The sequence below is a fragment of the Zonotrichia leucophrys genome, chromosome 4 (assembly GCF_028769735.1).
Source record: "Zonotrichia leucophrys gambelii isolate GWCS_2022_RI chromosome 4, RI_Zleu_2.0, whole genome shotgun sequence".
Taxonomy (NCBI): domain Eukaryota; kingdom Metazoa; phylum Chordata; class Aves; order Passeriformes; family Passerellidae; genus Zonotrichia; species Zonotrichia leucophrys.
Genome location: NC_088173.1, coordinates 11,227,644 through 11,348,689, shown reverse-complemented (window position 1 = coordinate 11,348,689; position 121,046 = coordinate 11,227,644). Strand labels below are relative to the sequence as shown.

At 39.6% G+C, this 121,046-nt stretch overlaps 1 protein-coding gene across 5 annotated transcripts; it reads left to right on the top strand.

Moving 5' to 3' along the window:
• Positions 1-880: 880 nt before the first annotated feature.
• Positions 881-117,238, top strand: MTUS1 (microtubule associated scaffold protein 1). Of its 5 annotated transcripts, none has more exons than XM_064710465.1 (16): positions 881-970; positions 34,058-36,228; positions 38,419-38,614; positions 49,822-49,974; positions 53,721-53,852; positions 55,682-55,771; positions 57,024-57,071; positions 89,251-89,468; positions 101,873-101,939; positions 109,742-109,956; positions 110,477-110,582; positions 111,567-111,640; positions 111,745-111,840; positions 114,349-114,465; positions 115,669-115,766; positions 116,562-117,238. In XM_064710465.1, exons 2-16 carry the CDS (start codon positions 34,243-34,245, stop codon positions 116,776-116,778), a joined length of 3,813 nt encoding a protein of 1,270 aa, XP_064566535.1. In that variant the 5' UTR covers positions 881-970; positions 34,058-34,242; the 3' UTR covers positions 116,779-117,238. The 5 variants fall into 5 exon arrangements, with proteins under 5 accessions (XP_064566535.1, XP_064566534.1, XP_064566536.1 ...); XM_064710464.1 differs by lacking the exon at positions 881-970 and adding an exon at positions 1,189-1,265; XM_064710466.1 differs by lacking the exons at positions 881-970; positions 34,058-36,228; positions 38,419-38,614; positions 49,822-49,974 and adding an exon at positions 51,253-51,525.
• The last annotated feature ends 3,808 nt before the right edge of the window (positions 117,239-121,046 follow it).

Sequence of the window (121,046 nt, the reverse complement as noted above, 5' to 3'; positions counted from 1 at the left end):
GGCCAGTCAGTAAACTCACACACTTTCTATCTGGTTGGTGTTTATAAACCACTCTGCATAAACACAAACTTAGCCTAAGACTATCATTGCACAGCTTAGGCCATCAAGAAAATTACGCCTGAACCTCCTGAGACGTCTTGTTGTAACCTAGACATTGCCCTAGTGTTGCTACACACTGTTTCACTAAGGTAGCTCTCAGCTGACTTCACAGAATCCTCGAAGTTGGAAGAGACCTTTAAGATCATCAAGTCCAACTGTCAACCCAGCACTGCCATTGTAACCAGTAAACTCGATCACCAGGCACCGGATGCAGATGCCTCTTAAGCATCTCCAGGAGCGACGACTCCACCACCTGCCTGGGCATCGCAATATGTCGCAGTAACTTCTCAGGAACAGGCTTGTTATCCACGCTGCCTCATTGGGGCCGGCAGCAGTGGGCACGGGAGCGATCCGGCCGGCTCCCGCAGCAGCCCGGGCCGCAGGGCTGGCAGCGCGGCGCGGCGGGGGCAGGGCCCTGCCGGGGGAATGCGGCCCGGCCGGCCCCGGCGCTGCCCCGGGCGGGTGATTTAGCCCGGCTCTCCAGCACCGGGGCATCCCACGGCTTCTCGCTCCGCGCGCCGGCCGCGAAGCCACACGCGGTTTAGGAACTGAAACGAGACCAGGCAGGTTTTGTCGCCGTCGGTTGTGAGTTTGAAGCAGCGCACTTTGCCCGGCCGGAGCAAGGTCACTGCCTGGCCCGGCTCGGCCAGGGCCCACCATCCGCCGAGACCCGCGCCAGCCCGGTCCCGCCGACAGCCCTCAGGAGGAGCGGCCGCCCCCCCGGTTGCCATAGCCGGATCCTCCTCCATCCCGTGCGGTATTTTTAGCCGCTGACCCAGTTCCCCCGCTCGGCTACCTGCGCCTCTCTCACCGCCCGGCCGGGCGCCCCCGCCGACAAACGCACCGCCCAGGGCCGGCCCGGCCCGGCCAGGTGAGGGGGGCTGCTGCTGGGCAGGTGCGCCCGGAGCACGGCGGCGCCGCCTCGCACGGGACGGCCCGGAGGGGGCGCGGGGCTGCTGAAGGGGCGCAGCCCGGGGCGGGACAGCCACGAACGCCGAGCCGGCGGCGCTGGCGAGGAGCGGGCGGGCTGGTGCTGGTGCGGGCGCGGCGCTGCCGGGGCCTCCGCGGGGGCGGAGGGGAGGCGGTGCCGGCGGCGAGAGCGGCCGCGGCGCAGTTTTCTGCAGTGGCGCCGATCTACAAGTGAGGGGTACTGTGTGCGTGCCGCCGTAAGTGCTGACTTGCTGTCTTTTACAGAAGTGTGAGTGCTCCCCTTCCTTCCCTTCCTTTTCTTTCTCTCCTCGCTCTCTCAGCGAGCGTGGCCGGATAACGGGGCACGGGAGCGGAGCGCGGCTGCGGCTGCCCGGGGGAGGCGGTCACTGCCGCCGCTCCGTCCTGCTCCAGCCTTCTCTCCTCCTGTGCTCTTGGGCGATTGCCGCCCGCCGCGTTCCCGCGGCCCCGGCGAGGTGAGGCTGAGCCGCGGCCTCGGGGCGCAGCGCAGGTGCGGCGGCAGCGGGGCCCGCCCCGAGGGGCCTTTCCCCTGCGCTGAGGGGTCACAGCCTCGGCGGGCCCGAGTTGGGTGTTCGGAGTTTTCCATATTGAGAGATACGGAAATTGTATGTTGCACTATGTCGCAGTTGTTTGGTTTTTTCTTTTTTTTTTTTTTTCCTTTTCTATCTGGATGAACAGTGACACCGTGTTTGATATGTGTAAAATGTGCTACAGCTCGCTCTCGTGCACCCGGAGTGCTTTCGTCCTGCACTACGAGCATGAACTCTCCTGAGATTTTTAAAGGAGTATTTTTAATGCTCGCTCCTCTGCTTGCTGCTATTTATACCATGCAAGGTTGGCAAGGAGAGGAGAGCTAGAGTTCGGAAAGGACATTGAGCTTTAACTTGATACCATTGTTCCAAGGCGAGAAAGTGCAGGTATTTAAAATAAAACAAAACAAAGAAATGCCCAGAAAACAACCCCATAAAGCACCCTACCTCTCTGTTTTTCTACTGCATTATTCAAGCAGAGAACTGAGCATCCCTTTGTGGTTAGGGTATGTAGGTGATATTCTGCCAGGGGGTCTAAACCCGTACTTTGGTTTTATTATTTGTTTGCATTTTGCTTGTCATGTGCTGGACAGTCCAGCTGGTTAAACCCCACACTGGGGGATTATCTGAAAGATGAAGTCTCACACTGGCAGATGTGTGACTTTCACTTAGGTAAGAGAAATCATTACTGATCACTGCCTATGCATTATAAGATAGCATAGCTATAATGTAAAATATCATTAACACTAAGTCTGAAAAATTGGATGATACCTATGCTGTTGAGTATATATTAATGGGTAATCAATTTCTTTCTTCTTTTTCTGAATTAATTCTGTACACAGTAACACCTCTCTCTAAAGTCAGGAGAGATAGAAGTTTTTCATATAGTGAAACTTTAATTTCGGGAATAGAAAAGCTTTAACCTTCATCGTTTATATCACTAAGATTTTCTGAGTGGATGGTGATAACTAATATGGATTGCTAAATAAGATTGGTATTAAGAATTGTTTATTCCCCGTGACATGCACTGTGCTCTGGTGGAACTGCAGAGCAGCATTGCAGCGGCTGGCTTGCGTGACTGCACATCAGCCACTGGGGTTAGCTTAGTTCTCCTAGTGCTAATTATCCTGGGTGAGCAATGGATTGCATTTGACTGTGTTTTTATGGAGTAATTGTATGTGTGGTAACAAGGCTCTGCTAAAAATTCATATAGTCCCTTTTAAAATATCGCAAAGCTTTGACTTCTGGCTGAGATCAGTCTGCTTCGGAACTGTGGCTGAAACTGTGATCATGATCTGGTAAATCTGATACTAAAACTTCACCTAATCTGATTTCCTGTTCAGAGTTAGCATGATTCTGTCAAGATGCCATAAGTTGAAAATATTTGAACAAATGTTAAATTTTTAGTAGCTAACCCCTTAATTTGGTTTCATGATATTTTTGAGCAGTTGTGATTCATAAATAGGAAGCCTTCCTGCCAGATGCATAATTGTTCCTTATTCTCATGTGTTTTACTTATACCTGAAATCAATATCCAAGTACTGACTAACTGCAGCAGTGCAGTGTCAAGGCCTTCAAAAGTCAAAATTTGACAGAGTAATGACACTCTAAATGCATTTGGTGCTTCTGTTTCTAACTCTTGCATTTTGTGGTTTCAAACTTTTGTCTGCAGGCACCTATATTAGAAGTGGGCTTTTTTTTTTTTAGGCAGAGCCAAGGTTCTTGTACAAAAATGTCAACTCTAAGGAGGCTTTTTTTTTAATCTTTTAGGATTTACTATTGAGCTGAGATTTAACATGTCGGGTAGCTAATGGTCTCAACAATCTAGCAAAATAATTGCTAAGATTTGTAATAGGAACTGTGGAATGCAGATTAGCTAGCTGATAGTGTGGGACTGATTTTTTTTTTTAATCTGCGGAAATAAAGATGCACTTATATTTTTATACATATATATGTGCCATGTACATGTATAAATGTATATGTTTTGTGTAGAAATATGGTATATTACATATTCATACAAGATGTGAAAGTGCACCACTGCTGTAGTTTGATTGTTTCATGATGAGAGATCAGATTATGTGGTCAGGAGTGCCACGTGTGGTATGTATGATTCAACAGAAGCTGCTGAAGTGATTGCCTGTCCTAAGTCCCTATTTCTGTTCAAGTCATTGTGTTCTATTCATTCAGTTTCATGAAGTATCCTGATTTACTCTTTTATTGGGAAAATCAAGCATTTTTAGTTGCCTTTATCCCTTTAATATGGAAGATTACCTGGTGAGTTTGTGAAATGCTCATTCTATGGAGTAGTTTGGAGTTAAAGCTGGGAAAGTTAATGCTCTTTATTCTGCTTTACTTGATTGCAAGAATCAGTGCTTCTTCATTGTTTGTGCTGTGGAACTGGCTGTTGTACAGTTTGCTCTATGCAAACATTGAAGTGAGAATGATAACAGCCTACTTCTTTTTAAGGGAGTGCTTGCACTGTGGAGTTTTTTTGCTTTTCCTGATGTACGTATGAAGATGATTTTAGACTCAATAGTTGCTCTCATGGAGGCAGGGGAAGAATTGTTTTCTGCTTTCCTATTTTCTCTGTTGTTGCAGAGATGATTCCACAGAGTATGCTATGCATAGGTATGCTTTATTGTCTGACAAGAAAGTTAGTGCTAGTTGATAATTTTGTTTCCTCCAAGTAAAAAAATAATATTAATTATGAGTCGTAATTTTCTTCATGAGTGGACTTTTTCAGTGCCAAAAAGTTATGTCAGTGGGAACTTTCCTTTTTCCCATCTCTAGCACCTAAATTAACTTCAGTTTTATTTTATGGACTTCTCCTTCCCTTGCATGAATTGCATTAATCCTTTTACACTAAGTTACTACTACACTCAAACTGCTTTAGTTACTGCTCTGTTTAGTTTTTGCATCAGGAAAACCTGCAGCTGCTCTTAGTGGATGACTTTGATGTGATCTGTGAATTGCCCACTTGTATTGACTCCCCATTGTCTGTTGTCATTCTCTTTAGATGGTTCCCTTAATGTTTGTCATTTTGTTTGGCTTTGTCATAGAATTTATTTGAGCCCCTCGAACTTGGCTAAGTTGCCAGTGTGCTCTCAGCAATGTTCAAATACTTAAACATTTCACAATTTTTTTTCTTTTGCAGTTCTTAGATAACTATTTTAAAGATTAAAACTAGCTTATTTTTGCATTTCATCTAAATGTGGATTTAAAGATTGCAATATGGTAATTATGCAGGGAAATGAAACTAGTGCACTCAAGGCACTGGGAGTTGAGATGTTGTAAGCCACACTGGGGTTTGATGAACTGGTTCTAGTGCAGACCCCTGTGAGTGTGCGTACAGAGGTTGTGTGTGTGCTCAGAGTGACGCTGGGCATCAGCTGTACAGCAGAATCCCTGAGGTGGGGTACAACAGTTGGCATGTGTGTGGTGTAGCACTTCATTCTAGTGCCTGGTGTTCCTAGTATCACTAATATCTTTTACTCTCTACTCTCTGTACTGTGTCTAGCAGGACGAAATAGGACAAGCTTTCTTCCCGAGTCAGTTTCCTCTGTGTTTGCTCCATTCATGTCAGTGAAGAAATGGACAAGCCTTCTTCAAGCAAAGCCAGAGTATTGAAGCAGGAGTTGTCATTGCTATAAAAAAAATGGTTGTAGATACATTATATGTTTTTATTTCCCCTGATCTCCTGTCAATGTATGAGGTCCATATGGTTTATTCTGGGCTTGTTAGTTCAGTTTGATAGCATTAGCTGACACCAGTGAGGTCTGGATGGAGTGATTTGTGAAATGTTCCTTTTCTCTTTCTGAGATCACTGTAAACCTATGGGACTGGCCAAAAAAGAAATTATTTACATCACTGGGCTCCTGAAAGAGTGTGATTGTACTCTTGCATGAGTGTGAGTAGTTGGTGCTGCAAGTGTTAGAGACTGCTTTTTGCCTCCATTCATCCCCTGTTGGAGTTGTAGCTGAGGCTGCTGCCTTGTCATGACTCTAGTGTTGAATTGCAGCAGACTGAATAATCTTGATTGAAGAATTTAAAAAATAGGAGGATTTTGCTGCACCATCATTTCAGGATGATTTGGGAACTAAGGATCTGTATGCCATTGGGCAGTCTCAGAGCACTGTGGTAAAGACTATGGGCTGATGAATAAATACTGTTAAACAAGAAAGACCGTGACTTGTCCATTAAATATGGTTTGTGTGTCCATTCTCCTAATTAACGTGGATCTGCCTTTTCTGTTTTACTTGGTGCTTTACCTGTATGCTTCTAGTGAGTCATATATGGTTACTCTTACCTGAGGATGCTAAAGGTAAGATCCTTGGACTGATTCAAGACCATGGTGTGAGACCATTTCTTAATTGGTGATATAAATGGAAGATGCTGCTGGCTTATGCACAGCACACATCCTGTTAATGCACAGTCTACAAGAATCATCAGTTCTTGGACAGAGTCTGAGTTGCTTGCTCTTAGTGTCTGATTCAAATGTTTTCGTGGCAGCAATTTTTTTTTTGCTATGATTATTAGAGGTATTTGAAATACCAGTGATGTGACTTTAAAAGGGAAGTCAGGAAGTACTTTCATAATATTTTCCTCAGGTTTGTATTTTTCTTTAAAAAAATGTTTTAATTTATAGAGTTACGGTTTGCCTGAGAAGTGCCTTTTTCTAACCTTCGCGCTGAGGTAGGACTACAGCCTGAGCTAGATCAGGTCAGGGTGCAGCTGAGTCTTGCAAATCTGCAGATGGAGGGTGTGTAACCTGTTTTGGGTAATCTAGCAAATAACATCATTTAAGCAAAGAAATAACTTGAACTAGGATGGTTGGTGAGCCATTTACAGGATTTTAGGCAAATGTTGTTATAGAAGTTAGTTGGCAATTGTACCTGCTTTTGGTACTGACCTCTTTCAGATGAAACACTGAGACCTTCAAGGAAATTGATGTAAGGTGAGTTGTTGGTGGCCCTTTCCTCTGAAACGACATTGATCAGGTGATTAATTCTGTCCCTGAGCAGGACCACAGCTCTTTATTGCAGCTCTGAGTTGCAAGAAGATTATAGTTCTGCAGTTTTCTGAATGCTGCCTCTTGCTGTAAGAAATTCTCATATGCTCCTCTGTGAGCCTGTCATTCCACCCAGTTGTATGAAGTTTTGATGTGTCAGATGTCCTTAGCATTGCTTTTAGTTCGAGGGGGGGAAAAACTCTCCAAGTTTGCTGGGTGAAATTAGCATGAAATTTGACTGTTTTTAGTGGTTTATTGGTGAATGCTGAATAATTGGAAGACTGCTTAGTGGATAGAAGTAATAGCTTGATAAAAGTTATTCTCTAGAAAAGTGGCATAATATATACAGTGTGTAAAACTGGAAGTCTGTCTTTGCAAGCTTTATTTAAAAGTTTTGGAGTTCTGGTAACCTGTGCTCTGCAGTGGTCAGTGCAACTTCCACTCTGTGTAGCAAAAGCAACAATACACAGCTGTTACTTTCAAACCAGATGTCCAGTTTTAAGATGTATAAAGGGCTGTTTGATTGGAAATTGTCAAAATTGAATCTACTTTTCAGTCTGAGTTGCTTTTGTTATTTTCTTCTCTTGCTTATCTTATTGCTTTTGATGTCTTGAATTCTGTGTTATTTAATGTCACTTCTCTGTAGTGGCTGTGTTTCATGTGTGTAGTTTACTTCTGTCTATCTTGGCCTTTAAGTTGCTCAATTAAAAAGACAGTTTATGGCAAAGTCATTCACCATGAACATTTGGAAGTAACCTGGGTAGGTGTTCATTTTGGGAGATACTGATTGATACAGAAAACAAATATGCAGCATGCATCCCAATATTAGGATTATTTATTTCAATATTAATTCACCATTTAACTTACAAAGCAACATAAAGCTTTGATAGTGTCAGGGTGCTGTCCTCTTGAATCTTTGTGATGTTCTTTTGGGAAACTGAAGAATAGCTTGAAATTTGGTTTGAAAGGCTTTTAACGCTCCTCTTTGCCACAGGCAGTGCTTTTTGGACTGTCATGTCATCTGCAATGATGTCACTTGGAGATTAAACTCTTCTGGTGTTCTGTTGATGGAGTTCTACCTCTTGCAAAGCATGAACTTCCCTAACATATTGATTACCAGGCTTTATTTAAACATTGGTTAAACCTTCTGCAGATTTGCATTGGTTTTGTCCATACTTAAATTGTGCTCTTTGAGGTTAGCAAACTTAAATGTCATAGTTTTCAGAGAATTCAGTCCCATCATTAAATCAGTGTATAACTTTCCCAGAAACTGGAGAACTAAATGTAATAAAAAATGAACTGTTGCACACCCCACATTTGTCTGAAAGCTGGCGTTTGTTGGTGAAGGAGCTGACAACTAAACATATTAAAGCTTAAATAAACCCAAAACCCACTAGAGTGAAAGGATGGGTTATTTGAAGAACTAATTCTTGCAGCAAGGTGCACGCAGTATTAGAGTTGTCACTTTGTGGAATGTAAAAACTAACTTCTATTAGTGATCATCTGTCATAATTCCTGTGAGGATACATTTTGCTCAACATTTTGGACTGAAAGAGTAGCTTGTTTAGCTCCTCTCTGAGATTAGCATTGAAACTGTCTTCTCATACTGGTTTTTAGCACAGACATATACCCTGGCTCATCAGAAAATTTTCTGTGGAGGTTGGACAGCTGTGCTTAGTGTGCTTGAGAAAGCCTCCTCTGTTGTCTTTGCTGCCATGTACAGGTTCTCCATGTAAGGCTTGGTGCAGTTTGCTACAGGTGATCCTGTCCTGCTTTTTTGTTGTTTTGGTTTTAGTTTTTTTCTGTAAAAGTGGTGGTTGAAACTAGACGGTGCTTTGTCCATCATTGCATGTGGACTTTGTGATTTCCTGTAAGAGGATTGACATCTTTTAGTTTTGCAGATATGCTGGTTGTTCAAACCATTACTTAATTATTTTATGTCTCTTTTTGACTCCCCACTTCTTTTTGGTTATTCATTTGAGGAGGAAAAAAAAAAGAAGAAAAGGAATGCTTGTATTGAACTGTTCCTTTCCACCTTTTGGACATTAATCTTTCAGTTCTATTGTGTACAGGATTATTTCTGACTCCTGGCTGAAGCTCTTAATGGTCATGTGGCTTCTTTGTTGATGCTGTCTAAGCGTGTGAAGCACTGGTGCTGCCTCCCCTGTGTCTGTGTTGAGTTGCAGGACAGCTCACCTTCAATGCTGCTGATTGCTGGCTGTGTGCTGCAGACCATTTCTGGATGTACTGGCCTGGCAGTTCCTGGCACTGTAAGCAGGCTCTGTTTCTTGCAGTGTGCTCTCATCGGATGTGTGCACTGGTTATTGCTTTGCTCCCATCAGTCATCAAGGATCTTAAAACCATTACTCTGTGGCTGGCTGCTATCTAATCTTGGGAAGCCTATTGATTGCTGTTCCACTGTTGCAATCTTACTTAATTGCATGGCTTGTCTGCCAGTTCCACCTCTGCGAGACACCCTCAGTGCTGACTTGACCATTTCATTACATTGTAGATATCTAGAAGGTGTCTACAAAAATTTGCAGAAGCTTGGTGTTTCTTTATGTTAGTACTATTTGAACAACTCCCTGTTTCAGGTGTGCTCTCTACCAGATGCTTTTAAGTGGGCGGCCTGTATGGTTCTGTATCATCTCAGTAATACTTCAGGTGTAAGTTTGCAGGAGCTGAAGTCTGCTGCAGACTTCCACCAAACAGAATGTTATTTTGTATGCTTTATTTCCTCCTCATTTAGTGTGCCCAGCCAAACTTATGGAACTTTATTCTTACTCCTTTATCTTTCAAGAAGTGTGGAAGGAACATGAACTGTTTTTATTGTCTGTGAAATTTCATCCTTTTCAGGTCTCTGGTAGCAGCAGCTGCTGGTGCTGGAATAAACATCAGCAGCCTGAAGGTGCTGGAATAAAATCTGTTGGTATGATTTGTAGTTCATATGTATTATAACATATGACTTGATTTAATGAATTTGTTGCCAGAATTCTGAGAATTATTTTTGTATCACATAGTAGATTACTTACTTACTGTGTACTTTATTTGATGCTTCTTTTGAATTTGTGTGAGTAATTTTATTTGTTCCTGAGTTTCAGGTAATTAAATTTTTGTATCTACAGGTGGATTGCTGGAGTTGTTCCTTTGCAAGTTTTCCTGAAATGAAAGGGATTCCTTGGATATTTTGCTGTTTGTATCCTTACTTGTGTCTCAGTATAGAAGCATCTCAGAGCTACGGATGTTCCCTACAGTGCATCTGTGTTTCCTCTGCTTTGTTCCATTGTCATAAACAATTCATAGGACCTGTTGAGGAATTGTTATAGTTGAGTGTTATGAAACTGAACTGTCTGGGTGTTGTCTCTTGACACATTATTATAATCAGCCAGAACCTTGATGCCAGGAGATAATGAAGGCTGGTTCTGCAGTCAGCATAGGTTGGTGGCCTTGGGCAGTTGGATGCCTTTAGGTGTTTGCACTCTCAGTATCTGCCTGCAAGGACAGCAGAGGCTTGCCAAGCAGCTGGGAAGGTCACCTACTTTAGTGTGCTTGAATCTGTAGTAACAGAATGAATGTTCTTGCTCTGCTGTCGTGTAATGGATAGCTTCTGGTTTGGAGTTGTGCAGACCACTGCGTCACCTAAGGATTCTTTGTGCTCTGTAGATCCCTGATATTTTAATAGCAGATAATACAAACCTTGTGAGCTTGGCAGTTTTCTCAGGAGATTGGACATGCTTTTGGACATCCACTTCATTATGTATACTGCTTGTGGTAAAAGCTTGCTTCTAGTTTATTGCACAAGCACACAGATCAAGATATCTGAGCAGTTTCTGTATGTGGTTAGGACTTATCTTTACCTTTCTTTCCTTGCCCTGAGCTTGTTTTTGTGTTTGGGTTTGTGTGCCAAATATTTTGTGTAATAAAGTGTCCTACTGCTCAGCAAGTGGGCTCCAAAGTCAAATACCATAAAGTCAGTCTTCTGTGTTATACATTTCTCATAGGTTTCATAATAGTTTTATTTGGTATAACTAGTATTTATTCATGCTTTTCTGTTTTAATCAAGCTGCATCTCAACACTGAAGAAGTTGGTAAGTCTGGCTCCAAATTTCAGCCAGCTCGAGCTGGTAGTTCATTTAATACCCTAATTGCAAGGTGATAATTGAATAGGAGTTGTCTTCAATTCCCTACATGCAGAGGCTGTATCATTAGACCTTCTGAAGTCTTGCTAAATGCTGCCTCTACTGAAAGATGTATTGCAGCTTCAGCTATTACTTCAACAAGAAAAGCATTGAGCATTTTTTTTGTTGTTTTTATATTGGACCAGTGGCTTCCCTGCTTGCCCAGATGACTGTTGGCCAAGTGCTTCAAGCAGAGCTGGGGGTGCATGCCCTGTTAATTGGGGTCTCTGGGTGTTTTTCAGCATTCAGCTTTTTCCACTTGTCCCAGCCTAGTGGCAATCAGGACTGTAATTCTTCCCCTTGGTTCCCAGCTATCTTTATTGCAGTAAGCTGAATTGCTGTGCTCACACGGGTCACAGCACTGTTGTGCTGGTGTGTAAGCCTTACTCTACAACAACATTTAGTCACAAGCACACATTTGTAAAAAATGCACTTTTTAGACAAAATAAGTGCTGTGGAGCCTTGAAAGAAGCGACTGTAATGTACTCAAAACTGAGAAGAGTGAAGGTGAGAAACCGCAGTGGTTAGGGCAGCTCTCCCAGCAGAACATTTGACACTTCAGTGGTGTAGCTTGGCATGTGGGCATGCCTCCAGCCTTTACTCTCCTAGGGGTTACCCTGTTGGTAAGGTGTCACCTAAATATAGTAAGCCTGTGTGCTGGGGGTGGTTTTTTCCCCCTGCAATGGGCTATTTTCAGTGTAAAATAAGCAGGAGAGCTTTGTGTTCTACAAGGTTACTCCATCACAAGCTTTCAGATGTTTCTAGTTGTTTAGTTTTCTTATTGAAGGCCATGTAGAAACTGTGTGGCAAACCTTGAGATCAGTATTTCTGTTCTCTAATCTATAATGGGGTTCATATCATTGATAAAAGATGTCTGGTTCTGTAGAGGTCATTCCATAGTATTTATGTAAGTTATATTTAGTGCATGTTTTTATCTGATTGGTGTCAGAATAAAGCTGCTGTTACAAACTGCTTACTTATTTATAAACACAGAGAACACAAGCTTCCCTAGAGGGGCAGCTTAGAATTTTGTTCTTAAAAAAAATGTGAGGGAAGTGGTTTCTAGGAAAAAAAAATCAGTTGCAGTGTGTTCTTGATGGCTGGTTGGTGGTGGTTTTGTTTTGCCAACCAGTGGCTTCATGTAAAAGTATGTTTGTGGTTGTCAAATGTGAATACAGTTAGATGCTATAAAGAATTAAGTTTCTCAGTCTCCAGGACTAATCATAATCTGCAGGTAGCAGAAGGTGGCTTACAACACAGTTGGAAAGTGGTGGGCTGGCTCCTTCCCTGAACTTCCTGCAATGATAGTCTTCCCCCCCTGCCCTCCCAAAAAACCCAACAAAAACCCACAAAAAAACCCTAAACCCCCCAAAAAATTAGAAATGCACTATTGATGTACATCCCATCTCTACTTATGAGTGAACACTTGGAACAGTGTACAGAGGGGCAGGTCCTTGAATCTCTTAACTGTTAATAGCCTTTCAGCGTGTATGTTCTGTTTTCTCTTTTTGTTATAGAGAAGTCTTGGATGGCAAATTCATCTTCTTTGTGCCTCAAAGTAACATTGAATAACTGGATAACCCTACTATATAAAACTCTTAAGTGTAACTGTAGCAACCCTGTATTTTTCCATTGGGCAAAAAAGTAGCATTTTTAAACACAGAAGATGAATCTGTAGTATTGAAAAGGGAAAATGTCAAATAACGTGCGTCTGTCCACTCTTGGGAAGAAGTCTGTCATTGACGTGATTATGAATGCTGTAGTATCTTTTCCATGCTCTTCAGCTCTTCCAGAAATTGCTTTCAGAAAGAGGCAAGTGGCCTTTGTACTCAGTGATAATGCCTAGAGAAGAATTTAATCCCTCTGGACTAACGTCTGCCTTTCTACAAACCAGTGACTTTGAGGTTAATGTTTAAATATTTAAATGGATTTGGCATGTTGCCATTTAAGTGGAACAGAATGTGCTTAACCTGAAACTCAAACAGTTCCCTGGGTAGCCAAAAAAATAAATAAATTGCTCAATAGTGCAGTGATCTGGTAAATTGAAAGATTATAGTTTAACCCTAACCCTGAACAGGGTTATCCCAAAGGAGGAATATCTGTCTTATTTTTTCTATTTAGTTGAGGGCAATTTTTACGGATGTTATTGGAACTTTTTACAGAAGTTCTTAGGCTAAGTGGTAGCACTTATCTGTGGATCAAAGTTCAGTATAAATCAGTTCTAGTGTAGGTTACTGATCTGCATGAAATAATTTTAAACTTGTTGAAAACTGAATAACTTGCTTAATTTGGATAATTTTATTTTTAGTTCTCTTTCTTTGGGGTGGAACATAGGGGTTAAACAAAGGTTTGATGAGTATAAAGCTTAGTTTGAGAGTCTTGATAGTTACAACTTGAAATGGGAGAAGTTAAAGAAGAAAGGCAAGAGCAAATGCACCTGGCATTCTTCACATCTCTAGGGCTGTCTACCTTAATCCAAAGGGTTACCAGTGCCTGGAAGAGGGGTGGGAGCTTTGGCCTTGAGACTGCATCTCTAATCCAGTCAGATTCTGACCTTAAGTTTACCAAGAACTTTGCTAAAAGCATCCTACTCAGGGGAACTTTTCCTGCCTCTCGTGCCAAATGATGCAAACCCAGGTTTTCTGCCAAGTATCCCAAAGATTTTCTCATTTTCTTCACATTCTGCACTGGTGACTACATGCTGTCTGTAGTTGAGAGAATGAAGCAGTGTTCAAGGCATGCTAAGGTAAACTGGGCTGGGTGGGGGAGACAATTTTCTTTCCTCATTGTGCTTTCTTGTACAAATTTCGTGTTCAAGTTAAACAAGTATGTGAATTTTTCATGTACAGATGTGAAACCTCACACTTTAGAACTCTTAATGAAAATAATTATAAATCCCATAACTCCAAGCCTATTAAAGAAGTATTTGAGTTTGAGTTGCAGCAACTTCCCAGACAAACTGGTATTTTTTTTAACTCTTGATTGTTTGGTATTTGTACTACAGCAGAGAAGTGAAATTGTCTGGGCCAGTGTTCAGTATTTGCTTGAGCTCATGTTTGCATCCTAGAGAAAGGAATGATACTGCAAATGTCCAGCACAGAATTTCTACATCACATACTGTGATGTGATTTATGTGAACCAAGGGGAGGTCTCCTCATAAATGATTAGGAAATCTGCACAGTACCAAAAAGCATCCTCCACATGAGTGCTACAACTCTAAAACTGGTATGAACTACGTATTCTTCTACATCATCTATGTCAGTAGTTGGAGACAATTCTATCACAGTTTAATGTATTTGGTGATTTCCTTATAAAGGAAAAAGAAATTTCTACTTAACTGACCATTTCATCGGCCATTTCAGGAAGGGAGGACAGACAGACTGCTTTTCATAGACCAGCCTCTTCCTGCTGGTGGTTCAGAGGTAAAGGGAAGATCAAGACAAAGAAAAGTTTACTTTTGAACATTTTATAGATGGATCTAAAGAAAGACAGTCTGTGTTTCATTGAAGAAATAACACATGAAATAACTCAGCTAGAAAACTTGCAGTAGGAGCTTTTAATATGAAATTTTCAAATCTTACTTCTGTAGAAAGTGCTCTTTTTTACCCCTTGCGTGTTAAATGAGATGAAGGAGAACAATATGTTCAAATTGTCAGCTTAACTCTTAAAAGATTACAGTGATCTGTGCCTGGTGCTGCCATGTGTAGTCAGCTTGCTCCTGCAGTGCTCTTTAGCATCCTTAGTCTAGGAAAATTTTTCATTTGGGAAAAGAATCTAGCAGTCAAAAATGGTAGGCAAGAAATCAGAAAAGACTGTTCAGGAAAGCACTCAGATTTCAGATTTAATCAGCTGCAAAATATGAATGTATGGGTCAAAGAGAAGGTAATTTTGGATCTGTTCTGAAGGGGAGAGAAGAAGGGCAGATGGTTGGTGATCACTTTTTTTACAGGGAGATATTTGCGCTGTATTTAAATAGATTGAAAGTATGTTAATCTCCATGAGAGAGACTGTTATGGGCAAAATGGGGGGTAATGAAGTAGAAACTCAAGTCCAGAGCTCAGTATTGACTAACCTTAAAGAGCAGCTTTTAAGAAATCCTTAAAGGCATAATCAAGCCATAACAAGTTCAACTAGGGACCAAGGAAAGTCAGGTAATGATGAGATGAGGCAGGCCTGGCACAGCAGGGGAGGAAGGGCCTGTGTGTGCAAGCTTCCGCTGGTGTTTCTTTTATTTTGGGGCTGGTGCTTGCATGTGGCTGTTAGATGGCTGTGGTTAACATACCCTGCCTTGTCCTTTGTGCCAGCTGAGCAGCAGCAGGATTCACCTCCCAGTGATTCTGAATGCAGAATGCTTGTGGTGCTGAGGGTGAGGTTCTTCAGCCTGAGTATCCTCCCAGCCAATAGCTATATACTTATTGCTTTAGTTCCTTCTGATTTCTGCATCTTTGTGTGTTGTTTTGGTTTTTCTCTCAGAGGTCACAGAATCATGGAATGGCCTGGGTTGTAAGGGGCCTAAAGGTCATCCAGTTCTAACCCCCTTGGCATGAGCAGGGATGTGTTTGATTAGATCAGGTTGCTCAAAGCCTCACCTCAACCTGGCCTTAAACACTTCTAGGGATGAGGCATCCACAGCATCTCTGTTCAACCTGTTCCAGTGCATCACCACCCTCACAGTAAATAATTTCTTCCTGATGTCTAATCTGAACCTACTGTCTTTCAGTTTGTAACCATTCCCCCTTAGCCTGTCACTACATGCTCTTGTAAAAAGTTTCCATATTTCTGGTAGGCTCTCTTCAGGTAATGGCAAGCTGCAATTAGGTCACCCTGAAGTGTCTTTTTCAGGCTGAATAATCCCAGTTCTCTCAGCCTTGATGATTATAGCCTGGAGACAACTATTCCTATTCTGCAGGTGGTCAACTCTCTACTTTTCTATTAAATTTCTGACATAGTGTTTTTCTGATGGTGAGTGCAATGAACTGGTAGTCAGTATTTGAGGCTGTGAGGTGGGATCTCAATGACAAGCTGTGTAGTGCTGAAATCTTGGCTCTTCCAGTGTCATATTCTTCCATTGGTAATGCTGTGGAGCTGTAGTGTGCTGTGTGTTGTTAGATGGAGAACGAAGCTTGTTGCCATCTACTTCAGTTTTGCAAAGCAGAAAAAAACTTGGATTTGTCAAATTAGTTTGACTCCTTGAAGAACTTAAATGCTAAAAAGCTCATTTTTATAGAGAGGTTGTCATCCAAGAACATGGGATAGCTGAAAGAGTTGTTTCTTCTTCAAAGGGCAATCATTTTATTCATTTAGCATTTATTGCTTAAAGGATGTCTTAGTAATGTAACAGTTGTCACCTATTTCTCTAAAGGCAGAAGAGTGAGTTGATGCTCTGTGCCTTCTTCCATAATGATGCATTATGAATTCTCACTTATAATTAAAGATAACTGCATGATTTCTTGTAATACTTCTGTATCACCAACTAGATGCACATTATCCACTAGATATCTAAGATTCATAACTTTGTTTCTGAAATATTGGAGGTTGTTGCTTTAAAAAAAGTGTTTAATTCTGTGATCTTCTAAGAGATTTCAATTGACTTTATTCCTTATATCTTGAAAACTCAGACATTGAACTGAATAAATTAAATGAATGCAGAGAAGGTTCTCATTGGAAAACAGAAAGTACTCTGAAATGTTTAACTCTTCAACTCTAAATCTGTGTACCCAAAAGCAGTGGTTTGTCTGTGTTTAGAAGTGTCAATGAGCACATACCACTCAAATGGTGTAATTTAAATTTGGAATGTGTTGGAGTGAAGTTTAATATAACTATGATAATTCCACATTTAAATTGACTTTGTTAAAATGAAGTTGTTTGTTTTTATTACAACTCCTTTGTACCCTGAGGAAATAAATATTTTCAGAGAGTGAAAGTAAGTTTAGCACTGTTTCACATAACTAATGTATTCTAGTTTTCTTTTTTTTTCTCTTTCCACATTTCCTGCAATGGTGAATTAATTGAGAAACCTCGAGTAAATAGGTTTAGGAGCAAGTTATACACTTCCAGGTTAATTCTATGATGTGGTTACATTAATTTAGTAAAGGAAACTCTTCAGTTTTTTGGAAGCACCATTTTCGCCTTTACTTGCCTGTAGCAGACAGGAGTTAAGAGACTGCAGTTTATGTCACTTACAAAAGGTGAGGGAGAACTGTTAGTTCCATAATGCAAAAGTGAATAATTGTTTATGTGTTGCAATATGACTTTTCCAAACAACCGTTCTTTTCTCAGGCTTTCTGAAGGTAGGCTAAGATTACATTTATCCAAGCTGCTCTGCAGACTTTGCAGTATAAAATTCTCTTCCAGGGAACTGTATGTGGTAATTTGTCATGTGCAGGTGAAGAACAGTGACAGTGGGGGAAACACCTGCTTGTGTGTGTGTTTCTCTGTGACCTGGAGCACAGGGTCAATGTTTTGCCATGGCCCCACATGTGTGCTCTCAGCACCCAGCGCCTTGTGGAGCCTTGTGCTGACAGCACTAATGGCACTGGGCTGCAGGAACTCCTGGGCACGGAAATTGCTCGGAAGTGACTTTGTAGCCTGACTGTATTGGAGTTGTGGTAGCCCACAGCTTTACAAAAACAGTAGTTTGTGGTTTTAAAGGCTTCTGAGTTCCTCAGTTGCAAAAAAAGTGAGCTGAGTAAGTCCATCCTCCTCCTCCTTCAGACCTGGCCAGGCAAAGGTGTGCTTATTTTGTTAGCTACAGGTTTTGTCCCTCAGTGGGAACAGGATCCAAAGTGTTACAGAAAAGACCTCTCTACAAATAGCATTTGTCAAATTTGTGAAGCCCTTGTCAGACCTGCCGAATGTGTTGGTAGCATGCAGGGAATTTTTTATGCAGTGCTGGCAGAGCGTCTAAGGAAAATTCCTTAGCCTGAGTCTTTTATTGCTGCCTGGCTGAACTGATCTTTGAAAGCTGAAATCTTACGAGAGGACTCTCTAATATGGATTAAATGGTTTTGTTTCAGTTCTTCTTCCCTTACTCTCACTGATTTCTTGTACTCTGCCGTGTGCCACTGGGGAGAGCTTTTGATGAATGATCAAACTCAGCCTTGACTTGTCTCTTTTGAAAGGCTTGTGCTTTGACTGAGTAAGTAGTTTGTGGGGTATGTTCCTTTCTACTGTGCCCTAGTGCAAGTTGCTGTTATACACCAAATAACTTCCCAGATTTATTACTTGAAGTTGTCTGTTCCATAAATATAGAAACATGCTTTTATATGTGACACTTCCAGTTTATTCTTTACTGCTTAGAGGTTGAAAAGATTATTAGCATTTTCTCAAGCTGTTTGCTTAAAAGTGGTTCAAAGTAAATATTTTTGTTGTAAAAATTACATAGAATGTAGTAGTACTTGTGATTGAGGTTTGGTGGCTTGTACTGAATGAAAAACATGTACTGTCATTGATATCATGTTCCCTGTTTTAAATTTTACAGCTAAAACAGAACTGTTAGTGACTTCCACAGTTAAGGCTAAAGACATACCAGGCTGAGACAAATGCCAGAAACTCCTTCCACGTAGTTTCCATATGTTGCTGACACACTATTTCCTGGAAGGCTGGTTGATGTGTTGGCAAAACTACTGTAATTTGCTATTTTCTATTAGAAGTTTAGAAAGGACTGTCAAGTTCCAGCTCTTAAAATGGAGAGTTGGGGATGATAAAGGGCCTCTACTTAGTGGGTCTTTTTCCTATTCTCAGTATTTGAAGTGGTCTTTAATCATTGATCTTTGCATGCTGAGATACTGCTTTTCTGTGTCTGATCTTTTCTGATCCTGCTATCTTTAGCTAAGCTAAAATACTGAAACAGGATCTGCCAGTATTTGATTACAAAATTAAAAGGAAATATCAACCAGACCTTTAAAGATGATAAAGGAAGTGTAATTTGTTTTTCTTTATAGAAGAGGGGAAGACCTAAAACTAGAATGGGAAAAAAGAAAAGACGAAATTACTATTGCAAAATATATTCAAGCAAATTTGAATGTGTAATTGAGTTGTGATAAATACTCTGTAGGCAGGACTAATTTGACCTTCAAAAAAGCACAATCCCATGCTCAAGCACAGAGTTCAACACCAGGGGCAAGCAAATCAGTGACTGTGTAAAATTTCATAATTTGAGTGATAGTGGCCCAGCTGCCTCTTGCTGCCTCAATCTTTTTGTGATTCAGGGGTTTTTCTAAGCAAGAAAGTAGCCACAGCTTCACCCTAACTTTTACCTTCACTGTGGTTGTTTCAGGAAGAAAGGTAAAATACCCCAAACTCTGTAGGGGGAAATGCTGGATGCAGCAGTCTGCATCTGGGTCTCTGTTAGCTGAAAGTAGTAATTATTTCTAAAGAAACCCTGGAAGTAGCTTTTGAAGGATTGTACCGCAGTGACAATAGCTTAAATTTAAGATTCTCTTTTTTAGGTTATTTAACCAATCTTTTGAGAATAGTATCCATTTTCAGTATTCTCCCATTCTAACATTCTAATCCTGAAATGGTAGAGAAGGAATTAGTTGTGTGCCTACATTTCTGTACCTCACATCTTCACCTGTGGCTTTCTGTTTTCATCGAGTACGACTAGTAGCAATGTTTTTTCCAAAAAGCTCAAGATTTTTCTTAATAAAATGTCTTAAATGTCTTTATCTTATTGATGCTGATAGGTGAAGAGTGCTTGCAAAAGGGTGTGTGCATGTGAGGAACAGTGTCTTAAACACTTAAGCATTCAAAGTGGAAGCTGGTGCTTGGTATCAAGGTGTCCTTCACAGCCAGACAGATTTTACCTGTAGCACAGTGGGATAACATCTCCTGCAAAAGATCTGGAAAAGTGCATTAAGTTGAATCTGCTTAAATGTTTAACAAAACCACTGTGGACTCTGTTCTGTACCCCATTCTGTGTGTAAGCACAGATATGTTTTTCAAACTGAGAAAGGGAAACCATTGTCACAGTTCACTAACATGCAGCTTTTAATTTCTCTCCAAAACTGATAGTTTCCTCAGCAGATGGAGTGAAGGGGAGTGCAGGCTGTGGAGACAGTGGTGGGGTCCATGAACTTTGTTCCCTTACTATGATCTGAGGGTATTGCACAGTACCAATTCTTGGCCAGAACTGTGTGATTCTTGTACATCTTGTCCTGCTCCTGGTCACTCAGCTGTAGATGAGGCTGTGACAACTCATTCATGTGCTTATAAAGCAGATGTGCCCACCTGCCTTGTAAGTGAAGCCTTGACTTCCAGCTTTCACCTTGACTCTTGATTTATCCATGAGGCTTTAGTTAGTGAAAGCAGGTTATTTGTATTTGTGTAAGTGTAGTGGCTGAATTTGTTCTGTGTAAGAAATACACTATTGCTGTTAGAACACTTAACCAGTACCTGAAAGTCTGCAAGTGCCTTCTGTCAGAAGCAGCTAGTGCCTGGTATTTCTCTGTATATATTCTTTCTAAGTAAGCATGGCAGTACTGGCATCTTTCTTCTTTCTGAATATGGTAGATTATTAAGCAAAATGTGTTCTTGTGACTCTGACTCACCTCTAACTCTTCCCCCCCTCCACCCAAGTCAGTAGTCTGAAAGCCAGCTTTGCCATTCTGGTCTGAGTGGAGACTTTTATTCAGACACCCTTTTCCAAAAGGGGTCTTTACTTTTCTTCCTACTTTGACTAGAACTTTTGGTTTTTTTTTACCCAGGCATCTGGAGTGTGTGAACTTGTTGGGGTTTATTCTTATTGTGGAGAAGATGCAGCAGCTTACAGTCAGGAGAGTCTGCTATTGGGGTGTCCCATTGTCCTGATGATACTCTTTGTAGTTGTTACTCTTCAAGTGAGAGTGCAGTTGTGATTGCTGCAGCTGCATCTGCTTGGTTGTTAAATGTGCCTCAATGGTTCTGCTTGTGTTGGAGAAGCTTTCAGCTTTCCTGGACCTCAGCTGGCTCTGTGCATCTTGGCAAAGAGGTGGGATGTCATGCCAGGGCTGTCAGACTCGTGTAGTTCGTGTAATATGAGAGACATGCAATTTGGCAGCCTCAATTTGGAAGAAGTCTGGTGGTGAGACCGCAGGAATGTTCTCTAAGTTGATACTTGGTTTCTCCTTCCATAGTTAGTGCTTTGAATGTAGTGACCTTCTAGGTACATGCGAGATGGATCTGCCCAGGCCATGGGGTGAGCCTATGTAAATGCCAGCTTCTGCTCGTGGTTCTGGTGCTGTAATTTCAGTTAGCAGAGCCTGAATTTGGCTTTATTACATAGTTTGGGTTCAGAATAGGATCAATTCACCTGTGGTTGGTTTGGAATCCAAATTATTTGCTGATCTAACCATTGGTTTAAATATATATTTGATGTTGAAAATTTAACAGGGATCTTAGTAAATATATTTTTTATTGTGAGTGAGCATTTTATAGTTAAATCCTAGAATTGTATTTTGTCCTTTTACACTATAAAGAAGTTACTCTTTATATCAAAGTGTAAGGTAGAGATAGGCATTTGATTCGTGAAGTTAATCTAGCTGCAAGCTCCAGTGTATTATTGCACTGAATCAGTGTTTGTGATAAGACTTGTGATTGTGTTGTCAAATAGGTTTTAAAATGTATTTTTCCATTGGCCATATGAAGAAACATACAGGTACTGACATACAAAAAACGAGACTACTGAGGTTTGTTTCATTTTGTTTCTGCATGTGGAATCTAATGCTGAGCAAGCATTTTGAAGTAAGCACAGTGTAACAGTGGTGTTTCTTGTGTTCTGTCCATTCTATGCAAAATAACTGAACCATGTGAGAGGATGAAGATGTAAAAATTGGCTGCTAGGCTGGAGCACAGAACTGAACAAGAGAAGGCACTGATGGCAGCAGTGTTCTTGTGTTTGTAAAGATTACTCTGCTTAAACCACAATATTCTCTCTGGCTTGTTGGTGTGTGAATGCCAGTTTATTCTCTCTGTGTGAGGCTCTTTGAGTGGAGTCTGTGGGAATCCTTCAAGTATATTGGATATAAAAAACATTCTCATAGAGTTTCCAGCACCTCTGCTATAGCATGTGATTGGCTTGGATTTAGTTTGTATTACCACCTGCTACATTAAATTGCAGTTTCTTTATAGTACATGGAATTGCAGGTTTGAATACCTAAATATTTTTAGGAATGAACATAGTTTGTTCACAGCACTTAAATTCGTTAGTAGCTAACTTTTAATTTGAAATGTACGTGAGAATAATTGAAAACCCAAATTTGTGAATCTTGTTATGCAAACTTGGAATTCAGGGATGTGATGGGGAGAAATACACACCAGTTTTGGTGTAGTTAGAGGCAGGTGGTAACCTGGTAGGACTTAAAACTTGTAGAAACTGGAAGTTTAAGCAGGCAGTTGCTCTCGTTTCTGCCTTGGATGGGGAGAGGAAGATTTTGTGAAACAGTTCAGAAGACTTTAGTGTAGTTTACTATTATGAAAACATTTGCTTTTGCTACCTTTCACACCTGCCATTCTCTGTATTGCAATGATTTGTGAAGAAAACAGTCAAAGGACTCAGTCTATCAACTTCTGCCATGGAAGGCTTGACTGACAGAATTTGATTTTGAGACCAATATGTATGCCTTAGTAGAGGTTGTTTACCTGTCATGGGATCATTTAAGAATACACATTTTTCTCCTTTTTAATTAAAAAAAAAATCTTATTTTTCTTAAACTCTTATCAGTGGTCAGAAATGAAGTATTCAGTGCACCAGTCAAACTGTCATGAAGAGCAGGACTAACTTGACCACTTAGTACTTGCTCACAGATTGAACCTTGGCCTCTCCTGCATGATAGTAATTCCAGTTCCTGCGTGCTGTCCTTCCTTCTCACTTCTGGCATACCTCATTTTGATTAGGAACTTCCTTGTAGATGGGAAAAATTCAGTCCAAGGAACTTTATTGTCACCATCCTCTTCGTAGTACTGTTTTGCAGAGTACTGTTTCTTTTTACTTCTTTCAGCAAACTTATGAACAGTTTGAAGTCTAACCACCAAATATTGCTTTGCAATCCTGAAGGCTTTTCTGTAGCTGGACTTTTCAGAGGATGGAAGCAAGTGGTTTCCAGGTGCCAATCTTTTTCACTCCTGGTTCTTGTAAGGCAATTTCCTCTGAAGAAAGTTCCTAATGCAGGATTAATGGCTTGTAGTTGACATTTGTGAGCAGTATACTACCCAAATGGCTTGTGAAAACACCTCTGGTATGTTTAATTTGGCACAGAGAGAGCAAAACTCCAGTGGTGGATTTGAAGGAAAAACATCAAGGTAGAAACAGCTTCCTCTTCCAGGAATATCCTGCAATACCTGATGAAGGAGGGAGAAAGTACTCTTAAATAGTCTCTAAAATTAGAGAAACAGAAATGAGAGATCCAGTGGATCTTATAGATTCTCCTGGATGTTCTGCTCAGCTCAACCTTTTCTTCCTCAGCTTTTGGCAGTTAGGGTTATGTATTTTCCTAGCAGGAGAAGCTTAATGACTTTTCCCCCTATTTATTTTCTAAGATTACTCAGCGCTGGGTGTGTGTTGTGGTTTGGGTTTTTTTATTTTGTTGGGTTTTTTTTCTTTCCCCCTGCGCAACCCTTGTATATTCAGCCTGCTCCAGCATTCTGGGATTTCATTTGCTCAATCACAGAGTCCTGATTGAGCAGGACATGAGGATCTTTGTTTGTGCCCTGTGAATTGGTGGATTTCTAGATGAAAATTTAGAAACTGCAGCATTGTTGACAAACTTTGTTGAACTTGCTGCTGGTAGAGGAAGTAATTCTGTCATGCAAACTTAAAGGAACTGAGATTGCTTTCTTTCAAAAGGAAGTTGGTTACCCTTGACAGGACAGCATTTGGTTGTGTGCAAGGTTAATTAACTTTTACTAGGTATCTGAGCATCAGTTTATCAGTTTTGTGGTTATTTTTTTCAAAGTGTTTCTTCCTCATTCTCTAATGCCCCCCACCCCCCCCAGCCCGTGCAATGTGCAGCCCAAATACATGGCTGTGTGTGAGAATTGTTTTATTCCTTCTTTAAGCTGAAATGCAGGAGTTCCTTATCTGAGTTCCAAACTAATGTCAGCTGTATGAAGTTAGTCAAGTATGTTCCATGTTAGCCCTGTGTAGGAGCTTTCCACCTGCACTGCAGGGTGGTGAAATGCCTTATCAGTGTTTCTGACTTGCCTTTGATATGGATGGTAGTTCCATAGATTTCTGTACTGTTAAGTGACTGTTTGACCCAGAAGCTGCCTTTTGGTGCTGGTGCTTAGCAGAATGAAATAATGAAGGCCTGTGACTCACATAAATCCAAGAAGTAATATTCTGTCTCAGTTAATGATGGATGTGTATTCTGTCCTTGGATGAACAGCCTGCACAGCACAGCTTGTGCACCTGTTTTAAACCCTAGTGCTCTCTACAGTTTTGAGCTGGGGAAGCTTTGAATTTTGAGTGTACGAATATAAAGGTATCATTTAAATAGGATCTCTGCCTGTTCCTAAGCAGAATCTATAGAAGTTGCAGTATTTTTTTTCCTTCTAAGAAATTTTTTGGATAGTCCTGGTGAGAAGCTCCTTTATCTGTGTTCTTCCAGTTATTTGCTGCTGCAGATTTTCATATCTTAAATGTGTTTTAGCCCAATAAATGGTAGATTGTGTAGGTTGCTGCTAAGAAGACTGAATGTCTGGTTATAGAATGACTGTTTGGAAGTGTACTAGATCAGAGTGATGACTTTTAAATCATCATGCTGCTGTCACTGCCTGTATGCAATTTCACTCCATCAGGCTTATAAAGTGAAAGCCAAAAGGGTTAAATGTGGGGGGAGCAAGTCCTAAAGACTGCAGAGAACCATGTCAATTGCCTGACTGAGGGTACTTTATGGCATAAGTTAATGTGTGATCAGTCCTTGCAAAAAAGACAAAGCTGACTTTGAAAAAACCAGCCAGAGCAAGAGAGAGGCAGTTCTTGCTTGTTAATCATGAGACTCAATTAGTTTGTCAGTTATTCAAGGGTTATGATCTAATTTATTGTAAAATCAGAGGGTTGCTTTTTCACTTGTTAGCACAGAGACAGTGCCAGAGCATGCAATGTCCTCTAGCTGTGCATATCTCTCATCTAATGGAAGTTTGGACAGAAGCTGAAACTCAGTGGGGAATATCAAGTATGGATGTGGCACTGGGTGTGTAACACTTCTGTCAGTGCCTGTGGCATTTACTTTAGTCAGTTTTGAGTTGAAATCAAAGCTACTGTTCCCATATAACTGTAGTTCCAGGATATCTGCAATGATGTGATGATGTATATACAGTTTACTCTTGTAGGATGTTGTCAAGTCAGCTATTAGTTGAATGGGGAGAACTTTTTGAGGAGTTTACATTTGAAGTTATAATATCCAGCGCTCTGAAGAAAGTTTTGGAAGAGGCTTGGCTGTAGTGTAAAACAATATGTAGTCTATAACAAGCAGCATTTGGATTTTATGCTTGACTTCAAGCAAATTGATTAAAGGAAAAATATTTTAAAACAAATTTGTACCACTTGAGTTTCAAGGAAGAAATTTGTAATTATTTGCTAATGTACAGCATTCGTGTGGGATCTCAGATGGCGTGACAGGATGATTTCTGTACAGAAGCTCTGAGTCCTGCTGTTGCCCTGCAGATGCACTCCCTCTCTGGGAGTGTTGCTGCTCTGAGCTCAAATGGAGCCCTATGCCAAGAGCCAAGGAGAAACTGCAGGGCACAACCAGCGAGCCTGCATGTCTGCATCCTTCTCAGGGCGTCCCTTGGGTAACCCTGCCCTGGCAGCCTTTCAAGCAACATGTGCCCAGCTTGCCCTTCTCTCCAGTGCTTCACCCTCCAGGTCCTGGTGGAATTTCAGCCCTGGTGGAGCTGTGAGCAGCCTGTCATCAGCTGTGTGCAGCAGCACGGTGAGCTCGTGCTTTCCAGAGAGCATTGACTGCAGCCTGCTACCCAATAGCATTGCATAAATCAAGCTGTTGCCTTTTTTTTTTTTTAACCAGCTCTGCAAAACTGCCACAGCATATTTTTTGCCATTTGTCTGTTTCAGAGGTGCAGTGCTGTGTGTAGCTTTTGCAGAGCTGGTCCCTCTTGGATTTGGGGGACTTTTATCTCCTGGGTCCAAAGGAAAACAACCAAAAAATGTAGAAGGTATACAACTCTTGTATCAGGACCGATCTCACAGTAAGAAACAGTTTCCTTTGAAGGAAAAATAACAAGATTTTCTTTTGAATGTAAACCAAATGTGTTTTATTTGGGTTATTTTTGCCTGAGACTACAACATTTGAAACAATGGTTGTGAATTGCCCCCTTGCTCCAGATCCCAGTTCTGCAACACTGAAGGTGAAATATTGGGAAAACTGTTGGTATTTAAACTACTCTCCAGCAGTACTTACTGAAAATTCTCAAAAAACATTATGCCTTTAGGACTTCTAGTCATTGGGTTGATGCTGCTTCCTATTTGGCTACCAAAATATTATTTCCTGTAACCAGTTTATTGCAGTTTTGTTAATTTTTTTTCCACGATATAGAATCAATAGCCTACATAGTTTAAGTCTAAAACCAGTTTTTTAATTGGCAAATGCAGCATCTTCAGAATTAAATTCTGCTGTGATGATGATGCTGTGCAAAAGTGCGGTCCTAACTCAGTCGTAGAACTTCTCGATGTGTCAGTGGAAACTGTTCTTGGCTGGCTGTAGTCTTTACTGAGTAAATGACCACTTCTGCACAGCAAACAACTTTGCAAAAACAGCAAGCTGGTTAAATTTCTGACTTGGTTAATGTGAGAAATCCTAAGTATATTGATTCTACTGCAAAGCAGTATCATGGCAAAGGTGCTACTCTTTCAATCATTAGTTATCATTTTGGTCTGCTTTTTCATAGAAATTAATCAAGTTATAGATGCATTGCACAGGATACGCCACCAGAACTAAATAATCCTGCTGTACTTACTGTCTTCACTGCAGGTTGAGAGTACTCCAAATGCTCTGTAAACTAGTTCATATCATATGTCTCTGTTAAATATAGCCAAATGCTGAAAGGCTTCTCAGTTGTAGGTGAAGGTCTGAAGGACATGCAATGCATGGGAGCAGCTGAATCTTCCTGTGTCTTTAGCAGTCTGATTCCATTGATAGAGTCCATGCAGAGAGTGCTGCTGATGTTATCTCCAAGTTGGAGCACTCACACGAGGGCTGTGGGCACTGATGCTTTGTAAAAAGTTCGGGGCATGAAAAGCTTCAAGTTAGCACATAACCTTAGGAACTCTCAGTGTATGCTGCCTGGCACATTGTGGTAATGGTTAAAGCTATTTCCACTCTCACCTGCCAGGTTGTGGCTCATTTTTAGAAAACAACCACCTTTTTTTTTCTTCCTCCAAAGGTTACAACTGGCATTTTAGCCACTACTCTTGCAATGTTGTGCTGCTTCTGCAGAGTATTTCTGCTTTTCTGAAAGCTTTGTACTTGTCTGACAAAAGATTAACAGCAGTCTTCACTTAAATATTATTAAATAATCAGGATATTTAAAAACCCAAATGTTAAAAATCACATGCAAACAAAGAAAAAAAACCAGCCAAAACCAAACCACCATAAAGCCAGCAGCAAAAACATTTTGCCATTTGTCTTAAGAATCCAAGGTGTTATGACTATTCCTTCTTCCCTGTGTACCTGCTTCTCTACTGGGTTTGACTTAGCTAGGATGAGAACAGAAGAACATGGGGCAGCTTAAGAGGATTGACAGGTCTGTAAAAGAAGAGAAACAATGCAGGATAGGCTGGTGGAAGTGGTGGAAGGAATGAACTGCTAGTTTGGAACAGCTTCTGTTTGAAGTTGATTTAAAGGAAAATGGGCAGCAAGGGTGCTGGTGGATGGAATTTTGTCAGAGAATGGGAAATTATGATCAAGAATGTATGATGAGAGGTGTCAGGAAAATTGCTGAATGTCTGAAGACTAGCTTGAAACTTGAGAGCACTCTTGAAGAGCACAAACCTTATTTGGTCTGTGAGCAGACAGCAGACCTAGCAGGAGTTGACAAAGTATTTTTGTTCTTCATAGTACATTACTGACTTTCTTCCTATACTGATAGTATTTACATCAGTAAGGATTAATATTTCAATCAGAGGGGAAATTTCTGTGAATAATCCTGGCTCACTGTTTCATAGCTTCAAAATATCAAAATGTATGAATGTACCCTTTAAATGGTAGCAGTGGACAAAACCAGTTTAGCAGAATTCCTGGAAACAGAGAAGGTGATCTGATTTGTAATCCCTATCTAGTCAAATAGCTTGAAGACTGATGAGGATTGTTGAACACTGAGCTCTGACAGTCTCAGGCTTGTTTGTGTTTACCTATTCAAATCTTTCAAAAAGAAGTACCTGAACCTTCACCTTGCAAGGAAGTGCCATAATAAATGTACTGTTTGTTTTTTTCAAGTTCCAGCTCCTTATTTTCATTTTGACCTGAAAGCTTATCCCTCCTTGTATAATAACATATGCTCTTGCTAAATATTTTAGTTGTGATAAAATAGCAAAAAAACCCACCAAACCCCAAAGTCTCTTTCTGAAAAGGCAATGTCTAATTTACCATTAAGAAAGAACCTAAAGTTGCAAGTTCCTAAAGAGGAACAGACATTGATCTCATGGAAAACCATGCTTTGTTCATGGTGGCAATGGATAGATAAACAATTTATAACTAAGTGTATAACTGACCATGTTGAAAACCTTGTGAGTAGTCTGACACTTGTAGCAATGAATGCTGCTTAATGAAGCTGTAAATGAGTCTGATTTACTTATGAGAGTGTGCTGGACTATTCAAGTGAGGGACTTATTGCTCTTCCACATTGAGATAGGTACCTTTGGTTTTGTTTGATCATGCACTTAATCTCAGACAATAAAGTACACTTCCTTTCTTGCAGTGTGTTAGTAGCTGGTGTTTGCTTAGCTCTAACTTAGGTGAGTTTCATCCTGGCAGTTGCTGTAAAACTGAGTGGGGGAAAAGACATTTGCATTTGCAGAGTACTCTGGTCTAGGAGGTTGCATGTACTCCAGATCACTAGAATACTGGATGACATTTCTAGACAATGTTACTAAGTATCTTGGTTATCTAAGTAAAAGATGAGCTTTATTATTTAAAAAAAATTACTGGACTAGTGTTCCACTACTGAATACAGAGATCTCCTAAAACTTACCTAACAATAAAATTCAAAAATTGTCAATTATTAAAGGAAGAACGGTGTTATCAAGACACTGTATAAATCTGTTGAAGTATCTCTGTGTTATGTGCTTACAAATAGTCTGAAATTGAAGGTGGAGAGAACAGTACAATATTCTAAAAACCAGGACAACAAGAATGGCCAGAGTTTATAAGTAATTAAGTAGATAAGGACTTTTCATCTTAGCAAAGTGGAACTGCTTTTCTACTTTACTTCTTCCATATCTTAGAGCCAAGATGTAACTGATTAAAATTAATGCTCCTTGATTACTGTAACTTTTGTATTATGCTGCTGCTTCACTCTTGAAACAGACTAGCAAATAGCCCAGTAGAAGGCCAAACCTGATGGTTTATGCCTTTGGAAGTGATAGAACTCCTTCAATCAAAAATGCCTGCATGATTGCTTGCAAACATAGCTTGTGCATTATTTCTGCTTACTGTATCAAGTGTCTAACATGGTTTCTGACTTCTAAAATGTTGTTTACTGAAGTGTACAGATACTGCTTAGCTACCCTGTGGGGTGGGTTTGTCTTTGGTTTGATAGTTTGTTGGGGTTTTTTGTTCTTTTATAAACATCTTCTCAGTAAACTCACTGACAATACTGTGTATTCTGAAGCAAGCAATGCCATGAGTATATGAGAACTTAATGTAATCCACTTTTAGGAGTAGATTGTACTTGTAATGTTATAAATGTTTGTGTGAAGTTGTTATAGGAGCTTAACTTAATCCTCTCTAGAATAGTTTGAATTAGCTTGGCAATAGGCTAGTTTACATTAGAATGTGACATTACTGAGGCAGCAGAGAGAGCTCTGAAATCTGCAATTCTGTGTAAATGCAACATTGCCTGAACCATTTCGTGTTTTCCTAGTGCTTTCTTATGGGGCATATTCAAGCAACACTGAACAGCACGTTGGGAGGGATGCCTGGTTGCTGTGGGTGATGCCATCTCTGCCTTCAGGGGTATGTGCTGAAAAAGTCATACTTGTGTTTTTGTGTTGTGTTCTAGGACATGGGCAAGTAAGCTGGTTGTAGTGTAATGCATTAACATATGCAATGCTTTGTATGGTTTTTAATTTCAGGTAGTCATGACCATATAATACGGTTTTGTGAGGTAATGCTGATGCTGCATTTTGCCTGGTATCAAAGCATGTTCAGTTAATTAGAGCACTCTGGACAGCCTCCCTGCATGTCTGGGCATGCCCTCTCCTTTCAGATTCATTCCCCACCCCATTTCCTCCCTTCATGCAGGCTTCGCAAACAGCTGATGGGTTTGAGTAAATGCTCTGTGATGATTTGCTTGAAAGAATCAAGTTCCAGATGGAATACCAGGAAAAGTGAAAAATTATTAACGTCTGCATTGTGACACTAACACAAACTAACTTGAGTTCTTGTAGTAATTTGTCAACCTGTGAGTTGAATTATGTATTGTAATTATCTGGTTTTGATTCCTGTTTACCTCACCCTGAACAAGTGACTATCCCCCTGCCCTTTAAGAGCACACCCCTGGATGCCTCTTGTTGGTTAGTAGAAGTGACAAGATCTTGCTCTGAGCCCAGTTCTGTATCTTGTAGTGTATTTAGTGTATTTCTCCTGGATCTGGGGCAGTTGGCAGCCAATCCCTCCTCTTTTTAGGAGAGCCTACTTGCCAAGCTTCTTTTGTTGTGTTTTTTTGGGGGGTTTTTTTTGGTTTTTTGTTTGTTTTTGTTTGGTTTTGTTTTTGTTTGGGTTTTTTGGTTTTGTTTTCCAAGTGGTCCTGCTGTTACCCCAAACTCTTATTTCAGTAGAGGAATGGGAAAACTTAGAGCTCAGGTACTGAAGACTTTTTCTGCTGTGTGTAAGCACGGGAGGTACAGAACTGAAGTTTGGTAAGCTGAGCTTTACTGAAGGCAAAACCAGACTGAACTGTTTTGCACTGCACTGGAGCGTGTTGTGGAGGCCAGGCATTCATGATGCTTGATGTAAGACCAAGTCAAAGCAAATTTATTAGTATTTAGTTTAGAGAATTCCTCCAGTGACTAGTTGCCAGGAACAGTGTGTTCTCAGCAAGGGCAACTTGTTATGTCTGTGTTTCTGCTACTGACTCCCCCCCATGGAGGAGATGCTGGGCTGAGGGTAATTTTTCATTCAGCCTTATATGGCAAATCTAAAACTAATGAATTTCTTTGTTATATGAAAGTTACAGAATGTCAATTCTTTAAGGAGTAATGTTCATCAGATTTTTAAATACCGTAGCTGATCCTTAGGAATGCCTCTCTTTTTATGCAGGATGCTTTCAGGACTCTAAATGTGAATGTGAAGCCAGTCTACTTGTTCATGAAAGCATTGATTAATATAGTGAAGGCTTGCTTTAAAAATAGTTGAATTAGTAATTGATTTCTACAGGTGCTCTGGCTATGTGAAAGTCCAGAGCACTGAGTAACAGACCCATGTGTGTATATGTCCACCTTGGTATGTGCAACTTTATTGTGCTTCCTCATTTCTCTACTCAGTATCAAATCTGCTTTTATTTTTTTGGAGTTTATTCAGTATCAGTTGAATCAAGCTTTACTCAGCTACTTGTGTTGTTTCAAATTTTGGCATTATTAGCTACATATACCGTAAAGTAATGCAACATTCTTTAAATTCTTGGGATTTTACTCTTGCTAAGTCTTGAAATTGTCTGTTTTCTTCAGAATGAAAACTCTTGAAAGAGGTGAGACTTCTGGTTTGATCTGAGCTACTGCTGAAACAAAATGGAATCTTAACTTTTGTTGCATGACTAGGTGAGCAAGCTGAGTTAAGGGCTAGTATCGAGACAAGCAGAAACAAGTTTCAATGTGTCAAAACAACAGTGAAAGCAAAGTTTGCAAATATTTTTTCAGCAGTTGATTCTGTGATTGACTTAAACTAATGGAAAATTATTCAGAACAGATTCTTGCCCTGCCTTCAGGGAAGATTTTTTTAAGAACTCTTCAATCTGCCTTAAGTTTCCTAATTAAAGGTGAAAGTGAGGGTACTACAGTTGTTTGTTTCTTTAGGGATTGTATAATAGTCAGTAAACAAAAGATCTAGATCAGCCTAGAAGCAGATGTTTTAACTAGACAAGTCTTTTCATCTTGGGGATGGGAGTGGGGGCAGAGGAAGGTGTGCTGTCTGATCTCAGTAGCTTTTTTCCCCCCCATGTTTCATGGTCTTTTTACCTTCAATCTGAGTCAGATGTTCAAAGTACCAGGTAAAGAAAATGGATTATTGACCAGAATTCACTCTGTGTTTGGTTCATAGTGAGCAGACAAATTCTTGAAGTTCTGTAGTAGTCTTACTTTGGATGTTGCTGTATTGTTCTCAAAACTATTTATGGGCCCTGCAACTTTATACTTCTCACTAGTGTGATAAAGGCTTTATTTTGAATGTAGTCACTCAAGCTGTGTTTCCAGCTGAACAAAGAAAGTTTTAAAGAAAAATTTTTTGCAAGAATTTAAAAAAAAAAATCTTGCATTTTGAATAATGCAAGAAATCACTTGCCTTTCCCTACTTAGTGTGCTGGCTTCATTTTACACTTTCCAAAGTATTTGTGCATGAGAGTTTGTTTTCTTTCCCCTGCTGTGGTTTCCAGAATGACTTATATGGTTTCTGTGAGGATTCAAACTTACTTGTTAGAGAACAAATCAAGAGTTGCTTCTCAGAACAAACTTGTTTCCCAAAGAAGTCTTTGATTCCTCTACGAAAATGTGATTACAGAATTATTTTTCAATGTTCCTAATCAACATTGCTATACCAGAAGTCTAATATTAGTATTATCAGTATTATTAAAATATTTTCTGATTTTGTTGCAACCATCTTGTATTGCATCCAGCATTGTCACCATAGTTGAAACAGTGAAATAATTTTGGACTTTAATATAATTCTTATGTGAATTATGAGTTATTCTGCCCACCGTCCATACTTAATCCTGATGTACATGTACTGCTGCACCAAATTTCAAGTATGTCATTAGATCAGTGTCTTTGTTTGAGGACACCACACTCTGATATCAGTCTGCATTTTTGTTTAAACACCAGAGACCTGTTTGCTCATTGTTTTTGATGACGAGTGTCCTCCTTCCTGCTCTTTGGTTGGAGAGTATAGTCTGTTGTTCCACACAGGTGAAGGTGTTCAAGGTGTTCATTTTCTTCAGTTGGGAAGCTTTGTCCATGAGTGCATCTTCAGCCAGACTGCCTTCTCAGATCCATTGAACTTCTTCCCGCCCATTCAGGTTTTAATTGCTCTGAAAGCCTCCTTCTGGCAGATTCCTCACCCACTGCAACCATATGTTATGAATCTGAGGTTTTTCCTGCCTCTGGTCTCATTTCTGGTACTAGGAGCCTTTCATATGGAGTGCTACAGACGTCATCCAGCTGCTTTGGACAGTTTGATCTTCTCTCTCATTCACATCTTTGTGGTTTTGGTACTTAGGTGCAGTCTTAGTGCTTGTTAGGAGCTTGTCACTGTATGTTGCAAGGGCTCTGTGCTGTTTTTTGTTTGTGAATCTCCACTCCCTGTGTGGTCAGTTGTTCTCCATCATCTGTCCATGTCAGTCCCACCCCTTTACCTTTCCATTGGGTTTTGGGTGAGGGTATATGGCTCTGCTCTGCTGGAGAGGACATTGGAATTGTTTTGTCATTTGGCTAATCTTGGCTCATCTTCATAGAAAATGGAGGCAGTTAACTGGTATGGAATTGCTTTCCAGTGACTCTGAAGGGGTCCCACGTGGGTCTGCAGTTGGCTGCCCCACCAGCATGGGGCAGTGTACTGCTGGAGCCCCAGAGCTGATCACAAACCTCCCTCTCCTCTCTGTTTCAACTCAAATGTCTTAAGTAACTCCTCCAAAATCTTCAGCTGCCTCTGCTGTGCATCCCTGCCTTGAAGGGCAGGAAGAAGGCCTTCAGTGCAGAGCACAGTCTCTAGGTGCTCTGCATCAAGGGGTGAAGAGTGAAGTTTTTCTTTGCTGGGATTCTGAATGTTGCTTCTATGTTGCTGCTCTGATGTCTGAAGACTAGGAACTTGGGAATGCTTACTGTCTTAAAATCCTGGTTTGGCTAACTTTTAAAAATTTCTTTTTAATTCCAGAACATTTGAATCTTCTTGGGAAACATGAAAACAAAGAACTGCTTTTTAAATATCTTTCAGGACAATTGACACATTCCAGGGAAAAGAAGTTGTTTTTTTTTTTCCTGCAAAGTTCAGAAGAATCTGCATTCTCTGAGATTTTAAAGAATTCTAAAATGAAAAGGGTTTAAAATTTATCTTTCAAAATGAATGTTGGGAAGTCCGATGACAAAGCAAAGAATGGGTTGAAGTCTTCCTTACTTATAAGGGATGAAAATGGAAATAGCTATGCATGTGACAGAGGTACACCTTCCTCAGAGAATTGTGCCACCAAGATACATGGTAATTCAACTGCCCAAAATATAGGGGCTGAGCGTGAGGGTGATACCATTTTTGAAAATAAGAGTGACTTCAGAAGTCTTTTAAAACAGCAGTGTATTGAAGTACTTGATCTGCAGAACACACCTGGTAAATACAGCTGCACAGGAGCTCCATCAGGAGATACAGATGCTGCACACAAGTCTTCTGGGACTGAGCAGACTTGTATGTGTTCTTTGAACTGTGGCTTGGAAGCAACAACAAGCTTAGTGAAAGGTGATTTTGCTGTGGCAAAAATGCAAAATCAGAGTATCAAACACTCAGTGCCTTACAGTCAGACTGACCCTAAGTCTGTACTAACTCTTCCGGCTTCAGAGGAGAACATGCAGTCCCTGGAAAATGACAGGGCATGCTGCCAGCTGAGCACATTGGATGTTACTAATGTTACAGGTAAAAATCTGAGAACTGATCAAAAAGATGACATGCATCTGGGGGAAACATTGGTCTCTTCTGAAGTATCTATGTCAGAGAAATTTGATAGAACCAGCTCAGAAAGAACATCTAACTTCACCTCTGCAGGTCTTGAGGACTATCAAAAAAACTCTATAAAAAATGATAATGAATCACAGGAAACAGAAGCACAGGCTGTAGAACTACCTGCTGGATGTATAGATCCTTATAAGCTAGATGCATTATCACCATGCATTAATATTAATGAGGATGACCAAGTGAAATCCTTGCAGATTTCTCCTTTCCATGAAAAAACTGGGAATTCCAGTGCTGAAACATGCATGGATATTGTTGTAAATAGTGTGCACCTTCTCCCAGTAGATCAAATGGATGGAGAACAAGTATCAAACAAAACTAGTGAACCTTTAACCAAAGAACAAAGTATCTCTGGAAATGCTGCTCTTCAGAATATGCACAGCATTCCTTCTGTATCTTGCACTGTTCCAAAATTAAAGAAGACGGTTATGCCTGAGCTGAAATGCGAAGCAACTTTTTTAGTCTTCAGTCCAACAGCTGATAAAAGCAGTTCATCTCTATGTACTTCAACTCCTAAAGAGCAATCAAAAAATAGGACTTTTTCTGTTTCAGCTTTGGAAGAACTTGGAGACAAGTCTTCTAGACTAAGACAAAGTGAAGTATTTGTAGGAGGGCGTAGCAGGCCTGGGCTTAAAGCTAGTTCAGATCAAACTGCAAGAAAATCAACGGGCAGGTCTCCTATTGCATCAACAATAACCAAAGCAAGGAAATCAGAGATAGTTAGTTTTCCCAAACCTAATTTTAAAAATGTTAAGCCAAAGGTTGTGTCTAGATCTGTGCCACAGCCAAGAGACAGTGCAGCATTAAAGCAGTCTCCCCAGTCCCGTCAACTATCATCTGTCTCCTCACCTTCAAGGGCTGGTTCCCCAAGGCAATTGTCCTCCTCTATAAAAGTGCTGAAAAAAGCAGTAGATCCAGCTAAAGATGCTAAGGTGGAATTGCCTGTAAATAAGCCCCATAAGCTACATGTTAACAAACACCTTTTCACTAGCCAAGTTGATCATGCCACAGCACATCCCAGAAATGCTTCCCATAAGGTTTCAAAAACACCTGCATTAAAGTTAAGTCTGCAAGACATTGACAAAGTGAGTGCTACCCATCCGGTGTGCTCCTTGGCTTCTGCTGCGCTTCCAGCACCTACAGAGAGCTCAAAAGAGATGTTAAATGATAAAATGGAAAGTTCAAACTCCTTAATGACACCTTGTTCTCAAAACATCGACCTGACCAAAGGTGAAGAAGAACAAAGCAGCAACATGGGAGTGCTTCTGGAAGACCCATTGGTAAAAGATACGGCAAACGAAACATTTGAAGTGCACGCTGTTCCTTTGGTAAGTTTTTTTACTTTCATGCTTACTTGTATGTTTTGTACATTTGCAGAAAAGGAAATTCAGTATTGCACAGTGTGAAAATTATGGAATAGGTCTGGTGTCTGCAAATGTAGCTGTAGTGTTGATTTCTACGTGAAGTCTCTCCCTAGTAAAGGCACTGAAGTATTGTTTTACAGATTAGTTGCAGTTGGCTTCAACTGCAATTTAGTGTCTCCACCTTCACCTTGTTCCGTAACACAATTTTTTTAGTAGAGTCCTTTTTTAAGGTTTGTAAGAAATCTAATAAAAGCAAACAAGTCTTAGTTTAGTCAGTCTTGTAAAATTGCCTAGCATAACTTGGTGATGTTTTCTAAATACAGCTTTTAATGTACATTTCTTCAAGATTATTCTAGTGATGCTGTAATTTCAAATAGACATTAGAGATAAAGTGCTGGTTTGGGAATTTTCTTTCAAAATGTGCTTTAGAACTAAAGTAGACTTTTAAAAATTAGTTGTGTAAATGTTGTGCTTATATGAACAGTAACATTAAGTCACACAAAACCCAGAGACCAATAAGTTGGTGAAACATTTTATTTTTAACAACTTAATTTCATTGTCTCCTTTGTATAATTTAGGAGTTTATTTGTTTTAAGTAGAGCTGGGACTCATTAGAGTAGTTAGGAGTAGTCAGGAAATATTTCTCATGCAGAGGGCATATACCTGGTTTTAGGCAGTCAGCCAGCTGGAAGGTGCAAACTTCCTGGCCGGGAGGTATGCATGTGCTGGTTGGTTGGGAAATATTTTGGGATGAGTCAGCTGCCTGTCAGGAGAAACACGCTGCTTTCAAATGCACTGGAAGAAGGTTAAGAGACAAGGAGAAGGGGAAAGAAGGGAAGAGCGTCAGAATTGGGTTGACCAGGATTTCAGGAGGTGCAGTAGGAACACAGCCTTGGTGCTTTTTGGAGTCTCTCTTGTTACTGGCTTGTGGATTCAATAGCTTACGTTAAATTGGTGAAATGGAGGCAGCAGCTATTACTGGTAAAACTGTTGTCTGAATTTTTGATAGGCCTTACTAATTTGCCAGAAAAATTTCAGTGAAGCTCAGTAAATGGGAGAAGCTACTTAGAACATTTTTGAAACATTGCACAAGAAAGTAAAAAGTACTATTATTTGGCTAATAATTTAACTTGAAAACCTAAGTAAGCATGAAAGCAGGAATGGTCTATTTTAATTCTGCAGTCTTTAAGAGTTTGCATTCTTTGTCAGTCCTTACTTTTGGTATGAAGAGTTGGAGAGAGTGCTTTTAATTCATTCCCTTGCCAAAAAGGAAAACTTTGTGATTTTAATTGTTCTGCTTGTACCTGGAGAAGCAATAGAGAAATTTCTATAAAATGCACAGTAGACATATCAGCTGGATTAAATTTAAGAATGATCTTCTTAAGTGGAAAAGTACAAATTAACATCTGAAAATGAACATGAGGATTGTCATTGAAAATTAAAAATTTGGTACTCTGACCGAACTGCTGCACTCAGCTTGAGTCACAGAAAAGCACATGAAGAGCTGAACTGTCAAGTGTGTCTTTATAGGCTTGACAGGAGTGGCTGTGAACTAAAGGTTGTATAAACTGGAGCAAGAATTCTGTGTGAAACATATATAAACCAGTTTCACACATATAAACCAGTTATTTTATACTGTCCTGGATCTACTCCTGCACTTATGTTTTGTCTATGGCACCTCAATGTGAAGGATTTTAAGCTGTTGTGACATAAGACCTAGATCAGGAAGCTAATTACAAGGACTGTGACATTTCAGGTAGTACAGGACAACTAAATTTTCAGGGCCATGAACATGTGTAGTTCGTTGGTTAAGGTCTTGGGAGTGGGTGTAGTCATGTAATTGAGTGGTTTAATTAGAGTTTGGGGAGGAAGAAATTCTGATGACCTCTGTAACCTCTTTTTAGTGTGTTGGTCATTACTAGTGATTAGCTTCAAACGAATAGGTTTGCATTGCTGAAGGCCATTCAGGAGATTGTTCTTGAGGTTCTGAACTGCAGATGTTGACAGTGGCATAAAGACTAAGCATGTTTCCTACTTGGGTGGTCAATATTTCATTGCAGATGCTGCAGAGGGAGATCTTTAGTTTCTCACAGTGGTGGTGTGTGGGTTGAATTGTTGTTGGCTTTTTGCTTTCTGTTTTTTTTCTTAAAACAGATGCCTTCTGTGAAAGATGGAACAGCACAAGGGAAAAACATACCAAAGAAAGATCAAATCACACTACGAAGTGTATTAACTCCCAGGGTTAAAATGGTGCCATCTGTGTCGACCTTGAAGAAAGGAAGTGAAAATAAAACTATCAGCACTATTAAAACACCTTCTCACAAAGAAGCTCTTATGTCATCGAACTCTGGTAAGAGAATTTTTCACTGGAATATTACCACTTAACTAGTTTCTTAAAATTAAGGTATCATACTTAAGGTACTTTCTGACACAACTTTTAGGGTAGTACAGAGCTATATGTCAGTGTTAAATACAATGCTGTCTAAATTGTAAATTGCTAATACAGGATGTGTGCTATTATGAAAATCAATATTAAATATTATTTATATTTGGTTCTATAATAGGATTTTGTGAAATTACAACTAAAATTACTTGAAAGAGGGAAAAATAGAGTGCTCAGGTACAATGCTCTTGTGATAAGCAACTGCATGCTACCCCAATGGGAATGAGTCCTTATTTCAGGACATAACATATTTTGTTCAACCTAATTTTAGCACAACTCTGTAGTTTCTAGAAAGGGGAGAACATAATTGAAGGTGAGACTACTGCTTGAGCTGCTAATTAAACTCAGACTGATTAGTAGCAAGGGCAGGGATGAATCTCTCATCTAGTCTGTAGGCTGCTGCTCAAATCTCATGACTAGAAACTACATTCTGTAACTGTATTATAGGGATTCAGATGTGCTCTGGTAGATTATGTGCTGGGTTTTTTTAACCAAGTGTGGCAATCTAACTAGCTGCAAAGGTAGCCTGTCTATGAATGACTACACTACAATGCACTGTAATTTGGAGAGTACACACCCAGCTATACCCAGTAAAACCTGTTCTTTATTTTTTAACCCACTCAATCTAAGATTATAAAACAGTAAAAAAAAGTCCTCTTAATTATATACAGGTGGTGAAGTGTGATAAAATCTGTGTATGTATGTATGCCTTTATGGAATGAGTCCCTCAAAGAAAGTGAGTATAGACTATTCTCCCACTTGAGGCTTGCTCATGTGGGGCATTTGCCCAGTGAAGCAGGCACCAGCCTGTAGGCTGCCAGTTTCTTGGAGAACTCATCACTCCTCTAAATACCAGCCCAAACCTTTCCTGTCTGTAATTATGGCCTTAGAAGAGGAGAGATGGATATAGATATACAGTTTTCCTTTAGGTTATTAGTCCAGATAGGATTTATGATACTGTCACTAGAAACAAATATAAGCATAGGTGAGTTATAGGACTAACTTCTTCTCTTCAGAAAAAAAAAAATAATTTCAGAAGAAACAGAAGTAATTTGCTGTTTAAAATAAAAACATTTACTCCCCAGATTTTTTTTAAATAAACCTGTCACTCCTTAGCCAATTGATGTGCATTGAAATGATGGTAGTCAGTAGAATATTTTCCAAATTTTTCCTACTGGAAAAAGGCTGCTTAAACTAAAAGCAAAAAGTAGCACTTGCACATTTCAAACTTGTGGTATGATCTGGTAAGACTGGAACTTTAATGCTGCACATGAGAAGAAATTTTTTTTCTCCATGCCCTTTCTCCAGTTCTGTGTTCCTGGTTTACTGGTCCTAGCAGATATTACCCTTCATCTTCCTTATGCAGTGTTTTTGTGCTACAAAGTAGGGTTTGATGCATTCAACTGTATCAGATTAAGTTCCCCATCCCTTACAAAGGGAGTTTTTAAAAATGTGTCCTTGCTCCTTGCAAACCTTGTACTGATGCAAATCATAGGATAGGATTATGGGGTGGGATATGGGGCAAAGTAGGAGTTATTTAGAATTGCTGCTAGACCCCCACAGTATTATGTGACCACGCCTTTCAGGTAAAACCATACTTACTGCTGCTTACCCCTTCTGTTTTTAACATTTTTGAAGTAAAACTATACATACACTTTTTGTGACAGAGTGGCAGTTTGTAAACCAAACCCAGTTACTTCTTTAGGCTAAAGCATTCCTGAAGGGGGATAACTGTTTTTTCCAGTGGAGTCATTTGAACACTTTGGTATTAAACTTCAGCCCCCAGATAAATCATTCAGTAGCTGTACAGTTGTTTGCTGTCAGGATTTTGTCAGACTACAGACAGACCAGCTAAATCCAGAAAGGAAAGGACTTCTGAAGGTCGCCTAGTCCAGCCCCTGCTGCCTGTAACTGGGTCATTACTGAATTCAGACTAGGTTGTTCAGTTGTTTGTCAAGTTGAGTTTTAAAAATGTCCAAATCCTAATGAATTTGTTTCTTCCTGAGGTACTAAAATATGTGCAGCTATTTCTTATCCAGTTACTGATAGTATTTGGATCATTGGGCAACAAGAGAAGTTTATGTAGTTGAATTCATTAAATACTCTGAACAAGACAAGTAATAGTATAGCTCTATGTCAACTCTCACACGTGTGTGGTGAGGGACAGAAGTGGTGCATCTGTCCAAAATGTACTAGTGTGTGTATTATTCCTAGAATAATCAAGAGCTTGTGAGGGCTGTCTTCATATAATGGCTGTTCAAGAAATGAAAGAAAAAAATGCCATATATAAAACACCAGTTACAAGATCCTTAGAACTTGTCAGGACTTAAGATTTTGGTAATTTTTTTTACCACTTGGAAAACTTAAGTACTCAGTGGTAACATACTAACCCAATAGAAAGAATTTCTTCTCAGGAAATTTCCTGATTCTCACCTGAACAGCAGGAGAGAAGAACTCATATCCCAAACACTCTATTTTTGTGAGGTTATTTGCAGAGCATATTAGGCTAGAAATAACTGCGTTTATTTATTTCAAAATGGTTGCTGAGCATTGTTCACCACTATTGGTGTATTTTAGCTGGAACTTGAAGTTTTTGCTGAATTAGAAATAGGTTCTCAAAAAGACAAGCCCACCTTGATCCAATGTACCAAAGTGATTTGGGAAATGATGAAGCCCCATTTCTGCAACTGTGACCAGATTTGCTGCAAGCTAGATGCTTCTGTTTATCTCTTTTCTTCATAAGAGGGGATGACACACGCACTCGAAGACAAAAATCTGAATTCTCTACAGATAACTTTTCCATTGGCTGGTGTGTAGGTTTCTGTAGTACTGGATGGCAGGCTGTATGTCTTTTGCTGTTTGTTTTCTGTCAATGAAAACATTTATTAGAATTTAAAACACAGAATAACATTTTTGACTTACCCATTTTTACTGGAAGGGATATATAATTTTGGAGCCCTGGTAGAGGACTTTGAACTAGTTTCAAAATCAAAGCAACTGTTGTTTCTGTTCCCATGAAATACACAGAGCCTTCTGATTTGGATGTGTCATAGCCAGTGTGGAGGAGTAATAGCCTGATAATAGTTGAGGTGTTACGGTTTGGGAAGAGTCATGTCTTTGCCTCACCTGAAGGGAGGAGTTGAAGGGGATTGGAGAAGCCAAGGAGCTTTGGTGTTCTGATTTTCTGCTATCATACCTCCCCCAGCAACTGTATATTACCACCTGTGCAGTTGAACAAAAGCACTGTGACAGTTTGAGCCACAGGAAATTATTTAAACAGCACCAAATGGGAAACTAAAAGATTCACAGTAAATCTAAAAATATATATGCCCACCAATGCCTTTTTTACCATCTTTTGTGGACTAGCTAGGACTAGGACAAGCTACCTGAAATTGTGTAAAGGAGAGGAGCTTTACCTGCAAGTAAGACTTCTGATATGCTATAACTTCATCTTCAGTTCTGCCTTAAAGACCACTGAAAGCTTGGATACAGAGAAGCTTTAAAGTGTGAATTCTGTGTTTCCTTAAAGATATTTTTTGAACAAGTGAGTCCTTTCCCTGATGACAAGTTGATCATACTGAAGGACTTTTCCTGTGTTCTGCGACTACTGGAAGCATGGGAAAAATAATTCCCCAAATGGTATGGAAAATGAGTATGCAGGATTAGCGATACTTTGAAATACTGATTTTTTTTGTAGTTCATAATTACTAAATTCCTGCAGCAGAATTTTGGCTTGATCATACATTAAATGTGTGATTGAGAGAAGCTTCCATAGTTAAACCGAGCAGGCAGTGACAGATTAAGACTCAGTTTGTTAGTGAGTGTTATTGCTTTTTATTGCACAAAGAAAGGCTTCTCAGATGGAAAATTCAAACCAAATGGTTTCAGTCAGTTTTCATACAGCTGGAGACATATATAAACTTGATAATTCAGGACTTCTTGGTACAGCCTTTCACAATACTAGTGAATCAGGACCAAAACAATTTAGTTCCACTAAGCATTCTCACAGTCCTTGAGTCTTTGTTCTGACACTGATCTAGGAGCCAACCCAAATGTAGTTACTGAAAACAGTTTTTCAGCTTGTATCATTCCTTTTATCTACCACGCGACTCTTTAAAGCTTGACTGACATGCTGCCAAGAGGAAACAAAATATTTAGAAAGAAATATAACTTCCAGGTTCTCTGGATTGACACAGTCATGACTTTACTCAAAATCCTAGAATAGTCACTTGTAAAGATGTTCACATATTTTCTCACAAACGGGTCTGGAATGCACCAGGGTCTAAAAATAAGGCTTAAATTTTCATTTCAGCCAGTATTTTTATGCTTTTTTTTTTACAGAGCAGTCAGTTTCTTTTGTGGATCCTAAAAGCAGGTTCTTCATAAACTAGCTTACCCAGGATGATTGTCTTTCTTAGTCCAGATTAGTGAGTTTAAGTCTCATTTTCTTTAATATATCTGTACTAATTAAAGCCTGTGTTAAAAGTGAACTTAAAACTTGCATGTTTCCCTTCAGAGGTATAGGAAGGAGGAAGCTAAAACATGACACAAAGCTTGTGTCATACTCCTTCTTTGGTTGTCATAATCCAGACATCTCCTCTGCATAGTGATTCTGTATCTCATAGCCAGTTCTCTAAACTGGGGAAGAATTACGCTGTGTATCCAGAAGGACTTTTGTCCAGTTGATGAGTTTGTGAGAGTTCAGAAAACAGTGTTAATTGTGAGGGCCTGAGCCTTGCTGTTCGCTGTTTCTCCAGTCAATTGAGTTGGACTCGCCTGGTAATGTTTCCAGTCTACTTCGCCCTTACTTCCTGGACATCCTCAACAGGAATGGTTTGCTGGAAGCTGCCTGGAGCAATATATTTATTTGTGCCAAGTATTGACCATTAAATTCCTGCCCCAGGTGTTGATCATTCAGCTACAAAATGGTCAAGTCATAATCTGAAGCCAGAAAGGAGCCATAAAATGATGTAATCTGAATTGAAGCTTTGTCAATTTGCTTTTGGCCTTGACTACATACAATATCAGAAAACCTTAACATAATTTGGACACCTATTTTCTTTTGTTACTTTTCATTAACAAGGAATTCTTCCTGTGGGATATGTTCAGCATGTGTTTTTGCAAGCCTTTCATAGGGTTCTTCAAAAAAACGTATTTTGGAATAAAATACTTCCTATTTATCTTTGGAAGTCAAGTTGACCATGAAAAACAAGTAAAAATGAAAGGGTTTTTGTTTGTGACGTAGTATGGGATCTGTTTCTGTGAATGACTTCAAATAAACTGGGTTATTTATCTCTGTATAATTTGGATGGGGTTATCTGAGTTTTGAGGGGATGGGAGAGAAGAGGGAGTTGGAAATATTTGAGTTTATGGGTAATTCAGATAATATGGCTTTCAAAAGGGGGCATTTCATTCTGTCAGTGTTGCTTAAGGTGCCATCAGTGACCATAGTTCAGGAAATAAATTTTTCCCATATGTTCCCAGACTTTTTACAGGCAATTTTGTGACGAGCCCCATTGAAGTTTTAGTATTTTGTACCTGTACCAAGAAGCGTGATCGTACTTGCAGACTGATTCTAACAGTCAGCATATTGACCCTGTCAGAAGTGTGAATGTATCTATAAGAATATTCTCCTTTAGGAGAGAGGTGTGCACTACTTCCCTGCAGGGGAATTTCTTGGTGCCTAGTCATTTACTTGCTAGGGCATGCTGGTGTGTCTTCAATAACTCTTTGTGTACTGCTTAGTTCTGAATTCTCTCAGGGTAGGTGTAAAGGAGGAGGGAAGTACGCATAATTGTCTTCCAGAAGAAATTTGTATTTGTTTGGCTGCAGAGAGCTTCCTCTTTCATTCAAGAAACACGTGAAGTCCCGCAACAGAGAACTTAAGATTTGTAGATAACGTGAGTTTTAAAGCTGCAATCTAAGTCAAACAAAATTCAGTGCCAGACATAAAGGCTGTGTGGTAAGGAGAGTTGTACAATAATGAAAAGCATGATTGGATGAACTCCATCCACCAACCTGGTGGTTTGCTTCTGCCCCAGCTTACCTTGCAGTACATTGATTTGACTTCTTCTGCCCAGTACTCCTAAACAGACTGAGCGTTACCACAGCTGTGTTAAAGCTAATGGTTGGGATTGGATTGTTCAAGCCAGCATGCAGCCTGTGAGAGTCTCCTGGCAGAACCGGAGGGGGCAAGCTTTGTGAGCACTACTGTGCCTGGGAAGCTGGTGTAAAACTGTCTGCTGTCCAGAGATGGGCTTTGCTTGGGCTCATAGGAGGTTGGTAGCATGACTGTGCAGACTGCATGGTCCCTCATGGGGCTGCTCTAGTTCAGTCTTCAAAAGGAAAAACTTAAGATGGACTAAATCCAGCAGGCATCATTGTGGGCAAACAGGAGGTGAGAGAGCAGGTGTGAGCTCAAACTTGAGGCCAGGGTAGAAAAGGGCTGTTTCTAGGTGCTGGACAGGTTATAATGCAAGGGGTTGAAAGGAAGATGAGGAAGGGAGAAGTCTCTGATTGTAGAAGGGTTTAATTGGGAGGAAATCTGCCACATTTCAAAGCTGGACCTAAGAAGGGGCGAAAGTGAAATTGAGCAGTAGGCATACATGACACACTACTCTTCCTCTCTCTTCCTCTAACTGAAAGCACCCCAGTCACTCTTCTGATGGTAGGATCATTTGAGGGAAGAAAAAGGGTTGTTTTGGTTGTTGGTAACTGCTTATAAATGCTCTGAAATAGTGATGATTTGATCTCCAGTTTTAGTCCAGGAGTGTTTAGCTGAGAGGGGAAGAACATGTGAACACCTACCTGCATGGCTGCTGACACCATAGTTAGATTTTTGGCACTAGCTTACTGCTGGTTCCTTGCTACCAGTCTGAGGGTTGTAAGGGAAAGGGAAGAATGCTGTCCAAGTCTGTATCAATGGAGAATTGAATCTTGCCATAGTATATAAACTGTTCTCTGACCAGCTGTTACCTGCTAAATAGTAAATGTCTCTCTGACTTTCAAGAGCCAGGGATAACTTGAAATTCCCTGGTTTTGTCCGTGTTTATGTTGAACATTTGAGCATTCATAGCAACATAATGTAACTGCGTCCTGTCTTTTTGGTAATTTTGGTAGTAATTTGAGACTTCAAAAGGGAGACATAATTAGAAAGACATTACCTCAGAATTACAAAACATACTGTAACCAGTCTTCCTTCCTTGAAGGATCACTGATATATGTATAGCATAATGGATAGTATAGTTAATAATGCTGAGTGGCTAATCAGGCAAACTGGGGAGCTTGCAGCCATCAGAAAACTGTTGGTATTGCTGCTGCTTCACACTGTTTGAAATGGCAACCATAGGCACTCTTACATGTATGTCAAGATTGATCTGCTGGAAACAATACCAAAGTCCAGTTTGTTTTTCCATTATTTACTTGCACTTTTCAGTAGATGCCAAAAAAAGCTTGTTTTCTTGGAGGTTTACTCCATGGTGCTTTATCAAGACCTTGTACTGTAGGCTTAGACAGGACTTTCTGCCAGCTAAGAAGTTGAACATTTTTAAAACAGAGCCCTTTGAATTTTTAAACTCACAGAGAAAATCAGAAATGCATTAAGCAAAAATCCAAAATTCAACGTTTTCAATAGGTCAGGCATTGAAGGGCCGAAACAACTATTAGTGTTAGCTTTAGGTTTAAACAAAAGCAGCAACAACAAACAGTATCCTTCAAAAAACTCCTTTTGCACTTAGTGTGCTCAAAATTCGTGTTTGGAAAAGGCTTCCAGCCACTAATTTCCAGATGCCATGTAGCTCAGTGAATTCCAGTTGCTCAGTGTGTTCAGCTCTAGATGTAAAATGTGTTGATGTGTTTTAAAATGGTGGACATGAAATTTCAGAATTTGTGAATATGTATTTGGCTTTACAGTCTGCCTCATGTCAACATTCTGTCATTGTGTGGTTTTTTAGGCTCCAGTGCTGTTTAAAGGAAGCCTTAACTTTTTCTTGACAATAACCACCTATGATGGATTGATATGAAAGGATGATTATTTGAGTAAGGATATAAAAGCTGACTTCAGAGCTTCTTGAAGAATGAGCTTTGTTCTTTGCTTATTTCCATTCCAATACAAGACAGACTTTAACGTAGTTCAAGTAACATGGTTGTTTGCATGGAGACTTTTTTCTAAAGAATTGCCAACTCATTAGTTCACTGTAGAGGAATGCAGTATTGCTGGTATCCCACTTCAGTGACTAGATTGAATTAGTGATGAAAGCCTGTTACTTTGATGCTACTGCTTGTTTTGTTTATAATAATGGTTTACTAAATATCCTGCTTTTATGCTCATTTCCAATACTTTTGTTTGTGTTCCATATCTTCCTGCTTCTGTCTTCAAAACCTTTGCATTTCATTTTGTGTAGCTCCTTTCTTAGGGAATGGTACTTATTAAAAAACTTCTAAAACCATTAGTTGAAGTAATACCTAGAGTAGTTTCTTAATTATCTTTTGTTGTTACTTAAATTCTCCCTCGAGCTGGGCTTTTGAAAAATGCATTTGAGTGCTTGAGTAATTACTTTAATAGAAGCATTATAGGAAAGTACCAAGCAGCAGAAAAACTAAGAGAAAATGTGATCTGCTTAGGAAAGGTTTGACATGCTTTTGAAACTGGACATGCTAGAGATTGCTGGATGGGTTCGTGCTCAGAGCACTGCCACACTGCAGCCTCTGCAGAGAGGTTGGGCTTGCTGCAGATCATGTATAGAGAACATGCTGTACTAGACAAGACTCAGATTTTCACATGCTTACTTTGATTCCTCTTGAGTGAAAATCACTGTGAAGAAAACAGGATTTTGTTCCGGTATGTTTTGGAATGGATGAATGAGTCCAGCACAATGGCAATCAAACATGTTACCTTCACCTTTAAGTAATCAAATACAGCTGATCAAATGCATTTGTTCCTCTAGCTCCCTTTTGTAATGTAGAACATTAACTCACTTAGTCATACAAACTTTAAACACAGTGTTTGCACAGTGACACTTCTTTCTGTTTGTTTTTTGGGGGAGTTGTTTGGGTTTGTACCTTGTTTTGCTGGGAGGGTATTTACAAAAGGAATTCTAACTGGTTTGGATTAGTTATTTTCCTGGTATGTTGACCCATTAATGAAAAATAATTTTAAAAAGCATTGTGGGAAGCTTTATAAAGCTGTCAGGTTTGTTCTATGACATGTAAATGGGACAGAAACTTTTTTGGTCAAACGCATAAATTTGTTTCTGTTGTGTTGTCTGGAGTGCTGTTTCAGAGGTGTTTTTAAAAAGTGTGAATTTTTGGTGTTCTCATAGCACAACAAAGCTTGTATGCTCTTTAGCATGTTCCATGTATTCAATTGTCCCTTTCAATAACTTTCAAAAAATTCTAAAAGATGGCTGATAATTTTGTCTCATAGGTTTAATACCAGCCTGCAGTAAAGCTATGTACAGAATCAGAGTTCTGCATGGTTAGTGACAGGTAGTAATAGTGTTCCTGTGAAGAGACATCTGATGCAAAGCTTGTTTAATTGCTCATTGAAGTTTGTGTGTTATATTCTGTGACCAGTAGTATGTAATAGGCTAATGCAGGTTTAGTATATGTTATGAGGCTTCTCTTTTGTTTCTGAATTGATCTGAACTGAGGGAAGTAGCTTGGACATACCTTCATTTACCCATCCTGTTCCTGGTTTTGTCTACTTGATACAGGATGTTTTGAGGCAAGTTACCTAATCCTGTCACACCACCTACTGTTGAAAGGCAGACATGGGCATGTTTTTATTTTCTAAAATTTAATGTAATCCCCTTAATGTCATGATTTCCTGGGTTTGGTGCAAATTGCAGGTTTCTTGGTCATAAGTATTTAGGAGTAGAAATCGTGTAGTAGAACTAGTGTTGCTTAAAGTGAAATTACTAGCTAATTTTGTCATATTTCAGCAGTCTTCTAGCTTAAGCAAAGTTGAAATGTTGTTTAATGGCAAGAATTAATGAAGGGTATTCCCTTTAAATAGAAATTTGGTTGTTCTGTGTAAATTCTTAGACACTGTAGTTGCTTCCTTTCCTTTAAGATAAACTGTCAGCTTTGAAAATGGCAGTGGCATAAGAAATCAACATATTTTAGATATATTTTTTAGAAAATATTTTGTTATAAGAAAAACTAAGTCTGTCTTCTCTGTTTTTGCACCAAAATGAAAACCTGTTATCCATATTCAGAAAGCTGATACTAATATCTTGATACTGGGGCTGGCAGGAGTAAACTCAGAGCTGGCAAGAGAAGTCTGTATGTATAACTTCCCTGGGCCATTGGAATTTTAATCTGGGTGCCCACTTCTCAGGAAATAAACTAGAAGCTTAATTTGTCTAAATTCAGATTTTCTTGTGGGAAGTGTATTTGCTTTGTTAGTAATGCAAGAGTGAGCTCCTCCTACACCTATCTCTTGTGTAGGTGCTTTTCCTGTTTGATTAACTTAGCTGTTGGGTGCTGGTATTCAACAAGCTCAAATGAAAGCTGGACTTAATGCAACAATGCTTCTGCACCAACTGGCATTAAGAACTTGTTTTTGGAAGTGCTGTTAAACTAGTTCTGTAGAACTACTCAGTTTTCAGGATATGTATTATATGAGTACAAAGCAATTTGATACTCTCATGCTGTCTAATTCCTTGAAAGGATACTATCTTTTAGAGTGTTCTGGCCAAGGGGAGTGGGGTTGTGGGTGGATCTGTTTTGGGGAGGAACAAACAGAAGAATCCTTTCCTAGATTGTCTTTGAAATGGAAGTTATATTTTTGTGAGATTGCCAGTACAGCGAACCATAATGTCAGGTGGGAAAATAGAAAGAAGACTTTTTTTAATATGTGCAGATGTCTGCACTGAAGGCAAATCTATTAAGCTCTTGACTTGTTTCTAAGACTTTAAGTCCTTGGAACTGTTTTTATGCATTTATAGCACTTTTTACCATGTCAATAGGAAGTAGATTAAGCCATTTTATATGGATTTTTACTGTGTAAATATTTTTATTGTAGGCATACACGTGAAAGAAGCAATCATTTAAGTTTCTTTCCTACTTCTTTTGTTCTTATTTCTCCCTACTCTTTCTCCCCTAATTGACAGGTGTAGGATCTTTGCCAGGAGAGAGGCATGCCTCAGTGAAAAATTCCCTTGCCAAATCCAAAGTGCCTGTCAAAAGATCAATGCCTGAGAGAACACCTAGCCTCTCATCAGTCAGCAGCGCTCAGAGCGAGCAAAGTCTTTTCAGCACTAATTGTAAGTATATGTGAGGGTTATGGGTTTTAACTGATTGATAACCAACATCAACTGCTTGTTGGTAAAAATCCTCTTGGAAGGGAGTCCTGTCTGACAAGTACCTGAGTTAATTCTGATTGTACTACTAATAAATAGTACAATCTAGGGGTTTTTTTGTGTCTTTACTTAAAACTGTCCTTTTTGAGACATAGTGTCGGAAAGAGCTTTGAGCCCTGGATTTTGGGTTGATGAGTAGAGATTTTAGTACAACTTCTCTTCCATCCTAAAACACTACATAATCAGCATGTCTTTTTAAGCTCCTAGTGTTTACATGTAGTGTAATATGTCTGAACAGAATGTTTTGCTTGTCAAAATATTTGGAACAGTGTGTTACAGGTTTTCTGATGCTAAATGTTTTCTTGAACCAGTTTATATCTGCTTTCAACATTTTAGGACAAAATATGTAGATCAAATTTCAGGCACAGAAGTGAAACGTTTTTTAGAAGATGAATCTTTGTCTGGGTAGACTTCTGTAATTTCTAAGATAGCTGTAAACATTGGTGTATGACCTACCCAACTCAATCTTGATTAAAATTAGTGAGAATAATACCAGGATTTGCTTTGATTTGAAGTTCTACAGCACTTCTTAGGAGTTCTGAGGGGAAAAATATTAAGAACATAACATACAACTGACTATCAGACATATTAGTATTCCCAGCTATGCATATTTAAATAAATACATTCAAATATTCTGCTACTATTGTATCACCTGTTATGTCTTGAAGACTAGGCAAAGACCTTTTATTTGTGCCAGATGTCATTTAAATCTGTCTTCAATGGACTGAAAAAGAGAGCTGTGGTTTAACACACGTCTGTGGTTTATATATGCGCATATGCATGCACACATAACAACATTTTCTCCTATTCTTCTCCCCCCTCCCCCCCACCTCATACTGCCTTCATTAAACTAAACCTCACATATTCCTCTATTGAATAAGAATATGTGTAATAAAATATGCATGTGCATCTTGCTCTGTAATGGGATCAGTTCTGATACTGTGACAGCCATGTTGACTTTTGCTGTTCAGGTTTAGAACTGTATCTGGAGTTGCTAAGCAGCTTTGTCCTCTCTTAGTTTTGCTCCCTCATGTAACAAAGGAAGGGGTCAGCGCTTCATAACAAAGGAGTGTATTCAGATTAAGTATCCAAACAGATGACTCCTTATTTAGCCTGATTTGCTGGCTGCTGTAATCTGTTTTGTCCACTGCCTTCAAGCTTACAATTTTTTCCACTCCGATTCACGAAGACCAAGCAAGAGCAATATGAGAGGCTGAACATGGCTGCAGTCTCATAGACTTTAAGCTCGCTTAGATCTTTTTTAAATGACTATACCAGGAGGACTCCGCAGTTGCACAGAAACTAATTTTTCTCCTGTTATTTTCTTCAATTCTACACTAACACCACCGACTGACTCAGGAAGCCACTATGATATTACCTTACTGACACTGCTGGTAGTGGGGTCTTACAGCTTTTGTATTGTTCCTTTGTTAGCCACGTTTACTGGGAAGAGAAGTAGGTTGTATTCCTTTTATTTCTATTCTAAAGCATGTATTTTGTTTTGTGGAGGTTGGTAAATATATGCAATGTTTTGATCTGCTGATTTCTGTGATATTATTTTTCTTTAGGGAATTTTTTACACTTGATGAGAATTATTTATATCTAATAGTAAGGTTTTGTGAGTATAATAACTTAAGATTATGTGTAATTCATATGTTAATGAAATTTGACTTTGAATCAAATTGGAAAGAGCTAAGGAATTTTCTTTGTATTCTAATGCTAAGTACAGGGCTGTTTTTGTTTTTTATTCCTGCATTTAGTCTACTATGTAATAATTTCAGAAAAAAAATTTGAAACTTAAGTGTTTTTATTAGATTGGTGGGACACACAAAGATCAGAATGGGAGGTTTATTCTGTGTGTTTCCTGAAATGCATGACAATCTACTGTGGTCCTGTCAACAATATTAAATCAAAAACATGCTTGGCTTGTTTGGAGTTTGTCTTCTGTTAGCAGAGAAAAAATTGGCAAGCTGCTGCTTTGTCAGCTCAGCCCTTTGTTATGGGATGTCCTTGGATTGGTAATTCTGTGTGGCAGCATTAGCCTTGGTTTTTTTGTGTAATGAGCACTTGAACTTTATGATTCTTTTCTCTTAAATGACTTCTTATTTGAGAAGCTCAAAAACCACATGGTTTGAAATCCTGTTGTTAATAAAAGCATATTTTGTATGTAGTCAGTTTGAGCATTAAAAACCAGACTTTTTTTAACAGTAATTTCAGTTTAGTGCTGAGCCGAAAATGCTATCCTTTGAACAGACAAAATATTTAACTCTGAGGTTAAGAAAAAAGATTCCAGATTTTAATTGCATTAGAATAATTATATATATAGTAAATAGTGTTTCAAAAGTTAAAAAGCTGATCCTAGCAGTTAACCTGCATCTGCATTTTTGTGCAGCCAATACATCATTAAAATTCTTTTAATGAGTTGAGTTTTTAGATCTTTACTGGGCTGAGATCATTTCATACCCGTCCGTCTTTATTCAGGATTGCAATAGCTGCTCCAAATTTGAATCCAAAAGTGATCAAACTCTGTAAACCTGGGAGGTTTTCGTGGGGTCACTTTGGTTTTTTTTCAATTCCTGCACACAGCCTGGTTAGCTGACTCTGGAGCTTTAATAGGACAGAAGAGTCCCCTAACTAGTCCTGCACCAGAAGGCTGCTCACACACCCAAAGCATTACTACCATGGTGTGCTGCTGATTTAGGAGAGGAAGTAGCTCACTACTTTGCAGGCAGTTGTTAACTGTTTGCAGTGAACTCTGAGCAAACATCCTTAATTTAGTGATTCACAAAAAATGTTAAGGACTGCTTCATGCCTTGTGCTTTACTAAAACAAATTTGGTTTAATTATATAATGTTGATCAGGGTCAGATTCCCACACAATAACTGTGTTGCTGATGTGTTATGCAAAATGCTCCTCATGTATAGATTTTTTGGCAAATATTTAGCTTTTGTGTTTTTAGAGAGGCTCCAACTTCCTTTTTTTAAAAAAAGATGATGGCTTCAGTTGCATGTGTTTGTTAAAGGGAAATCCTCCTTCTGTGGCAGAAAATATTTAGTGGCCAAAAGCATCTTTTTGAAGTAGTTAACTTACATGGTTTATACTAGTCTGTTTAAAGCCAATAAAATAATCTCAAGACTGTATGCTCCATCTTTTGATGAACAATATTAGACATGTAGTTCACATTGCCTTTAAAAAAAACCTGTCTCATTAAAACACTTCTCTGAGGCAAACCTGGTAATATAGATAAAAGCTTCCCCCTCCCCCACCCTTTCGTTTTTCAGTGACTAGAGAGAAAAGAATTGCTGTGACAAACAATTCCACAGTGACTTAATTTTTTTCTTGTCTCTAGTAAATGCCATGTGAATTCTTACTCATTAACGTGTTAATATACATAACTTTTTAGTGTCCAAACCAAAGTCTACTCAATCTGTACTTACTTTAGAAATATTTTCTTTTTTTTTCTGACAACAGAAACAATGTTTCCCAAAATTTCAGTTTTTTGTTTTTAAAGGAAAAATTTTTCTTGTGACCATAAACTCAAACCTATTTCAAGGTTGTTTTGTCTCTGGTAAAACTGACTTGTCTTATGATTTAATTTTCTATAAACTATAAATGCCTAGAGCAAATTTCTTTGTGATTCTGTTTTGCAGCTGCAAGTGCCACAGTCATCAGGAATGGAGAATGGCCTTCAAAACCAGCCTGCCAGAATGGCACTTCAGGGTCTGTCCCTTTGAAAGCACTACCAAGACCTAGATTGCACTCGTTGAGGTCAACTCCAAAAGGTATATGAGCCTGTTTGTAGACAGAGGAGGTAAAATCCCATCAGGGGTGCTTCAAGTGCTGTAAGACTTCATAGGAAGGCTGAAACATTCTTTGTATTGCCACAATTGATGGAGTATTTCAGGGAAATGAAGAGGTCTACGCTGTGGTGCAGCTCAGGTTTGCGCGGTACAGGGACTTGCTACATGGCAGGTGTCATTGCGTGGGGTTTGTGTTGTTTTAGAGTTTACTCTTTACCACTGCTGGTAATCTGCAGAACAGACATACCTGAATTTATCCTGAGTGTATGGTTGTTCTTGTCTTTATGCAGACTCTGTATTATCTTCACCCTTTTCAGGACCGTCAGGGTCTTGGGGGATGGGGATATATTTTTGAATAAGATATTGTTAAAATGTATCTTCTTCTGTAGATCAGTGACACTGTCCCATCTTTCGAAGGGAAGAGTCACAGAAACTTAGATGTTAATGTTGCTTTTTCTTTATATTCTTGGGCTGAATTAGAAGATTTAAAGGAGATGAGGCAATTAATTGTGTTTTATCACCTTGTGCTCAAAGAAACATTCAATGTACTTCCTGACTTTGTATTAAGCATTGTTCAGGTTGCTATTTTGGTTCGAGCTAGGACCTCTTGATTGGCCAACAATGCAACTTCCACTCAGGCCACAAACAGCAGTTGACAAGTCATTCTCTGACCAAAATTAAAGACATAATGGGGAGCAGATAAATAAGCTTTCTGTGTCTCTTTCCTAAGTCCTAGCTGTAATCAGCTTGTTTCTGACCATCTTTGTGGTGAACTCGTTATTGTAATTGGATAAAACCTAATTAAATGCTGTACTCCTGCATTAGACTTAAATTTTAAGCTGGTATCTGACATAATGGAGAATAAATAAGAGATGCCTGCCAAATGTCTCGCTGTAATGACATGCTTTAAAAGAGTAAACAGTGAAAAGAAACAGAATTGGCCACAAATTATAAGTCACTTTGAAGCAAACACAAATCGTATGGCTTTCTGACAGGCTGATGCTTTCTGGTGGGGTCCAGCACATGCAGCCCAGCTATGCATAGCTCATCTCTTCAGTGACCTGGCAGTGTGCCTTGAGCACCTGCAGGAGCAGTGTGGCCAAAGGAAGCTGGCATTCCCCTTCAGATCTGGAACTGGTGTTGTGTTTTGGGATCTTCCCAGACGCAGTGGAGGCTTAAGAAGATGGGTGGGGTCTCTGTCCAGTGAGAAGAGGTTGAGGGAGTTGAGCCTGTGCAGTCAGTAACTTGAAAAGGACAGCTATAAAGGTCATGCTGCCAAACTCTTCTTAGTAGCACCAGATCATGCAGCAATCAGAAATGCTTGCAAATTGTGGCGTGGGAGATGCATCCTTGCCCAGTGCTGCCATAGAACCACCCTTCCTGGAGGTTTACAGGGCCCATCTAGACAAAAGCGTGGTCAGCTGATCTCGTCTTAATCATGACCCTGCTCTGCATGGGAGTGCTGCTCTCTGCCCTCTGGAGGTCTCTTGCAGCCAGTGTTTCCTTAGCTGCATTGTATTTGCTGCTGTTTTGAGACTTCAGTAGCTTGATCTTAGTGCTAAAAGAAAATCCTTACTAATGTTTTCTCCTGCTTAGAAGGCTTTTTAAATTATCTTTTTATTTCTTCCAAGGTGAGTTCTGGCAAAGCAGAGCTAAGTTTTAATACAGCCTAAACATTCTAGGTTTCTCTTTTTGTGTTTGAATAGATTTGTGGATCTTGTACTTAAATGTGAAAATGTAAGATATGTCTTTAATTACTTTAAAACTTTAAATAGTTCTACTTTAAAGTTAACCTAAGCTTTTACTTTTAGGAGCCAAGACCAGGTCTGCTTCGCTGAACCAGTGCACACCAAAATCGTCTGGGCCTCTACACTTAGCAAGGAAAGTTGGTGAGACTAGAGGTAATCAGCTGTTGGGTAGTCAATTTTTCACTTTCTTGGATCTCTCTGGCTTGAGAAGGAGCAGCTATGTTTTATGATTTCAGAATAATTAGGATAGTTGATTCATTTTCTTTGCAGTTCACCAGACTGGACACTGGCTCTGCAAGGTTCTGTTCCTTACCTGTTTGCTTTAGGGATATTCATTGTCTACTACTGTCTGCTTGAAACTTGCATCCCATAAGGACTAAAAATGCAGCATAATTAATCTCTCTGTTAAATGATGTTCTGTCACCTGCTTATAAGGTTGCATGTTTGCAAGACACAGTGTAGACTGGATTTTGCCAAGTTTGTGTTTAGTTTAAGCAAGATTATTGTGAGAGCATGCTGATCAGCCCTGGCTGCTGAGGGTGTTTACTCCACTTTGTTTCTGTATCAGATTTTTTTTTACCTTTAACTTTGAATTAAAATTAGTTATTTCTCCTGGAGTGAATCAAAAGAACAGACATAAACCTTAGGACAAGGTTTGTAAGACCAAATTTTCAGTTTGGGAGCAAAGCTCTATTTGAAAGGCTGAGGTAGGGGGAAGCAAGTGCAGTGGTGGTACAAAGCAACTTGTTTCCTGAGGAAACCTGTGCCATAGGATCCACACTATTCCTAAAGCCTGCAGAAAGGTGTTGTCAAAAGACCTTTTATGAACTTCTGCACATGACTTTTGCACTTACACCCAGCAGTCCAAAAGATTGCTTTCATTCAATATCCTTCAAAGTAATAAAGTTTACAGGTCAATTTTCATGTAACTTTTAAGTAATACAGTAAGGGTGGGGTAACTTTCTCAGTGCTGTCATTTATATCTAACTTGATTATTAGCACATTTGAGAATGTTGGTAATTTATTGCTGCTCTATGCAAATAACATAACTGTAGCATAGAGAAGGAAAAAAATGCTATAATACCAGTATAGATGATAGTTTTTCGTTTTCTGTGTCCTCTTTGAATGAGTAAAGTGAAACAGTGCTACCTGACTTAAATGAAATATAGTAATTGTAATGATACAATTGTAATTGAGAATGCATCCTGCATTTCCCAAACAGTTTCTTATAATGCTAAATCTTGCTGTAGATCATGCCATCAGCCATCAGAAGAAAGAAGCTGAAATTGCAGAGTTGGAGGAGCTTATGTGGAAAGAATCTTGAATCTTAAAAAAAGGCAGCCCTACTGCCCCTTACTGGCTTGAAGTATAATTTTTTGTTTGTTTGTTTCTTTCCTTTCTGAAGGTACTCCTGGAAGAAATGTACACCAAAGCCTATCTTGTCTGGGTCCTGGTGAGTTTTCTGAGTTCATTTTATATTTTCTGTGGTGCAACTCAAATTAAGTTTATATATTATATTAGTGTGTTGGTTCTTTTCTGGGAAGAACAGATGCATAATGGATAATTCTGTAAACTATCACCAACTCTAATTTCAAGGAATATGGAAAAAAGCCTATTTTCCTGGGTTTTGTCTCCTTCCTGTCTTCTGGCTACCCAGCTTAGGCTACACAGTCTGTTCTGTTCTTCTGTTTCCAGTGAAACCTAAAGAGGTTTAAACAGTATGCAAAAAAAAAAAAAAAAAAAAAAGGAAATTGAATTTGGATGTATTTTTTACTTTTTAGCCAAAGTAATTAATGAATGGACTTGTGTGTTGCAGCATTAAAAAATACCCCAAAACCAAACAAATAGAAGAATCCCACATAACCTTCCTTTTCTGGTGTGTTCGTTGTAGATCACCTGTCGGTGTGAGCTGCCTTTGTGTATCACTGTAGACTATGTTTGTGTAAGAAGTTGAAGTTATCAGAGCATGTTGACGTGAGTGTCTGCTCATGTGGCAGAGGGAGAAATCGCAGCTGATTAAGTGGCAGATGGCGTTTCAAAATCTGGCAGAGTTTTAAGGACTTCATATTGGGTTTGTTTTTGGTGTTAGCGCCAGTCAGGACACCTGGTGCCAATTTCTGTCTGCCAAGAGACTGAAAAGTCTTCAGATGATGCTTCTACTTGCAGCAGTTTCCAGGTCTTTTCAAGAGAGTTGGCAGTCTAAATTAGTTTCCCGAGATTCAATGTGTGTTTTTTGAATTAAAAGCTACTTGTATTTAATTACTCATTGAAAAGCCCTTTTTGAAAGATACTGAAGATCACCGGAAAGCCCCGTGTCCCCTGAGTGAATAGCAGATGTCTTTCTGAAAGGGGCTGTAACCAAGCAGATGTTGTAAGTTTGAGTCTTGAAATTACTGGACAAATCAGTTCTGACCTGTAACTCTGGAACTGTGGCAGTATTTTTTACATTTCCTGTAGTCATAACATGCATTTAATACTTTTGTCTTTTCCTTTCTTGGATGTCAAATATATTCATATTAATTGTAGCTGAGTACTTCGATATCTTCTGTTAAGAGTCAGGGCTTCTGTCAGACTTTGCCCAAAGTTTGCTCTGTTTGTTGCTTTTAATATTGGACTGAACTAACGTTAGTTTAGGTAAAGCCTGATGCTGAGTTTCAAGAGCTCAAATGCTCAATCCTAGTCTATTGTATAGGCATGTAGGGCATGATTCAGCTAGCAACATTGATCAGTTCAATTGAGGAAACTCCTAATAAGCAATAAAATCCATGTCTGGACTAGAAACTAGAAAAGTAAATTTCTCTTATGCTTGCTTACAGTAGTCTCAAAATATAACTTTATTTCCCTTAAAATTCAGTGTGTACTTTCTGTCTACTTTCCAGAAAGTGTTATCTCCCCTTTTTACTGGTTTAGTAGACTTTTGCTTATGATTCATCTTTTCTGACCTGAAGAAACGTTGTAGCTACATAACTTTGAAGTGTTGGATTTGAAAAACACAGCCAAACTCCAAATTGACTGTAATATTTAGCAATATTTTAATAAATGCTCTTTACTCATACTTATGCCTATAAAATGGCTATATTTCAGATTGTTTTGACAAACTTGAACTGCTTACCGTACTGAGTCAGTTTCCAAAACTGGAGATGTTAGACATTCAACTTAATACATTTCTAAGAGAGAATTAGTATAATATCCCATTTATGAATGCAGAGCTGTCTGGTGGAGTATTTTGCACTTTTAAGAAGCTTTTTTCCATCCTTACAGTTGCAGATATTTCTTACTGAATAAAAATACTGTGTGACTGCTTGGATATTCTGCAGTACAATGTCTTTCTTACATTTTAAGAAAAGACAAATGATCTTTTTTGAAATGAACTGAAATAATGCCGGCCTGTACCATGTAGAATGAGGCCCAGTATCTTTTTTTTTTTCTTTCTTTTGGCTTTGATATTACAGTGAAGCTTTGTTCTAATGACTACAGCTAGTATAAAGCTTTTGTTCTTTTATTTCAGTGCTGTAGTTAAGTCTACAGTTTTTAGCCTTATCCAGTCAGAAGTTTCAACCTCACTTCTATTTCCCTCCCATGTGCCCAGGACTAATGTGTTACAGCAGAGCTCTGGTAATTTATTAACTCTTAACTAGGAGTTAAAATATTAATTCTTAATATCAGAATTCTGATGTTAAGGTATAGCTGTCTAGCTCAGTTTTTCCTGCTGCCTTTCACATTTCTTCAAGGATGAGAAAATAGCAGGTTTTTCTGGGTACACTTCTGTTCCCTTAATGTTAGTGCTGTTTCTCCATTTTCCATTTATTTACAGCAATGATGCACAGCCAGAATCTGCTTGATGAAGCAAGCCACAACATACTGTTAGTGTGCCTGTAAAACTGGACAGACTTGCCTGTTTTCAGCAGTTTGTTTCTTGTTTGTGTTAAAACATTCACAAGGCTTCTTTTTTTGAATTCTGTATTTTTCATGGGCGGTGTTCAGTGCATTAGATCAATTCTACAAGTTTTATGGTGTATTTCTTCAGCACTGGCTTTAAAGCTTAGGCAAAATTAAGTTCTTGGGAATGTTTTAATGTACTTCCTAACTTTCTAACTTCAAGTAATGATGTTTATGTGCACTTGCTGTAATGTCTTAATGTAAGTATGGATAAAAGTGTTGCCTCTTATGAGATGGAATTTTCAACTATATGCAAGACTGCCTCTAAAAATGCATAAAGTAAGTGCTGTTTCCTTTTTACTTCAGCTTCCCTGTAGAAAAAGCTGGCTGTGTCTAATGCCTCTGTAGTATATTACAGTGCAGGGTGTGTGGAGGCAGTGGGTATTCACATCTCAGGTCTCTGCTACTGGCCAAACATTAAGTTACAGCACAGTAATCTCTGAACCCATGTAAGTCAAGCAAAAGCAAATATCCTGTTTGGCAGTTCCAAAGGTAAAGCAATCACTTTGGGAATAAAGCATGTGAATATTTGGCTTATCCTGGTTTTCCATGACCCTGAAAGGGATCTGTGGTGTATTATGGGTAACAAGTTTGACTTACATGTGCAGCATAAGACCATTGTCAGGATAACAGCAAGGACAACTGATGGATACACCTGTAAAGTGTTATTCCATATGAACAGTGTGATTTATGTTGTATCTTTTAGCACTGGGATAGAGTATGCAGCGTAGAATTGGTTACTAAAGGCTGTAGAAGCCATGACAATCAAAGAAGCTTTATCAAAAAAGGGTACATGCTCCTGCTCCATGCTCATGCTCCATGAGCATACATGCTCATGCTCCATGGTGTTCTGTTTTCTTACTGTCTTAAAGAAAGGATGTTTGTTTTAGTTCAGCCATTTGTGAGAAAATATAACACTAAGAGAGGGAAGAAATTATGTTAGGGGGCTTATTGCAGCAGTGAGTAATAGTGCTGATCAAGCTCAAATGGAAGAATAATGTATAAATATAACAGTCTAAGAACAGGTTGTTAAAGGTGTGGGGTCTGACTCTTCACTCAAACCCTTTTACTGGGATAAGATGCTTTTGCTAACAAAATACTCTGCTTCAGACAAAAGTTGGAGGCATGCTTTAAGGTTCAGTTTACACCCCTTTCTTTCATGCTCTTAGTCATCCCTGTTCAAACTTGAGAAGAAGCAGTTCTTATGTTGTAGATTCTGTGATAGAAAAGGTTACTCTCAAAATACTTGCACTTTCCAGGTCTGAAAAACAAGGATTGATGTTTATCACACTCTGATTGTGCTTTGTCAACAACAAACAAGACTTAATATTTTAAAATCATATGTTATACTGTGTCAAAATGTGTATTTTTCTTAAAAATTGGGAAGAATATTCTGAGATGTGATGCACATTGTTTTGAAAGCCAGATACTTAGGTCTCCTGTTGACTGGCATTCAGCAATGTATGGCAAATTACCCCAAATGATGAGGAATATCTGCTCAAGTAACTCATTAGAGCTTTGTTTCTCCTTTTCTATCTGATCAGAAAATCTTTAGGGGCTTGTTATTGATTGGAGAGTGGTGTGTATTTGCTTGTAAGAGTTTTTGCAAGTGCAGAAGAATCTGTGCAGGCAGTGATGTTGCTTGGAGACTTGAAAAGGCCTTGATATGTATGTGAGCATACATGCCCTGACAGCCAAGAGGTGCAGGTCTTCCACATTGCAGAAATGGGACTTCTGACTAACTCTAACTGGGAATTTCAATATAGTTGCATTGGATAGACTGGATTCTCAGTCTCTGGTGTTAAAAGCTTCAGCACTTGTAAATAAGTTGGGTTTGTCAGTTTTTCTGTCTCTGTCCCTATCTCCACAAGAGAAGCCAGGAAATCCTGAAGAACTTGGAACAGTTTTGTATGTTTTGGGGTGACCAGATTAGTACAAGATTATATTCTGTATTCATTTAAAACAGTTAATGTTTTACACACTGAAAATTCTGGGAGTTGAACAATGTAGATTAATATTTTCACTTTGTCCCTTGAAAAGCAACGGACATCAGGCTTAAACCTCTTTTTGCAGACATTTTACTGTGGCTGAATGATTTTGTTGCCTTTCTAGCTGCAATAGAAAGCTGGCTATAGTCTTTTTTTAGATGTTTTTTCATTCATGTGAACTATGAGGACTATCTGAATGACTCAATTGTCTCGTGATCTAACCTTAGAATACCTTCAGGCTAATGCTGTTATAAACAGACAGCAAAGCTAAGTAGAGTAGCTACTGCATGTGAACTAGCTATGAAGGCTGGCATTTGTTTTGCCATTTCTATATAAATAAATACATAGAATCTAAATGTATGAATTGGAGTTTTGTAATGATTATATTCATTGGGGACATAAGATGATAGTTATTTTGAAGAGTTAAAGGAATGTCTATAAACCTGAAATAATCTTTGAAACACAATAGCTGTTGCCTTCTTGGCCAGATTTTTTTCACTGTTACTAAGTATAGTACAACAACTGGATCTAAGGATTTAATTTCTTGGGTGAGAACCAGAATGATCCAGAAGTCTTCAAAGTGGAATGGCTGGTTTTGATAATCAGAGAATGCCACTCTAAACTCTGAAGTAATCTGTTTTGAGTGGGGTTTTTTGGTTTGATTGTTTATATTTAAACAAATGGTGTTTTTCTGATATAGTGTGTTTGTTACAATAGGGAATAGGATGCAAAAAAGCCAGAGGTACATGACAACAGTATATTAACATATACTAGATTTGGTCCCTTCAGCTAAGTCTATCAGTGTATTTGCATTCATGTTCCTTGTGTTCTTCTCAAACTTGATCTTCTGAAAGTTAGCCATTTGGGAAGTTTGTCTGTTGTTGGGTGCTAATAGCACTGTTCCCTGTGCCTTCAACAGATATTTTTACAAAAAACCAAGGAATTCCAAAACCTCAAGGTTTGCTATGGAGTAACATATGAGCCATCTAATTTAAGTGGTAGTAGTATTGTGTGGGCAGTCTGTCAGATTGATGGACTGAAAATGTTTATGAATGATTATATTTAAAATTCCAGCAATGAGGACTTGGTAGGGATTTTATCAGTTTTGCTATCGTGATGGATGATCATTCATTAAGGCCTTTTGTAGCCCAACCAAAATGGTTTTCACACTACCAGGTCTGTTTCTTCTGTTAATGCTTTTAAGTAAGGACCTGTTTTGTGGATTACAGGTTAGATATTTCAGAGTTCTTTGTTATTATTTAGTTCCAGACTTCTGTGAGAACCTTGCTCTCCAGCTCCACACATCCATACTCCAAACAAGTGGTGATGCAGAAGTATGCAGGCTTTCTACAGCAGGAATGTTTGTAGTTTATTTCTGTGGTATTTATTCTGTTGTGGGGAGGAATGTCTGTGGTTCTCTTCCCTGGTATTTATTTTGATGTTTCACAATAACAAGCCACACAGGAGAGCAGCACAGAGCTTTGGTTTTCTCACACTTGTCTAAATATTGGGTAGGCCAGCCTCTGTGTGAGTGGAGAGGGCCGCTGAAAGGGATATCTACAGACTGCATCAGCTCAGTCCAAGAGATAGAGAAAATTCCCATGTTGGGAGCTGGAGTTCGTTGGACCCTGTTAGGGGCTTAAGTGGACATAATACTTGAGAGATCATTGAGCTGTCACAGAAATGTGAAACTCATGGCCTTGTGTCAAAGATGGTTAAACAACTTGTACATCTGCCTTTTTTTCTGCATGTCTGCAGTGAGGGAGGGTGTGCAGAGCCCGCATAGGTAGGCAAAAGGCAGTGACTTATCTTGAATGTCCTTTGTGCTGTCCAGATAAACCACTGCCATGTCACAGTGCATATACTTGCCAAATTGACTTTATTTACAATACTGCTCTTTCTTACAGGCTCTCTGGGTATTGTTGTGAGGCCAGGGATGAAATACATGTGCATGGGGAATATAAATCAGTATTGTGTAAATAAATAATTAATTTAGGCTGTGGGTCTAGTTAAAGCATTTTTTTTTTGCTCTGTTGCATGAGGTTTGAACTTACAAGAACTTAAGCATACACCTACCCTGTTTCTGAATGGCAGCAAAGAGGTGGTTGTGAGTCTTTTTCACATCTGGCCAGATCATTGAAGGGCATTTTATTTCAAATTTTAGGGCATTTTACTCTAACATTATTGATATTGTACAGTGTAGTAGAGTAGTAGCTCTGTAGGATTTTCCTGACTGAGGAAGTCTTACCAAAATGCCATTTTGAAAGGGACATCCTGCAAATGCACTTCCCTTAAATCAGAAGTTAAAAATGAAATTATTCTTGAAGTGTTTTGTGGCTATTCTCAATTATAAAAGAGTGAAGATAATGTAAATACCACTGTTGCATGTGGGAGACACAGATCAGCCTGATTCCTGTATCAGTTTGCCTGGGAATCCACTGCAGCATCACCTTCAGTTTGACAGGCTGCTGAATTTATAATGATTAAAAGCTTCTGTGTACAGAAAGAAGAAACATAAATTATTTAGGATTTTAGTTCCTGCTCTGAGGAAGGGAGATGTTTCCTTTTTTTTTTTCAGGAGAGGATTTGAGCTTAAAATTAGTCTTGAAGCTGCAGCTTGCATTCATTGTGGCAGCAAGTACTGTTGCCTACAGGACGATTAGCTTTTCAAAGTGGAGCACTGGCTAGAGCAAGCAGATCACAGGAGAGTGGAGTGGGAGCAGTCATTTTCCAGAAATAAAAATGAGGACACAGATGACCCTTTGGCTCTTAGCAGGTTCCTGCTTTTTGCATCTCTCTTTGCATAAGCAATTACCCTTCAGTTCTTCCTGAAGTAAAGCATGCCAGTAAAATCCATCTGCTCTGCACTGCTCTTGCTGTCTTGTGACATGGAGCCAAGTGTCCTTTACTTGGACTTCTTGGATCTAAATATCTAGCTCCTGATTTCGACCTTTATACAGTGATACACTTAACTGTGTTCCAATGGCATTTTTAGAGATTGTTGGGTGAGGAGAGAGGGGAAGGGACAGCAGAAATGCAGACACTGTGGATTAGGCCTCGTGAGGCTGAATTGAGAGCCTATACATGCCCGTGTGCTTTGCTTCTTTTTTTTCATATTGCTAATGTTCCCAGGAATGGCAGATACACTAAATCTGCTGGGGTTAAAATAGGTGTGGCCCCTCCATCAATCTGACGGTGTCATCAGGTACTGATGCACCCAGACTGAATTACGTGGTCATAACAGGACAGAGCCCCTTTTTCCATGTTAATCACAAGTTCTGGCTTTGGAGTCAGATGGAAGCCAGCAGTAAGATCCTAGTAAATAAAATCTGTCTTGTCCTTTTGTCCTTTGTATATTGCTTCCTATTTTATTCTGCTCTTTTCTGGTGCTCTTTTCTGTCATCCTTCTCTAACATCAAGAAAGAGAAAGACCTGTCTGTGATCCTCATGTTATGCATGAAATGCAGACAGTGCATGCTCCTGGCGTGCTCTGTTAAGATGCCGTGGATTACGCCCTGGCTTTGTAGTCTGGCAGCACGAGGCCCTAGATGACTATCGTGGGACTGCAGACAGGAGTGGAAGGTGCTGTTTTCCTCAGCCAAGGAAACCATGCTGGCACATGCACGGCCACCACAGTGGAGCTGTGCTGTGGTGTGACACTGAGCTCTAGAAGGATTATTTGAGGAGCCTCTGTGCAAGTTGAGTCTTGCCTGGGAGCTGTTCAGACTGACATGGGCAGTGCTCTTGCTGGCTGCTGTCAGAGCACTCAGAGCACTGGGTACTAGATGGCACTAGATGAGTCATGCATCCATTGCTCTTTATTTGTGCTGTCAGGTCTGCTTCTGAATAACACAGACTTGTTTCAAGTTTCTGGGTTTTAATAGAATTAAAACTCTAGAGGCTGGAAAGGCATTTTTGTCAGATTAGAAGGTTTTTTACAAATAATGTGATGTATCTGTTTCTTCATGGCCTCTTTTCACCCAAACAAAGAGCAGGAAAGAAGAGGCAGTAAAAGTATTATTTGTGTATCTTGGTAGAAGCAGTTTTGGTCTTTCCTGAAAGGATTTTGATGTTCATATAGAGCTTTGGTCTGCTCATATTTTGTATGGTGATTCATTCCTTCTGCAGTTTCCAAACTGGTTCATTACATCGTGTTTTTCCTGTAGAGATTCTTTGTTCTAGCTCCTATTCCTAGGAGGTTTCAGCAGGGTGTTCCATCTTGTCTGGTTTTACAGCCAATGAGGAGTTCTTTACCTTTCTCCTAAACACTGATGCAATGATGGGGAGAAGTGGTGGGTTGTTTTTTGGATGTGTTTTGTTGGTTTGCAGTGGTTTGGTTTTTTTTTTTTTAGCCTGATTGGATTGTTTTCACCTTTTTGAGAGCATCAGATTGGGGAGGTGAGAAAATATTTACTACATAGGGCAGCTTCTCTCTTGGAGGAATGTGGGAACAGGAGGGAAATAAAAGAGAGCTCTTCTGGGGGTGCCCTGGCAAAAGGATAAAATTTGGTATGGCTGGGTGCTAAATGATGTCTGAAGACTGGCTGTATGCCCAGCAAAAATTTCAAAATGCCTTAATTAAGAAAGGATTTAACAATAACAATCTAATATTTGATGAGATGTGCTAATGAAACTGTGCATGTGTGAATGCACAAGTCTACTGAACTGTGCTGTAACAAGCCTTCTGGTTTACTGCTCAGTGTGGTTTTCAAGCATCATAATAATGCAGCCCAGAAAGGGGCAATGTCTTTGATAATAGTATTGGATTAGGAAAGAGTCTGGAACTGCAGGCTCTTGGAAAGATAGATGAACACATATTGCTGTGCCAAAGCTCTTCAGACTAGAAGGAATAGATGAGGTTTTATAGCAGTAATGACATGCATGCCCTGCTGTGTGCAGAGGCTGCCCTGGGAACCAAACAAAAAAACCTAATTTACTGTCTTTGTACTTATTTTGAATGGTTTTGTGTGGACTGAAGATGTATTATAGTACTTCAGAGTTGGTGTTTCATCAGTGTGCTGGGAAATAAATATTTTGGTACCTGCTTTGAAAACATGCTGGTGCATTCTCACACAGTCTGCTGTGGAGTTTGCCTTGGTGGGTCTGCCTGGGTGCTGTGCTGCAGCTCTTCTGCTCTACATACAGTGAGCATCTGCTTCACTGTCACTGCACCGGGCTCTGCGTGATCTCAGAGATACCCAGATACAGCAGCAACATGCTATTTTTAGTTCTAGCTGATGTGGAAAATAAGCTCTATAAATTTTAAGTGCATCTTGAGCAAGTAAGACATACTATTAAAATATAAAAGTTAGATTTGTAAGGTAGGGATGTAAAGAAAGGACAGGTAAGGCACTGCTGAAATGAGAGCTGTCACTGTGATATTTAATTTGGCTTATACCTGCTTCAGACTAAGCTGAGCTAATTGTTTCTGGAAGTGGAAAAACTGTTCAAAGGTATAGATGTTAGAGAAAATTGGCTGGGGTTTGTTGAAAAGGTAGAAGTGCAGAAGCAATGGAAAAGTACCTAATTTTGTTGTCTCTAAAGAGTGACAAAGTCTGTGGAGGCCAGCTCTTCAAACAACGCCATAGAAGTGTGAGCTGCCGCTGTCTTGTCTCCAGCACTGGCTGAGAGTACTTGGGTGGTCCCTGCTGAAGTGGCTGCCTGGCAAGGCAGCTGCTGACCTCAGGAAAAGTAGTGAAATGTTTCTTTTTGCACAGGAATGTGGCCAGTGCATGTATGTCTAGTCATGGTCGCAGGTAAAAAATGTGACATTTTCTAATATGTAAAACAGTTACTCCTTTATTTTATATTTTTTTTTAATTTAATTTTTGCTAATGGCAGTGGACTTCAACAAAGTATATGCAAAAATTTCAGCTTGTTAAATAGTAAGAGGAAACTCTTTATATGAGCGCTACTCAAGTATGGGAAGTACATCTATTTTGTAAGAATTCCTCCAACACTACTTATTTGCCTCAGTGTTTGGGTGCCTTCAAAACCCAGCTGGCAGAGAACTGTTTTAATGTGAATTAATGCCTGAGTCCTTCTCCTCTGATGCTAAATGGAAGCATCTGCAGTGTTGAGCTGCCAAGCTAAGCAGAATTTCCCTTAAGCAGTTCTCAAATAGTGAATTGTTCTTGGAGAATAGATGTGTCTTTGGATTTGTTAGTACTTTAAATGTGGACATAATATTTGATTGAAAGAAACAGTTTTAAAAAGTGCACCCTGAGAAGATTTTTGGAGAGCAAAGCTGAACTATGCCTCCAGGAATATTCAAATAATGTTCCTTACAGTTTCCAAAGAAAAATTACATCGACTGTGACATTGCCGGATGATATATTCAGCTGGTGAGACCACCCACTTCCTCCTCCTCCCTCCTCATCCTCCTCCTCCCATTTCTCCTTTTCCAGTTCCCAGCTCACGGAGTCCCACAGCAGATTGAGCATCGGTACTGTGATGCAATTCAGAGGCTGCTGGTTTTCGAAATCACTAAGTCGGTTTTATTCTGAGGACAAGCTTTGTTTCCAGAACATCTGGTGGGGAGAAGCTGCCAGCAGCATTTACATTGTGGATATCTGCTTTTACTGATTTTTTGCTTGTCTGTGCATAAGGAGTAACAGCAAAGGAATGGAGACCTGATTATTTCTTCAAGCCTGTTTTTTTTAGCAAGAATTGCTCCTTTCTGCCAGTAGTGATTTAAAAACATAGTATGTGACGGTACATGGAGGCTGTTTCTTGCTTGTTTGTCTTCCAACTGCACTGAAGACATGTTATGGTCCCCGAAATTTTCCTTATCCAACATGCGCATAAGGCTGACAGCAAAGGGATTGCTCCGAAACATCCGTCTGCCTTCTGGCTACAAGAAAAGCACTGTTATATTTCATACAGGTTTGTGTATTTTTAATATGACGATTAGAGCATGCACTGAGTATCTTGTTTACTTTAACAGCATCTTATTTTTAGCAAGTAAGAATTGTACTGGGCATGAAAGTTTTTGAATTTCAGACAGAAGTCTGACTTTCAAGCAAAGTGGTTTCATATTCTAAGCCTCTGCATGTGTGCTGAGCTGCTTGTTTGGAAGATAGTTATTCTGTTTGTGAAATGCAAATTGGGATTTGCTCTTTCCTTGCACAAATCCAAAAATAGTATCAGGAAGTCTGTGCTATTAAATATTAATCTAATAATTTAAATGGTTATCTGCTGGGAGCACTGTCTTTTCTGTATCTTATTTGGGTGCAAGAGGGGAAGAAGGGAGGGAAGTGGAATGAATACAGGCTGTCATGGTGTGGCTTTCTGTCTGTGGGAAATATTTGAATACTTACCTGTAGGTAGCTGTTATCACAGTTGTGCTAAATACATCTTACTTGCAAGTGGAACAAAGAAACTTTTGTGCCTCTTCTTTCAAGAGAAACGTAAAAGGTACAACGTTTTGAGACACTGGAGACAAGTGTGTGTGTTTAATTCAACACACACAGAGAACACAACAAACAAAAAAGAATTACAAAATTCTCAACTGCGTCTGACCTGATTTTTATTTGCAATGTCAGGCGAAGCAAATAAAGCAAGTTTATGGAAGGTGGGCTTTATTCCAGGACATACATATGTCATTTTGGGGGTGAGGGGTGGAAGTTGTTTTTTTGTTTCAGCTGAGCTGTGTGCCATCTAGAGATACTTGAGAGCATCTTATATAAGTATTTTTCTCCACTGTACTATTTACAGTTTTCTTTCCTTTTACTTAGAGGGAGGAAGCAGCTACATAAGCTACTTTTGCAGAAGTTCTTCAAGAATTTCCTCTCTCACTTGAATACCACCCTTTCTGCTTTTATTTTCTTGGAGTTGAGTGCTACCAGTCAGCTTTCCTTACTGTCCTGTCTTTTCACACGGCAGCTTAAACCATTTGCCTTGTCATTTCTTATCCTTGCCAAAGTAAATCCAGCTTCAAAATTCTTCTGGGATGATAAATGCATTTATGAACATAATACAGGCCAACTGTACAATATAGGCTTCTGTTTGCAGGTTGCTTGTGTTGGCTTTAAACTAGGATTTAAATACCTTGATGCCAAAAACTCTTATGTAAAGGGTGTCTTTGTGTATATGACTATATAAATAATGTGAAATTTCTACATAACACATACTCCAGGACCAAAAATCCTAAAGGAAAAGATAAGGGGAGATAATGTTCAGTCTTCCAGATGTTCATTAAGTGCTACTGAAATTTGTGTAATTTTGGAAAGACAAATGTCAGTGCATGTATTAAGAGAATTTTGCAATTATAAGAATCAGCTTTTGATTTCATTTATTTTGAGTAGATGTGAAAGTAAAGTTTGCCTGAAGGTGTCTGTGAAATACAACATGTAAAATAGATTGCAAGCCCTGTGTTCTAGTTGAGCAGCACTACATTAAATCGGAAGTGCTGAACAGACCTTTTGTGTGTTTTCTCTATGTACAGTATGTACAGACTAGTAGCACAGCACTGAAGCCACAGAGGTTTTTGCCTGCTTTCCCCCTTCTGCTTTGCTGTCCTTGTGTCTTGTAGGAAGTTAGTATGTTAGCAGAAAGACTACCAGTGGTTAGCTGGAGCTGAGTATACCAAAAAAGTAGGGCACGTGAAAACCAGGTCATAGTCTGTAGTGGAGAATGCAAGTATGTATAGATAATACTGCGGGTTTGGAAACAGCAGAATGCATCAAAGCTTGTTAGTGATTATTTCAGGCTCATAGAACTCAGCAACAGTACATGGGGCAATGATTGTGTATATCACAAGCCTAAAAGGTTATTTTCTGTCGTTGTTAAATGCCAGGAGGAGCCATATTTAGTTTTGCAGCACCAATATGACTGTCTTTTCTTGTAGTGGTTTAATTTGATTAAAATGATGTGTGGCTTCTTTCCAAGGTCACATGAGCAGTAGGCGCACTAAGCAGTAGAGAGTGTGTCAATAAATAAGGGAAGGGGTAACTGCCAGATGGAATTTCAGAGTCCATCTAGGAACGTGAATATGTATGAGTGTTATGTAAACAGTGCTGAGTTCCAGTTTTGATGTAGATTGCACTTCTAAGAAGCTTTATCATGAATTTCATTCTTTGCTCTCTTTGACCATAGCATAGATCTTGACTGCCTTTATTACTATAGACCACCCTTAAGATACTTACAGCAATTGTTGAAGTGTAGAATTTTGAAGTAATCTAGAGCACAGGTCAGGTTGGATTCTTCTGTTGTCATATTGTGCTTGACAATTGCAGTGCAGTGACTTGGTGAGGTTAGGATGTAAGCACTTTTGGGAGGAAGAGGATGGAACTTGTTCTTGGGTTTTCCGTATGACCTGAGGGTAGTTTGCAGCAGCCTGATGAAGTTTCTTCACATGGAGCAATGGGGGACACAGAGTTGTTTACACAGGTGTTGGGTTATTCTACGTTAGTCATTGCACTTTAGCATTAAATGGATCCTTGGCCTGGATATCTTTGCACTACTTGTATTGTCATTCATGTGGAGGTGTCCGAGTACCTAGAGTAATTCAGATATGTTGCAGCATAACCATGCAGTCTGTTCAGGGGAAGCCAGATAAAATCAGATGTTTTTCCCATAGGAAGAGAATAAGTCCAGGTGAAATTTAATGTAATATTTAACATGTTTTTAAGGTGTTTCAGCTTGTTGCCTTGTGTCTGACTTCCATGACTGTGCTTTGCACTGCTTCAAGGTCAAGATATCCAGAATTTTCTTCTCTCTCCTTAAATGCAGGCAGACATCAAAGTATCATTTTTCTCAGCAACTGGAAGTATACTGCACCTGCATTGTTAGCTGTATATAATGAGTGCCCTCTTCAGCAAAATAGAATCCTGATACCTTAAGGAAATAATTTATTTTCCCATCCTGTGATTTATAAAAGTTACTTGTAGCAAGTAACTGCAAAAATCTAAACACTTCAGAATTGCATAAACATGGCAGAGGAGAGTGGGAACCACTGTCTTTCAGTGATGAGATATTTGCTCCCTATATTGAGCCATTTAGGATTTCTACCAGAGTGACTAAAGTGCTCTTATGTTCTTCATGCTTCAGTGGTGTGACAGAGTAAATCATCATCTCTGTGTAGATCATCAGTTCTGTATTAACTGTGAGAGAAAGACATTCTCTTATGAATGATTCAGAATACTAGTTTTGAATTGCTTATGTTTTCTCTTATATAAAGATGAAAGTCCAGACAAGAAACTAGCTTTGCAAATGGAGGTCAAAGCTCTTGTGCTTTTTGTTGAGAATTTGTCAATGTTTCTATATTGTTTTGTCCCAAAATGTTTTCATCCAGCCCCTCTTGCTGCTTTTCCCCTTTCTTTCCTTCCCTTAAGCAAACTGTACTTGGTGCTCTTGTCTTGCTGGTGATTTCCATTGCTTATTAAACTTGTCTTTTCAGCAATACCAGTTTTAGAAGCTCCCTGGCTAATAACAAGCAAACATCATAAATGTGTTTACTTGGGCAGCTGACGTCCTTTTTCAATGACTTCTTCCCAAAGTTGTTCTTTGATCACATTGGGAGCTATAAAATTACTTCTGTGTGTCGCAAAGCAGGGCTCTTAAAAAAGGATTCTAAAAGCCTGAGATGTTATGGGTTGCTTAACTGTTCATATCACTTTTTTCCCATCCCCCTGAAGAATAAGTGAAGTACTGGTTAAATGTCTGACACTGCAGTTTAATACAGCACCACAGAAAGATACCCAACACACTGAATCCTACTAAATATTCTAAACCCAGAAGTCTGCTGGAGAAATTTTATGCAGGACAAGTATGTTAAATGTTTGTGTCACCCACCAAGGAAAAAAATAGTTCAGAAGTAAAGCCAGCTTATCTGTTCTGAGCAAGAGAAGTTGAATAGCTGGAAACCATTCGTCATGGGGGATTTTAAATTTAATCATGTTCCTGTTTAAGTCAATGACATTCTGCTCCTGACTTAATCTATTCAAGACTGAATACTAAATGACCTGCCTGATGTGCCTGATTTCAGTCTTAGTAGGTCATAGCTTCAGTAGGCATGTACATGAAAACTGAATGGAGATTCTTATTTCCAGGTGTTTCTGTGTTTGTAAGTACAATTTGTACTCTATGCAAGTCTCATCCAATGGATGTGTTTACAATAGCTATAAAATAAAGACAGCACTAGGAATTTCAAAGGTAGACTCAGTAGCAGAAAGGATCTTCCAAGCTCATCCAAAACCCTGACCCCCCAACAACAAAAGAAACTCCCAAGCCAACAAAAAACATGCCAGAGTCAAAACAGGTTAACTTATATGTGATGTTAACATTTAACCTGTGCATATATTTAATAAAGTATGAAAAAAATTGAAATGGGGAGCTTTGCCCCAAAAAAATCAAAAAAAGAATAACTGGGGTGCTACTGAAAAACAGATGCTTAGCAACTTGTGTTCTACTCCACTGTAGCAAGTGATGCTGGATTTTGTTCTTCCTTCACTTAAATAGATAATTACATATGAAGGATGCCCCAAGTATTTGCCAGTAGGAAGTAAGTGGAATTGTTGCTTCAAGCTCAACCTCATAAAAGAAAATGGGAGAGTAAATTGGTGGCGTAAGTTGGAGAGTAAATATAAAAGACATAACAAATAATCTCTACCAGTACCACTGCATATTCTAAGTGTGCATTTTTCCCATTTGGCATATCTAATAGGTGAAAAGGATCTGGCTGCAAGTTCTATTGCTGTGAAGTAGGTTAGGGTTTGAAAATGACAGGCAGCTACACTTACACTTAAAAACTTGAATAGCTTTTAAATTACTTCAGGGTATTTCTAATGTGGTAAAGCAAGGCTTATACTTCTAAATCTGCCTCTCCCAGTTTTGCAGTTTGTGCAGATGAATCTGTTACTATAATAGAAATGGCTTGCAGCATTCAGACAAATGAAGTATTACTACTTATTCAGCCATTCTAATATGAAATTCCTGAAACATACATCAATAGCTTTCTTTTGTGGAACATACCATGACATTTCAGTGGGAGAATGCGCTGTTTTGAGTGTCAGCCAACTGTCTCACTGTCTTGTGTTAGTTACCCTTCTTTCTTTGCTGGCACTGAAAACTGATGTGTGAAGGACAATAGAGTTTCTTCCATTTCTAGTTAATTTCATTTTATGTTAAATAATGTGTAGATTGGGACCACAGTTACCACTCTTACTGCCGCAAATAGCAAGAAATTATGATTTCTGTTTATATATATTTGCTATTAATTTAGTATCATGTAGTGAAGCATCATTGCTAGTATTTTTCTTATTAAAAAAAAAATTGTAATCTCTCAGTATTTCAATGCATACAAATAACCTGGATACAAAGGTGATGGATATGATGTCTTTAGGGAAGTTGCATTGTTCCAAACAGCTCTTGACTGTTTTGCCCAATATCATGCCAAAACGTAACTTATTTGGAAAATTATTTGCAAGCAGAACCTACCTCTCCTGGCTTGTCTTTTAGAAAAAAAAATCTGTGAAGGCTGCACTGGTAAAGCAGTCTAGCTGGAATAGTGTTGTTACAGATAAACAGTAACAAGTTAAAAGATATTGCTGTAACAACTAAAGATGTTAGCACTATCACCAGCACCTTTCTAACCATCTCCACCAACAGGTCATGGAGTATTGTGTCTGTTCTTTCTCCTACAAGGACAACAAAATAACATTTGATCTGGTGAAAAAAGAATATATTGGCAGTGTTACTTATGTCTTAAAATAGTGTAAAAAAGCCCCCCAAAAACAACATCCCATTTAATTTTTCTGTCCAGATACTCAAATGTGAAAATAACTCACCTTAAATAACCTGAGTTGTATCTGCACATGATGTTGCTTTACAGTTGCTATTTACAAACCTTTTATTGGTATCATCTTTACTGATGTGTAGTAATTGTAGCTAGGGCATTAAATAACCTGGAGTCCTGTGTTCAACTCCTGGTTAAATTTATATTTGCTACTTCTTGTCATGATAGTGTGCTGCTTGTACACTTACAGCAAGTAAAAGATCTTCCTCAGGATCCTTGTGTAAACAGTTTGTATGTGATGTTATAAAAATACTTCTAGTTAGGCAGGAAATAGAACGGCTGGGAACATCTGTGGTGAAATACTTTTAATGAAAGCTCATCCTTTTCTCAAAGAGAACTAGCACTCCTTCAGTAGAAAAGTCACAGTATTACAAATTATACTCATTTATTGCTTAACTTCTGTAAGAATAATTTTATACTTTCAGATATTGCTTATATCAGAAGCATCTAAGTTATTAAAATGTTCTGTTTGTATTTATTACATGAATAGACTGTGCTAAGCCTTGTCAGCTATTTTAAGTCATAAAACAGGATTATTGGAAATGTTTTCTGCAAGGGAATAAGTGAACTTTCTTAGAAAGCCAGTTGCAATTATTCTACTCCAAATAAAACAGAAGACTAGAAAAATATTTGCTTTTCTTAGCCTTAAACATGGCTATGTTGTGTAACAAATATAATAAGGCTTGCTTATTTCCACAAATATTACTGTACAATCTGCCACCTGCTTAACTCACTTATCAAGTTAAGACATTTTGCCAGTTAAAAAGATTAAAGGTCCTGATATGAAATGAGTAGCATAACCCTATTAAACCTGTATTTCACCAGGGACCTCAATTAGGATTTAATGTAAAGGAAAGCAAGATGTGTGTGTAATGTGCAGTGAATATTTATCTTGCTGTCTTTGTTAGTGGCACAAGTAAAGGTGCTCATATTTGGAGATTTTTCTTGAGGATTGACCTCACATATGGATTTGAGTCCTTGTGATATGTTATGGGTATGCCCCAGTGAGCACCACACTTACCTCAGGTGTCAGCTCCTCAAGAAGATTGTGTTGTCTTCTTTCTCTTCCTCCCAGCCCACCACCCAGTTAAGCCAGAATCTGTCTGCCATCTTTGTCGTTTGTTAGCTTGAACAGAAGAGACTCAGGGGCACATAAAGTGCAAGGAATGATATTTGATTGTTTTAAACCTTCTGGGGCACATAAAGTGCAAGGAATGATATTTGATTGTTTTAAACCTTCTCCATAGGAACTGCTTGGTCTCCACAGTAAGCATGACAAGCAGTCCCTCCTTGATGGAAGCACTGGTAGCTGTCAGGCAACATTGCCAAAATGGTCTTCAGTTGTGCAGCTTGGTTAGGAGTGGCTGGAAAGAGAAGTCCCTTAACTGCTCAGCAAGCAGCAGAAGGACTTTGTGCCTCTCAAAGGGTGGAGACATATTTTTAGCTGATGAAAATGGTGGATGCTGCCCTGTTCTCTGTTTTGTTTTCAGCTTGGCAAGATGTTTTCAAATAGGCTCCGAAATGTTGCACTAAGGGCGTTCCTGAACAATGGTGTGCAATGTCCCGGGCACGTCCCTGGGGGGATATCTTTGCTGTTTAATAGAAGGAAACCTGCTTAACATGACAGGAAAGACACAAATAGGTTCTTGATGTGTGACTGCCAAGGTCTATATAAGCACATCTTGTGTATCTTTTGAAAATGTGGATTTCCAGCAGTGCTTAGAGCTGGTATGAGGCACTTGAGATGTGATATTTTCTGTATTGAACTTGCAGTGAAGCATGGAAGATTGAGTTCACATGAATGATTTTAACCAGCAGCAACTGAAGTGCCTCTATTAAGATGCTGTTATATTCTGTTGACCAGCAAATGGTTTTTCAGTGCTAGGGTAGTTTACTTTAAAGTTTCAAGTTTAGCATTTCAAGTTTAGTTTTAGACACATGTTCATCTACCTTGGTATTCCTTAAAACATGCTATGCTCCTGTCTCCTCAAATACATTTTCCTAAAGTTGTGAGTTTAATTTTGATAGTTTAATTTTTCTTTTATTCTTCAGGGACTTAGTGTTAATTGTTCTGATATATGTAATCAAAAGGATGAAAAGCACAAGTGCTTAAATTTCAGATTAGAAAAACAACTTTCACTTGTGTGAACCAGCCCAGTGTGCAAGAAATATTTTTAGTGCTTTAGAAAATCAGTACTGATCTAGAGTAACTCAGAGGCTTAACTGAGCTGTGAAACAATGTAGAAGTAGGTAATCCTTTACTTAGACACAGAAAAGTTTATTGCAACTTCCCTGATGTGATCTTGCCATGGTAGTCATCTGCCAAGAGGGTAATGGTATATCTCTGCCCTGTTGTGTGGAAATGACAGTGCAAATTAACACTTCTTGGAAAGTAATTGCTTGGTTATTTTTTGGTCATGGGAAAACACTAAATCTGGGACTGATCCTGAACTTGTCAAATGAAGTCAGTGCAGCTGGGGAGGAGCAGCCTGCTGAGTTACCATTTTGGGCTGTGATTAGATCCAATCAAGATAATGATTGGAGCCAAGTCACTGATTGATGCCATAGTCAACAATGTTGAAACCACTGCATCAGTGTGTTATGCATAGCCCCTAAGAGTGCTAGGACTGATTCTTGAAGGGATTTGGGAATTTGATCAGTTATTGTCAACTTTACTTTTCTAAGTTAATTTCCAGCCTATAAGCTTAGTCATGCCTATATCGTCACTGAATTATTATTTTTTTAATCCTTGGAAAAAATTCATGTACTAGCTTTGTCTCTGAATTGGGTTGTACTCTATTTTATACTCAAATTTGTGACTTCTCTTACAAAGTGAATCTTTATGTACGAAAAAAGAGAATTTGGATGCTAACTGTTAGTTTTGTAACTTGGTATTGCAATCTGTGGCCAGCAATTTTTTGAGGAAAGTGTTACAATTTAACTTCTTAGTCATCTTTTGGTAGATAAAATATGATTATATTGGATAACTTAGCCCTGATTATAGTGCTTCCTACATGCTTAGAAATGCTGTCACCTTCCTTTTTAAAGAACATTTTTTAAAAGTAAATTCAGATTAAAAATCAAATTTGCATTATCAGCAGATTTGATTTTTAATCTGAATTTGCTTTTAAATGGTTATAGAATTTAATGAACACAAGATGTGTTTCAGCTTCAGAAACACTTTTGGTACAAAGGCAGTAATGCAGGCAAGGCTTTGGAGGCTCTCTAAATTCCCACTGTCTGCCCTACTTTTTCTTCCACAATATCCTTTAGGCAGGATTTCGGTGCCATAGCTAAGTCAGTGACATTTGTTAGAGTCATGTAACATCAGCTCACACTAGTATGATTAGATAAATAGCTTCTGAGTTGAAACTAAAAGCCATTCTGTCCTCACTATTCAAGATAGCTGCAGATACTGCACAAGGAAAAATGCTGCATATTAATGTACTAGTCTTGTGGTCAGAAATGTATTTTTCAAGTCTCTTCTTTGTACAGTTGTTTTCAAGGGAAGATTATGATTCTTTGCAAATTACTAAGCCTTACATATGCTCTTCTCTGAAGGACTTCGAATTGCTGAGAAAAAAAGTCAAGTTCTTGAATCTAACATTAGTCTGAGCTAATATATGTTCTGACTGTCAGCTAATATGTTAGTTGTGAAGAAAGAATTACCATATTGAATTAGAAGCAGGCACAATTGACAAAATGAAATTTAGTGATTCAGTCAAAATTCCAAATTCGTTCCAGTTTGATTGGTTTGTTGGTTTTCTTTGCCTTTACTGCAACAAAGTAGACCTCTATAGCACATCAACAGAAAGCAGTTTGCAAATTTAAAATATTAGTTGTATATGCTATCAGAGTCCTGTTTGGAGTTCTTCCAAGTCCTTTCTTGGGTTCTTGAAGCCAAGTTTTGTATGTAGATATAGATTTAACTTATGATGCAAAAAATTAAGTCTGTCTTCTTCTCTTGGATTTGTAAGTAAGTGTCTCTCCCAGTCACTTTATGTTTATCCCTAACATAAATTATAATGCTTGCCAGCTCTTTCAGAAGGAAGCATGTTAAATAGTTGAAAAACAATTAAGCTGTTCTCACATCTGACTTTCCAGAACATAGGAGACTGCTCTGCGTGCGTGAGAGCAGAAGAGAAAACTCAGCTAGCCTTTTAGTATCTGTGTGAAATGTGGCATGAAGAAAAAACTCAGGCCAGTGATTTCATCTATGTGAAATCAGGTTGGGTTTCATATGGAGGAAAACATACAATGAAAAAAATGCAGGAAGTCTTACCTTCTTTATGATAACATTTTAGGTAAAACTTCTGAGCAGTAGAAAACTTTTCGAGGTAAAACAGTTGAGCAGTCTGGTGAAATGCCTTTTGTGTCTAGGTGCTATTTACCTTGCTTCAGCAAGGAGTGATGTAATGGTTTCAGGAGGCTTTTTCCAGCCCTGTATTCTTGATGTTGAGCAAGGTGGTGTGGACTGTAGTATTAAAGAAGGAATACATTCAAATGTTACAGTTTATATGGCTTCCTCCTTTCTGGCTGTGTTTCAGCCATTTCACCCATGGTAACATGTGAGGGCTGGGATTTCACAAAGGCTCGAACAGGAAGAGCCTGTATTGGCATCATTCTGCTCTCGGGTCTTGTGTGAGGGTTTTCTACACATGCCTGTAACACACATACTCTCTGAGTGTATCCAGGGAGGATATGGAGAAACAAAGGGATCAGGATTTGTACTGGGGGGACAGTTCATTGGATCTGGGAAGGTTTGCCAACAGTGTGAACTAATCATGGTGAGACCCCTGTCCCCAATGACTTTGGGTTCTAGTTTTGTGGACAATGAAGGGCAAAAATGTGCCATATCCTGTACTTGCAATGAAGCAGTAGAGGGCACCAGACAGTAAGGAGCAACTTTTTGCACAGGAGTTAGGGAAAGAACAGACTGAGGAAATCGGAGCAGAAGGGAGAGACACCAGTCTTCAACATCACTCCATGCTTGGGCTTGGCTTTTTGGGAAGTTGTGTACTTTAGGGATGACAAGGCAGAGCTGCAACTATAAGAAGAAGGAGAACTGGTTCACATATTTCTGTGCTTAATCAGAGAAACACCTGAACTAGAAACTTACTGAAACACAAACCCCTTATGTAAAATAAGTATAGCTTCCAGTATATTGTATATTTTAAAGCTAGGAAATTCAAAGATTTAAGGTTGCCTGTAATGTATATGATGAACTGATGTAGCAGAGTTCAGATACCTAAACTGAGGAAACTACATTGAGATGTAGTTTAGTCTTTCATTCAGTCCTCACTGGCCAAAGCATCAGCGCACTGTAAGATCCTCATGCAATTACTTTCCATCTTGTTGTCATCTTTTTCATTAAAAATGGATGACAGTGGGGTTTTTTTAAGGTGGATGAAGTAGTTTTATTAATGTAGATATGGTCAATCCCTCTCATATCAAAATACCCATGCTCTAAGCTTTCTAGTACAATAAACTAATTCTGCCATCTTCCTTTTTTTTCCCCCCAGACAGTGGTATGTGGCACTGTATGGGTAACTAACATGTGTTAGGCTTTGTCCTAGTTCAGAACAAGCTAAAAAATATATTAAAAAAAAATCAAGCATCAATATCACCCTTGGTTGTTTGGAAAATAACCAGGACAGCCCTGATGCACTGGTAGCCTATCTGGTGAATGTTAGAGTTGTTTTCTGTGAATTGCATTGCATTCCAAATTTGTTTGTTTGGTCATCTCTGAATGTATGGTGAGTTTATTAATGTTTTTTTCTTTGTAGTAGACATGTGTCTCATTCATGCTTGCTGTTTACTAGCTAGATCACACACAATCATGCAGAATATTCTGAGGTGGAAAGGACCCACAAGAGTCAGTGAGTGCAGCTCCCAAGTGAATGGCCTTAGAGGGATTGAACCCACAACCCTATTATGCTCTAACCAGCTGGGCTATGAAGACTTAATTCAGTTCTACATATTACAGTTCCTGTTAATTTGACAAAATACACTGTGAATGCAGAGGCAAAATCACTTTGTATAGTAGGTGTTCAAAGCCTAACTAGTGTTTCTGTAAAACATGACTGCGCTACATAAAGTAAAAGATGTGATGGGAGCCATAGTGAGATTTTAGAAGAACATAAATACTTCTGAGATTTCCCTTTTCATTATTGTGTGTATAAAGATAATATCGAGTTCTGGCTGAAAATGAGGAATGAAAAGGGATGGATTTAAAATGTTGCACTGAGGCTACAAGTCAGTGCTGTAATAAAGTTGGTGGGTGAGGATAGACAGAGACTTTAGGAGCAGTACTTCAAACTGAATGCCTGGAATAACATGTGATGACTCTGCACTCCCCCTCCAGGCTGTACCGCATTTAAAAAATACATGCTGAAGAACCTTTGTACCCCTGAAAAAACACAATGCAGAGAGATTTCTGCTGTGTGTATTAGTCCAACTGCTGAGTCAGTTGAAGCATCTAGGTCAAGTTTCCCTACCTGCAGTTAAATTTTGTTCAGTTCTTGCATCTTTCTTAAAAGCCTCTGTGGTGGTAGATAGGTTTCTTCAGAGCAGCTTGAAACAGATTTGATGACAGCTGAAATAAGCTGGTGTTCCTGGACATGGGCTAGTACTAGACATTAAAGAAGGGAAACTCAAGAGGTTACAGTAAGAGCAGAGGAAAGGGAGAGCTGCTGTACTGCTTTAGGAAGCATTTAGTTGTCTTATTGGGCTTCACACCATGTTGATGCAGGGCAGATGCAAGATGAGAAGTGCTGTTTCTCGTCACCCATTTGCTTTGAGCTAAGACCACAGATAAAGAAGCCTCTGAAGTACAGCATTTTAAGCATTTCAGTTGAGCAGATGATCCAGGTACAACTCTGAAGAATGAAGTCTCTTGCTGCAAACTAGAACTGGCTCCTGACTGGCATGCTTGAAGTGTGAACAGAGCAAGTTGGGACTGTCTGCACCAGCTTACACAGACAGGCCTGAGGCAGAGCTTAGAAACAAAACATCACTTCTTCAGGAGTCTGTGTTTGTACAATCATCAGCCAGGACTGTGAGAGGCACAGGAGGAAGGTGTATTCACCACTTGCCAAGATGGATGCAGGCAAAAATTACAGTTGACGAAGCTGTGGAGGGCCTGGGGGGATTTGAAGACTTCCATCCAAGTCCAGCCTTGCCAGGCTGTCTGCAGACGCCATTAATTTAGTTTTATGACTGCTATCCCTGTGTGTTTCTCCGACCTGGCTTATATTATAGCCCAGAGCAGGAGTTTTGGAAGAATTTAAGGTGGTAATTTACAGCTAGCTGAATTTCCAGGTCCTCTCAAACGTAGTGTATGTACTGCTGCAGACTAAACCCAGCAGCTTCCTTATTTGCATGGGTGTTCTTAAGGTGTCCTCTCCTAATGGGCATAGCTTGTCACAAGGCAAGCTTTAAAATTACAGCCATGAGATTAAGTGGCGAATCAGTCTTCCTGTTGCATTGCTCAAATAACTTCTACACCTTGTAATGGGGGGAAGGCATAATTGGAGCTGTAGAAATAGGGGTGCTTTGTGTTTGCTGGTTGGAAATTGTCTAGAAGATTTTTGTGTCTCTGTAATGCAAAAGAAATACCTTAAAAACAAAACAAAAGACACCCACAAAAAACCCTCAAACATATCTCACACAAAATAGACCAGATTTTATTTAAGTAAAATAAGTCCCTTTTTGTTCTGCCCTAATTCTTAATGTACAACTGAGAGGAAATCTTCAACAGTGGTTGATCCATGTTACTCTATAAAATCAGGAGTTTTTTTCCTAAACAGGAAAAACTGTTAGCACACTTGAGATGCATCAAGGATAGAGAGATCTCAGCTGGAGCAAAAGCTGTTGTGCAACAGGTGAAATGAGTAATTCTGAGACAGTGAATTCTAGGTTCTGAAACTTGTGCTTTGATGCGATGTTCTCCGTCTGTTGTTGGCTATCAAGTATTCCAGTTGAGAGACATGTTGTAAAATTTGGAGGAGCAGCAGCTTCTGTGGACTTAAAATTTGCTTTGTAAAAATTTGCTTTGTAATTAACCTATAAATTTAATTTTTGGTAAGGTTTTAAAGAGTGTCTTTCAGAGTGGGGAAAAGTAAAGGAAATCTGTCTGAAATCTATGTCAAGAAGGTGGTCTTTACAAACTGACAGGATTCCTTATGATCAATCAGCCCATCTTAGTTTGAGTGAGGAGGGTACCGAACACATTGACTGCATTCTGGATGGAATGAATGTACTCATATAGAGCAAGAGTCCAGCTTCCAAGGACAGGTTTTCTTCAGTGTATTACATTATAGCAGAGAACTCTTGTCAGTTAGGGTGGGTGCTCACACTTTGAAAAAAGGAGGCTGCAGCTTTTGGATTTGGTGATGCTGGACAGGAAGGACAATTCTAGTACCTAATTTAGTCACCTGAGCTGTGTCAGCCAGGCTTTCAATGTAGCTTATGTAGAGAAAGGCTTCCTTCAAGCACTTATTGATGTAGTTAGAATTCTGCTCTAAGTCAGTATCTGCAGGAACCTGTTCCACTACAGAGGGACTAAGGGGTATCAATTGGAGACTTTTTTTTGTCCCCAAACATTTTTAATGGTGCAGGTATTTTGATTTGGTTTTGGTCTTTTGGTTTTGTTTTTTTGTTAACTCAGCTGAAATCAGTGCTTCATGGAATCACTCTTTGTGTAACCATACCTTTAAAATCATCAGAAAGTGAAATTATGCAGGATGGCACTTGAGCTGTTTATCTTACTATAAACACAGGATTCATGTTAGCTAAAGTTTCTAGGAAGATTTAGATCTTGGAGGTTACATGCATGAGTCTAGAAATACCCTCCCTTTCACCTGTTTTCCAGCTTTATCACAACAGAAACAGTGGAAATAATTTCAGATGGATTTTGCTTCTGACAAGGTCTTCGCATATGGTTCACCAAGTGAGATTTTTAGTAACCACTAAGGTATGGTGAAGAGTGGAATGAAAATTTACACTGCTCAGCTGAATTACTGCAACTGATGGTCAAGGCATGCAGAAGTACTGCTGCTGCTCTTACCTGGCTCTCTTCACCTACCTAAATCTTCTGTCAAACATGTTACCTGGATTCAGATTTCAGTTTGGGCTTCTGCAACCGACGTGCTAGTCTTTAGTGGTGACTGTGTGAATAATAATGCTTAAGAGCTCTTGGGGTAGCTAGGAATGGTGCAAGGAGCCAAAAGGGGAGGAAGCTATGTCTGTGGCCTGTGCTGGGAAATCCCATCAGAAAATCCCATGTCTGGCCTTCTAACAGGTGATGCAGTGACTTGGAAAAAACCTGCAGCATTGACTTTGTGTTTATCAGGGGCTGTGATAGCAAAAGAGTTGGGGAATACCTGCAAGCCATGAGATGCTCTATGTGGAGGGCACATCTCGGAAACCTTTCTGGTCCCATTAGTGTGCCTGGACTAGTGTAGGAGGAGCACTGGCAAACCAGTAGTAAACTTTCACTGAAGGCAAGAGTCCCCAGATTGGCCTTTTGGCCAGCAGCACTGTGGTGATTTGGAAATCCTGAATCTTGCATGCATGGTCTGTTGGCATTCCTAGTGATGCTTCCCAGCCCAAAACAATGCTGAGGGGAGTTACTGCAGTTATTGATGGATAGCATGGGTTTTTTGCTCTGGGATCATCACCGCCTCTTAAAGTATCCTGGAGTAAGGACAGGGCCAAAGGTCTGGTGTGTAAGTTCTCCTGAGTTCCAGGTTGTGTGGTCTGAGTCCTTGTTCTGCTGGGTGTCATGCTGAGTATGTGCTCACCTCTTTGAAAGCAGAGACTGACACCTTCTGTAGACCAAGATCTACATGGTATTGGTAATTTTTTTTCAAATTGAATCCAGTGACTGTGTAATTAAACTGCTGTATAACACAACAGCCAGCAGCCCGGTGCCATTAATCCACCTGTTTTCACATGGAGCCTAGACCTTTTAAGAGTTTTGTGCTTAAAAATAAGAAGCCTTAGCTTTTCCAGAGAAAAGTTAACACTCAGACCTTGTAGCTAAAAGGCTTGGCCTCCTTAACATGGCAAAAATATCTCATTAGTAATTTTCCCCATATTGCTGTGATAAGCCTTTATTGTTTGTGGATTAGAGGGTTTCCTCAGGAACTGTGTTCTTCCAGAGATTGCCAGAAGGGTGTTGCTTGCTGTGTGAATAGGGAGAGCACTCAGTGAGAGTGGGGCATTATCAAACGTGTCCACAGATATACACCTGAACCTCATATTAGCAGGACAGGTGCATAATCACCTTGTTGAATATACAATTGAAATAACTACACGCTGTTGAACTGTTTGGCTTTCAGCTCCTGCAGGCAATTCAGGCTTCCTTTGAGCCTTTGTGTCGTACAGGAAGTGCCAGTGTGTTCTCGCAGAGTGTTTGGCTGCGTTGCAACAAACCTGGTTACTGATGCCCAGGCATATTTTGATTGATGCACAGATCAAGTGACTGTTGGGAGTGGCTTTTGGGGTGACGTCCCACGTACAGTGATGTCAGCAAAAGATTTTAAAAAATTCAGGTGTGGCATAATCTGCCAATTAAACTGATTAGTGCTCTGGCTGAGTCCTGAGAAGGAGCTCTGACTACAGCCCTGCCTGTTGAAGTCTTTCATGTAGTGCCTTTGGCTCGCCTTGTACGAGACTTTTACCGAGTGCCTTCACTGCAGGGTGCTGCAAATTGTGGCAGGATACCATCCCAAGGCTGTGCTAGCTGCTTGCCGTCAGGGGAAATCTGATACTGGCTCACAGATGTCCCTGACTGTGTGGAAGCTGTGACACTGGAAGAGGTCCTGAAACTCCCGTGGGATCGGGATGGAGTGCATCGCTGCTCTGTTGGCAGAAGTGAAAGCCAGCCAGGAGGCAATGCAGGCTGGGCAGAAGGCACTAAAGCATGATGTGGAAACATCTCAGAAGGAAATCAGAACGGTGCTAGCACTGCAGAGGAGCCAGCAACAGGTGAAAGAAGATCTCAAAGCAGAGGTGAAGTCCAGTCACTTGGATATAAGAACTGTGCTTGAGGAAATCCAGAGAGTAAGAGAAGAAATGGAAGCTCGATTAAATACTCAGGCTGATCTGGTGCTACTGATCAAAGAAGTGAGCACCAATTTAACATGTGTAGACAAGGCTTTCCAGAAAATGGAGGAGAGGCAGAAAGTTTTTACCAACCTGCATCTTCCCATGAGAGAAAATGTTGAGCAAGAATTTTTCTTTGAAAAATGCTTACACCCGATGCACGTGGGTTTTGAAAGACCTGTGGAAGCTAACAGTTTGGATGATGAATGTGAAAAGACTGTGCTTGGGGGTAAGACAGTTGTGACTGTAGGTGTGGGGAGAGAAGTGAAGTTGTTTCTACTTGTGCTTGTCGAGAAACTTGTTTAGTCTATTTTGAATGCTTTTAAAAAATTTAATTGTTTTTAAAATCGAATCTCTTGCCTAAAATAATTTGTAGTTAGTGTAGATACTACTACACATAACTTCCTAGTACATGATATGCAAAGGAAGGCTTTGATTTGGCTCTTCAATCCAAAAAAAGTGTGTTAAGAGATTTTTCTGGTAACCCAACAACAATGCACAAGATAGGGAGGCTCAGGAAAGCAGTAGGACAATGCAAGCTCTGAGGTAGCCAACCAGACAAATACTGTGTCAAGCACTGGGCAGAACCCCAGCACCTAAATGTAGCTTTGTGGAACACACCCTATGTACTGACAGTTGTGTATTTCTTGCCTCTGAACAGCTGTGCATGAGAAACAATTTGCTTCACAGAGAAGCTTGGAGTGGGTCTAATGCTCTCCTCAGTGAACTGAAGACTGCTGTGCCATCCATATAATGGCTGTGGGGGGAGTGAGAGGATTTGTGAACCTTTTCCAAGATCCAAATCAAATCATCTGTGAATGATTCAATCGTCAAAAGGCTTAGTCTTTGCAAAATCACTGCTATTTTTCTTCTTTTCTGGTGTAAAGGATAGGATGGTGATTCTGTCCATCTGTAGTACTGTACTACATGCAGTACTAGAAAATCTGATTTCCTGTCTTCCAACTTACCAAGCTTTCCACCTTACCAAGTTTTCTATTGGGTAAAGGGGTTTTGAGCCTGCTGGAGAGGAGTCCAGAACCTGATTTAAAGGTGGAAATTGTTCTGTGTTACAAGTCTGACTGTATAGAGGTGGCAGGTGAACCAGCCCAAGTGAGAAGGGCTTGGGCTGTTAACCAATACCATCTTTGAATTAGTCTCTGTCATTGATGTGGTGGTATCATTAATCAGACTCATGATGCTTTTGTCTTAATGAAAGCATGGCTTTTGTTTTGACACCACAGCATGCCTTCTATACAAATCTGGAAACGATCTGTCATTGCCCAGAGGTACTCAGGCCATAAATAAACACCGTAGTGTCAGTGGTGTTAATCTGTAGAGGCAGTTCATGCTACAGAGGGCTCATGCTTTTCAGCATTTGAAGTGGCTGTGTATAGCACATGTCTATGATAAAATTGCCAACAGGAATGTCACTGAGTTTCACTTCATGAATGTTTTTTGTTCAGCTTTTTTTAGTATAGTATCAAGGGCTGGCTTGGTTGGATGCTTGAATGAGCTTCTTGGAAAATACTTGGTGGTCTGGGCAGCAGGATAAAAGCAGTGGCATGAAACTGACAAAATGATAAGGGCTGGCTGAACTACAGAAACAATGGGTATTTGGAGCCTTTTGTCATTTGTCATTAGCTGTTGTATCACTGTATTTAAATGAAATTTGTTCATTAGGTAATTAACTGTGTGATGTAATTTTTCCCCAGCGTAAAAATTGTCTGCAATTGTTCAGGTTTAACACAGCTCTGTCAGCGTGGTGGTTGTAAAACTAATTTCAAATATTTAATTAAATTATGAAACTAGCATCTGTATCAGTGAATTTACCCAATACTCCTGCATCAAGAATAAAGCTCTTGTTCTCTATTTGTCGTAAGTGGAGCATTCAGGAAGGGAGGTGGAATATATGAGAGGGTAGGAGTATGTAAGGCAGTAGGGAAGGGAAGAACTGACTCTACATGTTTATTCTCTAATCCCTTTTGTTCCCCCACCCCCCTCCTTCTCGATTATTATTTGTTGTGATTTTTGAAGGAGCTTCAGAAGGTAACCAGTAGTTTCCTTCACACAGTATTGTCCATAAGGTTGCTGAAAATTTGGCACGGTTGCTCTCAGATGTGAACTGGCATTTGTGTAAAAGTGTCTACTTCAAAGATGTTGTTACACAGTGAGAGAAGAAGTGGTCATGTTAGTTAAATAATGGTAAAAATACCTAGAAGTGGCAGCCAACCTTGATGCTTTTGGCCTACACATTTGTATTTTGATTTGGGTTGATACACCTTTTAATAGCTCTAATATTAAGCTGCACAATGGTATGTTTCTAATTTTAACAATCTTTAACAGTCTGCATCTCTGAGCAGAAGTGTACGGAGATCTCCAAGAATACAAGGGCATTTGAACATTATAAAGCACAATATGATGACAATTCTCCAACTAGCAGAAATTCTTGCCCAGAGCAGATTTATCTGGAAAATTAATAGGCTCAAGAGGCACTTTATACCAGGCTCAGTAAGGAAGGCGTAGAGGACGTTAGTATTTTGAACAGGAAAACTATTTTCAAAGACTAAAAAAAATGCAGGCTGTGGAAGACTGATATATTAATACAATGCTGATGTGTCAGTCAGACTAACATTAACTGAAAATTAAAGCTTTTGTTCTTAATACTTTCTCCAGTTGTGAGATTGAACCTTACACTGCTGGGATGATTGTAGGGTCATTTGACAACCTTCAAACCAGGTGCTTGGGATTCAGAAAAGATTGACTCTTGTTGCTTAGTTTGTCCCCTTATTTTTTTTTCGATTGTTCAAATCTTTCTTTTATCCAGATCTCACCTCTCAGGTTTTTTCACTATATCGTGAAGAAATCTTGTTAAGTTGAAACTGTACAAAGTAATCTGCTTAGATGTCTTCATTAAATTGCCAAGGGATATTTGTCTATTGCATCAGCCTTTTATTGCAAAATTGTTTGCTCATTCCCTTTGTGATCAAGGGGGGAAGACTGGCCCTATCTGCACAGCAGTACTGTGCTCCCTTTCCAGTCTGAAGGCAGCAGAGAAACCTGAAAATACAGTGTTTGAGTCAAGTGCTGATTTATGTCATCTGGTTTCCTCTGACATGAGATGATTGTGTACTGTGAAAGCATTGAGGTTGCCACAAAACTAAGAGTATTAAATCAATAATGTAATTTCAGGACTGTGAAAATATATTGAAATATATTACATTTTAGAGCTTTCCTAAAGTCTTGTCCTTGTGACTGAAAACTGCTACCTTTAAGAAATGCTGCAAGACCTCTAGTTAATAAAGCTCAGGCCTCAGCTACAGAGAGGGGAATTTTTACAATTAAAATTTTGAAAGGAAGAAAAATAACAAAGGAAATGTAGAGAAAATGGTTTTGTATTCAGCAGTACTTTAGAGTGCAGGAAATATGAATTCTATGTTGCACACAAAAGAGGACAACTCTTATTTTAGAAATAAGTTACTGAACAGATAGGAGGACAGATATCTTGCGTTTTATGAAAGTATTTTTGCAAAGCCCACTGTGAAGAGTATACTGAAAAGTATGCCACAGAACACATGATGGTGAGGATGAAGTACAGAACATAGTATCCAAGGTTGTGGTGTTAGGAATTAACAAATTGATAGTACCTGCTCTGCAATGCTACTGAAATAACCCTTTCTCCTAGTTAGTGTTTCAGCAAGTGTTTGTAGGAATTTATAACTGCTTTCTTTTGCACCTGTCTTTACATTGTGGTGAGATTTCAGCATGAAATGCATATTGATTCGTTGTTGTTGTTCTCTTAGTTGACAAGGGCAAGCAGCGGAGTGCCAAGAGCTCATGCATACGGACTCAGGCTTCCACAGATGCACGTTCACCTGGCACTAAAGCAGCCGAGTTGACACAGTACAAAACCAAATGTGAGACCCAAAGTGGAATCATCCTGCAGCTGAAAAAATTCCTGACGTCCAGTAACCAAAAGTTTGAAGCATTAACAGTTGTCATCCAGCACCTGCAGTCTGAGGTAAAAACTCACAGCTCATCAATCTTGGCTTTAATTGTTTGAACAATTAAACAATTGTTCTCTTCTCAGCAAGGGCTTCAGAAAATATTAATATACTGATAATAAATTTTGTGTTTCCATTCCAGTGGTTTCTGTTTTCCTGTGGAGGTTATACTTCTAGCATTAGTTAGCTAGAAAAAGAATCAAACCCACGACACTGGGCTTTGTGGCCTCTGCATGCTTCATGTGCTCTTTAAAAGAGTTTTTAAATGTTTGTAGTCAGAGAGTCCTTCAGGGCTGAGTAGCTTTCCAAGTATGTCCTTCAAGTTCTGCCCTTGTAGGAAAGACTAGTTTCAACAGATAATCTACATGCCCTTGCTTTTTTATCTGACATTGTATGGAAGAGTATTTAAGGGGTGGATATGTTTTTGAGCAACTCAGAATAGTTTTTGAGCAAATCTGAGTTGTTACAGTTTTATTTATTGAATCCTGCATTGTTGATGGCGGTCTTAAAATTACTAATAAAAATACAGAAATGCATCTGGAATTATAGAGTGGAATGAATTGGATGTGGCTTAATCGTAATTTTTCTAATCTGTTTGAAATATGTAATGACTTAATAGTTTGATACTACACTAGGAACTGTTGGTCTGCTTTGAAAACTTTTGAGAAAAGGAAAATGTGAAGTCAAGAAAATTATAACAGTTATGTGTTTATACTGCATAGCTGATGCAGTCTTTAATAGCCATTACTCTTGCATTTATAACTAATGTTCTAAGATTGGTATCAATTTCATTTCAGCTCTTCTGCTACATGGTGATTTTAGAGTCTGTTTACAAAAAAGCACTAAATTGTCTTAGTATTTGGGCAAAAATGTAACATTCTCATGGGAGAATATCTGCTTGCTTTAATTTAATCTAAAAGTACTGCATTTATCTCCTAGTCTGCTTCAACTCTAAGAGCAGTGGCTCTTAGCCAGTTTTCTGGGATTGATTTGGTTGGGTTTTTTTAAACTCTTGGTTGAAACACCTTTCTCTGCCTGAGGAACTAGTTTGAGATCTTCAAAGCAATTTGATACAGGATTTTTGGATGCCTGTCATTAACATGATATTGTGAAACTTTAAGTGAAATTCTCCCTGCTAAACTTCTGCGCAGTCTTCTAATTACAGTAGAAAAAGCACAATGATTTTTCAGTAACTCTTACAATTAATGTCTTGGCCTAGTTTCTTCTCTCCATTACTTTTGTTGCAACATTTTAAAACTCGCAAATACTTTATAAATGTCATGTTTAGTGAGAAGAAGACCATCATACTAATTTGCTTTTTCTAGGCTATTTTACAGGTTTGCCTAGCCTAAATGTGTGGTTTTTTTTTAAAGAATATTCAGGGGTTTAAGGAAAAAGTGATTTTGAAGGAGGGAAGAGAGAACTGCATAGAAGAAGCTAGTGATTTTTCTCCTTATTCCTCTTTGTTAGTCTTTTGCAGATGGACAGAAAAAATATCTCTGTCAAATTATATAAAATTAGTAATCTTGGACTAATTTGAGCACATGAAATTGAGCTAGATGTTACAATAATACACTGATGTTTTTTCATACCAGTTATTGATTTTGAGATTGCTCTCTCCTTGCCTGGGGTAGGACAAATATTCATTGCCCTACTCTTGTGGAAGTACCACAGAGATGAGAAGGACCCTTCTGCCATTGTGCTGTAAGGAATACTTAAGCACTATTTGTTAGTTAGCTGTGGCAAACATCCTGAAGGATTTCACTGTTCAAGGGAACACTGTGAAGAGTAGTTTTAATTTTGTTTGCTTGTTTGAGTTTTTTCCTTTATGGTGAGGGGTGGAGTCTGGTATAGCTAAGAGTCTTAGCTGCCCATATGATTATTTGTCTGAAGTATCATGTGGGGAACTCTTTGATGTAGTTTTCAAACTCTGAATAAACTCAGGGAAAAACTTAAGTTAGACTTTAACTCATGAGGTAGGTTTTCATAGGTTAACTACTGCATAACCAACAGAAAGTAGCCTCAGCTTCTGTCTTAAAAAACAAAATAAAAAACATACTTAGCTGATTACACTAGGAACAAAGCTGTGCTTCCATTCTTCCCACTGGAGCAAGTGTGAAGTGACATGATGCAGCCTAAGAAACAGCTTGCTGGAACCAGAGGGAGGACCTGCTCTGGATTCCTCCGGTGCTGCGGTGTCCCTGCAGAAAGCCAGTTCAGCCCACCACTACCACTACCAGAAAGCTAAACCAGCCAAGGAGCGTTTCTCTGCCAGGTACTGACGTGGATTGTCAGAGCCAGTGTGAGGGTGAGATGGGGTGAAGGACAGGCTGCCTGGCCAAATGGAGTAAAATACTGCAGTGAGCACTTGGGTCACTTCAAGGCTGGGCAGCCCAGCATGAGCCTCTTGGCAAAATCTGCTGCAGCCTCTCCTGCTTTATCTCCAAAGCTGAGGTAACTGGGATACGATTTGCTTGGTTTGTTTGGTGTTACTGTCATGTGGTTTTTTTTCTTTTTTTCCCCAAGAGTTCCCAATATATTTCTGCACAAAAGATTAAAGTTATTTCTTATCAGCTCATTTGAAGTGGAATATAGCTGAGAACAAAATCAGGACTTGCTGGCAGTGGCTTCTGCCAAAACCGCAACTAGCCCATTGGAGTGAGGTTGAGAGGCTGCTGTCCAAGGGTTAAATGGGATTGGGCAATGCTGCTCTGATGTTTCTAGCTGAGCAGGAATCTCTCAAAAAACCCTGAGCTCAAACCTGTTTGTTGCAAGAGTTACCTTGGAGCTGTCAGTAGTAACAGCTGCTTCTGATAAAACCTTCCTGCTTGATCTGTTGGTGTTTCTTTAGGGAGGGTGGGGAGGGTGTCTATGCTCAGCTACCTTTACCAAGACTCTTCTGAGTTAAAAAATCCTAAAAGTCTGATTTCTACCTCACAGGAGCTATTGTTGCACTGAGTTAATGCTGGATGGAAAACCTCTTGGCATCCAGAATATTTGATGGCAATGAGCAGTGGGGCTGATGAGAACACGGAGTTTTTCCATTGTTGGACAGCTGTGTGTGTGCTGGCAGTGATAGGAGCACATGTTAAACTGCACACTGATCACAAAAGCAAGTTGAGGCTTTCTAGAGTACTGTGCTTCCCCTGATCCCCTGGTAATTCCTGTTACTTCATGACTACTTTCCTGTTTTTTAAGTGACAGAAAAGTGGTAGTACAGAGGAAATGGTGAAATGGGCCATTTACAATGAGTGCATGAAGTGCCAAGGAAAGCAGTTTTCCATTAACTTTCAACTGCACTGAGCTCTGAAATTTGCACTACTGCATTTGAGTTGATCTTTTAACTTCCACTAGTATTAACTCTGAATTTATTGTCCCTTCAGTAAGAGATATGTTCACAGATGCTTTAAATATGTGGTTAGCATGTCTGCGATAAGTCAGGTTGGGGATGCCTCTCTTGCAGCTCTCACCTCTCTTCCCTAGCCCTTGTGTATGCTTGGGCTTCTTTGGAAAGCCAGTAAAAAAATTACTATGGGTCTAGTTTTACAGGTCTGTCGGTGTTGAAAGTGTTTTGGGTACGTCCCCATGCAGTGGTTCACAGTGGGAAGGAGTGGAAGTGAAGAACTGCCAGGGGTGGGGTGGGAATGTGTTCCTGAGAGGTCTGCAACTGTGGCTGGGAGCCAGCTGCTCCCTTGGGAGGCAAAAACCCCCAGTACATCACCAGCTGCTGAGGCTGGGCTATGGCAGCTCCTGCCTGAGCCTCTGCTTCCTGCCTCCTGAGAGGGTTCAGCCCCTTCCCCTGCCCCAGGGCTGCCCCGAGGCTGTGTGAGCCCTGCAGCTGGGCTGTTCTAACTCCAGCTCACTGCTGGCTATAAACTCTTACATCTTTGGGAGTGCAGGGTGATTGTTTTAGCAGTGTGGTACTAGCTTGGTTTTAAATCTAGTTTCAGATTTGTCTGTCTAAGGCAGACTTAGCTGTCAAAGGAAAGGGTAATGTGTAATTAGAATGGCTTTGTAACTGTTCAAAGTGTGAATTGATAGATATTTAATCTTCTCATTTTAGTGCATAAACTGCTACATTCAGAACTACTACATAAACTGTTTAAAAAAAAGTTAGATGGTAAAGTATTTTGTTATGAATATCAATTTTTATTTTTCTAGTTTAATAAATTAATCCAAATTAAGCATCTCAGTAATTCTCTATAGATTCTGATATGGAAATGGTCTTCAAATTTGTATCTGTGTAATAGGATACTATAGAGATGAAAAAAGCCCAGTTATACTGTTGTGATTTTCTTGGTGTGGTCATGGGAGTCCTGCTATTTACTGGTCAGACTTTACTTGGGAATGTTGTGGTGCCATCTTTAATAAGTTTCCTTAATCAAGGAAAAGGCCATTTGAGAGGGTATAGAGCCTTGACAGTGGGTAGCACTAATTGTGGATGTGACACAGGAAACAACATGAGGAATATGCTAGAAATGGTGTGACTGAGCAGGCTTCAGCATTTCTAGGTGGAAATAGAAATTAACCATTAGTGTATGATCTGTTGTAACTGGCATTTCCTGACATGTGCATGACTATAAGAGTCAAGATGCTAGTTTCCTTGGGAACTTAGCAGTTTAAAATGGGCTTTTTTTTCCATTTCAGAATACATGAGCACATCTATCAGAAATGTTTGTCCTGGCCTTTGTGGAAGTTGAGCAGAAAATGTTTATATTTATCAAATGAGAAGCGCATATCTAGGTTAAGGGGCAGAAGTACACATTGCATCACTAGACCCCAAGAGTTTTGGAACAGTCACATCTTTTGACCTACATGTCCTGTTGTTTAGAGCAGCTGTCTCTGAGGAAAACTTTTAGTTTTGATTTTCTAGAACTTCACATCAAACTTGGCCAGTTTTCTTTAGAATTTTCATACCAGGTGTATCTGGCTTCCCAAAACATGGACATAACTTTTTACGAGAGAGAATAAGGATCTGTAATTGAGATAAATTTTGTGCTTACTTGAAAAAAAAAAAAAAAGAAAAAAAAAGAAAAATCAGTTAGAAGTCAAAATATAATATCCTGATTTTGAGGCATGCAAATATTTTCTGTTTTGTAACAGAGAGTTTTTGAGTAATACAGTAGTTTCCCCCTGCAGAGAAGACCTAGGCTCTGGAAGCCTGTGTCTGATGAGCAGCAGTTGGAAAGCAAGGAAGTTTCAGGTGATTCTCAATGTCTCTATAAAACTAGTATGAATGAACAAGAATGTTTTGGCAACAGATTGAAAATTTGTGAGCTCTAACATCCAGAAAAACATTTTAATCCATTAATTACTCTGAAACTAGGCTCTGATGGAAATAACCTTTTAGAAGATGCGTCAGTTAAGCAAATTAAATGGTACACCTGGGTGTTCAGAATGGGTTACAGCTGAAGGGAATTGGGACTCCTGTCCTATAGCTACTCCTTGATTGAGACAAACTTGATGTTTCAGGCAACCAGTGCTGCTTTCCACAAAGATCCTGATTTTCATTATTACCTTGTTATTTCTTGTAATTTTTTTTTTCAAGAAGCTGAAAAATTAATGACAGAAGCAAAATAGAGGTATCTATTGCAAAATTTAAGGGAGCAGTTAGTAGAAGAAAGAAAGCAACTTGTTTCAATCTTGTTTCCTTCTTGATTTGTACTACCTTTTCACATGAAATTCTAAACAGTCTTAAAAATGAAATTAATAGTGCATATTATGCTCCAGCATAGGCTCTTATTACAACATTTTGAATAACTTTATAATGGTAATAATAGTTTTATAGATGTGAGAAAAATAGTGACAGTATAACTCGTCAGAGTTATAAAGTATCTGATGACTGCTGTGTCATTCAGATGAGTTGGACTGAGACAAAAAGCTTTAACAAAATAGTGAGAAATAAGTGATCACTTAGATGAGGTAAACTTAGTTTTTATGAGATTGGAGTTTCTACAGGGAAGGAAGGAGTCGTTCTGTGTGAGAAGCAAGAACTAATGTTAGCATTCAGAGACTGTAAAGTAGCAAACAGGTTGTTATAGAGAAGTAAAATTAAATAGCCCATATTATTACATCTGGACCTGTCTTTGCAAGGCTATTGCTATTGCAGGTGGGCACAACTAAATTGGAAAACAAAGATCCCTGCAAGCCTAAGAGCCTGTGTAAAGCTTGCAAAAGCATAAAGAGCCTGCAAGTAAATGTGTTAAATACATGGTGACTCATAGGAATCCTGCTTGGCTGGTTCTCTGCTTTAGTGTTTTCTGCTTTAGTGTTTCATACACTAAACATCAGGAAAAAAACATCTGATTCTCCATAGATGCACCTAGTAGATAAAAGAAGTAAAATATTAGAAATTACAGTAAATCTCTCTCTATCAGCTAATCATGTAAATGCCGCATTCTGAGTCTTAATTCTGCTTGAAGTACGTCAAGGTGAAAACTGATGGCATATTTCATGGGGTAAGACAGTGCCTAACACAAATGAAGCCAAGAGTAAATGAGAAGTATTCATTTCACTGTATATTTATTGATTTGAGAGGGTTCATGACATTTATATTTTATCACAGTAATAGTCTGCTCCTTTCAAAAATGTGCATGGAGCAGAGAGTGTACATCCTGTTTAGTGTGCTGCTTCCTGGGCTCATGTCTTTAGCTTGCTTCTGCATTGGGTGATGCAGAGGAACTGACACTGCAAGGGGGTGTTAAATGAGGTATGGAGTAGGGGAGTTTATAAGAAATCAATTTCTAAAACTGCTAATATCTAATGAGAAGTCTTAGAGGACTGGATTTTGCTAGGAAAGAAGGAACAGGGACAGATAGAAATGCTGTGGTGTAAGGACCAAAATCCTCAAGTCAAATGTCATACTGCAAAGCGGATATGAATGGCCCTTTTGTTGTCCCTTCCTAATTACCTCCGGGCTGTAGCTGATGACACATGAGTGACTGGAGTTTATGCAAAGATGTGACTCAATTTCTACACTACAGCCAATGATGGTGATCATGTTTTTATTACTGGAGCAGCACAAGAATGGAGTAGACATAAATTTCTAATGCTTCATACCCAAGAGGAATATCTCCTTGGATGAGAAAGACATCCTGTTGACAACTGAGACTGTACCAGTATTAAAAAATATTTAAATTATGATGTTTTTTTCCATACAACCTCAGCACATCTCCAGTAGGGTGTAACCATACACATTACAGAAGTGCTTGCAAATTTACTAATTTATTAAGTTTTTTAAATGCTCAGCATTTCTCTCTAAGTTTAATTTTAGGAGTAAGTGCTTGTGGTTTGGTTTGACAGTAAATGGCTTACAAAAACCAGACTCTTCTTTCCAAGAATAGAATTAATTTGGCCCTGTGTATGATAGCAAAACATATTTAAGTGCTTCCGTTCTTTGCATTGATGAATTTGCTTTATGCACTCTGAACAAATTTTATTTAGTCTGTTATAATAAAATGCTTTTTGAAAAGAGCATTGTGATGCTTTTATATTTAATACTTAATTTTCTACTCCTTTAAGTTCTGCGTCTTGAAATTAGTTGTTTGTGAAGTGTATTGCTGATGGAAACCAGAAGGCTGATTACAGCCTGGCCAGTCAGAGGTGTTCCCACCTGCCAGTTACACCAGTGAGAGGCTGAGTTGCTGCAATTTTCCTGAGGCCTGGATCTGCCTGTCCTGTCTGCTCACTGCAGAGGGCTTGGTATTGGCATTGTCAGAGCCCTTCTCCACCTTCCCTGGGCAGGGACCACCTTGCATCCCAGCACTGAGATGAACATTCCAGCGTGGCTGCTCCATTTGTGCCATGGGAAAATTGCCACAACACAGCCTGATTCCCTGGGGTATTTCATGGCCTCAAAGTGAGTTGTGTCTCTTTCTTCACAATGTACCAGTGCTTTGCAGTTTTTGGTTGCAGTGATCTATAATGCTTCTTCTGAATCTACTACTGGGGTAGACTAGGCAACTGTGGCAGGTGCCTTATCACATAGATATCAGTGTGATATAGCTGGTTGAAATTGAAAAAGCAACAATTACTGTATTTTGGTATGTAAATGGGAACTTTTCATTATTGGTTCTTGTGAATTTTTCTTTCTTTAATACAGCTCCAAAAGAGCTCCAAACATATTTTGTTTCCCAAAGGAATGTGCTAGTTTAAAATATGAACTGTGATGTTTGGATAATTACTACCAGATTGGGCAATGTTAGCTTATTTGGACACACATACTCGAAACCTGGTTTCTGTTGTGATTTGCTTTTTTATATTGAGTAACTGTTGATGGATTTGCAGCTCTTAACATGGAGGAAAAACTTAGAAAAGGTGATTAGGACTTTTTGACTAGGCACCGCCTATCTGTGGCTCTCAAAGCCTTGATTTGCAGGCAGAGCATGGAGCTCCCACACCAGCATCACCCCACCCAGCCAGGAGCAGGAGTGTGCTGGGAAACCTGGAATGGTTACTCTGGCTAGTTGCACATCCTGTCAAGGAAATACAGAGTTGCCAGTTTGCTGTAAAACTTCATGCTCTTATATTTGTGGTCTGCAAAGTTGCTGTGGCATACTCGAGGAATGCCCACCTATTCTAGCTTGAGAACTGCTCAGAACCTGATGTCTTGGAGGTAACTTGGGTCTGTCTTATGTGAAGATTTGGTATAGGTATGTAGGCAGGAAGGCTGTTTGTGTGCTTGATACAAATATCCTTCTTGCTCATTCATTCTGGAATGTGGACTTTTGTAGAGCTTCCTGCTTTCAAAGCAGAGCAATGGAAACTGTTCAGACAGTGATATGTCCTCACCCGTGTTTGTATCTAAAATGACCCTAGGCTGGTCTGTTTGAATCTCAAGCTGTAGCAAAAACAGCTAGTTGCCAGGAAAAATACTCTTAAGCCTGTAATTGGGCTGCATAACTGCCAACAAAACAAACATGAATGACAAACTGCATAATTTATTCCATTCCTGACTTGGTAGTTTTTGTCATCTTGAAGCTGTGGTGTTCTTTAACCTTCTGCCTTGGGCCTCACCTTCTCAAGTGTCTTTGCTGTGGGGCATATGTCTACCTGAACTTGTCAAATTTTTAAAATGTGAAGGATTTTTTAACTGGCTAATTTTCCTCAGAGCAAGAAGTGTCCAGGTCTCTCTCGTTATGCTGGGAATTTTTTTGTAGCATTCAGTGGCAGAGGTGCACTGCTCTAGTATTGCCTGTGGCAAATCTTTTGTCCCTAAACTCTGTTCTTGTTCTTTTCTGAAGCTTCCATGTTTATGGCAGGGGAATATTTTGGTTTAAGTGTAACCTACAATAGGTTATTTGTAAAAAAGAAAAAAATAGGTCCCAAATAATCTACCTGATCTTTATATAAATTCATAAATTGTACCAGAAGAAATTGTAAAGGGGTATGAAGATCCTTCATGAGTCTCTGACAACCAAATGTGGATGATCCTTATTGCTGGATTTATCTGGATAACAATGCCAAAATTGCTCGATCCTGTATGCTCCAGCTTGGTTCTGCTCTCCCAATTTCTGGTACTGATTTTTCAACTAGAATCTTGTTAAGCATAAACAAGAAGGTTGCTGGATATTCCAGCCCAAAGGATATGCATACCTGTCTTTGAATACTGAAGAGAAGCTCTTTCTGGATTATACAAGTGCTTTTGGTATTTTGCTGCATATAGATTTCAGATTTTGGAAACTGTGACATTTTCTTGGGGAAGCCCCCATACCTGCAGCTTCAGTACTCTCAGAACTTAGATAAAAGTGTACTAAGTTCTGCTAGTCAGTCTGACTACTTTAGGTGGCTGCTTATCCATATGAGCAACTTGGTCTTCTTGTTTTAGGCTGGCAGGTTTTTTCTGAAGGTGTTTGTGAGCAGGAGGTGATGATACAAATCCATCTGGATTACTTGGATTTGTTAAACTATGAATGGGCAAGCTGGACTGAGGCAACAGGTTAAACAACACCAATAAAAAGCAACAGGGCTTAGGAGCAGCAAGAACCATGAAGATTACACAGGCAGTGTTATTTGATTTTGTTTTGCATTTTTAGTCTTAGCCTCTCGTATAGGCTGATTGTACATGCCCTTGTTGCATCAAATTTCTTTAACTGAAAACAAATACAAAATGTGTAGACCACGAAGAAGCCCATTTGGAAACACTAAACAAAAAGGTTAGCATGTCCAAAGGGGCTGCAGCATGGTACAGCCACTAGGGAGAATTTGAGATCATCTACTGACAAAGGCTGGAAAAAAGCAGGTTGTGTCCCAGTGTGCAAGGATGCAGCTCAGATAACTCACTGTAGCATTCCCATTTTCATCATCAGATGCTGTGTCCATAGTGGGAGCACTCGTGCTGAACTGGAGTGAGATGACTCATCTCTCCCTTCTGAGCAGAGGAAGCAGGGAAGAGCAGGGCAAGTCCTTTCAATAACTGAGCTCTCTGCTCTCCTGAGAATTTACTGTGGAGGTGAGGCGTGGTTGTCAATCTTAGCCCACTGACACTGTAAAAAGCCTCTAAGTGCTTAATATAAAACTGCAACACAGCTGCTTAATAGCCCTACCAAAGTGTAAAGTGTCCAAAGAATTGTTAAGACTGCTTAAATTGAGTGATTAAAGGGGAATATTTCTCATACAATGTCAAAAATACAAATATTTCTAGTAAAGGGCTGGCAGTTTCTTCTAACTAGCCTTTACAGCTGCATAATAATTTCCTAAGACTTGCAAATGAGTGCATAGCATAAAAATTACTCATTTTGATTAGTCTTGTGTCAGACCTTAATACATGACTGGGTTTTGGGTGCTTATTCTTTCTAGTTTTTCTGAAGAACGGAGTATTTTACTGCCTTATTTGTTCTGCAGGCATGCAGTGAGTATTCGCTGCCTCCAGGATGGGGTGCTCTTAAGATGCAAGCCTGTGGTCAGGCTGCAGTGAGAGTGACCAAGGGCAAAGGGGGAGTTTGCTGTAAAGATGAGGTTTTCCCTGGGGAGAACCAGCTGTAGGTGTGGCTCGACCAGTCTGCAAATTCATCTGCTGTGCTCAGTTGTGGACAAGTGTGAGGATTTTTGGGCCAGTGTGGTTTTTTTTTTTTCCCTTTTCTCTCATGTATCCTCGCTAAAGGAAAAGCATGCGAAATTTAAAGCTATTTGCATGCATCGGGACTATTGAACATAAGCCTGGGCATTGACAGCAGCAAAGCTGCTGTGTCTGTGGCTCTCCCATTCAGTTTAGGCCTCCTACGGTTTATTTTTGCATCAACAAATTAAGTGTGAAAGCAGCGTACAGCAAGCCCGAAACAGCTAAAAATAAGCTCGGTTATGTGCAGAGAAGGGCAGCGTTCCCTCGGTGATCCCGGCTGCCGTCGGAGTAAGTGGAGATCGATCGATCTAATGTCTGGGCTCGCCTTGCATAAAAGAAGGGCTGTGGCTTTAAGTAATCGCTGGCTGCTTGTGCCAATTGCAGGAGCTGCAGTATCTGCCGCTGTCGGAGCGCTGGGCGCGGACGCAGGATAACCTGCGGAGGCAAGGTCCAGCCTTGCCGCCCGGCCCCGGCCGGACCTGCCCGCCTCGGCGGTGCCGCCGCCGCCCGCGCGTCGCCGATGAGGGCCGGGGGGCCGAGCGGGGGGCTGCCGGCGCTGGAAGATGGGCTGCTCTAGCAGCAAGCTGTGCCTCTATTCTCAGTGCGCTGCAGCAAGGGTAATGAGTGCTTGTTTCGCAGGGAGCCGGCGGTGGAGCGCCCTGCCAGGCGGCCGTGCGGACCTGGGCACCCCGCGCGTGGCGTGGGGCGGTGACCGCGGGCCGTGCCTGCGCCGCCCCCGGGCTGCGGGTCCGCGGCACAGGGCCTGGCCTCCGGGGAAAGCAGGGAGGTGGATGGGGGCTTCTGCTGTTCTATGGTCTGTTCACACGTGCTGCGTGATTGTCTCCCTATGAGAAACACCATCTATCTTAACATTAGGAGCTGTGAGCGGCAGGGTGGGTTGTATTCAACTTTGAACAGGGCTGTGCCTTTTCTTCATGGAAGACTAAGCATTTAACAAAGTTGATGGTTTTCTGTTTGAGTAAGCTTAAGATAAATATTTAATGCATGCCTCTTTCACATATACACTATACTTCTGTGCCCTTGACATCTACCACTTGATTTGTTCTGGAGGCTTATGTTGCTACACCCACCATAAAATATATAATTAATTGCTGCAAAGTAGGATTTTAATTGCAGAGATGTCCTGGAAAATGCGGTTCTTTGTTTTAAAGTATAACTTCCTTAACAACAGAAGAACATCTGTTTATATTGTAGCAGCTGAACTGTTATCCTAAATGAGTCATATCTTGGCTTCTTGCTCTTGTTTTTCCTACAGAACACATGGAAGTTAATTACTGGAAGGTACCCTGCTCAGACCACTAGTAACCAAACATTTGGGGTTTTTTGTTCTTTTCTCTGCAGAGGGAAGAAGCACTGAAGCAGCGGAAAGCGTTATCTCAAGAGCTACTTAACCTTCGAGGAGAGCTAGGTAAGAATTTATTTTTGCGTTTATCATGAAGCAGAAATGCAGCAGATCTGCAGAAGGCAGATGCCCTGGTACTGTAATGGCAGTCATTTAATTCCCTGACTGGATTCCGCTCAGATGCTTTCAGTGCTGCGCAGCCCTGACAGCGTGACCCCAGGTTCACCGAATTCCTGGCACTGATCTCACTGCGCCTTGCAGGGCCTCCTTACAAAACATGTGTCTGATGACCACAGCACTCACTTCCAAAAAATGGGAGGATGGCTAACAGCATATATACTTCTGTTTGATCCCTAACTAATTTTTATGCTGTCTTCTAGAGATTTGCTAGCAAAAAATTCATAAACCTGTGAAACATACTGTGCAAAATCTGCATTTTTGCCTTAGTGACCTGTAGGTGACTGAGCATAAAATTAACAGAAGGAAATGCTTTCAGGCTGATGAGATTAAATCTTTGAACTCATCCTAGTGGATGGCTATAACATGAAATTGAGCTATTATGTGCAGGGGCTGGTTTTGCCAACTTTGAAGCTTGATTTAAATGCATTAAGAGGTAGCTCCATGTAACGTATTTGAACTTAGCAGATGTTACAGGTGGTCTCAGTAGGGGCTGGCTTTGAAAGAGCCTGGCCTTCCCCTGCCTTTGCAACCCTCTGTTCTCCTTGTAGCAGCATTGCTGCAGGGGCAGCCATGGCCCCCCCAATGCAGTGAGCTGCCTGGGGACCTAAGGCAGCTGAGACTATTGCCTGGTAGTGCTGTTTTGCCAAAGCTGCCTGCCCTGACTTCCGTATGTGACTGAAGGAATGCTGGGACTGGAGCAGAGAAAAGGGAAGGAGTAGCAGGGTGCAAGGTTGTGTCCCCCATCAGCTGCAACTGATGTTTCTATTACCCTAAAGTGACAACAGGACTAGAGTTTTAATGTGGAAAAGGCCTTCTTGGATCACTAAAAAGTTGTGTTATAAACTTTATAAACCAGATTTATAAACTTTATAAACCAGATTTCTTTCTATTTATGTACTTGATGTGATTCTCTGAGCAACCCTATTTGTTTACCTCAAGGAAATTACTTCAGAAGGATTGCTGTCAGAGTAAAAAAGTCTCTTTCCTTCTCTAGGCTTGCATCTTCAACATTATTTTTCCTTTATCAACCTATGTACTATGTTTATCACTTACCTAGAAAGGGAAAATTCTGCTTAGATGGGTAGACCAAAAAGCTGGCCAACACTTTTGCCATTACCACATTTGAGGGTTTTGGTGGAGTTCGGGTTTTTTTTGAATGCTTAGCTCTTTGTAAGGATGCCTCATGCTTAAATGAGCTTTCCATAAACTTATCTTCCTGCTTTGATCAGCAGCCTGATGAGCTCATAAATGAGACTCCCATTGCAAGCATGTGCCATTCAGTAGGTTGATAACTTGAAAAAACTTCAAATGCAACTGTGCCTGATGGATCTGTGACACCCGAGTGCCCAGAGCTCTCAGCCAGGGATGCTAGCTGATGTGATGCTGGATGCCATTGTCACCTGTTCCCCTCACAGAGCTGACCTTCCTGGGTCAGTTCTGCAGGAGCATCTGAATGGCAGCCTGGGGCTCACTTCCTTTGTAAGGTTTCCAGACCATGGTTTCATGAAGCATTTATTTATCTTCATGCAGTTCCTTTGTCTTAACCACGTCACATGTCTAGCCTGTCTGTACTGCTCTCCTCAGCATGTAAAGGGAGTGGATTTCATTATAGAAATGAAAAACTATCCAGGTCTTCAATTCTGTCTACCTTCAAAAGGAACTTGGTTTGGGGTTTTTTTTGAAGTTAAATTAATAATTTGTTGACAAGGTGTGAGAAAAGCATTCTTAAAACAGTAGCTTTATCTGAAAATAATCTGCTTAAATACATACCTGCTAATCAGCTTTCTATTGACACTGTTAAATGGATTCGGCTGAACTTAAGATTTCCATAGACTGTTTTGACGTAAGTACTGTGGATTTTCATTCACAGTACAATCTAAGCATACATTTGCTGGGAAAGATAAGTGCTGTTTGAGTCTTAGTTTGGCCATGTAGATGTTTTGTGGAGTTCCAGTTGCCATTTGTGGAGTCCCAGTTTCCAGTTGGTTTGCAGTCTGGGGACAGACACTCTTGAGAAGAGGAACCGGGTCTGCACAGCCCAGTGGAGCCTGTTCTCTGCATGCTGCTGAGTTTGAGGGTATCCTGATGCTTGTGCAGTTTAGACTTCTCAGTTTCTTACTTTGACGTTTAACTGTGCATGTTCCCAAGCTCCTTGATTTACCTTGCAAGACCAAATTTACTTGCTGTCAAATGGTCTGTTTTTCAGGGTTATTGTGTATGACCATTTCTACCAAAATACTTTTTTGTTAAATGGTTTAAATAGGCATTCCTGTCCCAGAATGTGACTGTGCCAGCCAGGTGATGGTTACCAGGCAATGCTTTCTGCTCTCAGTAGCTGGAAACATGCACAAGGATTAGCAGTGATAGGTGTTTGGGGATGGGCTTTTCCAAAGGGAGTTCAAAATCAGGAACAGTTGGGTTCTGAACTTGGGCTTCCTTAAAATCTCCAGCTACTGGTTTACTGATATTGGCTTAAATGAAAGCACAGTAGTTCTGGGAGCCTGGAGCAGCTAAGGATGTCCTGCTTGTTAACTGTTTCTCTTATGATGCAAGCTAGTACGTAAACTTCTAATTATTTGTTTAATTATGTAAGTAGAATTTGCAAGGGCTGCATATTTCTTGAGAGGTATGAAACTGTTCCTCTAAATCAATTGCACTCCACATTGTTTCAGAGCCTCCTTGCAGCCATGCTGGATGTGATCCAGCTGAGTCCTGTACAAGATAGCAGGTGCAAAGTTGACTCAGCTGGCGCCAACCTTGGCCCTTTGAACATTTCCATTGCTGAGCCTTTCTGCGTGGCCTGGAGAGGCCTGTGTGTACCCTGGACAGACAGCCAAATGCCAAACCCCTCCCTCTCACCTCCAGCTGCTGCATGGCAATTGCTAAATGTATTTCCTTCAGAATACCTTCATGTTCTTTTTTATTACTAAATTATCTTCAAGATGCTTTGGAAGTTCAGATAGAAGAGACTGTTGTGTTTTACAGTGAATGTGATTCGGTTTTCAGGTTAAGGTGATCATTAAAAATACTTAATAGGTAGATGCTTCTTTCACTCACTTGAGACAGGGCCTGACTTGCCACACTTCACAGACTTGCCTGTTTGCCTGCTTGAACATTCTGTCACTTGTAGTGTTTGCAGCACATGGGATATGAATTTACTTCCCAGCAGAGAATTGAGTGCTTCATGTTATTTATTCAATCATACCTGCTTAAATGTTGCTTAAAGCAGGCTTCTTTGGCTACCTGCCTTGTCTAACTTGCCCAAGAACAAAAATATGCAATGTGGTTTAATGTCCTCTATAATTAGTCTTATTATGGAAGTAACACCAGAAAGAGAACGAAGAGAAACCTGGTCATAAACTTGAAAGCATTTTTGGGAAGAAGAATTTTCAATATTGAGAATCTGCCAATACCATAAATTAATTACTATATAGATATAAATATATATATTGTAAAGAGAAGGAAATGAGCCTGTCTGTAGTAGATTTACTGGTCAAGAGAACATACAGCTTGCAGTGTGAAATACAAGGTTTGAGCAATTAAATGTTAGTGCAGTGTAATATCACGTAGTACTAAATACTTGAGCTTTTTTTGTGGTAATTATCCCCATTTCACATCCCCCACATCTATTAAAATGCTGACAGTTTACTGTCCTAGTGAACTGTGGTTTAGAATTTCAGACAGTCTAATGCCTTTTCATAAATCATCACTAAGCCAGTGAGTGACTTGGACAATTTTATGAAGATAACTACTGTTTGCAAACCATTTAATTCAGGGTTCAAAAAACCCATTGTATTTTATCTTAGAGCTATGGTTATGGTAGCTTTAGGGGAATGTAAATTCAAACCTGTTTAAGCTAAGCAGTTTAGCCATAAGGGCTGTATTGGATGATGGTTTTATAATTAGAGCAAGGAAAAAAAGTGAAAGGAGATGCACACTTGCAAGGTCTTATCTCTTGGCTACTTTTAGTGAAAATACAAAATAGCTTTCTTGGAGATACAGAGACAATTTTTGTAGTCCTCTCCTTCAGCTGCAGCCACTGTTGCTGTGGTTTGGATGTGCTGCTGTTTGCGCTGTGCAGGAGTTGCCTGTTCCTGGTTCTCCATGCTGCTCTTGCAAACATTTGTTTGATGATTTTGGCATTTAAAAAGCTTTGTAGTGAAATACCCAAGATGCAAGTGGCTGATGTTAACTACTACAAATAAAGGGTTATTTTATATGTCAAAACCAGCACTTCTGCTCTGAAAATGTGCTGTTACCAAATCTCAGAAACTTTTCATGATTTCTAAAGGTCATGGTTGAATGGAAAAGAATGAGGCTCTTCATTTATAATTAGAGGTGTTAAGAAGCCTAAAACCACAGATTAATCTTGCTCCCTGCTGTCCTGATACAGGGAGAGACAGTTGTATGATTGGGAAGAGAAGTTGGGACAACCAAGTGGAGGAAAAATATTAATATTTGGAGGGGAAAAAATGAATTAATGGCTATGCTATATGAATAAAGAAGTAAAAAGATTGCTTCTGGCTGCCAAGTATAGCATTCCATATACACTATCCTTAAAGCTGTTTAGTGTTGCAGGTAAAATGGAGCAAACTTCACAGACAGACAAGTAGTGCATCTATTCATCTCTCTGGCTTGATTTTTCCCTGAAATGCAGTTGGACCATTTGTTTTCTGTTGTTTTTTTTTTTTTTTTTGCTCAAGGTTTGTGTTCTAAAGATGTGGAGTTGTAGAGAAAAGCACTTCAAGAAGGGAAAGGAAACACAGTATTACTGTACAAAAACTACGAAGGATGCACTTCAGGTATCTCTGAAGTGGACGAGAAGTTGAAATAGATTTGTGTGTTTGCTACTGGAAAAACACATGTTCTATTTACCAGTTTTTCTTCCAAGTTTAGCATGAGTTCAGTGAGATTACTCTTCAGTTGAGCAGCAATCAGCTTTGGTTAGCCAGTGGCTACATGGCCATATTAAGGAATTTGGGACAAATCATGAAAAAGGCAATTTTCTTAAAAAAAAGTAGAGCAGTCATAAAATAAATGATTCAGTCTGCAGAGGGACAGGACTGTGCAAAATACTTGCTGCACCCATTTCAATCTCAAGTATTTAGATAAGCTTTGGTTTATGGGACATCTCATAATTTCAAATTAACAATTCTTTAGTTGGTGTTTTTCCTGAAATCAAGAAAAACCACGATCAGTTTCTTGCACCACCATGATACTGGGAGCTCCCAGGTTGTGTTGGAGTTCTGCTTCTTGTTTGGATGGCAGGGATATAAGTCAGGCTTGTGATGTGCAAGGAAGCGTTGCAGCCTCCAGCTTTGTGGAGGCCAGAGTTTCCTTTATGGTAACAACTTTGAACTGCTAGTGCAAGTTTCAAAAGTCTTTTGTTTGCCTTTGTAACATTAGTCCTCTCATAAATCTGAATTGCAAACTGCCTGAAGGGGAACTGATGTGTCTGTTTTCTTTGACAAAGGCGTGGTTTGCTATTTGCTTTTTTTCTGAAGTGCTTTGCATCATCTGAAGCTCTGCGTGCTGACATTTAAAGATAAGGCAATGATAGGCAGCAAATTCCTCTGGCTAACTGGAGGCAAATGAATAGCTCTGGCCTTGCAAATAAAGAATTTGATGCTTCTTCCTCTGTTGGTTATAAACGAAGTGGGTCATTCGAAGCATTTTGCTGCAGTTTCCCCAGCTGAGCCATGCAAGTTGCCTGCCTCTCAGCTGTGCCCTTACTCTGCTGCAGAAGGTCAGCTCCATCTGCACGTGGTTGGCTGTGTAACTCCTCCATTTGGCTTGCTGCCTGGTTCTTGGCATTGTCATACAGTGTCCCCTAACAATGGTGTTACCTCTTCTCCAAAAATGTGGCAATGCAGAGTATATATATTGAGTAACTTTGTGCCACTGCAATGTGGTAGTAGTGTGAAAGCTAATTTATTTTTTTTCCCTTTCCCTAAGGGAGCAGTTGTAAGAGAAGTTTCTGAAACAAATAAAGATAGGGGAGCAAAAACTTCTTTTGGTGCTGCTGCAGAAGGTAGCAAAAACTGTGAAATCTGCTTGAGTTGCAGAGAATGTTGTGGTAGGTCTCAGTTGAGCCTCTGTTGCATCGTTGCCAGTCAGAGAATGAAGAGCTTGGCCTAAATCTGTCCAGATCAGCACATCCTTTGCACAGAGCCAGCATAGCTAAGCTTGCTGTTAAGCCTGATTCAGGTAGACACACATGTAGATTGATTTCCATGCAGTACAGCTCGCTCTCTTAACACTTTCTAGTTCCACTGCAGGTTCCAAGTGATGGCAGCAGGTCCAAGATTATTTTCAGTTCCCTTAAAAGAGTATCATCCATCAGGTTACTCACATGCTTTTAATGAGCTGTAGCAAAGGACAGTAAGACACGTGTAACTTGAGGCACTCCGCTGGGGCAGGCTGCTTTCCCCTCAGCTGACCCATTACTACTTTGGGAATCAGTCCCTGAGGATACTGTAATTTATTTATCTTAAGATTCAAACACTCTTGTGATGAGAATTTCCTGTACTGCCTGTACAGAAATCCTTGCCTCTTCCCATGCTTTTATATAGAGTTTATATTTACACTGTTTGGGCAGCGTGCCAGTCTGCTGTGAAGTGCATGCATGCATGATTTCTGCCTTTGAGGATCAAGTTAACATTTTAGTTGATTTTTCTCCTAAACAGCCACTCATCTGACTAATTTATTTTAAACCATAGCACTATAGAGTCTGTACAGAACCAGTGTTGCACAAGGTCAGTGACCACACACGTGGGTTAGAGATGCTGTTTCACCTTGTTTCCAGGCTTTGGGTGCAGCTGGAACTGCATCAGGCATTTGCTGCAGTCATATAAACAGTAGGAGGATGACTCCTCCCATTCAGGCCTGGCTGGCTGGACTTGGGCATCTATATTTCAAACTCAAAAATGCAAGTTGCTAACTTCTGTTTTGCCTTTCAAGCAAGCAGCTGCAAATATGGGGAGACAAACTTAGGCAGCCTTCTTAGCAGACCTGTGTTAATGCAGATGTAAAGAGAGTTGCAGAGCATTTATCATTTCTTAATACTCTGCACTTTTTGCCTAAAACCATTTTCTGTCTTGCATATTTAAATATCTCATGCATAAACACATGAGGGTACCTTTCAGATTGGCAGATCTGTATCAGGTCCATGTCAAGCTAGAATTGCTTCTTTGCTGTATATCTGAGTATGGGTGTCATTAAACATGCAGTTTTTAGGAAATTAGGACTTTCAAATTTAGCTAAGTGGTTTCTATGTCAAAAAGTGAAGTACTCCGACAAATATTCTACTGAATGGGATCAAATAAGGTAAAGTAGCAAATACAATTAATTGTTTTATTGGAGCTCTTCAGTGTCTCTCATGAGACATTCCTCCTTCCATGTCGTGTCAATCTGCCACACTTGTGCTTTTTATGTAGGCTCCTGGCTTAGCTGGGTTCAATTCATTCTCAGCCTAAGAAACATGGAATTTGATATTTTTGTGAAAATCTGTTCATGTGTCCTTGGAGGCACACATTTAACGGATAAATCATAATTGTCTTTGTATATAACCATGTTACTGTGTAATGTGTTCACTGTTTTTAATACCTGTAAATGAAGATGTGACTTTTGTATTGAACTTGATCCAATTCCTTTCTTTTTCTTTTCTTTTTTTCTTTTGACATCTTCAGTAACCACTTCTGCAGCTTGTGAGAAATTGGAAAGAGACAGGAATGAACTGCAAATTGCTTATGAAGGGTATTTGCAGAAGTTAAACCAGAAACATAATGATGACTTAGCTGAGGTGGAGGAGAAGCTTAAACAGTTTTACACTGCAGAATGTGAGAAACTCCGAAGTATCTGCATTGAGGAAGCTGAAAAGTATAAAGCCCAACTCCAGGAGCAGGTTTGTAACACCCAAAGTAGAAAAGTTCTCTAGCAACTGCTTTCTGCTACAAATGAGCCTTCAGAGAATCCTGGGGTTTGCTAATAACAGTTATTTAATGTGAAATTCCACTTCATTGCGGCAATAAAAAATACTACCACACTAAGCTGTACAGATCTTGGGCTTATGTTTAAATGTGGTGGAGACTGGTTGTGTTCTGCCAGCTTAACTTATTTCTAGAGCTCCATGGGCTATTTGGGTCAGCTTGAGTTTTAAGATTTCTAGAAACACACCTGCCCTCTTAACTTGCTTTGCAACTCAATGCTTGGGAGAGATGCACACGTTTTCCTTTGGTAGTGGTAAACTGTAGGGCATCATTCTCATTTATTAAGTCTTATACATGGCTTAGCTTCTACTTTTGAATCCGGCTAGACCATTTTAAATATACTTGACATAGTGCATAAAGCCATTGAAACAATGCTTTAAACAAGGGTTAAGTTGATACATGTAAGGGGAGAAAAATCATGTTGTCATATTGCAGGTGGACAATTTAAATACCACACATGAAAGCTTTAAGCTGGAACTTGAAAACAGGCACTCAGAAAAAGTAGAGGAGCTGAAAAAGGAGTATGAATCCTCTTTTTCAGGCAAGTATTTTGTATTTAAGTACATATGCTATAGTACTGCTAGTCACAAACAAAAGTATTCAGATGTTTTGATCATTGTGTCCCCTTCGCTGTTCTTTGTTTAATGTTTAAAAACTTTGGCTGAACTCCTTCCGTTGGAACTGACAAGTCTTATTTTACATACAGCAAAAACCATGATCCAATTGTGAATGAAACTTTATAAACAGTTTGAGTGAAAGTGACTTTTTCTTGCAGTAAAAGACACCTGAACTGCCCTCAAAATCTCAAGTGATGGAATAATTCCTCCCACCCCTTAGTTCTGTAAGGAGCACCTCAGAATTGAAAATGAGGATGAGTAGGGTTGTGTGCCTTCCATAACGACATGGATATGTTAAGAAATATCCTACACTGTGTACTGTACACTGTGGCAGAGGTGTTTTTCAGGGAGGGGGTGGTGACATGCTCAGGTTTAAATGACATTGTGTCTTATTGATTTAAATGATGATGATTTCCATCCTCCTTCCACTCCACTTGATAGCTAAGTTTTCAGTGATACTTTTTTTGTCTTGAAGACTGGTCATGCTTTTATTGCTTTCAAAGAGCAATCTCCTCTGCATGGCATCCAAAGTAGGAAAATAAATGTTTTTTTAGAAGTTTCAATTTCCACAATTTCAATTTTTGCTTTGTTTCCTTCCATAAACTCAACTTGTGTCAGATGTGACCTGTGCTTAGTAAGTCCATTTGTTGCATGCAGATGGATGTTCCCAAAATGGACAGGCTGTTTGCTAATGAAATGGATATGTGAGGGGACAATCCGCAAATCTGAAGTGGGAATAAATCTGATACTTCATAAATGCTTTACATCAGTTAATGATAAATGTTCTGTGTTGCCATCAACTGTATCTATGCATATATTTGTAGGCTGGCTCTTCAAGCTGTTTATTTTCAAAAAGAATTTTCATGTCTTGTGTGGTATTAAAAATCTGCAAAAATAATTTGTTTTAGAGCTCAAGAGTACCCATGAATCTGAAAGAAAGTCGCTTGAAGATTCCTTTAAAGAGAAGCAGGAGTTGCTGGAGGTTTGTTAAGGGCTGGGTTCATTGCAACAGTTTAAAACTTGAAAAGGAGTTTGGATAGATGCACTGAATTCTTGGCCTAATGATACAATATATTTACATTTCAGAAAAGAATCGATGAACTAAAAAGTGAAAACAACTCTCTGAGTGAGAAGCTGAAATTAGAAGAACAAAAACAAATAGCCAAAGAAAAAGCCAATCTCGTAAGTCTTGATCTTCCACAGTAATGTGGATGAACAGATCTTGCCTGGGTTTATTTTATTGCATAATGCAAAAAATTTGCAATGAAGCCTGATAGGGGTCCCATACTTAGTAGTATTTTTTTGTAAATGGCTCATCAGCCAGACATTTTTCACAAGCACTGTGATGCTGTGTATTAACTTTACCATTGTAATTCTATAAAGCTGTTGAGTATCTAAGTCAGAGGTGTAACTAATAGCCCACCTAAGCTAAACTGAAGACTCATGTGTGTACAGGAGTTGTACCCACAGCATTTTTGTGCACAGTCAGTAACTGTTGTACAGTGCTGTGATCAGTGTGGGCTTGCATCACTAATGCAAAGCTCATTTCTAATGCATTTATTCAAATGTTGATTCTTTCTTTTTCCTGGTTTATCCTTCAAAGAAACTTTTATTTGTGTCCTGCCTTTCCTCCCAAGGCTGCTGTTGCCTCTGATGCTCCTGGGAGAGAAATGTGTTCTGAGAGAGAGTTTTTTTATGCATTGGGTGGTGGGGCTTAGACACAAACATGCTTATCTTTCTGGTTACTCAGAAGTAAGTGGAATACCAGTGGTATTGTTTATTCCACAAAGAAATTCCATGCTTAAAGCCTCAGTTAGGATGCCTCTAGTGGAAGTTGCCCTAGTTTTCACTGGAATTTGTTCTGTATTGTTTTCTCTTATTGCTTATTCTAGTGGCAGGACAGAGCTGCCACAAGATCTGCACCCACAATATGTTGCTGTGGCAGCGGGAGTTTGAGCTGTAATTCCACAGGCACGCTCAGATGTTGCTTAAATTAAAGGAGCAATAGTCAAGTGCCTTTACATAGCTGCAAATGTGCTTTGTGCTTTCCTGGCAGCATAAGATGCATGATAAGCTTGAGACTTGTCTTTGGAAAAGCACCAGTTTGACTCAGCATACTCTTCTGTACTAAGCACAAATTCTGCAGTATTGGAATTCCCAATAGCCCTTTGAAGAGAGAGATGTATTTCCACCTCTCTGGTATCATTTAGGTAGTGTCACTTGATATTGCAGGTTTTTGCTAAAAGATGTAGGCCTTTCAGTCTTTTTATTTGCCTGTGTGTTCTCCTCTGAGTAGCTAATGTGGGGGCTCAGACTTGACTTTAAGAACACATTTTAAGACCATTGGACTTGAGGGAAAGAAAATAAAGTGAATACTGAACATACTGTAACATTTCAGCTTTTCAGGATTGCTTTCCTTGTTAGCTCCTAGATTCCATGTTAAAGTCACAAAACAGGAACAGATTATCTGCTGCCTTCACTGAGGCAGCACAGCATGCATCACCCTCACACAGCATGCTTCACCCTCACACTGACTTCTCAAAAGCTAAACAAGAACCACTACTGCAACAGGCCTTAAAAACAAGCAGGAGAATGACCTCGGTGATGGAGCCCCCATTACTTGTGACACGTGCTGGCCCTGTGCCTGTGGGCCCACACCCCACAAGGCTGCAGGCACTGCCCTCCTGTCCGAGGTTTGTGCTGTGGCAGTGAAGCTGTTACTCAGTGCAGTGCACCTGTGTTCTTACCCAAATGCACTGAAACAAGTTTTGTTTGATTTTGAAGATAAACTTAGTTACACAACATGCTTAATCATTGATTGAGTTCAGCTCATGTTCCATTCTCACTATCTGGAAGTGGACTCAGATTTGCTCTATTTTCCCTTTTTTTGACTGTGACTGCCTTGAAATGCAGACAATCTGTTTTACTCTGCAGTGTTTGAATGGTTGCTTACTCTGGAAAACAGGTCCTTGAGGCAGCCACATCTTACCCTGCTGCGGCCTCCTCCTGATCTCCCTTCCACCTCCCAGAAAACAATACAAAAAGGAAAAATAAAAAAGTCCTATCTTGCTATATTGTAGATAAGTTGTGGATGTGTACCAGTGCAAAATTTTTATGTATAGTTGCATTTTCAGGCTTCAGAAGAATGTAAAGCTGAAAACTTTCAATTTCTGCTTATGAGCCAGCTACTTTCAGACCCAAACCAGGGAACATAAGCTACAGTCAAGTTCAGAACTTAAAATTCTGGTGCTTTTTTGAAGTATTCCAGTGCCTGAAAACTCTTCAAATGTTTACTCTAATTATCTCTTGGGATGGGTTATGAGTAATATGAAATAAAATTTGGAACTCCTAGCCTTAAGGCCTTTGGGCACTCCTATGAAACAAGTTTTGCTGTGACAGCATTCATGCCTTCCTTTGATTCACAAGGGTTTTTCATGTCTGTGCATTAAGTGTTTTCTGAACAGCTTCTGATGAAGCAACTGCAACTGTCCACCTACCCTGAAGGACAAACAAAAAACAAAGAGAAAGTGATATCAGATCTTGTTATTTATTCTGGTGTTTGACTTGATTTCATTTAGAACAAGTAACTCGTTACCGTAATTATTTCCTTGTTTTTTCAGAATAGCAGAGAAACATCTAAATTATTCCTGAAATTCAGGGTACTAAGCAAACTCTCTGGCAATCTTTCAGAAAAACCCACAGATTATGTACCTGGAACAGGAGCTGGAAAGTTTGAAAGCAGTGCTGGAGATCAAGAATGAGAAACTCCATCAGCAGGACATAAAGCTAATGAAGATGGAAAAGCTGGTGAGCATTCCTTGGGTCTGGCATGCTGGGGCTGTGTCTCTGACTTGTGTTCCTATAATGAACTTGGGCTGGACAGACTTACATGCAAGAATTCATAGTTTTTGTTTAAAAGGAAACAGGAATTCCTGATGGGACATGCTCACATTGCAGGTACAGTGTTGGGATATATGTCAAGAGGCAAACAAAAAAATGACCCGATGCTCTAAATGACCTTTTAACGTCATTAAGACAACTGCTGGTTTGCCGAAACTGTTGCTATGTTAGTACAGTTATCTGGGAGCCTCTTCCCCTAAAGAACAGAATCCTTACCTGCTACATTGCTCAAGTGGTATGGAAGATAGATTGCAGTGTCAGGAATGCATTAGGAAGGAAATGATCCTAATTTAACAAGAAGGGATCAAATATGAAGTGGAGTAAGTCTTGATTAGCTTAGGCCAATCATTTTACGTGTTAAGCTGCTTGTTTAGCTGTGTGACTGTCTCTTTGACCTGTGTGTAATTCCACATGAAAATTCAATTTCAGAGGCAGGACTTGTAATCCCTTAGCATGCTGTTATTTGTGACAGGACAGGGTCCTCCTCCTGGGTGGGGCCTTTGAACACTGTTGTAATACTTGCTTAAGCAAGACTTTAATGAGGAAGTATAGAAAGAGGTTTGGATACAAAGGAACACATTGATGTCAGTTGTTCAGTATTGTGCAGCAGTGTATGTTACTCTAGTCTGCAGTTACTGGCAAATTGCTAGCAAACCTTCATCTTTTCCAGCAGACATTGGCCTCAGTGTAAAAGGCCTTGGACCATGCAACCACTTAATCAGTTTTTCCTTTTATTTTTGATAATGTCCTCCAGCAGTGATGTGGAATGAGAAAAGCAAGAAGGAAAGCTGTTTATCAGGGGAATTCTTGAATTTGTCGTGTTATTTCTAGACAGTCTTCTGTCTAGAAAGGTACTACAGTGTCTAAAACTGCCCATCACTGGCAGAAATTACTGGAATGTGCTGGTTAACAGCAATCCTCCTTGTTGGCATCTCATCAGCACAAGTGGCCAAGCGCCAGTGTTATGCAAGGATAAGCTAAGTAGGATGTTTTTGTGTGTACTGTAACAAGCTCTGCAAACTCCAGATTGCCAACATCTCTGATAGCTCAGTCAGAAGCTTGATGAGTGCACGTATGGGTTTTATTTCAAATTGTGACCTTCTTTCCAAGGTGGAGAACAACACCATCTTAATGGATAAATTAAAGAAGGTTCAGCAAGAAAATGAAGAATTAAAAGCTCGGATGGACAAACACATGGAGCTTTCAAGGTGAAAATATCTGTGAACATTTAGATGCCTTTAATCGGGGGAAGGGGTTCCTGTGACAAGAAAGAAAATTCTCTTGAAGTACTGGTGAAGGCAATTTTTTAGTACTCTGTGAAAGAACACATCAATTTCTTCCCCACTTGTATCTCTACAAATGTGCATTTCTACAGTTAACAAGCAGGAACATTTTGAAAGGGGATAAAGGTTTACTATGTTCTTAGTACTCCAATATTTTAGGGAAGAAAAAGCAACTCAGAAATACCATCATACAAAGATTGACCTTTTTAAGTATTACTGGCTCGTAAGCTAGACTTAGGTCATACTTATAACCACTTCAGTGAGTGATTTGTCCCCAGTTTAGATCAGTGTGGTTTATTTAGCAGTAACAGTAATATTTAACATGAATAAAACTGGTCTGAGCTCCTCCTAGCAGTTGCTTAAATGGATGGCCAGACTCTTTTGGTGTGAAGAAATCTGCAGCTTCCATGTTGAGCTGAGCCTGCAACAAGACCCAAATGCTCCAGCACAGGTGTTTAAAAGCACATGTTGTTTTAAGCCTCACTTTTCTGATGCTTTTTCTGGTCCTTAGGGATGTTTCTTACTGGGACTTTCTCCTGCTTTCTGTAAGCTACCAGTTTAAATATAGCTAGAATGAGAACATGCTCAGTCCTCCAATTAAAGCTGGAATTCAGTTGTGAGCCAAGCAAAGGCTTATGCACTTTCAAATCTTTCTTTAAGTTTTAATACTGCAGCCTCCAAATTGGGTTATGTGTTCTGATGTAAATCTTCTATTTGCAGGCAACTTTCTACAGAGCAAGCAGTTTTACAGGAGTCACTAGAGAAAGAATCAAAAGTGAACAAACGCCTGTCAATGGAAAATGAAGAACTTCTGTGGAAGTTGCACAATGGTGATCTATGCAGCCCAAGAAAACTGTCTCCCAGTTCTTCATCTGTGCCTCTTCAGTCCCCACGAAATTCTGGTAACTTCTCTAGTCCTGCAGTGTCACCAAGATGACATCTCTTGAGAGAAAGACGGGCCTGCATTTCATTTCTGATCTGCAGAACCTTTCCTAACTTTAATCACAGGAGCAAGAGCTATATTAGCCGCCTATGACAACTGAACATAACTGGAAACTATGTGTTGCAAAAACAGCGATAGGAGACTGTGAATATGGGAGTAAGACATTCACTCCTCCCAAAAAGACTTATGACCTCTATGGACATCGTTGCACAAAGCACTTATAAAGCAAGGAAAGACTTGTTTGTTGCCTTTTCACCTAACCATAAGAAGAAGCTCAGGGGCTTAGAGATAAAGATCACAACCTTTATAATATGTTCCTTATCACCGACACTTTTTTAAGGCTGTGTGTGTGCGTGTGCGTGTGCCGTGGATGGAGTGGGTGTAACACACTGTGCGTGTGTCTAATGCTGCCTTCTTTGCTGTGTACGTAATAAAGGATAAAAGCTGAAGCCTATACATTGACATGTACTTCCTTGGTACTGCTCTCAGTATGCATGCTTAACAGAGTACCCTTGCCTGGGAATGAGGAGAAACTGCCACTGGTACTGTAAGGTAATTTCCTTCATCATTCTGGCTGGTAAAAAAATGCCATGAAGACCTCTGTCAACTGACTTATTAGAGTCTTGGCCAACCTGAGTATGCAACTTTGAATTCATTTTAAAAACAAATTGAATTGCAGCCATATTTTGCATGGGTTCTTTGTTTTATGTCCATGCACAACTCTGCCATTTATGAGGAGAACTTTTTTTGCAGAGTGCAATGGATTTTGGATTTGAAGTATCAGGGTTGTAGTCAGAACCACAGTAGCCCCTAAAGGTCAGAAGTTCTTAGCTGAGTGGCAAGTTTAGAAGCCTAGACCTTGCATCTTACCTGCTGAAAAGGAGGCACTATTTCCCCAAAATAGCATGTCTGTTCCTGAGGCTAAACAAGATGTAGATTTGAAAGCCAAAGAGAAATGTAGTAATTGTAACTAGGTGCACTCTTAATTCAGTTCTCAAGAAGATTAAGTAATTTGTGAATTCCAACATAGCTGGCGACACACCTTGCCTTTTTAAGCATTAGCATTTGTATTAACTTTCCTCAGGGTTGGCTAAATTCACCTGAGGATGAGGTGGGATCTGTGTAGTTTACCTTGCTAATTCTGCCATACTTTCCCTCTTAGACTGCAGGATATTGGTGTTTTGACAGTTCATCAGGTGAAAAATCCTGTTCAAGAGATTCTGTAAAGTAGGGGAAAAAGCTGTTCTGGCTTCTGGAACTGAAGGATGAGAGTGTCAGCATTTCTGGAAATACCACATGCTGAGTTTCGGCTTCAGCAGGGTAATTGGATAGCCTTGCTCCACCCTTGATCAGACCTGTTTAAGATGACTGCTCTGTACCTACTAAAACAGGTTCAGCTTCAGATTAGTCTTAGAAAATACTACTGATGCTTAGAGTAGCTTGGGCTTCACAGCAGGGCCACGACATTGTTACACTGCTGGTTAGCTAATGCTGGTAGCTGGCTGAGTTTCCCTGACTTTTTCAGTAGCTTGGGGACAGGAATCAAGGGCATGGGAAAGCATTTAGGGAACTCAACTGGAGAACCACTTCAAAGTATTTTACCTAAGACTTGCAAAATCTTGGCTAATAATGAGGAACACAGACATAGAAACAACACTGTTAACAGTGCTCATACAGTAAGTAAATTTGTAATACATTTAAACTTGTGATTGACTCTTTCACCATTAAATTTACTTAAACCTCTCATAATGTACAAGTTAAGGGTGCCATTTCTAGGGAACATTATGCTTTCTTTTAAGCCTTTCTAGGGCACTGTACATACCACTCATTAGTGGTGTCAGTACTTAAAATGTTTACTAGGAGGTTCAAATTTGACTATGAAAATCCTATGTTGGCTACAACTTGGCTTTAAGTATGTCTCAGAACATTCTTACTTTCTACGGTCAAAGAGATTTGATTGCATGTATTTGAGCTGAATGCTTTACAATAAATATTTTCTACCAACTGAAGGATTTTTCTTCTGCTTATGTTAGTCAAAGGATCTTTAATCTAAGGACGAACATTTTTCCATTTACTAAAAACTCTTGGTATCTGCTCTGCACAGCAAAACCGCAATGGTGAAGCTTCATGGCACAAATTATTCAGCTATCCTTAGAAAATTTCTCCTTGTTCCTCCATTTAGATACATGGGTAGAAGATATATGGGTAGAGCAGGTACCTGCCTAGCTGTGGGTAGGTAGGAGATCTGTGGAGGTTGCTTGTGATTCTTCAGAACAGTCTGTGGGTGAGAAAAGCCCCAGTTAGAGGTCAGCAGTGTAACAGGCCCTGTCACAAGGACACTTACCTAGCCACCAGTAAGAACTTTATTACTTCAGTTGCAGTGTAATGCCTCAAATAAAACATGCAAGCAGAGTGCACACAGATGTTTGAAGCTTAAATATGGCATAGCCTTTCCTGTACCAAGAGCAGGGAAAGCTTTTCCAGGCTACCCTACAAGAAAAGTAAGTATGGTATAGTAGAGAATACAAAGACTGTTAATTTGTTGATAATTTACCGCCACAGTACAGGTGACTCTTCATGTCTAAACTGATTGCAAGTAGACTCGTTAATGCTTTTATGAAGAAATGAAGGCTGCTTATGTGTAGAAATCAGATTACAGAAAATACCTGTTTAGCGTTTGTCCTGTTGGTCTCAAAGAATTAAATAATTCTGCTAATCTGTAAATACTGTTTCAATGTTTTTCTCTGTTTGAGTATTAGTATTTCAAGCTTTAACTTAAGTACCATGTGTTAGTACAGACTTTGGTCAATCCAGTAACTTTTACACATTTGGGGTTTTTAGCATAAGGTTTCTTCAGGAAAAGCTAGAAACCTGCTCATCATCATAAGCCAAAGGTCAAGCAATTGAACAAGTGATTTTCTTCAGATATCCAACTTTACTCTCCAACTTTACAGTTCCAACTGTAATGATGAGTTTCAGAGGAAGCTATGGTGACATTTAACAACTCAACCACATAGTTTGTTACCATTCAAAGTATTCATAGTATGGTTCACCTTCAATGCTTTTCTGTAAAGGTCATTGTATGAGTTGTACTATATTTTTTATAAAAGTTGAAGTGAATCATTTCCTTGAGCTAAGTAAAGTCTTGTTGTTTCTCATTGCTAACACCAAAGCCACTTCCATGTAAACTGGTGTCATGCAATTCATGCATGAAATTCCTTCTAGACAGTAACCAACCACTGATCTTGTCTGACAGCCAATGTAAATGATACTAATCATTTAGGGCTGAGCTGCAGCTAAAAAGGTCATCATAAAGTTGGGATAACCACTGAACCCTGAAGAAAAAAATACCTTCTGACCACTGCTGCTGCCTTGCCTTAGAAGAGCAGTGAGACAGGTATGGAAATGGAAATAACAGCACTGGCAGCTTTAGGCACATAACTTTGACAAGTCACTTAAATTTTATTTTCCAGGCCTCATTCTCTTCCCCTGTCACTGTTCATTTAGGTGGAAATGTGCAATTGACTGCATCAATGTAACATCAGCTCTGCCCAAGAGGCTTCTGGTAAAATAAAAACTGTAAAATACATAGTAAAAGAATTCTCGTAGTTTTCAATTGAATTATTCTCATTCTTGGTGGGAGGACAAGGACAGAAAGGATGTGACACCCACCAAAACTCTTCCTTAGAGGCTCTGCTTCTGTATCAGTCTTGAGACCTGCACATGATGGTTAGGCATAACCATTACACCCCAGGGCCCTACTCAAGCAATGGAATTCCACCATCTTTTCCTGCCAAACTGTCACCAAGGAAGTGATGCCTCCACTGTGCAGTTGAACAAGGGTGGGCAGGTGACATGATCTCCCACTTCCCAGATACTTTGAGAAGGAAATAAATTGTTGAATTACAGGCTCAAATGCACTTTGAAATTCAAAAAGCTGGCACAACTCCTTTAGTTCAAAGGGAAAGACATTGTTCTGAGGAATGCAAATGCTAAAAAGGAATTAACACGTTACACAGCCTCATCTAGAAGGTCAAAGATTGTTAATTTGGTCAGAATAAAAAAAAAACACCTGATAAAAGGACATTTTTTCCTAAAAAAATAGTACAAGAGCCTTTATAGGTATTACTATGGAATTGTATAACCCACTTAGTCCTTTGGATTACAGTGTAATATTCTTGACACATTTTAACAGATTAACCTCACCTCTTACACCTTCAAAGTCAGTTCTATTGCATGCTCTTTTTTTTTTTAGCTATCTT

Coding starts and splice junctions, on each gene's coding strand:
- MTUS1 (XM_064710465.1), top strand. CDS start 34,243: ATGAATGTTGGGAAGTCCGATGACAAAGCAAAGAATGGGTTGAAGTCT. Junction 110,583..111,566: donor GTATGAATCCTCTTTTTCAG/GCAAGTATTTTG, acceptor AATTTGTTTTAG/AGCTCAAGAGTACCCATGAA. Junction 111,641..111,744: donor AGAAGCAGGAGTTGCTGGAG/GTTTGTTAAGGG, acceptor TTTACATTTCAG/AAAAGAATCGATGAACTAAA.